Source organism: Aedes aegypti, chromosome 1, assembly GCF_002204515.2.
Source record: "Aedes aegypti strain LVP_AGWG chromosome 1, AaegL5.0 Primary Assembly, whole genome shotgun sequence".
NCBI classification, from domain to species: Eukaryota; Metazoa; Arthropoda; class Insecta; order Diptera; family Culicidae; genus Aedes; species Aedes aegypti.
The window spans coordinates 134,286,769-134,411,144 of NC_035107.1; the positions used below are offsets into that span (position 1 = coordinate 134,286,769).

General features: G+C 38.5%; 2 protein-coding genes across 4 annotated transcripts; one reads left to right on the forward strand and one right to left on the reverse strand.

Moving 5' to 3' along the window:
* Positions 1-60,166: 60,166 nt before the first annotated feature.
* LOC110677176 (tektin-3-like) lies at positions 60,167-96,027 on the forward strand. Of its 3 annotated transcripts, none has more exons than XM_021848052.1 (6): positions 60,167-60,497; positions 78,019-78,846; positions 87,082-87,191; positions 87,720-87,891; positions 95,471-95,607; positions 95,676-96,027. In XM_021848052.1, exons 1-6 carry the CDS (start codon positions 60,393-60,395, stop codon positions 95,902-95,904), a joined length of 1,581 nt encoding a protein of 526 aa, XP_021703744.1. In that variant the 5' UTR covers positions 60,167-60,392; the 3' UTR covers positions 95,905-96,027. The 3 variants fall into 3 exon arrangements, with proteins under 3 accessions (XP_021703744.1, XP_021703748.1, XP_021703751.1); XM_021848056.1 differs by lacking the exon at positions 60,167-60,497 and adding an exon at positions 65,692-65,923; XM_021848059.1 differs by lacking the exon at positions 60,167-60,497 and adding an exon at positions 66,289-66,380.
* A 33-nt stretch (positions 96,028-96,060) lies between these two features.
* On the reverse strand, positions 96,061-117,850 carry LOC5573561 (regulator of nonsense transcripts 2). The gene is made up of 4 exons (XM_001660882.2): positions 115,922-117,850; positions 97,619-98,408; positions 96,788-97,297; positions 96,061-96,448 (listed from the first exon to the last, which is right to left on the reverse strand). Exons 1-4 carry the CDS (start codon positions 117,715-117,717, stop codon positions 96,125-96,127), a joined length of 3,420 nt encoding a protein of 1,139 aa, XP_001660932.2. The 5' UTR covers positions 117,718-117,850; the 3' UTR covers positions 96,061-96,124.
* Between the last annotated feature and the right edge of the window lie 6,526 nt (positions 117,851-124,376).

The window sequence follows — 124,376 nt, forward strand, 5'->3', positions numbered from 1 at the left end:
GCTACTGGATTTAAATCGTATTTGGATATTCACTCTTCGAAACAACACAATAAAGAGAGTATGTTGTGAAAATATGAAGCAATTTGGTGCAGCTGTCTTTAAATAATGAGCATTTAGGTTTCTGGAACCATGCTGGCTTGAAGATCTAAAAAACTTCAAAAAACATCATATCGTAATTTTCAGATATGTCCAAGAATCCTTTATTGATTTGTATGATTTTTTCAGAGTAGCTCTTTATTACCTGGCATTATACAGCCCAAATTTTATTATATAAATCGACATAGATTTCTAAACTAGAAGAATTGTTTGAGAACTTGTTAAAAAATGGTACAAAAATATTGAAAAACAAAAAAGTTATAACGATTTGAATATTTATGATGCGGTAAAAAATGAATCTGCCGGTAGTGGGGTTAAGTATTTTTGCTTACTCAGTATTTTTGACAACATAATTTACCTTTGATATCCTGCAAGCAACAAAAATATCCAGAAAAATAATTGGGCGTAGATTATAGGTTAGAAAGCTGCTTACTTGTACTTAAGGCCCAAGTCAGTGGCGCGTCTGCAATGCGCGCGGGCTACTTTGATCGCAATTTTAACAAATTTGACCACTTTTTTCAAAATTCTAAACTCACTTGTCTCTTCGAAATTAAATGGAGATTATTTCTTGTGAAGAAACCATGTTCATAAAGTTATTAGATTTAGCTGGAATGTCTTTTGAGTGGTAAATGAAATGCCGAAAATATAAAACATTGCTTGCTATTTCATCTGATAGAAGCTGTTTGGGGGCATATTTTGAAAATTGGAAAACATCCATCGATAGATATTTCCTCAAGGATTATTCCTGTAAAAAAATATTTCCAATAAAATTAGGCAGGAATACGGGAATGTCTTTTAAACGCGATTTAAAAACCATCATTTTTCTCATAAAATTAGCCATCAAATTGTCAACGATAGCCATGCAACGATCGATGAATCAGGCATAGTTCATCCAAGTGGGCAAAATGAATTCTAGGAGTAATACACGTTGCAGCTAATGGGAAACTTTCTGGTGGTTGATGAGTTTTGATGATAGAGATATTTTGTTTCTTGGATAAGTACAATTTCATGGTGAAAGTTCATAATGATACTTATTTCACTACTGGACTATCGCAAAAGTTTTTACAAGTGCGGGAACGCTAATGAAAGTGCGGGAACGCTAATGAAAGTGCGCGAAGACATCAAATCGAGTCAGTTACTTCAGCGGGATTATTCATCGCAGTCCAAAGAATAAATGATCTGAAGACACCACTATGATTCGAAGCAATCTCGCACTTTTATTCCCAGTTCAGCAGTGAAAGAAATATACAACAACTTGATAAAACTTTTGCGCGAGTTAGAATTGATTTGACGCTTCCACACTAATTATGATTTGCATGAGGGAACAGATGTCAACAATATATAAAATTATGCTTGATAAAACCTGCTAAGGAGGTGTTGTTATGTTCCATGCTTATTTGAAAATGATGAGTAAACTACCTATCTAACTGATGCTTTTCTGAAATAAATTTGACTGCTCCAATTGCAATATTGAAATTATATGAAAATTCGCTTGCCCACCCTAGCCGTTGAAGAAATGAACCGTTACTCTTTGAACGTGGCAAAGGATAGTATTACCATGGATGGTGGGTGCGCTCGTAAGACTTGCAGTTGTTTGCCCCAAGATTATTTGGTTTTCTAATATGAAAGCATACATTTTTTTATATACCAATGAATTGCTGAGAAAATTTGCAATCTATTGGTGCTAATTATAAGGCTGAAAAATAAAATTCATAGCATTCTTTTTAAATTTCCATTTCATGCGCAAATGATTTCCGCTGCAACAGCAGCGGGCCGTGGGAAGAAGGAATACGAAAAACCGACCAACAAGCGATAAATGAAATGTGTTCATCTAACTGTGAGTCATTTTGCTAATGATGTAGGATGGGTGATCTGTTGATATTGATATTGGTATCACGTGTTGATTACTTCGAGCCTCGAATTCTTGGATCAATTTTAATTTTATCTGCAAATTGTTCTGAACAAATCTTCTTAATTTTGTTGAATAAAATATATTGGGGGATTAGAGTTTTCTAAATTAGTAAATAATACGTCATAAGTCATTTTTAATTTCAGAGCGGTCGGTTCTCAGCTTGCTCCTGGCGATCAACATGCTCGTGCTGTATGTATCGAGCGAGCGTGCTTGTGCGGAATGTACTAAGTATACGATGCAACTGATCTTGAATTAAATATTTCATATTACAATTGGCATTGGAAATTCCAAGTAAATATTTGTATCTCATGGCTTTCTAAGTGGGATGCCCGAAATTCATTGAAAATATTCTAATTGTTTGTGGCTGAGAACTTTGGACAGACAATTTGAATGTGATTATTGGGAATTTGTTGAATATTTTCCAATTACTGGTAGACACTGGAAAAGGCTGCAATATGAAAAGATGATTGCTTAAAAAGTCTTTGATAAAGTGTACAATATTTTGAAATACATCGAGTTGAAAACAAACAAAGCTATGACAAGAACACTATTTGTATGACATGTAGGTTTATTAAAATAAATCCTAATAATATTTGAGATTTTTATGGAATAATTTGAATATTTCCGAATACCTGATGACAAATGGGCATTCCAGACAAATATTTGAATGAGATGAGGAGCTTTACCAACATTTTGAGTAATACATTACATTCAAATGAAATAAGGGTTTCTAAAAAAAACGGTTCAATGTATAAACGAAATGAGTATTTTCTAGTAAACTCTCGAATATTTGAATGCTCTCTCGAAACATTCGCATTTTTTCAGCAACTTAGAAATACTTGTGTTTTGTGGAATTCTTTAAATTATTCTGAATATTTGATGGCGATTGAGAATTTCTGACTTATATTTGAATGAGATTAGAATATTAGAAAATTTCTGAAAAAATAGAGTATCTCGTCAGTGATATTTGCATAAAAGGAATGTTTTAGAAGAAATTCTGAATGCATGATTGAGATAAGTATTTTTTTAATGCAATTTTAAATAAAACGTCTCAATATTATATGAATATAATTAAATAAATTATTTAAACAATATATGCTCCTTTTTCAAGAATTACCGCTGAATGTTTGACTGAGATGAGAATATTTTGAATGACTCCGGAATAATTCAGTTATTTATGAAAATTTTGAATATTTCTGAATATTCGATGTTATTTAAGAACTTCTGGCAAATATTTTAATGCGATGAGGATTTTGAAAAAAATAAGTATAACAAAATATTTAAATGCAATGAGTTTCTCGTGAATAATATTCATATATGGTTTCTGAATGAAATTTTGATAAATGTATGACTAAGATAAGTATTTTTATTTCACTTCAATATTTAAAATATCATGGAGTTCTTTGGAAAAAATCCGAATTATCGATGGCAATATAAAATTTCTGACAAATATTTTAATGAGATGAGGATTTTTACGAAAATTCTGAGAAATATAAGAATGCGATAAGTATCTCGTAAACAACATTCGAATAAGACTGAATTTCTAAAATAAATACGGTATCTTGCATGAATGATACGAGTGTTTTCTAAATAACTCTCGACTATTTGAATGATCTCTGGAATCTTCCGCATATTTTCGAATATCTGCGAATTTCAAAGATTCTGATAACTTTTTCAATAAGATAAGAATATAAGAAAATTTCTGAATAATAGGAGATAAACATCTCGAAAGTAATATTTGCATATAAAGAAGTGTTTCAAAAGAAATTCTGACGAGAATGGGATAGATATTTTCTCAATAAAATTTCAAATGATATGAGTGTCAGAAAATGTCTTAATAATATATGAATAAGATGAGTATCTCATGAATGACAATTGAGTTATATGCTTTTTACAGGAATTCCGCTAAATGTATGACTAAGATGAGTAATATTTTAATTACTCCGGAATACTCGAATAATTTATGAAATACTTTGAACAGTCACGAATTATCGATGCCATCATGCCAATCGAGAATTTCTGACAAATATTTTAATGAGAAGAGGATTCCAAAATATTTCTGAAAAATATATAAATGTGATGGGAATCTGTAAATGATATTAAAATTATAGAAAGGTTTCTTGAAGAAATTCTGAGAAATGTGTAAATGCGCTGAGTATTTTTTCAGTAACTTCTAAATTCTTGAGTGTTTTGTGGAATTCTTCAAATTACTCTGAATACTTGATGGTGATTGAGAATTTCTGGCATATATTTGAATAGAATATTAGACAATTTCTGAAAAAAAAAAATTGGAGTATCTCGTCAGCGATATTTGCATAAAAGGAGTGTTTTAAAAGAAATTTTTGAAGAAAGCATGAATGAGATAAGTAGAGTATTTTTTATAAATCAATTCTAAATAAGACGAGGATACTAGAAAATATCCATATAATATATGAATAACATGAACATCTTGTGAATGATATTCAAACAATATAAGTGTTAAATAACTTCCGCTGAATGTGTGACTGAAATGAGAATCTTTAAATTGACTCCGCAATATTTTAGTAATTTATGAAAACTTTGAATATTTCCGAATACTCCATGCCTATTTAGTACTTCTGTTAAATATTTTAATAAGATGAGGATTCCAGATAATTTCAGAAAAAAATATATGAGTGAAGGGGCCTAGATAGCCGTAGCGGTAAACGCGCAGCTATTCAGTAAGACCAAGCTGAGGGTCGTGAGTTCGAATCCCACCGGTCGAGGATCTTTTCGGGTCGGAAATTTTCTCGACTTCCCAGGACATCAAGTATCTTTGTACCTGCCACACGATATACGCATGCAAAAATGGTCATTGGCATAGTAAGCTCTCAGTTAATAACTGTGGAAGTGCTCATTAGAACACTAAGCTGAGAAGCAGGCACTGTCCCAGTGGGGACGTAACGCCAGAAAGAAGAAGAATATGAGTGAAATTTCTCGTGAATGTTATTTATATACGATAAGGGTTTCCTGATGAAATTCTGATGAATTTATGAATGAGATGAGTATTTTTAATTGACTGTAATATTTGAAATATAATAAAATTTGTTGAAAAATCTTGATAGCAATTGAGAATTTCTTACAAGCATTTGAATAAGATGAGGATTCCAATATCTGAATAACATATAAATGAAATGCGTTTCTTGTTATTTGAATTACATAATGGTTTCCTAAAGAAATCCTGAAAAATACATGAATGAGATGAGATTTTTATCAATGACTCTGGAATACTTGAGTGTTTTATGAAATTCTTTCAAGTGTTCCGAATACTTGATGCCAATTGAGAAATTCTGACATATGCTTGAATGATATTAGGATATTATAAAACTTCTATTTTATGCATAAAAAAAGTGTTTGACAAGAAGTTTTGAAGAATGCATGCATGAGATAAGTATTTTTTGTTTCATTTAATTTAAAAAAAATTCTAGAAAATGTATTGATACTATAATAAAATAAATATCTCGTGAATGATATTCAAACAATATAAGTACTTTTTTTTAGAATTTCCGCTAAATACGACTGGGACGAGAATCTTTTCAATGACTCCGGAATATTTCAGTAATTTATGAAAACTTTGAATATTTCTAAATTTTTGATGCCACTTGAGAACTTCTGGCAAATATTTTAATGAGATGAGGATTCTAGAAAATTTTAGAATACAAGATATATAGATGAGATCAGTTTCTCGTGAATGATACTTATATACGATAAGGGTTTCTGAATGAAATTTTAAATTGAATTAAATATTTAAAATGTTCTGGAATTCTTTAAAAAAATTAGAATTGAAAATTTCTGACAAATATTTGATTGAGAAATGTAAGAATAAGATGAGTATTTCGTAAATTGCAATTGATTGAGATAGAATTTCTGAATTAAATACGAAAGAAAATATTGTAAATAACTCTTGAATATTTCAATGCTCTCTGGAATCTTTCGCATATTTTTGAATACCTGGGCAGTTTTTGAAAATTTTCTGAATATGACTATGACATTAGATAATTTCTAATAAGCATTATTAAGTAATATTTGCACACGGGAAGTGTTATTAAAGAAATTCTGAAGAATGTATGAATTAGATAAATATTTTTTTAGTTTAAATTAAATTGAACCGAGGATACTAGAAAGTCTCTGTTCAATATATGTATATGATAAAAATCTCGTAAATGACATTTGAACAATATAAGTGGTTTTTTAAAGAATTTCCGCTAAAATATATGACTGGGATGAGAATCTTTAAAATGACTCCGGAATATTTGAGTAATTTATTAAATGCTTTGAATATTTCCGAATACTCGATGCTAATTGAGGGCTTCTGACAAATATTTAATAAGATGAGGATTCAAGAAAATTTTAGAAAGAAAAACAATAAATGAGTTGAGTATCTCGTGAATGATATTCATATACGACAGGTGTATCTGGTTGAAATACTAATAAATGTATAGTATTTTTAAATTACTTTAATATAAGAAATATTATGGAATTCTTTGAAAAATCCGAATTATAGTTAGCAATTGAAAATTTCTGACAACTATTTGAATGAGATAAGGATTCCAAAATATTTCTAATATATAAAAAATGAGACAGAGACGAGCCTACCAACGACTGAAAGCCTTTTTAATAAAGATAGATAATGAAAGTCGAAATGAGGTTTCCACCTTATAAATTATATTTGAATTATATAATGATTTCTCATAGAAATTCTGAAAATTGTATGAATAATGAGTGTTTTTCATTGACTTCGGAATACTTGAGTGTTTAGTGCAATTCATTGAATTATTCTAAATACTTGATGGCAATTGATAAATTCATGTTTTGAATAAGATTAGGATTTTAGAAAATATCTGAAAAAATTGGAGATAAGTGTGAGTGATATTTGCATAAAATAAGTGTTTTAAAACAAATTCTGCAGAATGCATGAATAGGACAACTTTTACCTTAATTCAATTTCAAATAATACGGGGATACTACAAAACATTTCAATAATATATTAATAAGATGAGTGAATGACATTTAAATAACATAAATACTTTTTTTAAAGTAATTCCGCTGAACGTATAACTGAGATTAGTAATGATTCCGCAATATTTAAGTAAATTATTAATTACTGTGAATATTTCCAAATATGCCTGACGCCAATTGAGAACTACTGAAAAATATCTGAACAAGATGAGGATAAAAGAAAATTTGAGAAAATTATTATTGAGATAAGTATCTCGTGAATGTTATTTGAAGGGTTTCTAAAAGAGAATATGACAAATGTATGGATGCGATTATTTTTTTTATGACTATGTAATGCTTAAAATGTTATGGAACTTTTTGAAAAATCTAAATTCTCGATGACAATTGCGAATTTATGACAAATATTTGAATGAGTTGAGGATTCCAAATAATATTTCAATGAAATGTGTATTTTGTTAATGACATTTGAGTGATATAATTGTTTCTAAACGAAATTCTAAAGAATGTATGAATGAGATGCAATATGTTTCAACGACTCCGAAATACTTGAGTATTTCATGGATTTCTTTTCAAATTTCGTACAATTTTTAGCAATTGAGACATTAGAACATATATTTGTATGAATAAGTATTGTCTTAATTCAATGTTATATAAGACGAGAACACTAGAAATAAATTTTCGATATATGTTCGATTTCTCAATAGCTTAAAGTTTTCGGAATTTTTAAAAGTACTCCATAAAACACTCAAATATTCCGGAATCTTTGAAAAATTATTCATCTCATGCATATATTTTTCAGAATTTATTTAAGATACCTAAGACCTTAAGATACCATTATATGTTGGATATACAGTATTGGGAATAAAAAAGTAAACAAATGCCAATTTTCAAAATGGTCATGTTTGGAGGTATATAGCTCTATAACGTGAATTTAGCAGCTAGTAACGTGAATTTAGCATTTTCATTGGATTTTGAAATTAGGAAACACATGCTCAAATGTAGACGGATTAAAATTGGAAACAAAAAAGTAAACAACAACAAGGTCTTATAACTTAGGAATGAAAACAAATATGATTTTTTTTACCAAATTAGGTTTGTAATCCGGCACAGTCCTTACACAAAAAAAAAACTATGGGATGATTTTGTAATATATATCTGTTTTAAGTTAATTAACATTGATGTTGTTTACTTTTTTATTTCCATTTTAAAACCGTCTGGAACTTTAAGACATGTGTATAAAAAATGTTAAAATCCAACAAAAGTAGTAAATTCACTTCATGTTTAGTTCACCACCGCAACTTCATGCCATTCGGATAATTGCACACCGAACTACCGACCTTCATAACAATTGACGTCTTATTTAAAATTGAATTTAAAAAAATACTTATCTCATTTATCTATTCTTCAGAATTTATTTTAAAACATTTCATTTATTCAAATATCAGTTATGCTCAATTGCGATCAAGTATTCAGAATAATTTAAAGAATTCCACAAAACACTCAAGTATTTCGAAGTTACTGCAAATATACTCAGTGCATTTATATATTTCTCAGAATTTCTCCAAGAAAACTTTATATAATTTTAATATCATTTACAGTTTCCCATCATATTTATATTTTTTTCAGAAATATCTTGGAATCCTCTTCTCATTAAAATATTTGTCAGAAATTCTCGATTGCCATCGATAATTGGAAACTATTTGAATTTAATTTATGAAATTTCGAGTATTCCGGAGTCATTCAAAAAATACACATCATGGACATACATTTAGCGAAATTCCTGTAAAAAGCATTTATATTACTCAAATGTCATTCATGAGATACTCATCTTATTCATATATTATTAGAAAATTTTCTGACACTCATATCATTTGAAATTATATTGAGAAAATATCTATCCCATTCTCGTCAGAATTTCTTTTGAAACACTTCTTTATATGCAAATATTACTTTCGAGATGTTTATCTCCCAGTATTCAGAAATTTTCTTATATCCTTATTGAAAAGTTGTCAGAATCTTTGAAATTCCCAGGTATTCGAAATTATGCGGAAGATTCCAGAGAGCATTTGAGAGTTATTTAGAAAACATTCGTATCATTCATGCATGATACCGTATTCATTTTAAAAATTCTGTCTAAGTCGAATGTTGTTTACGAGATGCTTATCGCATTCTTATATTTCTCAGAATTCCGTAAAAATCCATTCTCGTCTTATATAACATTGAATTAAGACAATAGTTATTCATACAAATATATGTTCTAATGTCTCATTTGCTAAAAATTGTACGAAATTTGAAAAAAAACATGAAATACTCAAGTATTTCGGAGTCGTTGAAACATATTGCATCTCATTCATACATTCTTTAGAATTTCGTTTAGAAACAATTATATCACTCAAATGTCATTAACAAAATACACATTTCATTGAAATATTATTTGGAATCCTCAACTCATTCAAAATTTGTCATAAATTCGCAATTGCCATCGAGAATTTAGATTTTTCAAAAAGTTCCATAACATTTTAAGCATTGCATAGTCTTAAAAAAAATAATCGCATCCATACATTTGTCATATTCTCTTTTAGAAACCCTTCAAATGACATTCACGAGATACTTATCTCAATAATAATTTTCTCAAATTTTCTTTCATCCTCATCTTGTTCAGATATTTTTCAGAAGTTCTCAATTGGCGTCAGGCATATTTGGAAATATTCACAGTAATTAATAATTTACTTAAATATTGCGGAATCATTACTAATCTCAGTTATACTAAACACTCAAGTATTCCGAAGTAAATGAAAAAACACTAATAATTCATACAATTTTCAGAATTTCTATGAGAAATCATTATATATTTTTTTGTTTTCTTTATTAACGAGATTTTTAGCCCTGGGCTAGTTCATCTCGGGACCAACGGCTTTACTTCCGAAGGAAGTCGTCACTATAACTTTTATGTCATAAGTGACTATCTCGGGGATGGGATTCGATCCCAGGTCTTCGGCGTGAGAGGCGAGTGTTCTAACCGCTACACCAGGTCCGTCCCCTACAACATCATTATATAATTCAAATGAAATTTACAAGGTGGAAACCTCATTTCGACTTTCATTATATATCTTTATTAAAGAGACTTTCAGTCGTTGGTAGGCTCGTCTCTGTCTCATTTTTTTATATATTAGAAATATTTTGGAATCCTTATCTCATTCAAATAGTTGTCAGAAATTTTCAATTGCTATCGATAATTCCGATTTTTCGAAGAATTCCATAATGATTTTTATATTAAAGTAATTTAAAAATACTTAAATCATTCATACATTCATTAGTATTTCAACCAGATATACCAATCGTATATGAATATCATTCACGAGATGCTCAACTCATTTTTTTTTTTCTTTCTAAAATTTTCTTGAATCCTCATCTTATTAAATATTTGTCAGAAGCACTCAATTAGCATCGAGTATTCGGAAATATTCAAAGCATTTAATAAATTACTCAAATATTCCGGAGTCATTTTAAAGATTCTCATCCTAGACATATATTTTAGCGAAAATTCTTTAAAAAACACTTATATTGTTCAAATGCCATTAAAGAGATTTTTATCATATACATATATTAAAAAGAGACTTTCTAGTATCCTCGGTTCAATTTAATTTAAACTAAAAAAATATTTATCTAATTCATACATTCTTCAGAATTTCTTTAAAAACACTTCCCGTATGCAAATATTACTTACGAAATGCTTATCTCCTATTTTTCAGAAATTATCTAATAGCTTAGTCTTATTCAGAAAATATTCAAAAATATGCGAAAGATTCCAGAGAGCATTGAAATATTCAAGAGTTATTTAGAATATTTTCTTTCGTATTTAATTCAGAAATTCTCTCTCAATCAAATGCAATTTACGAAATACTCATCTTATTCTTACATTTCTCAATAATATTCAAATGTCACAAATTTTCAATTGCCATCTGGAATTTTAATATTTTTTAAAGAATTCCAGAACATTTTAAATATTTAAGTCAATTCAAAATTTCATTCAGAAACCCTTATCGTACATAAGTATCATTCACGAGAAACTGATCTCATCTATATATCTTGTATTCTAAAATTTTCTAGAATCCTCATTACATTAAAATATTTGCCAGAAGTTCTCAATTGGCATCAAAAAATTAGAAATATTCAAAGTTTTCATACATTATTGAAATATTCTGGGGTAATTTAAAAGATTCTCGTCTCAGTCGTATTTAGCGGAGATTCTTAAAAAAAGTGGTGGTTTACGGCTAACCAGCCGAGTGGAAGTTTAATAACTACCGAAAAGCTAAACATTACATATAATTTGCAATTGGATTAGATGGACAAATTGATGTGAAGATTTACGAAAAAGTTACACGTCTTCTTATTTTGTTTGAATATCTTTCACGAGATATTAATTGTATTCATATAATATCAATACATTTTCTAGAATTATTTTTAAATTAAATGAATCAAAAAATACTTATCTTATGAATGCATTCTTCAAAACTTCTTATCAAACACTTCTTTTATGCATAAAATAGAAGTTTTATAATATCCTTATATCATTCAAACATATGTCAGAATTTCTCAATTGGCATCAAGTATTCGGAACACTTGAAAGAATTTCATAAAACACCCAAGTTTTCCAGAGTCATTGATAAAATTCTCATCTCATTCAAAATTTCTTTTAAAACACTCCCTTTATGCAAATATTGCTGACGAGATACTCCAATTTTTTTTTCAGAAATTGTCTAATATTCTATTCAAATATATGCCAGAAATTCTCAATCACCATCAAGTATTCAGAGTAATTTGAAGAATTCAACAAAACACTCAAGAATTTAGAAGTTACTGAAAAAATACGCATTTACACATTTCTCAGAATTTCTTCAAGAAACCTTTTTATAATTTTGATATCATTTACAGATTCCCATCACATTTATATATTTTTCAGAAATATTTTGGAATCCTCTTCTCATTAAAATATTTGTCAGAAATTCTCGATTGGCATGATGGCATCGATAATTCGTGACTGTTCAAAGTATTTCATAAATTATTCGAGTATTCCGGAGTAATTAAAATATTACTCATCTTAGTCATACATTTAGCGGAATTCCTGTTAAAAGCATATAACTCAATTGTCATTCATGAGATAGAAATTTTCTGACACTCATATCATTTGAAATTATATTGAGAAAATATCTATCCCATTCTCGTCAGAATTTCTTTTGAAACACTTCTTTATATGCAAATATTACTTTCGAGATGTTTATCTCCTATTATTCAGAAATTTTCTTATATTCTTATCTTATTGAAAAAGTTGTCAGAATCTTTGAAATTCGCAGATATTCGAAAATATGCGGAAGATTCCAGAGATCATTCAAATAGTCGAGAGTTATTTAGAAAACACTCGTATCATTCATGCAAGATACCGTATTTATTTTAGAAATTCAGTCTTATTCGAATGTTGTTTACGAGATACTTATCGCATTCTTATATTTCTCAGAATTTTCGTAAAAATCCTCATCTCATTAAAATATTTGTCAGAAATTTTATATTGCCATCGATAATTCGGATTTTTTCCAAAGAACTCCATGATATTTTAAATATTGAAGTGAAATAAAAATACTTATCTTAGTCATACATTTATCAAAATTTCATTCAGAAACCATATATGAATATTATTCACGAGAAACTCATTGCATTTAAATATTTTGTTATACTTATTTTTTTCAAAATCCTCATCGCATTAAAATATTTGCCAGAAGTTCTTAAATAACATCGAATATTCAGAAATATTCAAAATTTTCATAAATAACTGAATTATTCCGGAGTCATTCAAAATATTCTCATCTCAGTCAAACATTCAGCGGTAATTCTTGAAAAAGGAGCATATATTGTTTAAATAATTTATTTAATTATATTCATATAATATTGAGACGTTTTATTTAAAATTGCATTAAAAAAATACTTATCTCAATCATGCATTCAGAATTTCTTCTAAAACATTCCTTTTATGCAAATATCACTGACGAGATACTCTATTTTTTCAGAAATTTTCTAATATTCTAATCTCATTCAAATATAAGTCAGAAATTCTCAATCGCCATCAAATATTCAGAATAATTTAAAGAATTCCACAAAACACAAGTATTTCTAAGTTGCTGAAAAAATGCGAATGTTTCGAGAGAGCATTCAAATATTCGAGAGTTTACTAGAAAATACTCATTTCGTTTATACATTGAACCGTTTTTTTTAGAAACCCTTATTTCATTTGAATGTAATGTATTACTCAAAATGTTGGTAAAGTTCCTCATCTCATTCAAATATTTGTCTGGAATGCCCATTTGTCATCAGGTATTCGGAAATATTCAAATTATTCCATAAAAATCTCAAATATTATTAGGATTTATTTTAATAAACCTACATGTCATACAAATAGTGTTCTTGTCATAGCTTTGTTTGTTTTCAACTCGATGTATTTCAAAATATTGTACACTTTATCAAAGACTTTTTAAGCAATCATCTTTTCATATTGCAGCCTTTTCCAGTGTCTACCAGTAATTGGAAAATATTCAACAAATTCCCAATAATCACATTCAAATTGTCTGTCCAAAGTTCTCAGCCACAAACAATTAGAATATTTTCAATGAATTTCGGGCATCCCACTTAGAAAGCCATGAGATACAAATATTTACTTGGAATTTCCAATGCCAATTGTAATATGAAATATTTAATTCAAGATCAGTTGCATCGTATACTTAGTACATTCCGCACAAGCACGCTCGCTCGATACATACAGCACGAGCATGTTGATCGCCAGGAGCAAGCTGAGAACCGACCGCTCTGAAATTAAAAATGACTTATGACGTATTATTTACTAATTTAGAAAACTCTAATCCCCCAATATATTTTATTCAACAAAATTAAGAAGATTTGTTCAGAACAATTTGCAGATAAAATTAAAATTGATCCAAGAATTCGAGGCTCGAAGTAATCAACACGTGATACCAATATCAATATCAACAGATCACCCATCCTACATCATTAGCAAAATGACTCACAGTTAGATGAACACATTTCATTTATCGCTTGTTGGTCGGTTTTTCGTATTCCTTCTTCCCACGGCCCGCTGCTGTTGCAGCGGAAATCATTTGCGCATGAAATGGAAATTTAAAAAGAATGCTATGAATTTTATTTTTCAGCCTTATAATTAGCACCAATAGATTGCAAATTTTCTCAGCAATTCATTGGTATATAAAAAAATGTATGCTTTCATATTAGAAAACCAAATAATCTTGGGGCAAACAACTGCAAGTCTTACGAGCGCACCCACCATCCATGGTAATACTATCCTTTGCCACGTTCAAAGAGTAACGGTTCATTTCTTCAACGGCTAGGGTGGGCAAGCGAATTTTCATATAATTTCAATATTGCAATTGGAGCAGTCAAATTTATTTCAGAAAAGCATCAGTTAGATAGGTAGTTTACTCATCATTTTCAAATAAGCATGGAACATAACAACACCTCCTTAGCAGGTTTTAGCAAACAAAATTTTATATATTGTTGACATCTATTCCCTTGTGATAATATTGCTAATAGAGGGTTCATACCCGGAGGACAGCGAGATCTCTCTCTCTGGAAGTTGGTATTGAACTGTGGTGGTCGTGCATCAATTTTGTATTCGTTGGCAATTTGCAATAGAATTATTTACTGAATATTTTTGACGGGATATTTGAATCCTTGTAATGCAGTTATGAAGCGGCATTATCCTATATTTGCATTCTTTATATGATAAACCATATCATGCATGGTGACTTGGATTGCTATATAGAGGGATTATAAATAACGAAAAGTTTATTATTTTTAAAGCTAAGTGGTACTGGAAGATTTTTAAATATTGTGGATAAACATTCATAATATTATCGCATTTTCTCATGTGGAGGATAACAATACTTATTCCGGTAGAGAAATATTCCCTTGCGCATGTGGTAGTGATTAGTTCATTTCGGTAAAGATGTTCATTCAATAAATTTCAAATTGTCGGTTGATTCCAGATCCTTCACTGACTTGGGCCTTAATCCTCCCCGTCCGTCTAATAAGGACTGTTCATTTTATAAAGTGGACACCTTGTGCATGCTGTATCTTTCTTATTAATCAATGAAATTTCAATCGGTTTTTAGCACATCGCTCGACTAGTATTGTACAATGTTGTGATAATAAAAATTCTCCAAAATAATTAAATTTCACACGAATATGGAACAACGATTAGATCGGTCGATTTTTTGATGCTATCAAAATCAATGATTGTAAGAAATTGGCTGGAAAATTCGATAATTTATATTTTCTATTTTCAAAAAAGGCTTGTTCTTCGAAAGCATCATCAATCAGAAGACTGATGGAAAAAATCAAGTTATTTTTGGAGCAACAATTTTACAGATATAATAAAATCAATTTTCCCGTATATTTTTAAAGAATTTTTTTTAAAATTTGATGGGAATTGATATGAGTAGAATTTTTTGTGTAAAAGTACGTCCTGACGGAAGTCCTAATATAGTATTAATATGAAAAATAACTTACGCCTTCATAGAGTTACTTAGTAAGTCCCCACGTCACATTCAAAGCACAACAGAAACACAATTGTTTTATTCTTAGAAGACCTATCAAAGTACATTGACAATCATCAAAATTGGCAACACTACTGTAATAAAATAGATTTTATTTTCCACATATTATTTTCATAATATGTTATTCTGAGATTACCAATTGAAAAATTCGGAGAAATCTGTTTACAATTTGCTGTAGATCGATAAATATGCGTACATGATCTTAAAAGTATGAGACTTTTTAGTAAAACTACCATAAACAGTAAAATTTAAACTTAAGACTGTAGTTTAATCTCACTAATTTAGTTTTCGTTTATACTAATATAGTTTCTTTAGTAATCCAAACTAGTTTTGAACACGCTTTTTACTTTTCTCTTTTGCTGGGAGTGAAAGGATGGTGTATCAGCAAATTTGGCCATAAATGGGTAATTCACTAGAGTTACCTAATGTCATAGAATGGTGGAATATAATTGATATTTTTAAAGCTTTACCTTTAGTAGAATAGTAAAGGATACAAACATACAATTTGTTCATAAAAATAAGGATTTTTGTTTTGCGAAAAATAATGTTAAACTTTGACGGACAGCTTTTTTTAAGAGTTTTTGGAAAAACTATTTAGCTCTTCAACCAAAAGCATTTTCAAAGATTTTATATTTTCATAGCATTTTAGAATAAAAGGTCAACGATACACAGAAAACCGATTACGATTTTATCAATAAATAAAAAAGATATAGCATAAACAAAGTGTCCACTTTATAAAATGAACAGTCCTTAGTGTGGTGTACTAAATAAACGACACCCGAATTAGAGAACCGTCTTTGGCGACGTCGCATGAATTACGAATTGTACAAAATGTGTTAAGAATTGAATATTGTCAAACGTATAACACATGGCATGCAGCGTTTGGCTGGTCACGTTGCTCTATGCTACACATACGATGGGTTTTTGCAGTTGAGGAAGATCTAAAAGTATTTAACGCTCAGGATAGGGGACTTCCTAAGCCAAGTGGTCCACGGCTACAAAGCAAAGTCATGCTAAAGGTGTCTGTTTTCGATTCCCGGTCGGTCCAGGATCTTTTCGTAATGGAAATTTCCTTGACTTCCCTGGGCATAGAGTATCATCATACCTGCCACATGATATACGAATGCGAAAATAGCGACTTTCGCACATTTGTGTGACAGTAGAAATTCGTTCGATCAAGCTGTGGACCCACCGACCATAGGAGAGGTTAAAAAGGCTATCAGCGAGCTGAAGAACTGTACAGCTGCTGGGAAAGACGAGATTCCGGTCGAGCTTCTCAAGCACGGAAGCGAGCAGCTTTACCAGTCGATCCACCGAGTACTTCTGAAGGTATGGAAGGACGAAGAATTGCCCACCGGCTGGTTGGATGGCCTCATCCGCCCTATCTACAAGAAAGGGCACAGACTGGAGTGTGCCAATTACAGAGGAATTACCCTGCTGAAATCGGCGTACAAAATTCCGTCGCGCATCCTATTTAACAGGCTGAGACCGCTCGAGGAGTCCTTCGTCGGCGAATACCAAGCTGGTTTTCGTGAGGGCCGTTCGACAACAGACCAGATGTTTGGCTTGCGAATGATCCTAGACAAATTCCGGGAGTATAACTTGCAGACTCACCATCTGTTTATTGATTTCAAGGCGGCGTACGACTCAGTGAAAAGAAATGAGCTTTGGCAGATAATATCTGAAAATGGTTTTCCGGCGAAACTAATTAGGCTGATACGTGCTATGCTGGATGGTTCGAAATCAAGTGTTCGAATCGCAGACGAGGTGTCAACCTCGTTCGTGACGTTGGACGGATTGAAGCAGGGAGACGCACTTTCGAATTTACTGTTCAACATTGCACTCGAGGGTGCTATTAGGAGATCTGGCGTGCAGAGAAATGGCACTATTATCACAAGGTCCCGCAGCTTGCAAACGGAAACAAAATTCGCCCTGTATAAAACATTGATTCTTCCGGTTGCTCTCTACGGGCACGAAGCGTGGACGTTGAGAGAGTCAGACCGGAAAGCTCTCGGTGTTTTCGAGCGTAAAGTGCTGCGGACAATACTCGGTGGGAAACTCGAAAATGATGCGTGGCGCAGACGCATGAATCACGAGTTGTATCAAGTGTACAAAGATGCGAATATTATCAATCGTGTAAAATATGTCAGACTTCAGTAGGCTGGTCATTTAGTGCGAATGTCGGAAGAAAGAATTTCGAAAATAATATTCAGCAGGGAACCAGGTAGAGGTCGGCGGCTTCGGTGGAGACCACGAATACGCTGGCAGCACGCAGTGGAAGAGGCCCTGGCGACTCTAAACGTTCGGGGCAACTGGAGAAGTTTCGCCCAAGACCGACGAAGATGGAGCTCTACAATACGCCCGGCAATGGCGTGATGCTACGCTGTAGCCATCAAGGTAGGTAGAAATTCGGTTTTCAAAAAGCAGTCGCCATAACAGCAAAATAAAGTATGCAACTCATTTAAAATCCAGTTTTTAAACAGTCCACAAGCTTCAACTCTCAGAAAAAAAATCAACATTTTGCAAATCATTGTATGAATGACAATTTGAATCCCCTCAATTGCAACTGTTCTCCATCATCAATAAATCATGTTTTTAAGATGTAGTTATAATATGCACATTTTCATAAAGTTTGAATAGTACTCCCTACGAAAAAAAAAAGTCTGGTTTTGCCTATGATAATTTACTATTATTTCAAATAATTATGATTTCTTATCATCTCTCTTTATTGAATGTATTTTGCTAGTCTTTCTCCAATGTGATTTATTTAGCTGAGATCTAAACTTTGATCCTTTTTACTTGCTATGCGTGTTCTGATTTGTCAACGATGGAATAAACTGATGAAAAGAATTAAATAATGCGGGAAAATTGAAAACCCACAACGATGCCGTCTCAAAACGTAATGGCATGAACGAATATCATCAATCGTTGATGGCTTCACCGACGAATGCATCCCAACAGCAGCCGGAAGGATTTGAGAAATGACCTAGAAATGTCAATATTTCATCGTCTACATCGGCTACCACCCATTATAAATCCCATCAATGCTGCTTCGTTTCGGTTGAAATTATGCTGGAATGGCAAATCGGAAATCGTTACTCAGCATATTTTAACCAGGAGTTGATGCAAGCGATGATGCATAATGAAGTCGCCATGGTTGAGTTCTCCCTGTTTGCAAGTAAGTGCTAAAAGACGATTACGGTAAAGTAAAGAAGGGATTACAAACAAACGTAGGCGAAGTAAAAGTGGAACTGGGGATATACCTTCAATAGAGGATTCATTGTTTGAGAGCTTGTAATAGTGATTACGATTCAATGCCGGAAAATATGCATATTGTATAATGTAGACATCTAGATGCTTTCCTAATATAACATTAAAATAAAACTAACCAACGATATAAACATTCAAAACCTATAGAGCATAGTAACCTTATCACAGGATCCATTTAGTCTTCAGACTCGTTACTATAATGGAAGCTATAAGTGACTGTGCAAACTATAATTGACTGAGGAAAAGTTTTGATGTGCTTCGATAAAGTTGCTCAATTTTCTCACGCATTTCCCGTTGAATGGGTTCCTTTTGTCTAAGAAGAGATCTCATTCACAAGCACCATCATGTAATTTAATTAAGAAACAATGAAAGAATCACTACAGTATATATTAGTTTCGACACGTTTCGCGTTTCCAAGATAGAAGAAAAACTTTTCCTTGCCATGCAGTGGCACAATAAGTAGTATTGGCTTTGATGATAGTTTTTCATTGTCGTTGTTTGAGTAGATGGGTGCTCCGAGAATGAAGATGAGGTTCCGAGTATTTTTACACATAATGGCATTTAATAACTTTTGAAACTATGGTCGACAGTAAAGCTGATTTCAATCTCTAGAGCCAGTTTTTCCGTTTTGCTGCTTTTGTTTTTGAATAGTTTTTAGTTCCTTTCATTCAATGTCATCTGGATTAGTATGAAGGATCAATTTTTGTTCATATATTATATATTTGAAATATAATAAAAAAAATGAATAAATTCAACAAATTTTGCTGTACTACAATTTATTCTCACTTTTGAACGATTATTGATAGCAAAATGACCACATTTGTATCCGATGGCCGTCTTTTGTCCAGTAAATGTGTTTTTATATGTTATTATTATTACTTATTCATTTGGTTTTATATCAATTAGCTTGATAAAACCTCGTCAACAATATTTCGCCAATTCACTCAGCTCATGGCCGCTTCTCTCCACCTCGATTGCGACCCACGCTCACCTGGTCAATCCACCTAGCTTGCTGCGCCCCACGCCTTATTGTTCCGACCGGATTCGTGGCGAACACCATCTTTACAGTGCTGTTGTCCGGCAATCTTGCAACATGCCCTGCCCAGCGTATCCTTCCAGCTTAAGCCACCTTCAGGATACTGGGTTCGCCGTAGAGCTCGTGGTTCATCCTTCGCCACCACACGCCGCCGAAGATCGTCCTTAGCACTCGGCGTTCGAAAACCCCAAGAGCTTGCAAGTCCTCCTCGAGCGTAGTCCCCGTCTCATGCCCATAGAGGACTACCGTTCTTATGAGCGTTTTGTACATCGTGCATTTGGTGCGGGGGTGCATCGTTCTTGACCGCAGTTTCTTCTGGAGCCCATAATAGGCACGACTTCCACTGATGATGCGTCTTCGTATTTCCCGACTAACATTGTTGTCAGCTGCCGTCAAGGATCAGAGATAGATGAACTCGTCCACCACCTCGAAGGTATCCCCGTCTATCGTGACACTGCTTCCTAGGTGAGCCCTGTCGCGCTTAGTTCCGCCTACCAGCATGTACTTTGTTTCCGACGCGTTCACCACCAGTCCGACTCTTGTTGCTTCGCGTTTCAGGTGGGTAAAAAAGTCTGCCACTGTTCAAATTTTCTCCCAATCATATCCATGTCGTCCGTGAAGCAAACATCTTCAAGCGCAATATTGAACAACAGGCACGAAAGTCCATCACTGTCGTATGCTGCCTTGAATTCGGTGAACATATGGTGCGTAGGGACCTTGTAGTCATGGCATTTCTGGAGGATTTTCCGCACGGAAAAGATCTGGTCCGTTATCGAGCGGCCATCGATGAAACTTGATGATGATCATGCTTGATAACTTTCCACGAACTCGTTTGCTATAGGTGATAGACGACGAAAGATAATCTGGGATAGTACTTTGTAGGCGGCGTTAGTGATTGCACGATAATTTTCACACTCCAGTTTGTCACCCTTCTTGCATAGGCCACATAACGCCTTGCTTCCACTCCTCCAGTAGCTGTTCCGTTTCCCAGATTCTGACTATCAGCCGATGCAGACAAGCGGCAAACCTGTCCGGGCCCATCTTGATGAGTTCGGCTCCGACACCATCCTTGCAAGCGGCTTTGTTGTTCTTGAGCTGTTGAATGGCATCCTTAACTTTCACCATCGTGGGAGCTGATTGGTTGCCACTGTCCGCTGTGCTGACGTAGCCATCGCCTTTGCTATCCTGACCATCTGTGCCTGTGTTCTCTGCGCCATTCAGGTGTTCATTGTAGTGCGGCATCCACCTTTCAATTACCTCGCGTCCGTCCGTCAAGATGCTCACATCCTTATCCCGGCACATTGCAGCTCGCGGCACGAAGCCTTTGCGGGATGTGTTGAGCTTCTGAAAGAACTTCCGCGTTTCTTGAGAACGGTACAGCAACTCCATATCTTGGCATTCCACCTCTTCCAGGCGGCGCTTTTTGCCCTGGAATAGGCGGGTTTGCTGTTTCCACTTCAGTCTGTATCGTTCCACGTTCTGACGCGTACCATACTGCAGCATTGCAGCCCAAGCTGCATTCTTCGCATCCAAAATCTTTTTGTATGTTATTATATGTTACTGTAGTGAAATCAACATTGGAACTGGGTTGGTTCTCCGGAATCTCATACTGAGAGTTCCAGCCTCCTATATCTGAATACGTCAAATAGTTACATGAGTCACATGAGGTCACAAGACTTCATACATGCTATATTCATATAAGTTCACATAGAAATTGTCGAAATGATTTGAAATTTTACCATAGGTAAGTACAATAGGTGGTGCCCACTACATTTCTGGTCGTGTACCGTAATTTCGGGTGAAATTGATCACTTTTCACGGTTTTTCTTGTCTGATTTCTATAATGTTCACAATGCCAAACAACTAAATGCAGGAAAACAAGTAAGCAGGTGAGCCTCATCGACTTATGTACCGAAATTTTCTAACAAATGTCATTTTAGTGTTAACAAATACCTCTAAAATAAAAAATCAGAGGATCTCATTTCGGGGTGAAATTGATCACTTGTCAATGCCATTATTGTTAGTTTTCAAAACAACTCTATATGATAAATTTGAGCTCCCTGAATCCGAATATGCTTGTAAAATTCTTTACAATGCAATATTTATATAAATAACGAATAGTTAAATTTCAAGAATTACGCGGAAAACGCCTAAAAGTATGCAATTTCCTAAGGAATTTCCTGATATCTATCAGAAATTCAATTGTTTTAACCAAATCAGTGAATTGGTACGAGTTTTGGTTATGAAATTTAGTTTAGGGATATATCTTAAGTATCCTAACAAACTTTCAAGATTATACCATGTCCAAATCCTTGTCTAGAACTAGAAGTTTATTGATGTTTGTCAATACTGCACCGTACAAGATTTTGAAATTTTACATTATTTTCATAGAAATGAACATTTTTGAACGCAAAAAACTTCACAACACACAACTTGGACATGCTTACGACAAACAACGTTCATTCACTGTGGGTTACATTGATATTTGTGCTCCATTAGAAAGAAATAAAATCGAGTGACACAGTGATCAATTTCACCGTAGTGATCAATTTCACCCGAATTTACGGTATTCGGATGGCCACCGGTATATAAATCTTTGTAGATACATTTGGAGATGCAACTAATCCTTTGCACTAAATTGTTATTGAGTCAAAAAATGTGAGCAAAAATTTTATACAAACATTATTCTAGACCACGCCTTTTGAGGGCTAAACAACCTACTTTACCATTATTTGCATCGTTTAAGCAAAAAGAAGTCAAATCTTAAAAATTGGCGTCAATCAATTATGTTCACCATTGATTACTACACTTGTTTGATATAAAAGTTTGAAATTGGTTAATTAATGCAAATCATCAGGGAGTTAACGTAAAGCAATCAATGAAGCAATGTGCTAGTAATAAAAGAAAAAGCTACCGAGTCTTCTGTCGCAAAGAGGTAATCCGTGACTTGGTTCAATCCAACATCTTCATGAGGTACACTATCAAACGGCTGGCCGCATCATGCAGAATAAAAAGAAAGCAAAACTGCCTATTAAAGTCTACTGGAGGACCGACTTAAATTATTTTATTTTATTAGTAAACCTCAGCAGACCACAGCAGCAGGCACTCAAATAAACAAATAGAAGTTATTTTGGGCATAAATTATTTCAATGAGCTAATTAAAATGATAATGAAATGTAAGCGGGTCACAAACTTTCGCCATTCAGCGCGCTAGTTTGCTTCCACGAACTTGCAGTGGTTCGATTCTAGTGAACTTGCATCCTACACAACTTAGAATTATTTTAAATTGTAAAATTTAAATGATAGCGATTATTTTCAACCCCGCGGGGTTGTTTAGACGGGGTGTTTTGGAATTTTGTATATTTTTTCGTAGCTCGAAAACCGAAATGATTTTAGTTTTGGCTTAAACCTTAGCTCATACCACGCATATAAGCAAAGTTCATATGACGTTTCCATATTATTTTGAAATGTTTAAAAAATTGTATTTTTTATAACCTACAAATGCATGGGATTCATTTAACGTGTAATCCAAAAAATCATAGCTTTTATATTTTCTTACAATCAACTAATCACAGAAGAAGCCTGGTGGTATTGAAATAATTTCAAACCTGTTTTTCCGTTAGCTGGGGCAAAAGTTCGAATGTAGTGTGGGGCAAAAGTTCGTTGGCTAAAACACAAAATATCAATACTTTTATGCCAGGCATACTTAATACCAGCCGTAAACTTATGTTTGCGAAAAATACACACTAAATTTTCATCAAAAAATGCCCAAAACAGGGTTAATTGTAATACACCCAAGAAATAGCAGTTTTTCGCAAAACTAAGTGGAAATGTAAATTTTTTGTGACATATTTCGCACGATCAGGCAAATTTCGCTAAATTTGAAGATAATATGTAGATTTCAAGAAATTTGAAAAATTTTCCGTGGGTTTATACATGGGTCGAACTTTTGTCCCGCAGATTCGAACATTTGCCCCGCTATGGGCCAAAAATTTTCTCTTTATGAAAAAACTAATACACGTCAAAGTATCCTTATGATAGGCCTAGAAACGCCCTTACATAAAATATTGAACAATATTTTATCTTCATTTGGTTCCATGCATCGAAAGTTTGACCAAATATTACAATATTTACTTCGAAAAACAACAAGTAGCCATAACTTTTCCAAATCTCAATCGATTTTTATAATATTTGGAGTGAAAGTCTCTTATTTAAATAGCATTCGAACCACCATGACATTTCTAAGTTTTGATTTGATTTGAGCTAGAAATCTTAAAAAGAAACTCTTGTCCCACTCGAGCTTTTGCCCCACTTTACTCTATTAGAAGGTTAAAAATATATCGTCGTAAACTTCGCCCTGTAAATCTTTCTGTTGATGATACAAAATAGGTAAAAGAAGATATCACAAGAAAAAGCAGCGCATAACCAAAATATAGTAACAAATTTACTGAACATTTATTTCGATTTTCCATGAAGAATGAATATGAGAGCTCTTAAACAATTTCCAGTCAAACAGGATAGAAAAATTTTCTTTTGCAGTTCTTTTTTATAGGGTAGGTGTACCAGTTATGGACATAGTGGTTCCCTATTTCGCCATACGTGCCTACTTTAATGTCTTCAATTTTTTAAAACTTTTGTGTAATGTAGTAGTTAGATTTAAGATATATCTTGATGTTAAAACATTCAAAAAAATTTAAAATGTGAAAGTTATCAAAATTTCACATATGGCCAAATAGGGAACCACTATGGCCATAACTGGTACACTTTCCCTATATGATTTTTGTCGTGCATGATGCTTACTGCTTATTGATCAAATCAAAAATATCGCTACAAGATTATGTTTTTCGTTGAGGTGAGCCACTGGGGAATTTCATTCTTTTTGGCGCAACTGTATGAACTAATTCCCTTAAAAGTACAAAGGTCATCAGTGCGAAATTATTTGTATTCTAGCAATACCCACACTCCGCATCGAACAATCCAGCTTTTGAACCGTACTGGAGTAACTCGACAATGTAGTATGGAACAATTGAAATAATTATTGGTGACAGAATGAAAATTATTACCGGAAATGCGACGTAAAGCCCGAATGAACTTGGCTTCATGTGTGCCTGCAATGATGCTCCCGGCATGTAGAGGAGTCCCGCAAAATTAAGGTGCTACCAGAAATGCAGTCCCTGCGGAAATTTATTTCCTGTTGTCTACAACAATTCACTCCCATACCCTGGCAGGCACTGAGTGCGGTAATTTCAGCGGTTGTTCTGTTCAGGATCCTTATATGCAATTCTCTGCTTTCGGTTGGGCATGTGATTGACTTAATGAGCAGCAATTGCGTACTGATTGCTGCTAATTTTATTACTCCTACTAGGAAAGAATACTAGCCGGGTTCAACACAGGAATTGAATATTACGACCGATGTCACTGTTAATTGCATGATTTAATTAATTTAGAAATTGAATTGTTAATTTAAAGGGGAAAGGTACCGATAAAGATTTTCAACATTTCTAAATTGGCGTTTTCACACAAAATAAGAGAAGATTTAGAAAATTTATCACTAGAAAAACCTCGTATGGAAAAGTGACATTTGATGGAGACTTTATTTTCTGATAATAACGGTCCGCCGCACAGAGGAGCACCTAGAACAAATTCGTGGCCATAATTTCAAATTTGAAAAATTGAGATTTTTGACCCCGCTATATTTTTTGAGCATAGCTTATAGTATGCCACATGTTGTGGCTACATTGAAACGACGTCCTATAAGCTTCAAAAAATGTTAAAAGAGTTCGAAAAAGCAGGTTATTCAATGGTCTTTTTCATTTTTTATATTATATAATCAGAATTATTGTTTACATGTGACAATTTTTCCAAAATTAACATATATTTTTTACTGAACTTTTTGTTTATGAATACAAAGAGAGCTTCTGCATAAAATTTTCCAAAAAATATGTTTTATTTGTTTATTTTCAAGACAATTTTGCACAACAAAGTTTTAGTCATTTTTCGTAAACTTCAGTATTGAAAAAGTTACCTTATACGGCAGTATCCGGCAAAGTTTCGACCACAGTGTGAAACTGACATATGTTATCTATCACTTACAGCATAAAACTCTTCCGCATATTTCCGCACTTGAAGTTTTAAGCGTTTTGAAAACATCAGTTTTCATCATTTTTTTTTCGAATATTTTTGCCCGCTTTTCAATAACCTTCTATCCCTAATCAATTAAAGGGAATGTTCTTAATGCGTTTGTTCAATGTGATGTCCGAAAAAATTGTCATTTAAGCATATTTCTTTTATTTGCATAACTGACTTAAGTAAAATTGTTATTTTATTAATAGGGTAACTGTGGGTAAAATAAACTGGGGGTAAAATGAACAGGTTTGTATTTTACGGTAATTATGCTATTAATCTATGTAAAACATAGCACCATCCATAATCTTCAGATTAAGGAGCTATTTCGACAACTCTAGCACGATCTTGAACTGTCAAAAGCTGGAAAAGTAAACAAAAACAAAGTACGCCTCTCCGTTTTCTCATATGATGTAAATTTTCACTCGTGGAATTTAAGGTTCTTATGACTAAATTCATGATAAATCTATTGAACTGCGTAGCACATCATATCTTTAAAGTATTTATGAGAAATAGACGGAAACTGAAAATATTTTATCTTCTAAATTCTTAGAACAAATGATTGGGATATGTTGTGTCTTTGGGGGTAAAATGAACCACTCGAGATGGGGGTAATATGATCACCATGGCAGGATGAATACTACCGGATTTTATTTCGAATGCCGAGAGTTTTCCGAAGGAAATATAAAGACAGACATGGACAGCTATACAAATGGTCGCGGCTAAACGTTCCATCGATTCCGGAATGTCTGTGAGATATGCATTGATCATGTACCAGATGCCGAAAATCATGCCGCAACCCGTTCAATTTGAATGGTGTTCATTTTACCCCACTACATGTTCATTTTATCCCCAGTATATGTTCATATTACCCCCATTGTATGTTCATTTTACCCCCAACTATATGTTCATATTACCCCCGTTACATGTTCATTTTACCCACATGTTTTGAACATCTGTGGAAAGAAATTTTCAAAATTATAAAAATGTTGATAAAATTTTATTTCTATCACAATATTTCAACTTGTTCCATTGCATAAACATCCTTCTTCAATTCTGAGGGATTGAAAAAGAATCTGACAGTTTCATAAGCAAGAAAACATGAAAATTGCTTAGGGTGTTCATTTTACCCCCAGTTCCCCTAACGTATATTACAGTTTTTACACATGACAACGCCAAATCAGATTTGGCAAATTTTCAAAATAAACAGAAATGCTTTGTAAGAAACGCAATGCTGCCATGGTTTAAAACTCCATGTCTTTTGAACTTCTTCTTCTTCTTGGAATTACGTTCTCACTGGGACAGAGCCTGCTTATCAACTTAGTGTTCAATGAGCGCTTCCACAGTTATTAACATCACATTAATAGGTTTTCAGGAATACCGTAATTTCGGTTGAAATGGATTCCCGGTTTGTTTTATCTGTTCTCTTCAATGTTGGCAATTCCAAACAACTGAATACAGGAAAACAAGTACGACGGTAAACCTCACGGGCTCATGTACAGAAATTTTCTAACAAATGTGGTTTTAGTACTGAAAATAATTTCTAAAATAAAAACTAGGGGGATTTCGGGGTGAAATTGATCACTTGTCAATGCCATTATTGTGAGTTTTCGAATTTACTCTACATACTGAATTCCGGCTCCCTGAATACGAATATGCTTTCCAAATTTGAAAAAAAACACTATATTTCTGTAAATAATTTTAAAATAAAATCAAGAATTTCGCGGAAAACGCCTCAATATAGGCAATTTAGAAAAAAAAATCTCCTGATGTCTCACCGATACTGAATTATTTTAACAAAATGATCTCTTTGGTACGAGTTTTGTTGATTAAAACAACAAACAAAGTTTTAGGCTGTTTTTGAATGTTTGTTAATATCGTACCGTACATGATTCTTGAATTTTACATTATTTTCATAGAAATAAACATTCTTCAACGCAAAACAAATCTTCACAACACTCTATCCAACAATAGTCAACAAAGTTCATTCACACCATTGTTTGAAAAATAAAATCGACAGTATTATACGCATAGAAGTCCTTTTTATCGAGTTTTATGGTCCCAACTTTCAGAAATGAGGGGTATCTAAAGGATTATTAATGGACTTGGAAGTTGTGTGTGAAAATTGGATGAATTAACCAAAAATGTTATGATTTTATATTAATGGGATAGGAGTCGTTCCACCTGCAAAATTTTTACCTGATTATGCTGTCAAATTTTCACCTAATTATATTCACCTAATTATGAAGGAATTTTTATGAATATTCGTCTACTTTTCATTAACATTTAAAGACTAATGGGCTTAAGCTGACTCCTAGCTTTTTATGCGATTCACATTTACAAAATATAGAGAGTCAAAATAATCCGTTCGTGATATCTTGAAATTTTGTACAGATGAGGCACACATAATTTTTTTGCAAAAGGCATGGAGAAAGAGTTCCAGATAAAACATACCAGTCAATTTTATTATTCCATTAAAAAGAAATTTGATTTCATGTATTCCAAATGCAATATTGCATTGTATTCTTTTAGAAGAAAAATAATATCTCAAAATGAATTTCTAAGTATACTTACAAAAAATGTTTGAGCTAGAATATCCAATAACTGTTAAAATTCTAATTATTCATCGATTGCTTATCCTCTTGGCGAGCTAGATGCGCATCAATTTATGGCGTACAAACCTGTTTTCCATCTGTTGGAAGAATATTGAAATGGTTGGTCATCAAAAAATAACTCAAAAACTGTTTGTCTTCAAGGGTTTTTTTTTTCGATGCGAATGCCCACTGATATGCGGATAATTGTCCTGAAACGGTTCGAAATTAATCCTTGTTGAGTTAAAACAGTTTTTTAGTTAATATTAAAGTAAGAGCAGATCATTTAGGGTAAAAATTAATGTTGGCCATGATTTACCCAAATTATTCTTGTGTGGCGCTGTACGCCTGCTATTCGCCAAATCGAAGGTGGCTCCTCTCGGTGATTTGAAGAAGCAGAAGCGCATCTGTTTGCCAAAATTAGAACTCTCATCGGTGCTTCTGTTGAGTCATCTGTTATATCTTGACCTTAAATTACATTACATAAACCTTGCTACTTTTTATACAAACCTACATTCGTATATCTTGATCGCGCATACCTTCAAAATACAATGTCTTTGTTTTTCCTTCTGTGCGATCAGTTAGAACATAACGGTATTTACTCGCCATTATGAGCGCACGAGGCGCTGAAGAAATCATTATTAATTTAGAAATAATAAAGTGATTAAACAAGTAAAACTATTGTGAGTACTTTCACTCGGCCGTCACAATAGTTCTGGCGACGGAGGATGGCGAATCCCGGTGAAATTCAAGCTGGCGGAGACGGTGCTGCTGCGGGAGTTCCGGCTGTTTTGCCCCCACCAACGTTTGCGATAGAATCGTTCGACAAACGTAAGTTAAAATGGATGCGGTGGGTTGAGCGTCTCGAGACCGCTTTCCTCATCTACGGAGTTGCGGACGTGCAGATGAAAACGCATTTTCTTCTGCATTACATGGGGTCCGAAACCTACGATGTCATTTGCGACAAGGTTGCCCCGGATTCCCCCCGAACGAAGACGTACCAGGAAATCGTTACGACGTTGGATGACTTCTTCAGCCCGCAGCCGCTGGAAATCAGCGAAAATTTTCGCTTCAAGTGCCGCCGCCAGGGCGACAAAGATGCCGCATCTGCCGACGAAACGGTGGATGAATACCTGGTGGCCCTTCGGAGGATTGCGGTTACTTGCAATTTCGGTGCGTACCTTGAGACGGCGTTACGCAACCAGCTTGTGTTTGGCATCAAACGAAACGACATTCGGAGCCGGCTGCTGGAGAGGCGGGAGCTAACGCTGAAGGATGCTCGCGATATTGCCGTGAGCATGGAGCTTTCACGCAAAGGAGGAGCTGCGATTGAAGGTAGTTCAACCAGGCAGGAGGTACATGCAGTGCATCACCCAGCAGGTAAAAAAGAAAAGCAAAATGCGAAAAACAAAAGTGCGGGTAAAAGTGCGAATGACGGAAGTTGCTATCGTTGCGGTGAGAAATCGCACTTCGCAAATGCGTGCAAACATAAACAAACGGTTTGCTCGTATTGTAAATTAACCGGGCATCTCGCGAAAGTTTGCCTAAAGAAATCTGCCGCGGCGAAATCCGATTCACGGTCGACGAACAAATCTCATTCGGTTAAAACAAATTATGTGGACCAATCTGGCGATCGTCAACGCCCCGAACGTGTGGAAGTGCGAGAAGTTTGTACGGTCGAATCGTCGTCGCGTTGCAAAAAGCTGCTAATGGATGTTTACGTAAATGGAAAGTGCGTTCGATTCGAGGTTGATACTGGTTCGCCGGTCAGTATCATCAGTGCAGAGGACCAGAACAGGTTCTTCCCGGGTACGCGGTTGTGCAAAAGCGATACGGATTTGGTTAGCTACTGCAATACCAGCATCGATGTGCTTGGTGTCTTCAACGCGAGTGTTGAGTACAATGGAAAAACGATGAAATTGCCGCTGTACGTGGTGAATTCCGGGAAGCATCCGCTGCTCGGCCGCGAGTGGCTGAGCGAGATGTCGGTGGACTGGAGATGCGTGTTTCAGGGACCGATTGCTGTTAGTGCGATTGCTGCTACTGCTTCCCCCTCCCGCGACGTTGCTTTGCGGGCGTTGTTGGAGAAATTCCCAAAGGTGTTCGATGCCTCAATCGGAAAGATTTCCAACGTTCAAGCTAACCTACCACTGAAGAAGGAAGCACGACCAGTGTTCCTGAAGGCACGAAAAATACCATTCAACATGCTTAAGACAGTCGAGGATGAGCTGGAGAAACTGGTTGCGGAAGGCGTACTCACGAAAGTTAACTCCAGTAACTGGGCAACGCCGATTGTTCCCGTCAAGAAGTCGCAGAATCGCGTGAGGATTTGCGGAGACTACAAGCAAACCGTGAATCCGAATCTCATAGTGGACAAGCATCCCCTGCCTACGGTGGACGAGCTGTTCGCTTCGCTAGCTGGAGGAAAAAAGTTCAGCAAGATTGATCTCGTCCAAGCGTACCTGCAACTCGAAGTGGCACCGGAACATCGGAAAATACTCACGCTGTCTACACATCGTGGTCTTTATCGTCCGAACAGGCTCATGTATGGTGTTGCGTCGGCTCCGGCCATCTGGTAGCGCCAAATGGAAGCCATACTACAAGGAATAGAAGGCGTTAGTGTTTTCTTGGACGATATTAAGATAACAGGTGAGAACGATGAAGTTCATTTGCGTCGGCTGGAGGAAGTACTTCGGCGGCTGAACGAGTGCGGAATACGAGTCAACAAGGACAAGTGCGAGTTCTTCGTGGACAACATTGAGTATTGCGGATACTTGATTGATAAGGACGGCATCCACAAGATCCGGAAGAAGGTGCAAGCTATCCAGGATATGCCCAGACCGAAAAACGTGGACGAAGTTCGGTCGTTCGTCGGATTTATTAATTATTACGGACGGTTCTTCCAGAACCTGAGCACGGTGCTGTATCCTCTGAACAACTTGCTCAAGAATGACGTACCGTTCAGATGGACCAAGCAATGCGAGGATTCCTTCAGGAAAGTTAAGGAACAGATGCAATCCGACAACTGTCTTGTCCATTATTCACCGGAGTTGCCACTACTGCTAGCTACGGACGCTTCGCCCTTCGGAGTAGGGGCGGTACTAAGCCACGTGTATCCCGATGGGACTGAACGTCCTATTCAGTTCGCGTCCCAAACCCTCAGTCGTGTGCAGCAAAAATGATTCTACCCCATTACCCCGAATCCCATTTCCCCGAATGCCATTTCCCAGAATTCCATTACCCCGAATGTACCATTACCCCGAATTCCATCACCCCGAATGCTATTTCCCCGAATTTACAAGTATGTTAACATGATGACATTGATGACATTTCTCAATGATATTGGAATTCGGGGTAATGTCATTCGGGGTTATGGGTCGTTCGGGGTTTTGGATTTCGGGGTAATGGCATTCGGGTTAATAGGATTCGGGGTAATGGCATTCGGGGTAATGGGGTAGAATCAGCAAAAATATATGCAGGTGGATAAGGAGGCGTACGCCGTCATATTTGGAGTGAAGAAATTCTTCCAATACCTTTACGGCCGGAAGTTCACCCTGCTTACCGACAATCAGGCTATCTCGAAGATCTTCGGGGAGCATAAAGGGTTGCCGGTCATGTCTGCATTAAGGATGCAGCATTATGCTACCTTTTTGCAGAGTTTCGACTATCAAATCCGATTCCGTAAGTCGTCCAATCACTCAAATGCTGATGCTATGTCCAGATTTCCGTTGGAGAAAACCGATCCCGAGAACGAGATAGAAGAATCCGATGTTGTGGAGTTGAGTCAAATCGACACACTACCATTGACTGCTGCTGAGCTAGGCCAAGTTACTGCGGAGGATCAAACGGTGCAGAAGCTTCTCCAAGGAATCAAACACGGACAACTGGTGGATGCGAAGGATCGCTTCGGAGTAGAACAGCACGAGTTCTCCCTGCAAAAAGGATGCTTGCTTCGGGGAATTCGAGTTTACGTGCCTGCTGCTCTCCGGAAACGTGTTCTGGAGGAATTACATTCTGCTCACTTCGGGACAACTCGTACTAAGTCATTGGCAAGGGGATATTGCTGGTGGCCTGGATTGGACCGGGATATAGAGGAGATGGTATCAAACTGCGCCGACTGTCAGTCGGTACGTGCCGAGCCAACGAAGATGGACCTTCATTGCTGGGAAACTCCGAGTGCTCCTTTCCAAAGGGTCCATGTCGACTTTGCTGGTCCCTTTATGGATACCTACTTCTTCATCTACGTTGACGCTTACAGCAAGTGGCCGGAGGTTCAGATCTGCAGATCCACCACGGCTGAGTGCACCGTTAGCATGTGTCGCGAAATCTTCAGTAAGTTTGGCATTCCGTCAATTCTGGTGAGCGACCATGGCGTCCAATTTACATCAGAGGTATTCCAGCGATTCCTGAAGATGAACGGTGTAGTACACAAGATGGGTGCACCGTATCACCCGGCAACGAACGGACAAGCTGAGAGGTACGTTCAAACCGTCAAACAGAAATTGAAGGCGTTGAAGTGCTCCAAGTCTCAGCTGAACCTGGAATTGTGTAACATCCTACTAACTTACCGCAAAATGATTCATCCGTCAACTGGTAAATCACCCTCAATGCTCGTGTTCGGTCGACAGATTCGATCAAGGCTAGATCTGCTACTTCCAAAAAAACGAAACTTCAAGCAAGGCGGATATCATCGTGCGTCAGTTCCTGGATGGAGACCGAGTACGTGTGAGAGATTTCCTGTCCAAGGATAAGTGGAAGTTTGGACGGATTGCCGAGAAGCTCGGAAAACTGCGATATGCTGTACGTCTCGACGATGGACGAATCTGGGAGCGTCACATCGACCACATAGTCGGTGTGGGCGCTGATCTACAAGACGTTTCGGTGGACACTCCACAGGAAGAGGAGTTCATTGAACGATACGAGCCGAACTTGACTGCTTCTTCTGCGGTGGATTCAGCAGCTGATGCGGTAGTGCCTGCGCTTCCACAAGCAGAAACTACCAATGCGACACCGGTGATTTCCTGCCCTAATGCTGCTATGGCGCCGGCGCTTGCTCCTACTCCAGAGCGCTTTGCGTCTACCGAGGCTGGTCAATCGGAGTCTACTGTACCTCTACGACGATCCAGTCGTACTGTGAAACCTCCCCAAAGATTGAATTTATGATTTTGTTGAAGTATTAACTGTATTTTCTTTTGACAAAGGGGAGAAGTGTTATATCTTGACCTTAAATTACATTACATAAACCTTGCTACTTTTTATACAAACCTACATTCGTATATCTTGATCGCGCATACCTTCAAAATACAATGTCTTTGTTTTTCCTTCTGTGCTATCAGTTAGAACATAACGGTATTTGCTCGCCATTATGAGCGCACGAGGCGCTGAAGAAATCATTATTAATTTAGAAACAATAAAGTGATTAAACAAGTAAAACTATTGTGAGTACTTTCACTCGGCCGTCACAATATCATCTTTACCATAAAATTCAAACCAGCACGAAGTTGAAAGTCAAGGCCATCTTTTGGTCAGAATCCATGATCACCCTGCACTGGCTTCGCTCGACGCCTTCGCGATGGAAAACCTTCATTGCGAATCGCGTTTCGGAGGTGCAACATCTGACGGCTGGCGGTATTTGGGCGCATGTTCCAGGCATCGAAAATCCTGTGGATATTATTTCCCGTGGCATGGTTCCGGCACAGCTTCAAGAAACCGAATCTTGGTGGAATGGTCCGCCATGGCTGAGTCAACCGTCGCGGTTCTGGCCGCTTCTCACTCCACAAATCTCTGTGGACCTGCCACCGGAGCTCCTAGAAGAACGAACAGTTTCACTACCCGTGCAGGTGGTCCCTCCAAGCGAAGTATTCTCCATTCGAAGCCACAATCACCTTAGTCCAACTTGCCCAACACGAAGCTTTCGCCAAGGATATCGCCGCTGTTGCTAAGAACGGCCGAGTTGAACCAAACTCGGTTCTACGAAACCCAGGCTATCGACATGATGGAGACACCATCTTCTTTGGTGACAGAGGGCTCGAGTGGCTTGTCAGATAGATCGGGCCCGGGACATCCTGTCTACTGCTAATCGCTGCAGTTGATATAGGGCATGTCCATTGCCTGACGAAACCTCACTCCGATCCTCGTTGATGGGATTCGAGTTCGCGGCTGGTTGAGACACGCGGCCATCTCCGACGACAGAAAGCACCCTATCATCTTGCCAGCCCGACACCCTCTAACTACTGCTATCGTAACCTACTACCACCTGAAGAACCTACACGCCGGCCCGCAGTTGCTTTCAGTCTGGCCATTCGGCTTCGCGACCTAGCCCGAAGCGTAGTTCACTCTTGCGTCAGTTGTTTTCGCTGCCACCCTCGTAACCTCGAGCAGATCATGGGAGATTTGCCACCAGAGCGAGTTACTCCGACGTTGCCGTTCCTTAACACCGGAGTAGATCTCTGTGGACCGTTCTACTACCGTAACATCCGGAAGGCACCTCCCATAAAGTGCTTTAATACAAATCTATTCAATTTCAAACTATGTGCAATCAAACCAAAGAGTGTAAACAGAACATGTAAATATGTTAATAAGTGATATTTGGAAAAAAAAACTTGTTTTAGGTTTTGTCCGGTCGTTGTCTTGATTCTTTGATGTGTGATCAATAGTAATTTTTAGTCTGCTTAAATTATAACCATTATAAATTATTAAAAATTGAATGGATGCAGCAAGAGTTACGGGACACTTTATAAGAATACCAATATTCTATTGGTTTTACGCAGTTTTTTTGTGATCTCTAAACATTTGATAGAAATAAACAGTGGAAACATTACAAGTGATGGTAAAGGCAATTTCTTATACAAAGAAATTAACCGGATGAAACACTTTTATTAGCTGTTGAACGTTGAAACGTTTATTTTCAATTTTCATACAAGCATCGGAATTATGAGAATAATTTTCATTCCTAGTTCCTGTGAGCGGGTTTGAGGTGCTAACCCGATTACAGGAACTAGGAATGAAAATTTCACAAACAACATCAGTATTCACGGTGAAATTATATCAACCAACAACAGAAACTGTCAGCAGATTTGCAACCTTACATACCACATTGCGTTGCTTCTCACTTTACGCTGCCATTGACATCCGCATTTTAGCAGCATCAAACATCGGCGTTACTAGACTGAAACGTTTGTAAATTTTTGCGAGGTAAAATTTAAAATCTGCTTTTTTTAGTATTATGTCACCACAGGATCAGATTAAAGTTTAAAGTTTAAAATCGAATTATTGATAGGTGCCGCACACATTAATGCTGATAAGAAAATACTGGAAGGATGCTTTTCAATGTTGACTGTGCAAGTACTTAAAATTAGAACTTTGTTGTCTCTGATCCAGCAACAACATCCTGCTTTTTAATTAAGGGTTGTATTACCACATCAGCATTATTAAACTAAGGAACTTTCTTACATTTGTATATCGTATGGCTAGTACGATTAAAAATATGAGTCTACAATTTTTACCTACAATTCTTGAATTCGAATTGCGATATAATTTGAGAATTTCTTCACATTTTCCACATGGGTGGTAGGTGTACCAGTTATGGCCATAGTGGTTCCCTATTTCTCCATACGTAATAATTTGAATGTCTCCACATTTTGAAAAGTTTTGTGTGTTTCAGCAGTAAGATATAGGATATATCTTGATGTTAAAACATTAAAAAAATATTAAAAATGTGAAAGTCACCGAAATTTCACATATCGCCAAATAGACCACTATGGCCATAACTGGTACACTTTCCCTATTATTTATTTTTTTTTTGCGACGATCTCTTCAACTGAGTACATGTTTCTGTCAAGTTTCAATCTGTCTCTTAAATGACTGAACAAAGCAAATTTTATTCATATGTTCTCCATGGTGTACTAGTGTCATGAAGCAAATGTAATACAAATTTGAAAAATATGACGCAATTAAAGAATTTGAATAATAAATTAATCAATTTCAAAAGCTGGGTGCTAGTCATGGACTCCACATCCTAAAGCATTCATTTATGGAACTGTATTCAACCCTCCTTGGTTGTCAAACACAGCACTGTTCATTCTGCAACAGTAAAATAGCATCGCGGCGTGTGCAGAATTTTCAGTGAAAAGCGGATCCATCGTCATCGCTGTGGCTGTTGACTTATCCTCGTTGATAGTTTTTTGTGTTGTGCAAAGCTTTATTTCTTTGCCCTAACGGTTTCCTTCCTTCCAGCAGCGGGGAGCGTGTGTATGTGCCAACGACAAAGAGCATCGAAATGTTACGGTTACTACCATTTCCGCTTTCACTAGGCAAGTGCCGGAAGATTTACACCAACACGCATATGCTGCAAAAGGATTAGAGGGAATTAAGTGTCAAAGATTATTAGAGCGAAATGTGCAGGATTTTGCTGCACATTGCGCTTTAAATTGGACTAGCACTCAGGTTGTGGTGTGCAGAAAAAAAGCGTGATGGAAATGCACGCTTACATTAAATCATTTTGGCATCTTAAGTGCACTTGCTCCTCTATTCATGAGCAGAACTGTAGCAACAGCTCTAACTTGGTATTAAATCAACAATACTTGGTATTAAATCAACAATACTTGCACCCTTAACAGTGTTCGTTACGGTTTGAATTGATATAATGTGGAATATATCTTAAGCCAATTAAGTTGCATTTCCACGTTTCATGAATCTGTTGTATTGATTTCAATTCTGGCCGATAATTGTTTAATTGTGTTAACTGTGAAATATAAGTTAATCATTGAAAGAATGTTCCAAAATGAACACCAATAAAATAAAGAGTCAATACAGATCTTGAGGGTTTTTGGTCTTCAAGCAGCAAGAGATTATCATAGTAGATTTAAGCGCTTAGGTTGGCAAGGAGGAGGAGTTCAGACCAATCTGATTTTAATATTGCTATAATATTGTTCACACATTACATTCAGTATAGTATACTATTGTTTTACACATTACATTCATTTCTTATATCTAGGTGTTCTAGGTATCATCCTAATTTGGTAAAGCTTAACTTATCCTAACATTTTGTTAACAACATATTTCATTTCATTTGCCGTAACAGTTCACAATTTTTTACAGGTAAGTTGATTTCACCTGCTTATAATTAAGAAACAAAAACGCTTTCAATTTACTTAACCTAACTTAAGCTAAATGTATAACGCATTTATCGTGGAAACGTATTTTATGTGCAGCTCGAACGCTAATACGACCGCTGCCCAAGCCACGACATCAAGATCATCATAGGAGATTAGAACGCTCAGGTTGGTCAGAAGGGGTTATCCAGGATTTTGTAAAACACTATTTTTGGACTGTTTTACTAAGAGTATCACAAAATCAGAAAATGTTGCTAGTAAATGTTGTTAAATTACTTATTTATTGTTAAGCTTTGGAAACTCGATGACAAAACATTTTTATCCATTTTTTTATTTGGAAAAAAAGGTTCAAATCTATTTTTTTGGCTGTTTCTACTAAAGTGGCGCGGTAAATGGCTGGGCATGGCGTACCATTGGTACCTCGCGTACCTGCAGGAATAAAATAGACCCCTTTGTGCGGTCCTTAGCCTCTTGCCTAGCAACTCCTATCCCTACCTCCTCGTGGTACTGTCCGGGGTACGAGTAACCTTGGGGAAGATCGGGTAACCTACCCCGGTGGGAGCTTTGGTCGTATGCTGACAGGGAAGGGGGGTTTGCTTTTGCAAACCTGGAGCGTCTGTACTCCACGTTAGGAGCGGCTCACAACAGCGTCTGTTCCCCATGTCAAGGGCGGATGATCATCGTCCGAGTGCCAGAGAAGGACTCTAAGCTAAACTGTGCACTATGGCCCTCCGAACATTTAGGGGGAATGGTCCTCCGGAAATCTAGGGGGTTGGTGTCAGGCCCTTCAAGCCAACCGTAAAAACACATCAGCACAGGAACGTCAACGAGAGAATACGGACCGGAACAATCGGCAAAGACCACAGCGACGAAAATGGACTAGCGATTGGAAACTCGGTACGTGGAACTGCAAATCTCTCAACTTCATTGGAAGTACTCACATACTCTCCGATGTACTGAAGACCCGCGGTTTCGACATCGTAGCGCTGCAGGAGATGTGCTGGACAGGAGCATTGGTGCGAACGTTTAGAGGTAATCATACCATCTACCAGAGCTGCGGCAACACACGCGAGCTGGGAACAGCTTTCATAGTGATGGGTGATATGCAAAGGCGCGTGATCGGGTGGTGGCCGATCAATGAACGAATGTGCAAGTTAAGAATCAAAGGCCGACTTCAGCATAATCAACGTGCATAGCCCACACTCCGGAAGCACTGATGATGACAAGGACGCATTTTACGCGCAGCTCGAACGCGAGTACGACCGCTGCCCAAGCCACGACGTCAAGATCATCATAGGAGATTTGAACGCTCAGGTTGGCCAGGAGGAGGAGTTCAGACCGACGATTGGAAAGTTCAGCGCCCACCGGCTGACGAACGAGAACGGCCTACGACTGATAGATTTTGCCGCCTCCAAGAACATGGCCATTCGTAGCACCTATTTCCAGCACAGCCTCCCGTATCGGTACACCTGGAGATCACCTCAGCAGACAGAATCGCAAATCGACCACGTTTTGATCGATGGACGGTGCTTCTCCGACATAACCGACGTCAGAACCTATCGTGGCGCCAACATTGACTCCGACCACTACCTGGTGGTGGTGAAACTGCGCCCAAAACTATCCGTCATCAACAATGTACGGTACCGACGCCCGCCCCGGTACAATCTCGAGCGGCTGAAACAACCGGATGTCGCCAATGCGTACGCGCAGCATCTTGAGGCAGCGTTGCCGGATGAGGGCGAGCTCGATAGGGCCCCTCTTGAGGACTGCTGGAGGACAGTCAAAGCAGCCATTAACGACGCTGCCGAAAGCGTTGTCGGATATGTGGAACGGAGCTCAAGAAACGATTGGTTCGAAAAGGAGTGCCAGGAGGTTTTAGAGGAGAAAAATGCAGCGCGGGCTGCAATGCTGCAGCATGGTACGCGGCAAAACGTGGAACGATACAGACTGAAGCGGAAACAGCAAACCCGCCTATTCCGCTTAGCTCACCTTTTTTTTTTTTTTTTTTTTTTTTTTTTTTTTTTTTTTTTTTTTTTTTTTTTTTTTAAGCAATGGGGGGATAATCTGCTCAACAGACGCCGTGTGGGGTTAGGGACCATTTACTACATGCAAGCAGTAAACAGGACTACACCCCGACCCACTAAACCATTCCCATTGCCGCCAAACCCTTCGTCTCTCCGGGACCACCAAGAAGGCATTGCTTCGGAGAGGGGCTATTGCACATCGCATCCTCCAGGTTAGCTGCGTAGCCATGCAGTAACGAACATCGATGACACGCTTATGGGGGTCCACCAAGGTAGCATGCTGGTGCTTTGCCAGCTTCCCAGGTGGTCCTCACCTCCCGTTGTCCGCTGAAAGCGGGCAGGGTCGACCACTACGCCCGCGCCCAGCTGCACCGCAGGTATCAAGAACTGATACTGCGGGCTTCGCAATTTGACCTACTGAAGGCTCAGGCCCTATCAGCTAGCACCAGCTGGGATTGCTGACGAAGGGGCCTCCACCTGCCCCGAACAACCAGAGGCTCGTATCCACCCAGTAGGCCGGCGCCACGACAGCAGCGCTACCAGGATGTTCTCCCCGCGGCCACTTAATCGCTGTAAGGGTCGATTTCGACCGTAGGGCACCGGTATGACCTACGTAGCCGACTGCGAACCCTTAGACCACCTGTTGTTTAGCGTCTGCACTAGCCACTCCACGAGTCCACTCGCCACCTCCTTTGCAGTTCCGAGACGATGTGGGTGATAGCCGATGAAACGGCATTCCAGCCAAACTCGTCTTCACACATCCTCTGGACCAAATTGTCCGGAGTCGTGTCCCGACCGCATGTGGCTAACATGCGGTCACGCATTGTGCGGAAACGCGGGCACACGAACAAAACGTGTTCCGCCGTTTCCTCTAAACCTGCACAAACTGGACATTCGGGAGAACCCGCATGACCGAAACGGTGTAGATACTGTCTAAAGCAACCATGGCCCGAAAGGACCTGTGTCAGGTGGAATGTTAGTTCCCCATGGCGCCTATTGACCCAGATATCTAACCTCGGAATCAACCTGTGAGTCCACACTCCCTTGGTGGAACTGTCCCACGCACGCTGCCATTTGACCATGGAGGCCAGTCTGGCAGTCCTGCGTATGCCTCTTGTGCCGCGCATTTCGAAGCACTCTATGTCTTCCATGATAAGGATACCAATAGGCACCATACCGGTGATGACGCAGAGTGCATCGTGTGACACGGTACGGTACGCGCTCGCAACCCTCAGGCACATTAGCCTATAAGTACTCTCTAGCTTGCTACGGTAGCTCTTGGTACTTAAGGCCGTGCCCCAAGCCGGGCCACCATACCTCAGTATGGACGAGGCGACACTGGCCAGAAGCTTTCGCTTGCTGGCGTACACCGCAGAGCTATTGGACATCATCCGGGACAGTGCCACAATAGCTGTGGAGGCTCTCTTGCAGGCATAATCGACGTGGCTACCGAAGGTAAGCTTATCGTCGATCATCACCCCCAAGTGTTTGACGGAGCGCTTCGAAGTGATCGTGCAGTCGCCTACACTGATCACCGCTTGCTGCACCGACTTTCGGTTGTTGACAACAACCGCCTCAGTTTTGTGGTGAGCCAATTCCAGTTTCCTGGAGCTCATCCACTCCTCCACAATTGCGATCGAGTGGGCTGCAGTCAATTCCACTTCTTCGATCGATTCACCGTAGACCTCCAGCGTAATATCGTCGGCAAAGCCAACGATGACCACACCCGCCGGGAATTTTAATCTCAACACCTCGTCATACATGACATTCCATAACACCGGGCCCAGGATGGAACCTTGCGGGACTCCTGAGGTTATGTGAAAGCACTTCCGACCCACCTCTGTGTCATAGACTAATACCCGATTCTGGAAGTAACTTCCGAGAATCTTGTACAGGTACTCGGGTATCCCCAGACGCAGGAGCGCATCGGCAATAGCCGCCCAACTGGCACTATTAAATGCGTTCCTTACATCCAGAGTCACTACTGCGCAGTAGCGAATCCCCCTCCTCTTACGCTGGAGTGCTATCTCAGCGGTTTTCTTAACCGTCAGAATAGCGTCTACGGTGGACTTCCCTTTCCGGAAGCCGAACTGGTTGCTTGAGAGACCATTTACACTCTCAGTGTACCTCAACAGTCTGTTGAGGATGATCTTCCCGAGCACCTTCCCCGCCGTGTCAATCAAGCATATTGGTCTATACGCCGACGGGTCACCAGGTGGTTTCCCCGCCTTTGGCAATAGTACCAGGCTCTGCCTCTTCCACGCATCTGGAAATACTCCCTCGTCCAGGCATATCTGCATAGCAGATCTGAACATACCGGGAGCCTCCAAGATTGCGACTTTGAGGGCCAGGTTTGGAACTCCGTCCGGACCTGGTGCCTTCCCCATGCTTAGGGATTTTGCAATCCCTACAATTTCCTCATCGGTTACTCTATCCTCATCGCCAGCCCCAATCCCCGGCTGTCCTACAAAAGGAGGCCATGGGCTAGGGTTGTGGCGCGGAAAGAGCCCCTCGATGATCCCCTCCAGCATCTGTGGAGATTGCTCCGTAGGAGCAATTGCACCTCTTGTCTTCGCCATAACGATCCTGTAGGCATCACCCCACGGGTTCACGTTGGCACTCTGACAGAGTCTCTCAAAGCAGGCCTTTTTGCTTGCCCTTATCTCGGACTTCAGCGCGACTTTGGCAGCGGTGAACACCGCCCGTCGTTCTTCACGCTCCTGCTCGGTACGTGCTCGCTGCATCCGCCTCCTGGCCCGTAGGCAGGCACGGCGCAGGTTCGCAATTGCTTGAATCCACCAGTACGTCGGTGGTCTCCCATTTCTAGGGTGGACTTTCCTAGGCATGGTCGCATCGCACGCACGCGAAAGCACCGCTACCAGTTCGTCCCCGCTTAGGCCGAGTAGGTTACGCTCACGACGGAGCGCCTCCCTAAGTACTTCGTCATTGAAGTACGATGTCTTCCACCTACGAGGGCTTGGCCGTGACCTAGCCGCTTCCTCTACGCGCTGCCTGCTGTTGTTGTAGTCGATACTGTAGCGAACCGCCAGGTGGTCGCTGTGAGTGTAGGCATTGTCTACCCTCCAGTTCGAACTACTCGTTAGGCCAGGACTACAAAAAGTAACGTCGATAATCGACTCCGCTCCGTTTTGGCTGAAGGTACTTTTGGTACCAACATTAGCCAGATCGACATCTAGCACGGCCAGTGCCTCTAGCAGGATTTGACCTCGCTGGTTCGTGATGCGGCTTCCCCATTCCACGGCCCAGGCATTGAAGTCACCCGCTATTACTACTGGCCTTCGCCCTGTCAACACGGTCGTCATGCAGTCCAGCATCTGCGTGAACCGCTCGGTCGACCAACTCGGAGGCGCATAGCAGCTACAAAAGAGGACCCCGTTTACCTTGGCGATCACGAAGCCCTCGTAGGTAGTAGACACCAACTCCTGGACGGGGTATTTACCCGTCGTCCATATCGCCGCCATTTTTCCGGATCCATCCACGACCCAGTTGCCGTTGCCGGCGGGTACTCGGTATGGGTCCGATATGATGGCGATGTCCGTCCCCCACTCAGCAACTGCCTGGTACAGCAGTTGCTGAGCTGCGTCACAGTGGTTCAGGTTCAGCTGCGTTACCTGCACTGTGACTTTTCGTTAATGGCTCGTTTGAAGGTCGGGCACCTTGAGCCTCCCGTTGGATGATTGTTGTTCACGGACTTGCCGGAACAAATCAAGCACTTGGGAGGGTTCTTGCAGCCTAGTGCCTCATGACCTTCCTCACCACAACGGCTACACAACTTGGTCCTATCAGGGCCTTTACAGCCCCAGGACTTGTGTCCTGGTTCCCTACACCTAAAGCAGATCACCGGTTGCTCATGTATGTTCAGTGAGCATACTGACCAACCAACCTTGATCTTGCCTACCTTAGCGGACTTATTTGCGTCCGCCACAGGTAGGTGTACTAAGGCCACCTGAGTACCTGCCGGACCTTTCCGTAGCTGAACGGCAGCGGTGGGCACCTGAATCTCGCACTGTTGCCGCAGTGCTGTGACGAGCTCTTCTGCGTTGGTGATCTCGTCAAGGTTCATCACCTTCAGAGTCACTGACTGCGTCAGAGCCCTCACTTCGACACCCTCGCCAAGGACCTCTTCCGCCAAACTTTTGTAGGCGGCGCCCTTGCGCTCCTTGTCGCGCTTAAGCTCGAGAATCATTTCACCTGTACGAGTGCGTCTGACACTGCGTACGTCGGCTCCAAGATCTGCGAGCTTCGCGTCACTGCGCATCGCCTTCAGGACTTCCGAGTACTTGGACTCTTCCGTCTTGATGATGATCGCATCACCCTTTTCGCGCTTGGCACCTACCCTCCTACTTTTCTTAGGCCTGGTATCCCTGCGCTCCTGAACTTCCTGCTTCTCCTTCTTCTTCTTTCTCACAACGGTTGTCCAGGGGGCGTCCCCCCCCTGATCCGCCCTAACCTGTGGTGATTGAGGACCTCTCAAAGGTCGCAACCCCCTGTTCCCATCACTCCGTGAGGGGCCAGCCTTTTCGGGCCCACCCTTCTCGGCTTTCCGGGACGCCTGGCTGGGGTCCGATTTTCCGGCACTTCTGCCGGTTTTCGGGGTTAATATCCGCCTGGCCTTGCGAGCGCCGCCGGGTAGCTCCTCCCCTGACGGCTGCCTCGCGCGCTTCTGCGATTGCTTGTTGTAAGCATTCGCTTCCGCACTTTTGGGGCTACCCGCGAAGACGAAGGGCTCCGTCTGGGTAGACTTCGGCACCTTCAATTTCACGGGTTCTGCCGCAGCCACAGTCGCCATGGGTTCAGCATGGTTCTGCTTGGCCGCGAACATCGACTTACGAAGTCTGAACAGGGCCTGCTTGAGGTCCTTGCTGATGTTAGACTTCGAGGACGCAAAGTCAATTATGGAGTCGAGCTGCTGTGCAGCCACTTCCATCGCAGAGAGCCCATCTCTACTTTTATTGATGGCCCTCATCAACCACGCTCCATCCATAACCTCACCCGATGCATTAGCCGGGGATGAAATATGGTTTCCAGCACTGGCACTACGTGCACTGCTGCCTCCTCCTGCTTCCGCTCTCCTCAACGGAGACCTAGCTAACCCACTTCTTGCGAAGGGGTTCGCTTCCCTACTACTGCTACTACCTGCACTACTACTATTATTTTGATTTTGGTTTAAGTTTGTATTCATGATTGGATCCCACGAGTAGCACGGGAAAAGAGGTCCACCACGCCAGAGCCCTGCATTAACGCGGTAAGGGACAAAATACTGTGAGGGGTGCCCAGGTGCCCCACAGGCTCCGTTAACGGCCGAACATCTTTTTCACCCCTTCGACCATTCATTCCTCAGCACGGTTTTTCGCATCACACCTTGAATTGGGGTTACCCCGTTTGGTGGACTCTTACCACCGGAACAGGTCGTCCGTAGTTCTATTCTATACGCCGGAACTACACGGCTTAGCTTAGCTTAGCTTAGACTGACTACACATATCAATGGTTGCTATTCCGTGATTGACCGAAGTCAGTGAAAATGCACAAAGAATCAACTAGAAGTTCGGCTGGGATTGGCCATAATCTTCTTCAGTGTGCATAATTCAGTGCTTCTATTTATACAGGGTCAATAACGGCGCTGGCCACGTCCTTGCAGTCAGGTGGGATTGGGGGAAGGAATGTTAGTGTGTAACCTTTGCTATTTGGAGACCGTGTTTGCCTCTGCATCTCCGCAAAGGTTACTGGGAGGGATGTTTGTTAATGGGGAGGATCGTTGGGTCACAGGATTCACTTTGATAAGCGATTAGACCATGATAAACGATTATTTGTGAGATATAAACATACTTAGAAATATAAAATTTTCGATTGACATGAAAAATTTTCAAGTATGAAAAAATAATGCCGTTACTTGAAGTGACGAACCATTCAAAGTTTGGTGAACAAATAGCTAAAAGCAACATTCCTACAGGATATTTTACTCAAATTGAAAAAAAAATATCGATTGGCTAGACCATCACATAATATTCTTATGCCGACACTTACAGTGGCGAACCATTCAAAGTTTTTTGAATAAAATGAACGTTTCGCAAGTCTACACTTCTAGCACAGACCAAACCATTCAAAGCATTTTTTTATGTATAAAAATGAAGGTAAGTGATTTAATACAAAAAATATAAAACAATAAAGTTATGAATAAGAGTTTATGCCGACACTTACAGTGACGAACCATTCATAGTTTGTTGAAAAATCATATTTATGTAACGATTAAATGTGCGGTCATACATATTTTATAGACTTGAAAAAAAAGCATGAAACGAGCTCACCGATTGATCCTTCATCCTTGATTGAGCAGCCACAATCCACTTTCAGCTTCACTCGTGTGCTCGGCCATATAAAAGCACTCAGAAAAAAACGCGTCACCTGAGAGGAAAAAAAACAGACTTCTCGGACTTTCTCGACGCACTGCCCGGCAGAAAAGAACGCGTCACCCGAGAGGGAAAAAACTGACGACTTCTCGGACTTTCTCGACGCACTGCCCGGCAGAAAAGAACCGGAAACAGCAAACCCGCCTATTCCGGGACAAAAAGTGCCGCCTGGAAGAGGTGGAATGCCAAGAGATGGAGTTGCTGTACCGTTCTCAAGAAACGCGGAAGTTATATCAGAAGCTCAACACATCCCGCAAAGGCTTCGTGCTGCGAGCTGACATGTGCCGGGATAAGGATGGGAGCATCTTGACGGACGGACGCGAGGTGATCGAAAGGTGGAAGCAGCACTACGATGAACACCTGAATGGCGCAGAGAACACAGGCACAGAAGGTCAGGACAGCGAAGGCGATGGCTACGTCAGCACAGCGGACAGCGGAAATCAACCAGCTCTTACGATGGGGGAAGTTAAGGATGCCATTCAACAGCTCAAGAACAACAAAGCCGCTGGCAAGGATGGTATCGGAGCCGAACTCATCAAGATAGGCCCGGACAGGTTGGTCGCTTGTCTGCATCGGCTGATAGTCAGAATCTGGGAAACGGAACAGCTACCGGAGGAGTGGAAGCAAGGTGTTATAGTGCTATCCCAGATTCTCTTCCGTCGTCTATCACCTATAGCAAACGAGTTCGAGGGAAGTTATCAAGCAGGTTTCATCGACGGCCGCTCGAAAACGGACCAGATCTTTTCCGTGCGGCAAATCCTCCAGAAATGCCGTGAGTACCAGGTCCCTACGCACCATTTGTTCATCGATTTCAAGGCGGCATACGATAATATCGACCGCATAGAGCTATGGAAAATCATGGACGAGAACAGCTTTCCCGGGAAGCTCACAAGATTGATCAGAGCAACGATGGACGGTGTGCAAAACTGCGTGAAGATCTCGGGCGAACACTCCAGTTCGTTCGAGTCTCGGCGGGGACTACGACAGGGCGACGGATTTTCGTGCCTGTTGTTCAATATTGCGCTTGAAGGTGTCATGTGGAGAGCCGGACTTAACAGTCGAGGCACGATTTTCACGAGATCCGGACAATTTGTTTGTTTCGCGGACGATATGGATATTATTGGGAGAAAATTTGAAACAGTGGCAGATTTGTTCACCCGCCTGAAACGCGAAGCAACAAGAGTCGGGCTAATGGTGAATGCGTCGAAAACAAAGTACATGCTGGTTGGCGGAACTCAGCGCGACAGGGCCCGCCTAGGAAGCAGTGTTACGATAGACGGGGATACCTTCGAGGTGGTGGACGAGTTCGTCTACCTCGGATCCTTGTTGACGGCTGACAACAATGTTAGTCGGGAAATACGAAGGCGCATCATCAACGGAAGTCGAACCTACTATGGGCTCCAGAAGATAATGCGGTCAAGAAAGATTTATCCCCGCACCAAATGCACGATGTACAAAACGCTCATAAGAACGGTAGTCCTCTACGGGCATGAGACATGGTCGATGCTCGAGGAGGACTTGCAAGCTCTTGGGGTTTTCGAACGCCGAGTGCTAAGGACGATCTTCGGCGGCGTGCAGGAGAACGACGTGTGGCGGCGAAGGATGAACCACGAGCTCGCTCAACTCTACGGCGAACCAAGTATCGTGAAGGTAGCTAAAGCTGGAAGGATACGCTGGGCAGGGCATGTTGCAAGAATGCCGGACAACAACCCTGTAAAGATGGTGTTCGCCACGAATCCGGTCGGAACAAGAAGGCGTGGGGTGCAGCGAGCTAGGTGGATTGACCAGGTACACCAGGACCTGGAGAGCGTGGGTCACAGTCGAGGATGGAGAGAAGCGGCCATGAACCGAGGGAATTGGCGAAATATTGTTGGCGAGGCTTCATCAAGATAATTGATGTAAAGCCAAATAAGACAAGAAGAAGAAGATACTAAAGTGTCATACAGCGCCACCCACGTCAGTGATGGAGTGTAAGTGTATTCGGAAGAAATGTCAAAAATGCCTCAATGAACAACTTTGCAGAATAAAGTTTTATGCTAGGACGTTCATATCAAAAGATAAAACTGATCTAGATCAGTTTTCACTTATTTATATCAAATCTGAATGAGTCAAAATATAGTACAAGTAATTCCAAAATAGTATGTCGAAGACACCAAACCTCTAGGATCCAAATCCAGAGTACTAGAGGGTTTGGCCGTCGAAAACAGCGATCTGCCCCAGTGTGTGACGATTGGGAAGTTCAGCGCCCACCGGCAGACGAACGAAAACGGCCTACGACTAATTGATTTAGCCGCATCCAAGAATATGGCCTATATATATGGTGTAGCCTCCCGTATCGCTACACCTGGAGATCACTACAGCAAACGGAATCACAAATCGATCACGTTTTGATCGATTGACGGCAGTTTACCGATATTACCGACGTCATAACCTGTCGTGGCGCTCACATTAACTCTTATCACTATCTATAGTGATGGTGAAAGTGCGCCCAAAACAATCAGTCATCAACAATGTATGGAATCGACGTCCGTCTAGGTATAACCCTGCGCAACTGACCCAACCAAACGTCACCTCCGCATCTGAAGGAAACATTGCCGGAAGAGGGCAAGCTTGATGAAGCCCCGCTTGAGGACTGCTGAAGTATCATAAAAGCAGCCGTTAACGACGCAGCCAAGACTATCGTCGGATACGTGAAAAGGAGGACATGTAACGATTGGTTCGACGAAGAATGCAGGCCACTACTCCGAAAGTCATTATCCTGAAAGGGTCATTACCCCGAACGCCATTACTCCGAATGCGTATCATTTTGAGACTAATTCTAATTAGAAAGTGGGGGGATAACTGTTGATGTATTTTCAAATATTAGAAGATAAAAATGGAGCTGGCTTTTAAGAAAATAATTGTTACATACCATTTTGTATCAAATTCCGAACATGACTAATATTCCAAACAAAGTTGAAAGATTGACAGTTCTACACAAGCTGATTAATTCTTGTACAATTCAAGTCCTCCATGTTAAAAAGTATAGAAAATATTAGTTTTAATCTTTAAAATCGCAACTGTTGGGAGGAATATTAGTCATGTTCGGAATTTGAGACAAAACGGTACTAAGTTTTGTTTGCATTTGTCCTCTAATGTTGGTGAGATTCACACAATCACATTGCAATGCTCTGAAGAGCAGCATATTTCGAAAAGAAGGGTGAGTTTATTATGAAAAGGATAGCTATAATATCACAAAATTAGAATGTATCCATTTTCTTCACTCATTTTTTTTAATGTCATTAGCATTAAAATCTTCTAAAAGATTTTGTTTCGTAAACGATGCCGATGGAAAATCACCCTGATATTATCACTGCAACTGCTATGAAAACCCCTTCTACTTGATAGACACTCGTTCCGCTGTGACATACTTAAAATACAGCGGCCTGATCGTCACTACATTACAAACTTGCGTTGATTTGTGGCATCATTCAGCTGAATTTTGATAAGATAGCTACAAAAAAAGTTGTGTTTGATTCGAGACAATGAAGCATTGACGAGAAAAGTGTGGAGCAGTTCCATAAGAGCCCTGATTGTTTTAATACAAGTGAAGAAGTTTTAATAGTGAAGAAGGAAAAATTTTTGATTAGAATTGTACAAGGGAAAAAATCTGATCCTCAAATCATGATTTACAAATCATGAAAATCATAAATTGATTAGGTCGTAATATCAGGATCACAAATCATGGTTCCTGGAGTCATAATCATGATTCTCCATAAGCGTAACATCCAGGGTGAAACCAATAAGCGGTGCGCTTTGCTCCAAGTCATTCGCATCGATCACTCATTATTCAAGGAGACGAAGCGGTTGAGTGGTAGAGTGTGCGGCTTTTAATCGGAAGGCTCTTGGATCGAATCTAAGTATAGTGGTTTTTTATTTTTTATTTTGTCGATCATAAACGGATGCGCGACTCAGCATTTTTGGCATTTGAATAATGATTCCGAACAATCAAATTTTCTCAGGAATAAAAAACAACTATTAACTGGAAAAAGTTTTCCACAAAATTTTTAAGCCGGAAAAACAATGCTCCAACTCGTGGAAAATTTTCAAAAAAAATATTTTAAGAAGAATATTTTATAAGCTTTAATCGCTGAAATTTTTTAAATGTACTTTTTTTTCGTTTTTGAGTTATTGCCAATTTTGTAAAAAATTTGCAAATGTGCCATTTTGAGCTCTTTCTTTGAAAAATCATAACTCAAAAAAGAAGCATCGTAGAAACAATTTTTTTTTTATGAAAATAAAAGCAAATTTTCTCAGGAATAAAAAAAAATAACTGGAAACAGTTTTCCACCGATGAGAAAGTTCATAAAGAAAAGCCGGAAAAACAATGCTCCAACTCGTGGATAATTTTCAAAAAAATATTTTTGAGAAGAATATTTCATAAGCTTTAATCGCTGAAATTTTTGAAATCTCGCTCAACTTTTCTAAAGAACCTATCTAACATTGAGGGTCTTTCTTTGTTTACTTTCTCTTTTATCAATAACTGAGTAACATTAACCTCCTCTGTTGCGTTTTTTGTACAAAACGCTAGTCAAGGAAATTGCCTATCGATCTATAGTGAAAAACTTCCCAAAAGCTTTAGTATTCCACTGTTATAATTGAAAAAGAACGAGAGAGGAGTGAATCTCTCATTTGTACATAGGTCCTTTAGTAATTTTTAGCAAGAAATGTACTTTTTTTTTCGTTTTTGAGTTATGGCCAATTTTGTGGAAAATGACCATATAAGCCTTTTCTTTGAAAACCCATATTTCAATCAAAGCATCGGAAAAACAAAGATTTTTTATCAAAGCAATTGCAAATTTTCTAAGACATCTGAAAAAAAGATATGGGATTGGTTTGAATGAAGTATAAGTCGGAATGGATGATATTTTTCATGAAAAATTACACCGCTAAGAAAAACAGAAAAAAACTGTTTCTGCCTCAATTTTTTATTACACTGAAAAGGGATTCTTTCTTTTCTATGGAACAAATAAGATTATTATTATTTTTTTTTTTTTTTCAAAGTAAGTAGTGTCAGAGGAAAACAAAAAAATTCCAACTGAGTTTTCCGGGAAAATAAGCGACCCTGAATTTTTCTCAATTTTTTTTATTCATATATTGATGAGCCCTGCCTGTGGAAAATTTTTTATGAAAATCAGAGACCCTTCGGCCCACTTTGCACGGAAATAAAAAAAAATCGCCATTACGGAAATCTGACTCATGATATCATGAGTCCAAATCACGGCGTATTTTCATAAGACAAAAATACGCTGGAATCATGACATCATGAATCATAATCTTGTTTTTGGATTCTGATTTCTACCCGTGTAGCAGGATGAACTTCAATGAATGCCTTAAGGATACCCTACTTTAAAAAATGCTGTATGAAAATATTAGTGACAAGCTAATCCAACGAAAACTGAAAAGAACAGCCTGACAAAGAAAGAACGGCAAATTTCTGAGATATGAACACTACCAAGAAGTTCAAATACCGGTGAGCATGCAGCTGTTCAGCAAGATCATATTGAGAATTATGGGTTCGTTTTTCTCTGGTGGCGGATCTTATTGCATTGAAAATTTCCCTGACATCCATGTCAAGAGAAGTAAATTGACAAGGAAAGCTCTCAGTCAATAAAAAGCTAATTTTATTGAAAGCCCACACTTTTCATAACGCTGAATGTGACAAAAAATGCAGTGGGTGGTTGTCCTCAAAATGTTACAGCTCATATACAATTTGTAGAATTTTCATACTGAAAGTGTTGAAAAGGTGTTGAAAATGGCACATTTTGGCATTATGAAAAGTGAAAATGTAACCTTGAACTGCGAAGGTGACCATTGAGCTCAGAAACAGAAACTATCTCAGAAAGAAGAGGAACAAGAAGAAGAAGAAAGTTGCAAACAAGATATTTCGCAAGAGCTGCACCTTAAATTTCAATCAGGCATATCTCAGCAACAGCCCGACCGATTTCCAAAATTCATTCACGTATCTCATGTCCATATTCCTTAGTTTAGTACAGTCCTAGGGATGTTCAAATTTCCTCCAGAGTAATTAAACCAACACATTTTTTTTCGCTCACTGAGATGGAATTAGAATCGTGTCAAATTCAAATACCGCAAATATCATAATTTCAGGTTTTTCAAACCCGAATGAATGACCCAAGTTACATAGAAAAATAATACATGTGAAGAAAACAAATATTTTGAGTATCCCTAACTAGTAAGATTTTTGTAGATCGAGAAATTTGCATGCCAAAACCTTTAGTGCTCTGGATATACATGCTAGTGGCTTATAAACTTCGACAAAGTATTTTGGACTTAGTTATACTACATTTTGATCCTCTTGGATTTGATCTAAATAACTCATAACTGATCTAGGTCAGTTTTATCTCTTGGTAGGAATATCCTAGATAAAAACTTGCTTTTATCATGTTGTTCAGTGATATAATTTTGATTTTTTTCGGCTTAAATTTGTTTACAGAATTGCAGAGAACATGTCTGAGAAGAACTATAAATTTTTGATTATACTCAAAATCAAAACTACTAAAAAATAATCAACAAATATCATTAATTCTTAACTGTTTGCCTATGAACCAAAATTCAAAACACTGATATGTAGTTTTTTCGACATTAAATCAAATCCGCCTATTCTGGGAGTAAAGCCACCTGGACGAAGTTAAATGTGAAGAAATGGAGCAGCTGCATCGTTCACAAGAAACGCGAAAGTTCAACAAATAGCTTAACGTATCCTGAAAATGCTTCGTGCCGCGAGCCGAAATATGTAGGGATAAGGATGAAAGCATCTTGACGGACGGACGGACGTGAGGTGATTGAAAGGTGGAAGCAGCACTTCGACGAACACCTAAATAGCACGGAGAACACATTCGCAGAAAGTCACAACAGCGGAGGAAATGACAACGTCAGCACGGCGGAAGAAGAAAATCAACCTGTTCCCACATTGAGCGAAATTAAGGATGCCACCAACCAGCTCAAGAACAACCAAGCGGATACAACTTGTTGGAAGTTGGAGGGACACAGCCATGGACGAAGTAATTTAGATTAACATCTTTCACGAGTTTTCATCATATTAATTGATGATTGATATTGATAACACCAAGTAAATGATAAATAATGCTGTCCGTATTCCCGAAAGACATCTTTTTGATCATTTACATTGTCATAACTAGAAATATTTTGAGCTTGATTGGAAAATTTTATTATGAAATGAATTTGTGAATCTTTTATACTGGTGTTAAAGCGGTTAATAACACTTCTTCCAGCTTTTACACATATATAGCCAGCTATAGCCATAAAATGATACACGAAATGACCTACTACTGGGAAGCAACCCTAACCCAAAGTTAATTCAAAGAATGAGACATAATTTCTGCTCCAACTACAGCGAACGTTCCATATAGTATTACGTTCACCATTCTCACTACATGTTTTCCCTTCTTGTACCTACGTGTTGCACTTGCACCTTCAAAATTCATCCGCTGCATCGAGAGGGAGCGGGATCCCATTTTTTTACTCTCTTGCAATTTGTTTTATCGATATTTTTGGGATATTACAAACATAATGGAATAAAGTTGGCAAAGCAAGTTGGCTCACAGCGACCGCTACAAAGCATAGCAACGGAGAACAACGGAAAAAATACGTGCCCCAACATATTTCCTCTCTCTCTCTCGAGCGATTCACAGTGGGAAAACTGAACAGAAAACCATAACTTCGAGATGCCACTAGTTTGAAACGTTATCATGTATCTACTTGTAAATGTAAATCACTGTGGGTCGAGTGACGGAACTAAAATCAATCGTGTTCGGTTTGCGTTGCTCGAGTGCAAAAATATTTGTGATCTATCGAGGATGGATTCCCAAGCAACCAAAAGTTCAGAAAAAAGGGCATGTTTTGGCTTAAACAGCTTACTTTTTAAGTGATTAACCGAATTTCAGTTCACATAAAGTTTATTTAAGTTGCTTAAATAGAATGATGTTTACCATAAAGTACGGACGAGGTTCAACTCGAACTTGTTAGGAACTTTCTAGTTGTTGAAAAGTTTATGAGTTACTTTTTCGAGCGAGAATCAAGTTCTGTTAGTATCCGTTATGTTCTCTTATTTAGCGATATACAGTCGCCTCTCCACATCTCGATATCTAAGGGACCATCGAGATAGGGAGAGATCGAGACAAAGAAACAATTTTTGATGAATACTAGATTGAAAAACACTCACTTTCTCACTTTCTTTCAAACACAACTTTCTTGGCAACGAGAAAGTAATACACAAACAAACGTCATTTTGCGCTCCTAATTTGTTTTGAATCCCAAAACTTTGGTCTAGTAACCTTCGATAATGGTCATATCGACATACAGAGAGAAAATTCAGAACCAAAAATCAACAGAAACACATCGAGATATGGAGATATCGAGATAAGGAGGATATCGAGATATGGAGAGTGAAAATGTATGCAGACTGAAGGGACTTATGAAACCATCGACATAGGGAGAGATATCGAGATGTAGAACACCGAGATGTGGAGAGTCGACTGTAGTTTCATTTGAACTCAAAATCTACTAGAAGTGGTTTGGGTTACCAACTGGTGAGCTCGTTTCATGCTTATGATAACACATTTTCATCGTTGCAACGCCACATTTATATAATGTTAAAACAATAATGTCAACGATTCGTCATCACAAATGTCGACAAAAACAAGTATTCCTGTTTCAAATAATTTTAATATAAACATAGGGTGCCAGAAAATATTCTTGGCACTTTGATTCACTCGGTACCAAGGAACCAGGCTTTTCCCGAAGTTTGCACAAGACGAGATTTCCACCAATTCCTCGTGATTTGTTTCAAGGAAATAGGTATGCGATAACGATTCAAATTCGCTACAGCGGCTTCTTGATTTGGGTCCGTTTTTGCCCACTGTGCGATGGTGCAGGAACGCGACCGAAGTGTGCTATTATTTCCGGAACATGATCTACGAAAGCACTAGCTTTTTCACATCATCCATTGTGAAGGTTTGGATCTATCCGAGTAAAAATGCTGTACGTATTTCAACAACAACAAAAAAACACTACATTTTACTACACTACTGGCTGTAAGCTGCATACCTCTCTTCGAGCAATACCTAATATTGTGCAGCAATGCTGGGATGAGCAACGAACGAAATTGCGTTTCCATTATCTAGAGTGGAAGCCAAATATTTTGGGTTTTAGAGCGATATGCTTCGGCAGATGCATGCCTTGAGCGTTCTATGTGTAATAAAATGTACAAATATTCATCTAACATCTTTTGTTTTGAACATTTTAAACGTTCATTTTGAAATATTCTTTAGGAAACATCGATCACTATACGTACAATATACGTACAATGAATTTTGGTAAAATATAAGTTCAACCACACCATCAAACGGCCAAGTCATACAGTTGCTAGAGGATATTGCACATTTTTGTGGGTTTAGTGGCTGAGCACATTTTTTGTGAGATTATTAGGTTTAATTGATTATTTTATTTATTTGGTTTTACATCAATTATTTTGATAAAACCTCGCCAATTCACTCGGTTCATGGCCGCTTCTCTCCATCCTCGACTGCGATCCACGCTCTCCAGATCCTTGTGCACCTGGTCAATCCACCTAGCTCGCTGTGCCCCACGCCTTCTTGTTCCGACCGGATTCGTAGCGAACACCATCTTCACAGGGTTGTTGTCCGGCATTCTTGCAACATACCCTACCCAGCGTATCCTCCTGCTTTAACTACCTTCACGATACTGGGTTCGCCGTAGAGTTGAGCGAGCTCGGGGTTCATCCTTCGCCGCCACACGCCGTTCACTTGCACGCCGCCGAAGATCGTCTTTAGCACTCGGCGTTCGAAACCCCCAAGAGCTTGCAAGTCCTCCTCGAGCATCGACCATGTCTCATGCCCGTAGAGGACTACCGTTCTTATGAGCGTTTTGTACATCGTGCATTTGGTGCGGGGATAAATCTTTCTTGACCGCATTATCTTCTGGAGCCCATAGTAGGTTCGACTTCCGTTGATGATGCGCCTTCGTATTTCCCGACTAACATTGTTGTCAGCCGTCAACAAGGATCCGAGGTAGACGAACTCGTCCACCACCTCGAAGGTATCGCCGTTTATCGTGACACTGCTTCCTAGGCAGGCCCTGTCACGCTTAGTTCCGCCAACCAGCATGTACCGTCAAGCTACCATTCACCGTGCATTTAAGAAAAAAATTCACTTCAAAAAATTATATAACTTTTCCAAATAATTTGAAGCGTACTAGAATACCACTACGTAGAGTGCAATTATATAATAATTCAGGGAAAAATCTAAAACTAGTGATGCATAACAAAAAAATACTCAAAAATTATGTTTGAAAATGTCATGTTAAGGTCGCCTTGTACCGTTCTATGTCACCATTTACCGTGCACACTAGTGAACCATTCACCGTGCGTATAGTTTTCGTCATGATTTAATTTCATATCTTGAAGAAACGTTGTTGGTGGAGCAACTTTGTTGCTAGTAGAATACGCACTCATTTTTAAGAGTATTCAAGATTTGAATTTACAATAAAAACCAAAAAAAGATTAAAAATTGGCTAAATAATTATATATCATTAAAATCGTTATAGGAGGTTTGACTGTATTGTCCAAACTATTCTATATTCACTCAAAAACTAAATATGAAGTAGTTTAATGATGACATAACAATAAATCTAACATTCGCTAATAATTTCATGCCTTCTACACTAATGCACGGTAATAGGAACCATATAAATTGAAAAGGACCCGTTCACCGTCCATTTGGGTTTCGACATAAACACAATAAAAAATTCTAATTTGCATAAAATCTCATTGCTCATACGATGAAATACATCTCACTAATAGTATTCACAGTGGAAACTTGTTGAAATTTTTAAAAATTTCTTACTTTATCGTAAAATGAGATATGTGAATTTTTGGCGTTTTTACTAAGAGTGTTGAAAAATCTCATTATCAAACAGTATTCACATGATTTTGGCTACATAAACTAAATTTTTCAAAATGCTTTGTGACAAAAACTGCTTCATTTCATTAGTTTTATCTTATAATGCCGACAAAACAATAATTTGTGAAAATTGTATGAATATTCTGTAGGGATTTGTATATGTGCACGGTGAATGGAGGCCGGCTCTCCGCATGACACCTTCAAGCGCAATATTAAACAACAGGCACGAAATTCCATCGCCCTGTCGTAGTCCCCGCCGAGACTCGAACTAACTGGAGTGTTCGCCCGAGATCTTCACGCAGTTTTGCACACCGTCCATCGTTGCTCTAATCAATCTTGTGAGCTTCCCGGGAAAGCTGTTCTCATTTATGATCTTCCATAGCTCTACACGATCAATACTGTCGTATGGCGTCTTGAAATCGATGAACAAATGGTGCGTAGGGACCTGATACTTACGGCATTTCTGGAGGATTTGCCGCACGGAAAAGATCTGGTCCGTTGTCGAGCGGTCGTCGAAGAAACCTGCTTGATAACATCCCACGAACTCGTTTGTGGGCTTCGTGGCCGTGCGGTTAGCGGCGTCAGCCGTTTAGGCGTATTGTGCCACGAAGCGTGGGTTCGATTCCCACTCCAGTCGGTAGAAACATTTCGTCAAACGAAAAATTCATCACTGGACTACTGGGTGTTCTGTGTTGTCCGTTGCCTAATGTTCGTGATTGTTCAGTCTGTGCAGCCTTTGGCTGAAGACGCTGTAAATTGTCTTTTTTTACTATAGGTGAGAGACGACGGAAGATAATCTGGATAGCACTTTGTAGGCGGAGTTTATGATAGTGATTGCACGATAATTTTTTACTCTCCAGTTTGTCGCCCTTTTTGTAGATAGGGCATATAACGCCTTGCTTCCACTTCTCCGGTAGCTGTTCCGTTTCCCAAATTCTGGCTATCAGCCTATGCAGACAAGCGGCTAACCTATTCGGGCCCATCTTGATGAGTTCGGTTCCGATACCATCCTTGCCAGCGGCCTTGTTGTTCTTGTGCTGTTGAATGGCATCCTTAACTTCCGTCATCATGGGAGCTGGTTGGTTTCCACTGTCCGCTGTGCTGATGTAGCCATCGCCTTCGCTGTCCTGACCTTATGTGCCTGTGTTCTCTGCGCCATTCAGGTGTTCATCGTAGTGCTGCTTCCCTTTCAATCACCTCGCGTCCGTCTGTCAAGATGCTCCCATCCTTATCCCGGCACATTTCGCTGCGAGCTGCGCCTTTGCGAGATATGTTGAGCTTCTGATAGAACTTCCGCGTTTCTTGTGAACGGTACAGCAACTCCACCTCTTGACATTCCACCTCTTCCAGGCGGCGCTTTTTGTCCCGGAATAGGCGGATTCGCTGTTTCCGTTTCAGTCTGCATCGTTCTACTACACTAGCCAGCAACTGTGCTGGCTGAGTAATAGAAAGCGTTGTGTTTGGATGGGCATCTAATTCTTCCGAAATAGGTGCACTTTGCGAAAAAGGACCACGTGATTATTGAGCTGAAATCGCATTCAGGTTAACTTCTGCGTTCATGAGTCCTCTCATGGCGTAGGGGTAACGCGCCCTAACTAGAGATCAGGGAGTCGTGAGTTCGATTCTCACTGAGAATAAGTGTAACTTTTTCGCAAAACTTCACATCAAATTGTCCATTTAATCCAATTGCAAAGTATATGCAATGTTTAGCTTTTCGGTAGTTGTTAACATCCACTCGGCTGGTTAGCTGTAAGCCACGACTCATAATTAAAAACAAGTAAATTTAGATATTTGAACCAATATCTTAGAATGTTCAATAATTAAAAGAAATTGATCACTTTAAAAACACTTTCAAACTATCTCTGACTACAAATATATAATAATGTTCTGAATACGTTATGTTTTGGGAAAATTTCAATTACTAATTCATAATTCATAGCGAGTTTTAACAATTATGCTTAAAAACTAGATGCTTAACAAACATATTTTGTCTTTGACAATGTGTGGCCAAGTTTTTTTTTCTATCCTGATATTATAATAAAATGTTAAAAGGTACAAACAAATAGCGGTAAAGATTTAGATGTGGTATCTATAGATTATTAGAGTATAATCTACTAATAAATTGTGTCTCTTCTCCAAATGTATCGTAGTTCTCAGTTTCTTCCACTTTCGCCCCCTTTTTAGTATTTTTGCGTTAACTTATTCTGAAAACTATCGTAGCACATTTTTCATAATTTTTGATGAAAAAAAAATCGTGAAGAAACAATTGAATAATCATTAACATGTATAAGTATGCTTTCACCAGTAATAGATAAAAAATGTAAATATCACAAACGGTGATTTAAACACCAGTTTCTTACTTAATTGAGCTATTTTTCTGTAATTCTTATAAGATCGAGTCTGATCACAACACATTCAAAATTGTCTACAGGGCTTTCCAATCTGTCCAATGTAGCCTTTCACACAACTTCATCGTACGATGGGGACAAAACACACATTAGCTCCAAAGATTTACAACCGATTCTATGGACAAACAATGGCAAACCAAAAGCGTCAATATAAATAATTTTGCAACGCTTGAATAAACAGCTACGAATACGCAACCTGTTTCTGATTTCAGCCGATTGCAGCTGTTTACCTATTTGGTTACAAGTGTTTCGATAATTTTCCTCAATCGCACAACAGACATGGTTGTATGTATGTGATTGTACTCGCTACTAAAACATTCATAATAACCATGCTCGTTCGATCTCCTTACTCGCTCGAATACTAAACAAAGCTTATAATTCTAGGACACTACACGAAAGCTCTCCATCGTAACAGGTCAGGCTGTTTCCCCAACGACATTTCCTCCCCCCATCTGCAATAGTTCTCTTGTTAATCCTTGCTCAAAATGTGCAAATACGGGAATATCCTATCAACGGCCCTCGGTTGGTGGCTCGAGTGCACATGATAAGCCCTTTTCAGTTGCCCATGGGAAACACAGCGGGAAAGCAGGAACGTGATTGTGATTGCGATTTCGTTTCCGATACGAGAGATCCATTCTGTATAGCGATGGCGGCAAACGTATCCAGCAGCCAGCAGTAAGCGAAGTGTGTGTGGCAAAGTGTAAATCCCAATCGCTCAGAAGAGACGTTCCGTGAGGTAGCCCTTTGCCAGTAGTGTCGAGCTTCTTTCTTGACAATGCTGTGTTGGGAAGGAGCCAGTGATTATGACGCATATCCGTCCTCGCAAGCTCTCCATGCGGACACCTTTATGCACTCAAGCAGGAAATCAAGTGTGCCACTGGTAAGACGACGGTTGTGGTGATTTCAGATTCATTTATTTGTTCTTGGACTAAATGGAATCGAAATTATTTGTTTCTCTTTCTTGTTTAGCCCTTTGAAGCGATTTGATGTTAATATTCCTGTAGTATCATTCAAAAAATACATTTATTTGATTTATATTACATTTACATGATCTCTTAACATCTATCAGCAAATATATAGCGAAGCTACATGTCATTGCTTTGATTTTTGTTTTGGATACAAACAGATATATAAAATATTGTTTTCCTTACTTTCTTATGTATCTAATATGAATTTAAGTGTCATTACACATACCATCTTCTTCTTCTTGGCATTACGTCCTCACTGGGATAAAGTCTGCTACTCAGCTTAGTATTCCATGAGCAATTCCACAGTTATTAACTCAGAGCTATCTTTGCCAAAGTAGCCATTTTCGCATTCGTTTATCGTGTGGCAAGTACGATTATACTCTATGCCCAGAGAAATCAAGGAAATTTCCATTACAAAAAGATCCTAGACCGACCGGGAATCGGACCCAGACACCTTCAGCATGACGTTGCTTTGTAGTTGCGAACACTAACTACTAGGCTAAGGAAGATCCCTGATAAAATATACCTATTTCTTCTCAAACATGTTCACTTGTTATCTGCAATCAGTTTTATGGGAAAAAGCTTTATGTCATCGCTCTAAATTTTGATTCATAAGCATAACAGCATAACACGACTCGCGCACTTCTACTTTCCAGCCACCTTCGTAGCGAAATAAACGAGTTGAAGAAATTCTTGCGCCAAGAAACTGCCTCTTCTAAACGTCCAATTATGGACCAATGCACGAGTTCATGATTTGACGTTTTAGCGGTGCCGTGTTATTTATGTGGCCATGGAAACCAGTGAATTCGGCACCGCTCAAACGTCAAATTAGTGATCCCGTGCATTGATCCATTCAAACATAAAGCAACAATTGCAGAAAATCGCGCCTACTGCTTTTGCATGGCACAAATCTGAATTACGCCTGTAGTCCGCCAAAACTGTGTTCATGGCGCTTTGCTATAACACGAAGCTTTCATCATTTGTTATGGCAAACGCAATCCACATAAGCAATCAAAATATTTTTTTTAATGCTATAAAAACTAGAATCCTTTTTTGTTTTTGTTTATTAAGTATTTATGTTATTAAATTAAAAAAAAAGTAAAACGTTACAAATCTCAGGAACATAATGATTTTTTAAATCATTAAACGCGTAACAAAAATGACATTTTTGCGTGTCACAAGGATCAAATTATGTGTCTCAACTAGAATTAGGGTTTCTGTATCTGATGCCGTACTGAGAAATATTCCAGCACGTCACAATTTTTAGCTACATGTTGCCAAAGTTGTATAAAACTTATCGAATATTTTCGTGATCTAATCCACCAAACATGCAATATATGACCTTAACTTGCATTTTAGGTATAATTTGGTTGAAATTATTCGATTAAATGTTTTCAACATGCTTGCACTGCCGTGAATCGCAAGTCAGTCCCATCTGTAAAAAGTAGGCATTGAGAAAAAGGGTTGTTAAGTTTCCAAACTCATTTTCCATACGAATATTCAAAAAATCCCAGAGGATTGGAACATATTCAAATCTTAATGAAACTTTCACAATTTGTTTTTCACTATGATATCTTTCTGAGAAAAATATAAAGATGATCAAAACACGGTTCATTTTTGTGTTGAACGGGCGGAATTCTGTAGTGGGACTGATATGCGATTACTTTTCATTATGGGACAATTTGACTTGCTGTTTTTATCCGACATTTTCCAAACAAATCTTATTATCTCAACAACTACCGAAAAGCTAAACATTACATATACTTTGCAATTGGAATAAATGGACAAATTGATGTGAAGTTTTGGGAAAAAGTTACACGTCTTCTCGGTGAGAATCGAACTCACGACTCCCTGATCTCTAGTTACGGCGCGTTACCACTACGCCATGAGAGGACTCATGGACGCAGAAGTTAACCTGAGTTTGATTTCAGCTCAATAATCACGTGGTCCTTTTTCGGAAAGTGCACCTCTTTCGGAAGAATTAAATGCCCATCCAAACACAACGCTTTCTATTTATATCCAATGGTAATGAAATAGCACACAACACTAGCCAGCAACTGTACTAGCTGAGGTTTCTATTGTGTGGGCTTCCAATGGGTCGCGACGTTCTCAAACGACCGGTTACGGAACATGAGTCCGTTGCTCGATAAATACTTGGTTTTAATTATGAATCGTGGTTTACGGCTAACCAGCCGAGTGGAAGTTTAACAACTACCGAAAAGGTAAACATTACATGTACTTTGCAATTGGATTAAATGGACAAATTGATGTGAAGTTTTGCGAAAAATTTACACGTCTTCCTCTGAGAGGACTCATGGACGCAGAAGTTAACTTGAGTTCGATTGACTCTGGAGGTTAACCCTTCTTTGAATCTTCCCAATCACGGTTGCTTCCCTGACTTCTCAAGTTCCGCTGTAGTTTTTGATCTAACCATGAAGCAAGATACCCGTGGAATACCAGATCTGCTTCGTTCGGAGCAAATACCAGAACCCTTGCTCCGTGTATGTCGCAGAATTAACGACTATACATTACGCATTAAAGCGAATTGCCTCTCTTTCCTCTGATCAATATTTCATTTTTACGGATAGCCTGAGCGCCATAGAGGCTATTCGTTCAATGAGGCAGGTAAATCACTCTCCGTATTTCCTCGGTGAAATACGATCTACATTGAGTGCTCTATCGAATGAATCGTATACTATCACCTTGGCCTGGATCCCTTCGCATTGCTCGATTCCGGGCAATGAGAAAGCGGACTCGCTTGCCAAGGTGGACGCTATGAAAGGCGATATTTATGATCGACAAATCGCCTTCAATGATTTTTTTCAATGGCTCGTCAACATGCATTGGTTAGCTGGCAACAAAAGTGGGATGCCGGAGAATTGGACAGGTGGCTACATTCCATTCTCCTGCGGGTATCGAAGAAGCCGTGGTTCAAGGGGTTGAACTTAAGCCGAGACTTTATTAAGGTAATGTGTCGTCTTATGTCCAATCACTACTCTCTACCCTCTCACTTCTATCGGATAGGGCTCACAGATAGCAATCACTGCAGCTGCGGTGCAGGTTACCAAGATATCAACCACGTAGTTTGGGAATGCCCCGAATACGGGTTTGCCAGATCTGATTTTTGTGCATCCCTCAGGGCCCAAGGGAAACCAGAAAAGGAAGACATTAGGGATGTGTTGGGTAAACTTGACTTTGTGTACATGAAGCTTATGTACAATTTTTTGAAACAAGCTAACATCATTGTTTAACTCCCCTTTTTTGTCGGTCCACTTGTCCATCTTGTGTCCCCTCGAAACCCGTCTTTTTGTATCGTTACAGGTTGTTATTGTCCACTCAACGTTCGACCAGCACCAAAGCAAACACGTCACAACTTAAAGCTGCTGAATGTCAACGGAACGATCCCATTGTCCTATCCCTTCATTGAAATTATTGTTACCCCTAACCTCGACCAAACCGCGAGTTTTTCGGTTCCCCAAAACTGACATAGAAAATTTAGAAAACACCATAAATTTGTAAATAAAATCAAAAGAACTCGGCTCCGTAATGCCTAATGGCGCATTAGCCTAATAAATAAATGATTTTCGCGAGGAACGTTTTCCGACTATTCCATTGGGCGTTGCATGATAGTCCGTTGTGTGGTGTGGTGCTTCCTTCAAAGGGCATATGCCCACTGGAAGCATTAAGGTGTTGGTGTCTTTTTTAAGTCAAGGAAATTTCCATTACGCCATCTTCAGCATGGCTTTGCTTTGTAGCTGTGGACTCTACCCACTCGACTAAGGAAGGCCCCCTTAACCTTTAACATATTGACAATTTTTGGTGACTTTTATCGCACAATCAGGAAAATGTCACTATATTTAAAGATACTATGTGGATTTTAGGGAATTTGCATTTTTTCCGCGAGATATCATATGACACGAACTTTTACCCCACTGATTCGAACTTTTGCCTCATTATGGTCCAAAATTGGTTAACAAGCATTCATGCAAAAACGGAAACACCACAAAGCATCCTTACGATGAGCCTAGAAACGTATGTCATTCCATGCAATAGAAGTTTGATCAAAAAATACAATTTCTCACGTTTAAAAACAATAAATAGCCATACATTTTAGAAATCTTCATCGATTTCTATGATATTCGAAATGAAAGAATCTTACTGGAATAGCTGAATAGCATTCAAACCACCAAGATAGAAACTCTTGCCTCACTCGCACTTTTGCCCCACTTTTCTGAATTGTGTTAATTTAAGTAATTCTTAAAATTTATAAATTGTAAGTAATTCTGAATATATCATCAAGTTGTATGATAATGATATATACACTCTTATTAGATACACGGTTCGAACAAAACGTGTAAGCTTCTGTGACATATAATGCACATAATTGGAGCGTGGCATATCACGGATACCTTCATGCCATGTAAATTTCAATTATATGTCATGTAATTCAGCAGGAACATGAAATATTACGTGGCATATACCACACTTTTACATGATTTCAGACTTAAATTTACATAACTTCATGTTTACATTCAGATAAATGAAGTTTACATGACATATAGTCTTCATAATTTTTAACAGTGTATAATCATAAGCTCTATCTGTCTTATTGTGGGGAATAAACTTTTGAGAAATATTGCATTATGGGGCATATCCCTGTCTAGAGAATGATAGTTGTTATGAAATAGATATTTTTTCTGGGAAAAATATGCCGGCCATTAAAATCCGTCACATATACCTTGAAAAAATAATAACAGTCAAGAACGACTTCTGTTCTCAGCAGGTTCGATTGAACCATAAAATACTCAAAACCACCACTCGTTGGATGTAACTGACCTTATTTCCAGCCAATCTCGAATCCTCAAATCCGTTATCGAGCAAACACACGTTTCGGGAAGCATTCCATCACACCGAAACTGCAGAAGGCCACCTCGTTTTACCTTGTTTCCTGGCATACCGCGCACTGTTGTCTAATCGAAAATCTATGGTTATTGTGAGGAGCATAACTACAGTCTTGTAAAGCAATACATAGGCCATCGCCAGACATAATTCGATTCACAACACATTGAAACCAACAGGAACTGAATCATTGAAAGCGAGTGATTCAGTACTCCATTCAAGTTTTGAACGTTGCCGAATTGGGAAGTGCTTGCCGTTGTTTTCTGATCGAATAAATTGTGCTACATAGTTTATATCTGGTGGGAAAAAAATCAGGAAAATGAAATAAATAACTCGTGGAAAAACCAACAACACGGGAAGCGGCTGTGGAAAGCTTTGGATTAATTGTTTGAAAGCTCTCAAACACGTTTCCCGCAAAGTGATGGCATTCGAAGTGCAAGTAATTGTCCGATATTTAAAATAATGTTACGTGAATGCACACTTGAATTTCTCATTTGCACAACAGAATGTTGCAGCAAGGTTATAGTCCTATTTATATCATCCATGGGCATTTTCGATCAATTGTATGCACGAAAAAAGTAGAACAAAAGTTGAAAACTTTATGACACCTTCCGCTATGCTCCTCGCGCGCAAACGGTTGTTTTATCAATTTTCGATTTTCAACAAGCTGCACCAATCGCTATGGCCTCACGTTTCATCGGCGGGACTCGAGGGGTACTTCAATGATTGGTTGCTAGCTGTTAATGAAGCAACCGTTCAGTTTCACTCTATGTTGAGAGCTCAAAAGTGAGAGTTTGTGTCAAGGAAGTGAAGTGTGATGTGATTCAACACTATATACAGCTGACTCATTTGAGGGTCATCATTTGCCGTGACGGATCGCAGCTATGTGGAGAAACGTGAATATTGAGTCGATAGACATGCAATTCAGATTCGAATAAAATCTAAACAGAATAATGTTTTATGGATTTGCTTATTTTGTCGAAAAAGACTATATTTTCAGTTTTGAAATATTCTCGTGCATAAATTGTGGCTAAGTGGCGAAACGCAAATTATGTTATCAATTTCTACGCATTTATACGCGATGTATTAATTAACCAGACAAAACTGTTTCCAATTACGATTTTTACATCGGCTGAATGAACTTAAACGATCGATTTCAAAATTTCCAATGTCACTCGTGATAGTCATGACAAGTCATGGAAAACATTCACTATTGGGTTTTTGAGATATTGGTTGTCAAAAATGCATTATTTAACAATTGAGTTAAACTTACATGCAAGTTTGCCTACTTATTTGGCAATTAATTTACTTCATTTATCACAAAATTCAAACTTTATTTCTTAAAGAAAACTTATCTACAAAGTTCGTTATAATTTCGATGCTCAAAAATTATTTGTTAATATAAGAGAAACGGAGAATTTGTTTGGATATTGCAGGAATGTTGAAAAATCGCTTTAACCGTAATTTGATCATGCAATTTGTACCTCACAATTGTGACATTTTGGAACACTTCTGAGAGCGGATTCGGATTCAGCAATCCCAAATTGACTCGAGGCACACAATTTTCTAAACTGACAGTTTGTAAGATCCCAAAAAGAAAATGAGCATCACAAGCATAAGATTTGGAGGAGACTTGAATCAGTGATGTACAGGTGCCCCTTGATTATGCCTTAGTGCTAGGTTCAAAGTGGACTGAGAGGCCCGTGAACTTTAATTTCTAATCAAATCTTTGGTGAGCCGCTAAAGTTAAAGTTAAAGTTAAAGTCTAAAAGTGTGCAATTGTTTTACAACGTTTTAGTTTCAAAATCATGAGCATTGTTGAATGAGTAAGCCAAAGATTTCAATTTGATTTTTACTATTCAAGCTGATGCAAATGGGTTGTCTTTGGGGTCGTTGTTTCATGGAGATCTTTGACTTTTAAAACGTTAATACCCTGATTTTTTGAGAGACATTATGACATGAATGAAAAATAATATTTGTATCATCTTTATCTCAAAATCAATCCTCTAGAGGGAGGGAGAGAGAGAGACAACTACAGGTATTTCTTCAGCGTTTCTCTTGTTAAGTATATCGACAATCTGTCGAAATTGTTTTAGGTAGTATTTTGATGATTCCTCGACGGGTTTTACTGAACAATCCCAAAGACTCCTCTATTCAGTAGATGAAAAAAAAACCGAATTTAGTACTATACCATTTAATTCCACTAGAGTTTGTATCATTTGACAGATACGCGTATTTCGACCTCAACTGTAAGGCCGTCTTCAGTGTCGTGTACTACTGAAGATGGCCTTACAGTTGAGGTCGAAATACGCGTATCTGTCAAATGATGCAAACTCTAGTGGAGTTAAATGGTATAGTTCTAAATTCGTTTTTTTCATCTACTTATAGGTATTCTACTAAACAGCTCGGGTCCTTAAATAAAAATAATTCATCTTTAAAAAATTTTCCTGGTTATTATATAAAATTATGCCATGGCCTTTTCTTATTGCACGTATTCAAAGATTCCTCCAAAACGAGAAAAGCTTCTAAGAATTCGCTAAAAATTCTTCCAAGATTTATTGCAGATTTTTTCAGGATTTCTTTAAAATGAACATCTGAAACTAATCCCGGAATTTTTTTTTTCAGCACTTTCATGTAGAATTTCTACAAATTATTGTGAAAAATGCCAAAAGGAATTTTACGAACAACTTCTTAAAGAATTTTTTCCGGTGTTGAACCACTTTAATATGGTTAGCATTGACTTTATGAACGTCAATTCATTCAGGGAGTTTTAAAGAAATGGCCACAGAGTTTCTGAATATTTCTACCCGGATTTTCAAGGAGACTTCAAGAATTCCTACATGAATCATTCTGAGAATTTATCACGATTTCAAATAAGAGTTCCACTGAGGAGACCTCTGAATATTTTCCTCTAAAAACCACTGAAGAGATTTCTTGATCAAGGGTATGGCCAAGAAATCCGGTCGTTTTTTTTTTTTTTCAAATATTACTTTACCAATAACCCCAGAGATTCTGCCACGAATTATTTTACTTAATGCAAATATACATCTTGAGATTTATTTGAGAATTTTTTATGGTGTTCATCTTAGAAGAATTAATCAGACGATTGCAAATCCTTTTGGATTCGTCCTTCATTTTTTAGGGAGCTCTTCTTGGATTCGTTCTTTACTACAAGGAGTTCTTCGAGTGATAAAGGCAGGCATTAATATCCCTAGAAACTTTTTAGCGATTCTAGCATTGTTTTTTTTTCGTCAAGAATTGTTCTAAATATCATTCTTCTAAGACTCCTTTTTCAAGGAGATTCAAATAAAACTTCCAATAAAATTGCTTCGACAGAGTTCCTGTAAAATATTTTTCTTAAGAAGAATCTCTGCATAATTCTATTATCAAGGTGTATTCCTATGAAGTTCGCTGGGAATTTCTCATAAATAGCATCAACATCCACAATACATCAAAAATGTTATCCTGATTTCCTCCTAGATATACATTAAAAACCTCAACAAAGAATTTTTTTCACGACTCTTCAAAGAATTCAACTAGAAATAACCATAAGCATACTACTGAACACCGTGCAACATACAGAACGTAATCCAAAAATACCTTTAACTACGTGTTGTTTCGAGATGTCGGACGCTCGAAAGCTGTACAGTGACCATTTTCACGCTATTTTTGGACTAAATTCAGATTTTTTTTTCATGTAAATTCTATGATTACGATGCCTTCTACCTTCTCTATGGATAAAAATTATCGAAATAATATTCTTAGGGCGAATTAAGGGATTTGAAGCACCCGGACAATTTGAATCAACACGGTATGCATATAATGTCAGAATAATATATTGAAAATGATCTGAAAAGCAATATCCTATGATTTATTTACATTCTATACATATTTTACTTACAGTGAATACAAAACAGTTTGCACAAATATGAATCTTTAGTTCACTTGAAAATATAATCATTTAAACAGTCGGTGTCCTATAAATAGCATTCCTAACCGCGCATTTCTATTACGCGTACTCCTATAAAACACACTTGATCGTTATAGGAGACTGAGGGCTTATGGGATTAATTCAATTTGGGCGATTTGTTGAATATCTCGTATGCGTTAAGAAATAGCACATTACTGTCTTTGACGGAGTTTCAGCACTCAGAACGATCTACCTTTAGGAGTTGAGGATCATGATTTTAGTTGAGAACTTGGCCGGTAGGGGCGCTTTTTCTGATTTACGCTATATGCACCAAAAAATAGGAATGCAAACTTTGTAACAAATTATATCTCAAAATCCTGATATTTTGGAAGATTGGTGCCTTCGGAAGAGTTGGGCTGACATACGGTGGTCATTCTGATACGCAATTACGCCACCATGCAGCGCTAGTAAGCATCGATTTTTTTTTTTGTTTTACGAATAGCTTAGTAACCTGACCACTTAGAAAGATGGTGTCGGCAATGTTGTGCAGTATCACAATGGCTAACATTATTTGAGCCAAAAGTTTCGAAATTTTTCCATCAGGTGGCGCTAGTGAGCATGGAATTTTTGTTTTGCGGATTGCTCAGTAGCCTGATCACTTAGAAAGATGACGTTTTCGGCAAAGTTGTTCAGTAGTATAAGAAGAATGTTAGTTCTTCTAGGCATTTCGTCTTCACTGGGACAGAGTCTGCTTCTCAGCTTAGTATTCAATGAGCACTTCCACAGTTATTAACTGAGAGCTTTTTTGCCAAAGTTGCCATTTTTGCATTCGTATATCGTGTGGCAGGTACGATGATACTCTATGCCCTGGAATGTCAAGGAAATTTCCATTACGAAAAGATCCTGGACCGACCGGAAATCGAACTCAGACACCTTCAGCATGACTTTGCTTTGTAGCCGCGGACTCACAATGGAACGAATGACATTCATTAAACATTTTGGAATCACTAAATTTCACGCAAGTGTTCATTTTTTTTGGTCTTAAAAAAAAGCTTTTGCTTGATGTGTCCATTATGCCTCTAATTCCCCTACAGTATTCCAGTCAATTTCAAATGCTCTATTTTTGAATTGAACGTGTATTGACTTCCGGGTGTCTAGGTCGTTTCAACTCTTGTGTTAGTTTTTTATGACAACGAAACTTACTCAATGAGGTTCATCTTTTAATGAATTCGTTTTTCTTCATTATATCACATTTCCGCAATGATCCTCTAACAATTTAGTCTGGTGGATAACATTTTTGCAAATTCCAAACAATATATCGGATTTTTTATCCAAATTCATTGGAGCAATTTCCTACAAATTTCAGACATTCCAACATTTCACCGTCTCTCTACCACGTGATTCCACCTACATTGAGCAAATTGTGCTGTGGAATTTGCTCGTCAGTGCGAAATTGGTTAATAAATAAATGGAAAATCACCTGGGAAACCTATACCTACCGACAACCGCATTACACCGAGGGACTCCATTTTTATCGCACCTTTCTCTCTCTGGTGTGGTGTGGTACACATATGTCGTTCCATTGAGTCTGAAATGGGGTCAATTTTTTTCCTGCTCCTGATTCGAACACAGGGAAAAGTCAAGTGAAAAACTTTTTATTTTCAATTTCGTGCTCTGATGCCACCTTGCCGGTACAAGCCTTTTGGCTCGAACGAAATAAAATCGGACAGTTCATTCATAAACACTACGTGCGAGATCGAAGTTTTGCAATTTAAAATTATCGATCAGGGACTTGTTTCGGGGTTAAACTTTTTTAATATCGTAGATTTTTATCAGGTGTCATTGGGACGCGGCAAAACTTGCTTCTGTATCCGTTCCGAAGAAGCAGCTGCGAATGAGAAGAGTTTCTTCCATCGTATTCCGCTGCTTCCGCGCGAAAGAATTCGGAGATATAATCTCTCACTTTGCGCGAAAGTTTGCCGCACGGAATGGAAGATAGCGAGTGGATTTATTTCGGATTTGAATTTATGCATTGTCTTTTAGCAACAATCTTTTCGACTGAGTGGCATTGACAGTGATTTATACTATACTTCTTTAATCCGAAAGTTTTGTGGAAAGTAATAGGTATTTTTTACCGTTTTCAGTCATGCAGGTTAAGATGCAGAGTGAGATTCAAATAAGTGCCTATAGTCATTTGTGCTATACCAAATGCAAAAAAAGAGTACCGTAAATTCGGGTGTAATTGATCAGTGGGGTGAAATTGATCACCGTGTCACGCGATTTTATTTCTTACTAATAGTGCACCAAGCTCATTGCAACTTATAGTAAATGAACGTTGTTTGTCTTAAATAATGTCTAATTGTATATAGTGAAATTGTTTGTGCCATAGAATGTTTATTTCTATGAAAATAATGTACAATTCTAGAATCAAGTTTAGTGTGAAATTGATCATCATCTATAAACTTCTAGTTCTAAACAAGGATTTGGACATAATGTAAACCTGAAAGTTTGTAAGGATACTAACAATATATCTCCAAAACAGATTTTGCTATCAAAACTCTTATCAATTTGCTCGTATTGTTGAAAAAAAATCAATTTTCTGCAACAAAGTAGGGAAATCCTTTGGAAATTGCCTACATTTAGGCGTTTTTCGCGGTATTCTTGAAATTTAATTATTGATTATTTCCATAAATACTGTCTTGTTAAGAATTTGGCAAGCAAATTTGGATTCAGGAGGCCCAAATTAAGTATATAAAGTTGATTTAGAAACTTACAATAATAACATTGACAAGTGATCAATTTCACCCCGAAATGGGATTCAACGATTTTTAATTTTAGACCAGATTTTTGTCACTAACATCACATTTGTTGAAAAATTTCGGTACATGAGCCAATGAGGTTCACCGTCGTACTTGTTTTCCTGCATTTAGTTGTATGATATTGATAACAGTTTAGAAAGCATACCAGGAAAACAGTGAAAAATGATCAATTTCACCCGAAATTACGGTACCGAACACCTGAGCAAAATAACTCTCTACTCCGAAATTGTCAGTTTCTTGAGATCTTGTTACCCATATATGATAAATCAGAGAATTTGTATTCTCTGTGATGAATGTCATCGTTTTTTTATGTGTAGAAAATCTATGTATGGACCTTTGCACGAGTTCATTAATTTGAAGTTTGAGCGGTGCCGAATTCACTGGTTTCCATGGTCACATAAATAGCACGGCACCGCTAAAACGTCAAATAGTGAACTCATGCACTGGTCCTTTATAATGTATTTGTTTAGATTTCGTATGCAATATACAATATATTTTTATTTTCATACAAAAAATCTTACCATGTTTTGAAAAATCCCAAAAGTTGTCTTACGTAATTAATGAACAGCTCCTAATCGGTATTTTCTGTTTCTTTGTGGACATGCGTCCTTAGAGTGAGAAAACCCAACACAAAACATGTGGCAATGTTAAGTACCTTGGCCCAACTGTTGGTATTTGAGGTAATGAGTGGGTTTCTGAAATTTATCTTCAGGCTTCTGATAATTTTCCCATGCTACATAAAAAGAAAACAAAAGTTTTGCTTTTTCCAAAGCTTTAACATTAGTTAAATAATTTTTGTTAGAGTGAATTAAATTAAATGAATGAGAAAATGCTTACTGACGATTGACAGGTTGGGTTCTCTTTTTCACTTTGATTACTTGAATAATTTATTTCACTTTAGATCTTCAAGGTGGTTTCACTTGAAAGAGCTTTTAATTCGGCCTTAAACCAAACGTTCCGTTTGGTTGTTGTGAGATAAAAATTTGTTCAATCTAATTGAGAAGTGGCTCGCGATATTTAAGGGTTTCCTTCTTTGCAATTTAGGAGGAGACATTAATTCCCCAAAACGAGTTCATCTATTGCTAGAATCCTCAGTTGATCTATACAGCGCACTACTTCCGACATAAGGTTTAACATATATGAAAGGCAGCGCTAGTAAAAAAGCGGAAGGCGCTATTCGGTTTAGTACTAGGAGGGGTATAATTTTCAACATTATCCTTTTTCACTTTTGAAAGAGAGCGTGCATTTAGGAGAAACGCCTTTTAGATTTTTGTCACATTTTACGACAATTTTTAACCCCTCTTACTTTTTAAGTAAGTTGTAAGTTCAGATATTTATCCTTCGTTTTCATCGTGATTTTATGACGCCTACATTCCACTAAAATTTATTTTATCCAACTTTCTTGATGAATCCAAATTAAAGGCAATCATATGCGGCACCTGGATACTGGAATGGAACTCAAAGAATGCCTTGAAATAGAAAAGTTGGTTAAATATGTATAGTAAATCAAATGAGCATTTGGTAGAAATAGGGCGCGTTAAAGTCGTAACAGTTGTGTGTTCGGAAGAAACCTTCTGAAAGGTTTTTTTAACACATTAACGTCAATTTTGAAATCGGTTACTTTTATGAATACAGCTAATTCTTTAGACAAAATTGATGGATGGTCCCGCATAACAAAATACAATTTGCCTCGAATTCCATACAATTAAGAAAATGTATGCCAAACGGTGAAAATATATAATAGTGAGAAGAAGTAGTAAAACAATTTGGGAATTCCATTTGTATTCGTTCTTGTTTCGATTGTATAGTTCAACTGTTCTCAAACTGTTTGTGCTACAGTGGATTTGGCATAAATGTGGATTGAATATCGATCATTTGATAAATTGTAAACAAAAATAATTGTTAGAGAAAATCTGCTCTTTATATGGTTACATAACTTAACCGTGGGGAATATCACATTGTTATTTATCCAATAACCATTCACAGTACTGTCGAAATCATTTCGGGTACGGTGAACTTATTGTAATTTTGGATGCTATACGAAATTATCCTTGATGGGGCCCAGATAGCCATAGCGGTAAACGCGTAGCTATTCAGCATGGCCATGCTGAGGGTCGTGGGTTCGAATCCCGCTGGTCGAGGATCTTTGCGTAAAGGAAATTTTCTCGATTCCCAGGGCATAGAGTATCTTCGTACCTGCCACACGATATACACATGCAAAAATGGTCATTCGGCAAAGAAAGCTTTCAGTTAATAACTGTGGAAGTGCTCATAAGAACACTAATCTGAGAAGCAGGCTTTGTCCCAGTTGGGACGTAATGCCAGAAAGAAGAAGAAAAGTGGGAAATAGGGCATAGAGTATCTTCGTACCTGCCACACGATATACACATGCAAAAATGGTCATTCGGCAAAGAAAGCTCTCAGTTAATAACTGTGGAAGTGCTCATAAGAACACTAATCTGAGAAGCAGGCTTTGTCCCAGTTGGGACGTAATGCCAGAAAGAAGAAGAAAAGTGGGAAAAGGCCCTGATGTAGCCAAACTAATACAATAATGTTTATAAAGCAACCAAGCAATTCATAATAGTAGTTTACGGAACAAGTTTCATTATGATGATTTTTACAGCACGAGTTGTGAGTTTATCCTACGAGGCTTGCCGAGTATAGGGTGTCCCGGGAAGTATGGGCACGACTTTACCATACTGCCATTCGGAGACTAGTGCAGATAAAAATCTGATTTTCACACATTTTATTCTTGCACTTATCAAGAGCAGATTGTGAATTTTGGGTGATTTTTCGCTACCTGTTTCTTGATGGTGTTACATTTCTGGAAGCTCCTCTTATCAGTGTTGCACAAATCGCGTACGAGCAACTTTGTTGTAAGAAAATTGTGCTAGGTCATAAAAAACGTACAATAAAAATCTGAAAAAATATATTTATCGTTGCTGATGCGATAAATGATCAGATTATCACTTATTTTATTGGAAATTTTAAAGCTAAGTATAATAAAATTGAAGAGAGACTAAAAATCCGGTTTCAGCTGTGGTTGAATTTTAGGAGGGTACAAACCAAGTCCTTGTATATCCGTTAAAACATGTAAAAATCTAAAATTTGTGTTGCCTATCCAAGAGTATAGATATTTGAGATTAGTAAATTTGAAATGAATTATTTTTACTTATATTGGAAATACCTGAAAACCTATGATTTCGTGAAGTTATCTTATGTGGAGAGAAAAACTAATGATTCTTTAGAATTCTACCATTTTGTCAAACGTTTCCGAGCAAAGCCAAATAAAATTTTAAACAAAAATTCCTGCGAAACACCTTAGATACAATGTACCTAAACTCATGACATCGATAGATATTGATAAAAACATTAATTAGCAAGAAAACACAAAAGTAGAGTCTGAGCTAGCTAGATAAGAATTGATTTTCCAAAATCAAAAATTGGAATGTAAAAATTTATTTTATCAAACAAAATTTTCAAAGGCAGCATTCAAAATGCCCCAAGGAAATATACAAAAATATAAAAATATCCGTTTGTTTGGAAAAATATTGTGATTCTCGTTATCAAAGTCGTGCCCATACTTTCTGGGACATCCTATAGGATAATTACGACGAGTGCTGTAAAAATCAAGTTCCGCAACGGGTTACGTACAACTTTTTTTTGCAATTTCGTAGAAGACCACTTGACGGTATATGAAATTGTATCGGAATGCATTCACCATTATTTTACAATTTCTGAAAAATTGTTGTGTAATTATTTGTTGCGCAACTCAAAACAGTTGCGTAATTAGAAAGCGTTGCGTAATGAATCATTACAGCACTGGTTTCAGTTGCGTAATGACTATTGCCGCACTGCATACTTTAGTGCAGGAAAGTGGGCCGTTTCATGACAGATTGGCGTGAAAAACAGCCTATTACGATAAGAAATTGCAAAACAGTAATATTAGTGCATTGATACATTTGAGCAATTCTCGCTGAAACCAGGCCGCCATCGGCACCCATCGTTAGAATTCCAATTTTATGTCACTGATCGCTAGTTTTCAATAAAACTTAAGGGTGGTCCTTTCGTTTTTCTCAAATTGTTGGACCCTTTGTACGCCAGCTAGCTGAACAGTTTGCGAAAAAGCCCATTTTTTGATAAACCTTGGGTATTTCTTCACGCGATATGTCTCTAATTTCGCTCGGGACATATAGCAATCTTAGTTGCACCGTATAGAGAAAAGATATAGCTTGAGTGCTAACAAGGTGAAAACTTATTCTACTTCTTAAAACCAAGATGGCCGCCAGATTGTTTCACTCAAAATAATACTCCTATTGTTCATCTGTCTCGAATAGTACACCAACGATTGAATACTTGTTCCTTGTTGTTGTATAAAAAATGATCTATCATCGATTGCACTCGCCATGTTCGTCAAAATCGTGTAACATGATTTAGAAAATCGTTCATTTGATAGGGTTAATACTATTGCTCATCTAGTTTTTGTAGCCTATCTTACGCAATTTTTCCTCAGCTTTCTGATGGTGATCTCAGAATTCAACTATATCCTTTCTCTATACGATGCCACTAAGATTGCTATGTGTTCCAAGCGAAATATGAGACATATCATGTGAAGAAATACCCAAGAAATACGAGGGGTCCACCAATTTGAGAAAACAAAAAGGACCACCCTTAAGTTTTATCGAAAACTAGCGATCAGTGACATAAAATTGGAATTCTAACGATGGGTGCCGATGGCGGCCTGGTTTCAGCGAGAATTGCTCTTTGTAATGTAGCGTTAATGCTCTTTTGCTTGAAGCCTCTTGTAATTTGTCGAATAATAGCAATGTCGCAACACTATTGTTGATATGCAGTAGAATACGTGCAGTGCTATAATGCTTGGTGTTACATAGTATGAATCCACATTGACCATGCAAACATTAAATTGTTATTATTTTCCATGAAATTGTTAAGTCAGAGTGAACCAAATCACTGAACGTTCTTCTTTGGTTCAGACAGAGTGGACTAAGTGCACCTGGTATATCAAAAAATCGTTATTAGAGGTTTGGATTATGTTTTTCCATGACAATAACTTCACATTATACTGTTTGGCAGGAACTCAAAGAAGTGGGCGAATATTGAACCAAAATTTTCACGAGTTAAAAAATTGCAAAGTGTTAAAGCTCATTTTTCTCAAAATATGAAAAATGTCATTCGGGTTACTCTGACTTAACCCCGACCGGTGTAGAATTGAAATTTTCAGCAAGGTTTAAACATTTACTGTTTATACATAAAATTCACATTTGTTTTTTTTTTTTTTGTATACAGTGACCCCACGCAGTTGAATCACCCACAATTTATGAATCAGCTGATTTCAAAAGACAAAATTATTATCAAACTTGTCACAAGTTTGAAGGAAAAAAATGAACAACGTGGAAAATCCTTATGTAATTAAATGATTGAATGCCGGAATTTATTAAATATGTCTGCCTTAAGGCGAAGTAGGCCGTCATTGAAATTTGTACGCGTCGTTAATGATTGTTGCCAATTCATCACACGATTTCGAATCAAAGAAAACCAGTTGGTTTTGCACTGACTCAGCTGAAAAAGTATCAGCATACTTTATGCATCTAAGCGCGTTCAGTGATACTTTTTCAAGTCAAAATAAACTGTCAAGACTGAGTTTTATCACTTTGAAATGCAAGTTGAAAAGTCATCATTGTTGCCAAAACGAATGACGGGCTACTTAGCCTTAACGATTCACAACATATTTTTGTACACGTATAAGATACAATCCGTTACATAGTTTCCGTTTTCTTGTTACAGCCTTGGAGTTCCACCACCCATGCCACTCACAACATGGAGCAGATTTCCGGTCCACCAGCCCGAACCGGAACTTGCTATCAGACACCCCGTTCTCACCCGTGGCGCCCAACCATGGGCTACGAAGCGGTCCAAGTAACACCATTGCACGAGCAGCCAATAACCAATGCACTTGTAGCGTCTTCCTATTCACCGTCAGCAATGTGTTGCGATCCGGTTACCTTCCCAAACTTGGTCACCGGTTTCGAAAGGAATCCACAACATGCAGCCCGAGCCGCACTCTATACTCGCTACACGCCAAACGAGTGGACCACTTCAAACGTGACAACTTTTGCCGAGGCGGATAAAAACAGAAATTATGCCGAAAAAGTCCGCTCGGAAGCCGTCCGTCTCATGCGAGAAACGGACGAAAAAACGTCTCAGGGCCAACGCGATGCAGCTCGACGCTTAGGAGAACGTATCACGGATATTACCTTTTGGCGGAACGAGCTAACAACTGAGCTCGAAAAACTAATTGCCGAATCTGCTCAGCTGACGGATACGAAACGGAATGTACAAAAGGCACTGCAGGATCTGGAGCCACCGCTGCACATTGCCCAGGAATGCCTCTATCATCGGGAGGGACGAAAGAGCATAGAGCTGGTGCATGACCACGTGGAAAAAAGTTTGCTCGTTGAGGTGGATAACTTGCGATCCTGCCAGGAGAAGCTGTCTCAATTATTGGCTCGCATCACCAAGCAATTGGCAGATTGTCGAGCGGCGCAACATTCGCTAGAGGATGACATCAGTCACAAGGAATCGGCTCTGGGGATAGACTCTTTGTGTCATCAGGTTAGTGGCAGCTCGAATTTCACATAAAAACCGGGTTTGGAAACATGCGAACAGGAGTTTGTTGGTACGCGTTTGGTTTGTTTAACGTTCATATCTACAGGTGCGAATGGGAGGGAATACCATAACATAAATTAAGCTTTTGCAAATACCTTTTTTTAATTATATTTCAAAAAAATATTTATGTTATGAGCTGCACTAAAAAAAACTAAACAAGATTTTTCCTATAAAGATAAGAGAAATTATGTTTTTGACTTTGTCCTTAAAAATAGTAAAACAAAAAAGAATAAGCTATCGAGTGTTGCTGACAAAAATATGATATGCATTTGAAAAAGCCTGAAGAATAAAACTAAATATACCCAGGTAACATACAAAACACATCTTTCGAGTAGCTATCATATAGACCTTAAATTTAAAGCGCGATAACTTTCCGAAATTTTAACGGATTTTTGATTGTTCTGCAGTTAAATAATAGGGTTTTACTAAAACACAGAAAAAAAAATCGCGAAGCCTGTCCCGAGGTCTAAAAATAGCGCTTTTTATACTTTGGAGGCTTATATCTCAGAACCAGTTCTATATAAAATTATACTTTCTGCTGTGCAACAAGGAAAGGTCTACTATATTACACATAATTTAGTTGGGAATTTTACCGCATGATGGCGCCAACTCATTGTTTCTGATTCCCTAAGCGACTATAACGTTCTGTAACTAAATCGGTATGACGATTCTGTAACAAAATTTTGACATTTTCGGCAAAGTTACTCATTGGTCTAAAGGCTGTACAGTACATGTTAGCTTAGTTCAAGATTCTACAACTAGGAAACGCTAGTGAGCTACAAATATTTCAAACTCACATATCTCAGGTTGCAGAACCGCTAGAAAGTCGGTGTTTTCGGCAAAGTCGTTCGTTAGGTTTCGGACCTTAATTGCTAATCTGTAAGGACTCCTGAGCAATTCTCGCTGAAACCAGGCCGCCATCGGCACTTATCCTTAGAATTTTGGCGGTCATATTAAATTTGGCCACCATCTTGAATTTTGATAGAAAAATCGTTTTTTCATCATTAGCGCACCGCTCGTTTAGAATTCTGAGGTCACCATCTGAAAGCTGAGAAAAAAACTAGGCTTCAAAAACTAGGTGAGCAATGGTATATGGCGAACGCAATCAATCAAAATATCATTTTTTGTACAACAAAGAAACAAGTTTTGAATCATTGGTGTTCTCTTCGAGTCGAGTGAAGAACAAGAGTATCAATTAAATTGGCCGAATGAGTTTTTTTAACCTTGTTAGCACTTGTTGAACTTCAAGACTACCATATTGCTTACTCTTCTTGTTCTTATTTTCCTTGCGTTACGTCCTTACTGGAAAGACTTCTCAGCTTAATTCGTTATAAAATAGGTAATTAAATAAGAATTTTCCTTTATACTGCATATTTGGTTCATTTCAATCAATGGTTTTGGATAGGCAAAATGATTGAGATAGGCAAAATTTTGCCTAAATTCAAATGCTTATATCTTTATGAAATATGGACGAAATTGGATGCATCTGGAAGCAGTTGACGGCAAATTTGTTCTAGTTTCAGAGACTTGCTTGGCCATGCATATTGCCCACTGGACACCGTAGATGTTCCGGATCTTCCGAGGTCATGTCCAAATGGCATTTTTTCGGTCGCTTGTATTTTTGTTCAGTGTGAACTTCTATAGATGTTAACAATTTTCCTAGAAACTAGAACTAATAGGAAGTTGACTACAGGCGAGCGCAAAGATTGGTTCATGTTTGTATTTCCTATCACGCAAATATTATCCGGATCTACACTCCCGTGCAAAAGTTTGAGTTCACCCTCTCAAAAACAAACACAAGTGTTCTGTCCATATCTCTGTGATTACACGTCCAATTGAAACTCTTTAAGCCGCATTCTAAAGGCAAAGAGTTATTCATACTTCGTATGTATTTTTCCAAAAACATTTTTTTAATTTTGTATACTAAATTTATACTTAAAGTTGTGACATTTTTGAAAACAACACACTGAAAAATTATATCTAATTTCCTCATCATTGCACACTAAAATCAGAATGCCGATCTCAGCTGTGCAAATCTCGGTTAAAGTTTGTTTGCTGAAATATCAGCAAAAGTGACCTATAAACAAACTTGATTTTTTGCTGAGATATCAGCTAAAACTCAGTTGCTGACCGCTCGGCTGTGTGGATCTCGGCAAAATAATGAAAATTAGCCGAGCTCAGCTGAGTGTGTGGGTCGACCAAAATTTTAAATCAAAGTGTCATTAGAATCGGTATCTTATATTTTTTGAAGAGACTCCACGAAATTTTGGCGGGAAAATCTGGAAAGCATTCAAAAACAAAGAAACAGTCAGTCAAGTCATCGTGTAAAAGTTTGGGTTCACCTGAACTTACTTAAATCTGCGAAATCTCAAACCAATCATGTACTCGCCAATATGGGGATTTTTTGAGGTGATCATTTCGGTAGCATTTGAAGAACCACCGACTGCCATGACACCTACAGTAGGTTCCAGGTGTTCCGAGGAATGTAGCCAAATCAAAACATGTTTGGAATTAAATCAATATGTGTATCAAAAATCATGTTTTTAGAAGATGATGCTTCCGAAAGCACTTCCAGAACCACCGTCTACTCTGAAAATGCTCCACATCCTTCAAGGCACATAGAACCTTCTGTTCAATGTTCATGGTAAGTAGATGGTGATTCTAAAACTGCTTCCGGAAACATGAATTTTAAAAATATTGAAGTTTCTTACACATGCTGATATGATTCCATACATGTGTGAAATTGGCCACTTCTCCCAGGGCACCTGGAACCTACTATAAAGTGAGCAGTGCATCTAAAGGTTCTGAATATGCTGCTGGAACCATCATTTTGAAGTTTGATGTCTACTTGGATATAGCTCCGGATAATATTTACATGATAGGAAATACAAACATGACTGCCCCCAACTATGGGTACATAACAAAATTATATCAGCTTATGTTATAATGATATGAAAGTTTTATCGAACATAGGTTGTTACAATTTTGATGCAGGATGTTGTTAAAATAACTAAATTTATAACAAAAAGTTCTTTGAATTGTAACATAAATATAACAAAATGTGTTTTTAATCTATCCAAACATAACAAGTCCAGTTATAATTTTTGATACAAAGTATCAAAAGTAAAATACTGTATAACATACGGGGTAACTCATTAAGTTACGAGCTTTTTGATCAATTATATAAAAATTTTAACAAAACATGATATTCTGTGCAATAGAGAGAAACATATATGGTTATTACCAGTTTTTTTTATCAATTAAAAATTTGAAAACAATTGAGTTATCGTGTATGGCGAAATAGGGAACCATTATGTCCATAACGGCGCAAATCGAGAGCTCAAATTTTATAAGTCAATAACGTTCTTACGGTCATCAGGGAAGAGAAGGAATGTTAGTTAGACAACCGTTGCACAGTATTTCGATCGGCCGATATCGTGAACTTAATTCTGTAGCACCTTTGAACGTGATTTTTTCGGAATGGTTTTTTCGGACGAAAATTTTCTACAAATATAGCGCATATATTGACGGTAAATGTTAGTTCGAAACTTTGCCAAGGGCGGCGCTGCGAAAATATTTTTTTTGAAATGACGATCTTTAAATATGATGTCTTCGGCAAAGTTATAGATAATTCAAATACAAACAACTTTGCCAAAGACACCTAGTGTGTATTCAGCCGCATTTCCAAAATACGGGAGTATTTTATGAACGACCTCCTAAAACTAGTTTTTCTTCGATATTTTGAAAATACGAAGTTTCCGGTAGCAACAATGTTCTACAAAATTGTGTAAACAGTCAAAATGAATCATTCTCTGGAAGACACTAGACTTCTAAAGATCAAGGAAAAGCAGTTATAACCGTTAAAGTGCAAAAATCAGTCATTTTTGGGGTCCGTGTATATATTCGGGTGGCAGCTGGTGGTAGATGAAACCTAGTAGGATTCAAAATACGTCATTCGTAGTTGTAAATGTCGATAGTGTCATTAGTATCCACGAGTATCCCTTTTACTTAGAGGAAGTTTCATCAATGACTCTTATTACCCTGTAGTACTTAGTTATATGATGGGTAGAGGGCTATGTGGCTCCATACTTCTTCTTTTTCTTCTTTTTGACACATTCTTCATCATTACGCACAACCAATAGGTTCCGAATACATTTTTGAAGAAGGTTCTCAATCTCCTGAATAGACGCTTTACGAAATGACTCGCCCTACAACTATTTTTCACTTGAGGTTTTTGCGTTTTTTCGTACATCCCAAGTAACCAAATAGCACTTTAATTCGCTCTGCGTGCTAGCATTATACAGCTGACACGCTTAATTGGTCGAATAATAGCACTAATAGACCAAAAAGATAAACTAGCAGGCTAGTGTTTACTACATGACACGTGCAAGAACGATGCGGTGAGTAGCAAATTAAGTGATGTATCAAATTCAAATCCAAAATCAGGCAAGTGCCTCAATATCAGATCATATTGTAAATGAGTGTCGCAGCCATAAGAACTGCGTTAACATTTAAACACTGATTTGATTCACAGAATAGTGATTCAATGATTTATTCTTTTCTCAACAGAATATTTCACCAAATTTGCATAGCTTGCACTTGCTATAGTGTCTATGTACGAAAAATAGCTAAAACTGCAAGCGAAAAATAGTTGTATGGCGAGTCATTTTGTAAAGACTAATTGAGAACTTTCTTTATAAAAGTATAAAGTAATCTATTGAGTGTGTGTATAAAGATGAAAAATGTGTCAAGGAGAAGAAAAAGAAGAAGTTTGGAGTCACATAGCCCTCTACTCATCACCTAACTAAGTACTTCAGGGTAATAAGAGTCATTGATGAAACTTCCTCTAAGTACTCGGGATACTCGTGGATACTAATGACACTATCAACATTTACAACTAATAATGGTGTATTTTGAATCCTACTAGGTTTCATCTGCCACCAGCTGCCACTCGAATATATACACGGACCCCAAAAATGACTGATTTTTGCACTTTAATGGTTATAACTGCTTTTCCTTGGTCTTTAGAAACCTAGTGTCTTCTAGAGAATGATTCATTTTGACTGTTTACACAATTTTGTAGAACATTGTTGCTACCGGAAACTTCACATTTTCAAAATATACGAGAAAAACTAGTTTTAGGGGGTCGTACTCCCGTATTTTGGAAATGCGGCTGAATACACACTAGGGGTCTTTGGCAAAGTTGTTTGTATTTGCCGAAGACATCATATTTAAAGATCGTCATTTCAAAAAAATATTTTCACAGCGCCGCCCGTGGCAAAGTTGCGAACTAACATTTACCGTCAATATATGCGCTATATTTTTAGAGAATTTTCGTCCGAAGACACCATTCCGAAAAAATCACGTTTAAAGGTGCTACAGAATTAAGTTCACGATTTCGGCCGATCGAAATACTGTGCGTTGTTACTAGAGACCGAGTATACCTCTGCATCTCCACAGTTGTCATGGAAAGGATGTTGGGTTAGTGGGATAAGGTAAAGATCTGGGAGTCACCAATGATTGGTGATGCGATCTATGTTATAATCAGGCCTAATCGGATTCGCGATATAATTCTATAAACGCATTGTACCCCGAACAAGTGTTCATCACTCGCCCACGCAAGAGCAAGCGACTCGATCAATAGATCAAACACTACTAACGATCCGCGGCGCTTTTTTCATTTCACTACTCGACCGACGCGCGACATGTTTGATCCTGCCCTCGTCACCCGCCCCCGCAGGAGCAAGCGTCAAGGTCGAAAGATCAAACAGAGCTCATTATCCTTTTCTCTGTTTATGGTGAAAAAACTGTAGGGATGCTTTTTTGTTTGAAAGCATTAACAAAATTTTGAATACGTTTTTAAACGAAAATCGTCAACAATTTGAAAAATAATCGAGATAGCTCTTTGGTGCCTTCAGCAAAAATGTGCAGAATTGAATGTTCTGAAAGTGTTTCATACAAAGTATCCATAAAAAATCAACGTGTTTGGATATGTTTACCATAAACCGAAATGTATATGGTAAAAAAGCGAAAAAAGATATATTTGCTAGAACATCCGAAATAACTGGATGTAAAGTCTTTTAAAATAGAAAAAAAACATGTATTGATATAAGATCGATCACAGTAAGCGGAATATAAGATATTGGGGTAGGAAAATTATTAGCTGAAGCAGTTTTAACAGTGACCCATGGAACATTAATCCATAAAGTCTTGTTATTTCACGCGAAATAAAGTTTGTCCTGCTAATCGTATGACGTGGTCGGCTATGAATTGCTACCGCTTCGGCATACTAAGCAGAAGGTCATGCGTTCAATATCAGTCCCGTCTCTTATATTATCAACCCTAAATGATAACCAAACGTGTACTTTGACAATTTTTTTCACATTAACAAATCCTTACTTCCCGTGAATATAGAAACATAGAAGAATCAGCAACTATCCAATCTGGGCATCCAACTTATCCCATTCAATTCAATTCAATCTATTGAATCTGCCACATCGAATTATTAAGGGCAGCATTCGCTTGTTAAACAATGCATGAATCATTTACAAGAGCCAGGTATAAGTCCCAAATGTCTGTCTAAGGTAACGAATAAGAAGGTGGGCCTTCATCACTTTAAACCTGCTTCAGCAAATAATTTTCCTTTTTTCAACTCCTTAGATTCCGCTTACTGGGATCAATCTTATATCAATACATGTGTATTCATTTTTAGAGAACTTTACATAGGGGAAGGGGTGGTAAAATTAAACACCTTAAGAAAATCATCGAATTTCTAATAGAAAAACGAAGAATTTGTATAGTTCTATCCCATAACATCCAAAATAGGGATGTTATCTATAGCAGCGACATGAATTCAGACTAAAATAGCTGAATTTTCACATAATTTTGGGGCTGTCCATTAATTATGTAAGGGTTTATGGGGGGAGGGGGGGTTTGGGATTTCTTACGCGCAATACAATTTATTTTTAATTTTCATACAAAAAAATCTTACCATGGGGGGTGGGGGGTTGAAAAACCCTGAAAATTGTCTTACGTGATTAATGGATCGCCCCTTTGGCGCTAGCAAAAAACGATGTACATGTTCATTTTACCGGCACTATGTGGGTAAAATGAACAGCTGTTGGTAGTAAAATGAACATCATGCAAAAGTCGTGAGCAAAATAAATATATATGAAAATTTCTATTGCTCTACCGAAAATATATGTATTAATGATTGTAACCTATTCAAAAAGAATTCTAAAAGCATCAGATTTGACATCATATGACAACGATTTTCACCTCACTGAAAAACCTCAAGTCTTCCGAGCTAAAAGTTACGTCAGTTCTAATTTTCTAACGTGGTTTTCTGAAATCTTAGTTTTCGATGATGTTTTCATTTTAATTGACTTACGTATCAACTTGAACACTCCGATTTAGGCTCTAAATCGTTTGTGCGTGATGAAAATTCATCGAAATTAGTTTTTTCTCGGTAAAAGGCGCGGTGTTCATTTTACCACCCCTGTTCATTTTACCACCACTTCCCCTACAGTTATTTCAGTTGTTCTAGCAAATACCTCTTTTTTCATGTTTTAGTATAACGTACTATTTTATAGTTTTCTTCGTCCTTCTTCATACTGCATTGTAGAATCTAACAATAATAGACTGAATTTCGCGTAACAATCCAAAGAAAAATTCAATAACTGTAGATACGTTATAAAGCATCTCAATGCAAGGAACGGTAACATAACTTTGACGAATATTGATGATCCTTAAGCTCAATAAACCGTTTTTGTGTAATTGCATAAATCTTCAATTGCAATCATCCTATTCAGGATGAAATCAAAATTAATTACACAAACTGCTATAAGTTCAACATCAAATGCATATCGTAAATTTGTTTAGTAAGCTTACACTGCTTTAATCTCCTTCGCCACTTGATTGCCACAGGAGTGTATTCCAGCTATACCGTTATAGAACTTCCACCGCATGACCAACATCAGGCAACCGTTGATTCGTGGTGGTGGTTTTGCTGAAATCAGTTGGAATTATTACCAGGATAGATACATGGGGCCTAGTTAGCACGAAACGACCAATAAATCTGCCACCGAATCTGTGCATCAGCAACCATACACGTGGAAAGTTATGCCTTTACAACTAATCAAAGTCTCGCTAATTTATCTCTCTCGTCTGTCTCGTTTACAGCTGAATAACTACAGCCGCGGGATTAATTACTACGGTGGTATTGAAAAATATGATCCGACCGTTAGTACGCCTGGCACGTGGTCCGGCTCGAGCAGCACACGCATTAACAAGTAATTAATTTGCTACCTTTTCCTCTTATGCCACCACACTGAGAATGGGCTGATTTATTATAGGCACTGCACCAATTGAAACGGATTCGCACTTATATCTGCACCACCGACAAACCGCTTGGTAGTGGTTTGCTGCCACTGAATCCTTTTTTTATCATTCACATTGCAGCATAGGATAATCTGATTTATAATTACGTTATTTTACGAAGCCTTACTTCACCCGAAAATACACAAGAAGATCTAACTTTGCTAAAAAAGAATCATGTCTTGCAGCCAATATTATAGGTATGTTTTTTTTTTGTTATTTATCGAAACTTTTCATGAGGCTACTACATATTAATTTATTTATTGTAAATGATTTTTAATAATCACAAAAGCAGTCTATTATAGCATTAAAGCAAAGTACGATCGGCTTGCGTATCTACGGGTTAAGAAGATTATCATTTGATGTTAGTTTTTGCCTTTTTTCTCAACCATCGATAATAACAACTATAAAATGAATGATACGATTCCCTTCAAATCCCAAAGCTCACACTCGGAGCGCTCGAAGTCCTGCCAGCTGCGGAGTGATGCCGAATCACTGATCAACGCCGTAGCCACATCCGTTTGGGACTGCTGGAGCAACACCAACAATGCATTCAACAATCGTTCTTCGGAAATGTTGGAAGCGAAGAGCAAAATGCAACTACACTTGCATAAGGTAAGTTCAAACATGAGCTATTGTTTTAAGTTATGGTGGTCTAAACTTCCGTGTTGAAGAAATTAAATTGGATAAAATTCAAATTTTTATCGCCTGATTTTATTTTGCCCACCCAGAAGCTACATTGAAAACTTGAGCGACATTGATAAAGCTTAAGGCAACAAGCATTTTGTATAAAGCAGTCAAAGTATTTTGGTTTGTTTTTAATCTGTAGTCTTCGCTAAGGAAATTGTCTGAGTCTAAATGGCTTTTGAGGCTCTCTTTTTTAAAATTCTAGATGTTCTTCAAAAGGTATTTTAAAAAAAATATATATATACAAAATTTTGGTTACTCAATTCAAAAACTTTGTTATTTTCTCTTAGATAATTGTATATGGAGATGATAGGATTAGTAATCAATTTATGGGATATTTGAAATTTAACAGGTAGGCACCATCCACAAATTACTTAACGCTGTAGCGGGAGGGGTAGTAGGCTAAAGCGTTACGGCTCATGCAAAAATTTTAAATTTTTCATACAAAAAGCGTTACGAAGGGGGGAGGTGGTACATAGTCAGAACTAGAATCAGCGTGAATTACCAATTGGCTACAAAGCTGACTCAACCAAAGGTGGAGGGTGGCTGTCAAATGGGAGTAAAATTAAAAAGCCGCCAACCTAAGTCCAGAACCAGTTTTAAGGCTTAACGCGGAAAAGTAAAAAAATATTATTCGAAAATTTCCGGGTAATCAATGCACTTGTAAGATTTTGTTTGCAAGCAGTTTTTTGCTACGTGCTACTGCAGTGCGCTGTTGGCAATTTGATCAGCAAATTCGGCTTAATTCCCAAAATGAATGTTTTCTAGAAAATTGATTACGCCTTCACCATTGTTTGGTTGGAATTTTGTATGCTTGTTTACTTTTTAGAACCAGCGACACGTTGGGGTAGCAGTAAAGAGCCGCCAGTTCCACCCTTGGACTCAACAAAGTTCAAATGCAACGTAGAATGGTTTCTAGAAGAAAAAAAAACAAGTAGAACTGTCAGGATATTGCATTGAGACAAATAGCCTTGCCAGCATCTCCAGGTCCATCTTTATGAGTTCAATTCCGATACCATCTGTTGGGGTACCACTGCTGCTTCGCACTTCGTCTATTCTCTCCAAGCTGTCGAGAGAATTTTCCTTCGACGGAACGGTTGCCAAACCAAAAAAAAAATTTGGTGGCCCTGTTTTCACCTGCAGACGATGAAGGATGAGCACGAAGATTTCATCTCCTACTCTTGCAAAGTCAACCGTGCTTGTGTGGACTTCAAGCTGCAGAAGCTCAAATAGGACCAGTACTTTCTTGTGCAGATTGAAGTCACCCAAGGACGCAGACATTCGGATACGCCTGCTATCGAAGATCAATGAAACGCAGGACATAATGCTGGAGAAGGTAGTGGAGGAATGCAACAGTTTAATCAACTTGAAGAAAGACACCGTACTCATCGGCAGTCAGTATGCCTCCAGCGCCGGTGCTGTTGCAACACATGCTGTTCGAGCCAATTCTCACAACGGCAATCGTGACACAAGAAGGACAAGTTTGGTGGCAGCAAATCCGACACGCCGAAGACGCCGTGTTGGTCATGCTTCAGTCAGTGCAGTTTAAAAAAAATCATAAATGCCCCGACTGTGTCCGCATCGAGCATAAAGAAGGCAATTGTTCCTGTATTGCATCCAAGCCAAGCTCCAAGAAGAACCTTGAAAAATGTAAATTACAACCGGCGTTACGTGGAGACGGCGATCATCGGTGTTCCAGTCGATTTACAACTGGATTCTGGCTCGGACATAACGATCATCTCAAAGCAGACCTGGATGAAGGTCGGAGCTCCTCAAACGTATCAGCCGGATCGTCATGTGCAGATGGCTTCCGGTGACAGATTGGACATCGAGGCCATGCTTCGAGCATCGTACACTACCGGCGGGACTCAAAAGGGAGGTAATTGCTACGTTTGTTGTGCTGACCTTTTTCTGAATGTTATAGGCTCAGACCTCATGGATGAGTTTGGGCTCTGGGACGTTCCGTTTTCGTCGTTCTGCAAGATGGTCAGCAGCCCACAATCAGACCGGCAAGTGCTCAAACTGAAGGAAAATTTCCTCAAAGTATTCACCAACCGTATGGGACAGTGCACCAAAACACAGGTGCACCTCACCTCAAGTATTCAAACCCAAACTACCAGTTTCTTATAACATGGAGGCCGTTGTTGAGGACGCGCTGAAGTGCCTAGAGAGTTCGGACATCATCACACCAGTCACATACGCCGATTGGGTAGCACCAATCGTCTTAGTCCGCTAGCCCGATCGCACTGTCCGCATTTCCGCGGGCTTTTCTACCGGACTAAACAGCGCGCTCGAATCGAATAGCTACCCACTTCCACTACCGGAGGACATTTTAAACCTGATGGCGCAATGCACAGCCACATAGATCTGTCGGACGCGTATCTTCAGGTTGAGGACGACGAAGAAAGCAAGAAACTTCTCACCATCAACACCCATACAGGGCTCTACCGTTTCAATCAGCTTTCCCCCGGCGCCTTCCAACAGATTATGGATGCCCTGCTGAGTGGTATTCCGTGCTCATGTCCATATCTCAATGATTTCCTGATCGGTGGACGAAACGCCGAAGAACATAAAACCAAACCAGTGCCTTGATCTACAACGCCTACAAGAGTACGGTTTCACGGTCAAGCCCGAGAAGTGTAGATTTGTCATGCGCCAAGTCAAGTACCTGGCTCAACTTCTGGATTCGGAGAGCTCATACCTGGGATACCTGGGTCAACTTCTGGATTTGAAGGCAATCATCAACATGCTTCGCCACATGATGTCTCCACTCTGCGATCGCACCTGGGTGCGGTAAATTTTTATGGAATATGCATTCGGGAAATGCGCACATTACGATAGCCGCTAGAAGAGCTGCTGAAGGAGGGTTCCAGCTTCCAGTGGTCCGATGTTTGTCAACGTTCCTTTGACCGCTTTAAGGACAATCTTCAATTACCGCTCATGCTAATGCACTACAATCCTCGCTTGGAAATAGTTGTATCGGCATATGCGTCCAATGTGGGCATAGGCGCCCGCATAGCACACCGGTTTCCTTACGGACAAAAGAAGGCTATCTACCCGAAGCTTATCTTCTGTCGAATCCCACTACAGCCAGATAGCCCTCACCATGCTCCTATATGATTTCCGGATCGAGTACATCTCAACAAACCACTTCGGGCACACAGTAGGCCGCCTCTTATTTTTCGAAAATGCGAAATGTTATAAGTTCGTCATTGTAAGTGCTCGTTTTTGTAAGAAAAAAATCAGGTAAAAATTTAAAAGAGGTCCCCCAACGGCCCTCAAGGTAGTAGGCGTAGATGACCCCGTGCGCAAAATCAAGCTCACTGCTCTAGTGCATGCAGCATGAGTACGAAAAGCCACTAATAACAAATTGATAATCAGCATAGAATTTTAAGTAAAGTAGTGTTTTATACTGTGGATATCTTCATAACACTACACGCTGACAAAAAACAGAACTACAAAGAGATCGTTCAAATATTATGCATCTCACAACAGCACCGGGTGAAAGCAAAGCAACTATGATACCTTTAGAAGGACCGTCAAGAAAATCCAAGCGGGAGGGGAAGGCTTGGACGAAGCATCTTTCTCACCTGCTACCGATCAACTCCCGGAGTGATGGGAAATCGTCCTCCCGAAATCCTTATTGGTCGTTCACTGCGCACGTCGCTGGAACAGCTTCGTCCGCCTAGCAAGTTCACCAGGGCTACCAACAACAAGCAAGATCGTCAGTTCAACGAGAAACATGGTGCCAAAGAAGAGAGCTTCGATGTTTAAGACAAGGTGTTCGCTCAAGTACACCAAGGTTACAATTGTAGCTGGATTGCTGAAGACATTGTGTGGCTTCCGGAGCGACAACGTCTAATCCGCTCTCATAGTGATCAACTTCGTAAACGCTACAACGACGTTAATCAAACACCAAATGAAGTCGAACCATCCATACCATTGGATATACTGCTAGGAGCATGGGGCTTCAATCAACCTGAATATTCCCTTGCTGCTAGTGTAGAACAACCGCCAGGAGAAAATGCAACGAGAGTTATTACAAGACCTTTTTGAACCAACAAGTCAACCACGTCGAGCTCGGGTTCCAACAAGAGCAACTGATTAGGATGAAGCGATCCCACGTCGCTTTTCAAGACAGCCAAGACAGGTCATCCAACCGGATGCTTGGTAGTACTTGTCATCTTGCCAATCGTATCAGTACACGCCGGTTGCACATTTTTGATTCGTTTATTGTATTTAGAAATATTTATCGTCAATTAAGTATATTTGTTGTTATGTAAATCACTCTCGGTTCACTCCCACATCGTAACACCATCCTTACCAGTAGCTTTATTGTCCTTGAGTTGGTGAATGGCATCCTTAACCTCCCTCCAAGTGGGAGCTGGTTGGTTTCCATCGTCCGCAGTACTGACGAAGGCATTTCCTCCGTTGTCTCGATCTTCATTGCCTGCGCTCTCAGTGCCATTCAGCTGTTCGTCGAAGTGCTGCGTCCACCTTTCGATCACCTCAAGTTCGTCCGTCAAAATGCTCCCATCCTTATCCCTGCACAACTCGGCTTGCGTCACGAAGCCATTGCGGTATGCATTTAGCTTTAGATAGAAACTTCGCGCTTCTTGAGACTGGCACAGCTGTTCCATCTCCTTGCACTCCATCTCCTCCAGGCGGGGTTTTTTTTTCTCCCGAAAGAGGTGGGTCTATAACTTTCCACGTTCTGCCGGGTCCCTTGCTGCAGAATGACCACCCACGCTGCTCGTCGAACCAATCGTTCCTTCGACTCCGTCCCATGCACGGATAAAAATCTGATCCCCACACCATGATTTACAAATCATGAAATTCATAAATTGGTTAGGTCATAATATCAGGATCACAAATCATGGTTCCTGGAGTCATAATCATGATTCCTCATAAGCGTAACCTCCAGTGTGAAAACACTAAGCGGCGCACTTTGCTTCATCTCATTCGCATCGATCACTCTTATTTCAAGATGACGAAGCGGTTGAGTGGTAAAGTACGTGGCTTATAATCGGAAGGTTCTTGGCTCGAATCTCAATGTATGCTTTTTTAACTTTTTTTTTGTCGATCATAAACGGATGCGCGACTCAGCATTTTTGGCATTTGAATCATGATTCCGAGCAATCAGCTACAAAAACCTAACGCGTGTGTTGCGTTACGGCAATCTGACTCATGATATCATGAGTCCAAATCATGGTGTATTTTCATAAGACGAAAACACGCTGGAATCATGATATCATGAGTCATAATCTTGTTTTTGGATTCTGATTTTTACCCGTGTGTACTCGACATTATTTTCAGCTTGTTAACGACGGGTCTCCTGAAGTATCGGTACGGAAGGCTGTTCTGTAACTAAGTATGATCGTATTCTTGAAAGCGGCGGAAATCAGTCGTAGGCCGTTATCGTTTGGAGAGCGTTGAACTTTCCAAAAGTCGGTCTGAACTCCTCCTCCTGGTCAACATGTGCGTTTAGATCTACTATGATGAATTCAACGTCGTAGCTTGAGCAGCTGTTGTACTCGCGTTCGAGCTGCGTGTTAAAAGCGTCTTTATCATCATTATGCTAAAACCGACCTGCGATCATCAACTTGCACATTCTACCATTGATCGGTCATCAGTTGCTGTGCAGTATCATAGTGATGGAGGTTGATCTGCGCTACTTCCGTTACTGTTGGGCTGCGATTGCCTTTTCCTTACTCCGGTGAGCAGAGCAAGCACCTTGATCGATTCTTGCAGTCTTTCCCAAAGTAACCTCTTTCTCCACATTTCCTGTTCGGTTCTGTACTAAACTTTACAGCTCGCCACCGGGTGTCCAAAGTCCATGCACTTGAAGTATCGCATCGGTGGTCTATCTGCTCGTGTGACGAGTCTCTGTGGGCATATGGACCAACCAATTCTCATCTTGCCTTTCTCCACCAGTCTGTTCGCCGTGTCAACTGGTAAGACTTCCTCAGACGGATTGCCATGGCCTCCTCTACAAGGCTGCATTGCTTACGCAGCTCCTTACTCACCTCGTCGGTTGTTTTCTCGTCTAGATATCGGCACTCAACTACTGCTTCCTGAGTAAGTGCTCTTACGTCCGCCTCGTTCGCCAAAGATTTTACGACTAGCTCCTTATAGACTGGGCTCTTGATCGCTTGAGCTCAAACAGCACCTCCCCTTTCCAGGTGCGCCGCGTTCTAACCACGTTTTCTCCGAAGTCCATCAGGTTCGAATCGTCCTCAACTTCTCGAAGGACATCTGCGAAAGTTATTTGGTCATTTGCCTTAACAAGTATGACACTCCTTTCGACCACTCACGCTGCGGGCCTCTCTTCGCTTTCTTCTTCGCATCCTTTTTTCTTCTCCACCTTCTCTTTCTGTTTATTTTTTTTATCTTTGGCGTTTACGACGGTTTGCCATCCGTCATCGTTTCCGTCCTTTTCCGACACTCCTTTTCATTGGTCTTCATCTTCTCCTGGTGACTCTCGCTTCTTCGTTGGTTTGTAACCTCGTACCTTCGGGGTCCTAAACTTGTCAGCTGCTTGTTCCGTACCCTTTTTCAGTGCCTTTTCGGCAAGCTCTGCTCTCATCCTCAGCGCTTTCTGCTCGATCATGGCAACGTTGACAGAGGATTTGATGCTCGTTGGCTTGCTCTTGATCGCGCTATGCAAATTGTACCGGTCCTTGACAAACTGACTGAGTTCATCGACCTTATTCTTCACCTTCGTCAACCTCGAGTTTTCAGCAGCGTTGTTGCTCGAGTTCGGTGTGTACACTGTACTCTGAATCCCTAATCTTCCTTGTAATCCTTGTGTCTCACATTGCTTTAAGCTACAACCTCGAGTTTTCAGCAGCGTTGTTGCTCGAGTTCGGTGTGTACACTGTACTCTGAATCCCTAATCTTCCTTGTAATCCTTGTGTCTCACATTGCTTCAAGCTACTCCTGCTGTGTTGAATTCCATTGTATCGGCATTGTTTTGGAAATTATCCAGTTTAGTGGCCGCTATCCTTGCCCGTCGTAAGTAGTCGTATTCGTGATTTCATGGTGATGTTTGCAAGCAGTCTTGCGTAATTATTATCTCGCTGGCATGGATCCTACTGCGCCGGATGACGAACTACCTCTAATCATTCCGACCATTGACCATTGACGTTCATCATGTGGGTAGGGGGGGAGGTATTTTTGAAAAGACGTGACAGAGAGGGCAGAGGGCGTCTAGAAATCCCGAAAAACGATGGACGTCATATTTGAATCGCCCCTATGGAGACTGCTAGCATGTTGAAAAAATCGATCTATTCAAAATTAAACTGTGTTATTCAAACCAAATTATATCTTAAATGAAAGTTGAAGTTCTATTTTACATGATTGGTGGATAAGATCACTAAAAATTTGTTTATTACTTTAAATTGTATGTAAACATCAATAAAACCAGTGTTTTATACATCTTTGGCGACTTGTAGCACACAATTGCAATACCTAAAAATAACAACATTCTCCTTATTTTCGTCAACAGACTCAACAAGAAATATTCGATGTGGAAAAACATATTGAGCTTCTGAGGAAAGCAGTTAACGACAAATCGAATCCGATGAAGGTGGCTCAAACTCGTTTGGAAGCACGTGCGCATCGTCCTGGTATTGAAATGTGCCGGTAAGTTCTCCGTCTTATAATTAAGTATTAGTATGAAAAGTCATCATAACGATTATCTCTGGTTCTAGTGACAATGCCCATCTACGCTTGGTGGAGGAAGTATGCACCATTCAAGATTCGGTTGCCACATTACATCGTAAATTACAGGAAGCGGAAGCTCAACATCAGCAACTCCTTAAAACCAAATCGCAGCTGGAAAACAACCTTAAGCTCAAGGTTGATGCCCTGTTCATTGATCGCGAAAAATGTATGGGCCTGCGACGCTCATTCCCTGTTAACAATACCATTAAATATTAAAACGTATAATTGTAATAGAAATACTTTCGCCACTTCCATTAATCATTCAACCCACAAGAAAACGATTACTGTTATTCGATGTATTAGATTGGATAGAAATATAATTCGCTTGCCCTCGAAAAAGAATTTGGGATACTTATTACAAGACGCTGCCCGTTTGAAGTTTTCACTCCGTTTATTACTGCACCAGATTAAACAATTTCAATGTAGTAAGCTTAGCTTAATGAAAAATTGCATCAACATCTGGGACACCCTTGGGATGCTTGAATTTGGGAGGCTTTTGTATCCGTATTTTGGTACTTGCTGGCGATCGTTGACTCTGGAGCAGTGACTCCTGGTAATCTTCCTCTTCCAGTCGTTCGGTGATATTCAGCGTTAGTCGTTTAACACTATCGTTTTCTTCCTTCATCTTCTGCTCCTGATCTTTGACGTATATTGCCAGCTGACTGTCCGATGGTGCTTCAAATGACTTGTACTGCTGTTGCTTGCCCTTACCTCTGACCATGAGTACGAACGGAACAGTGTCAGTTTTTTCCTTATTTTCCTAAATTAAGAAAAAAGCATCAATTACTTGTATTTGTTTTACGAAAATTGTTCTCTTAACTTTTATCTTCTTTTCAAACATTAAATGATTATTTTACCATATAAAAGAAGGAATCGTAATCTGACGCAAAGCTAAAGTGTGTTGATGACACGATTTTATAACATTCCCCAGAAAACCATTTCCCCAAGTGATCTTATGCAAAAACAAATGCAACACATATTTGATCGAAAAGCGAAAGTCTAATTATAATTTTTCAAGAAATGTTTTTCCAAAATTGAAAAATGTAAAAACTTTTGCAACGACCTTACACTAAAAGTATTTAAACAAATTTGAAATTACCTGCAGTTGCTCATATGTTTTCTTTGCTCCGCTGCTTCGCATTGTAATCGGAACGGGAATGTCCTTGACATTGGGTTTCACCGGTTCCTTCAAGCGCTCCAAGAAGCTATCCGTTGCCATCCGTTCGAATTCTTTCTCGAACTCCAAATCCTCGATCGTTTTTTCAACTGGCGCAGGCTTTATCAGTGGATCGAGGTCTTGATTCAGATCACCCTCGTCGTCATCGTCAACCACGTCGTCATCCATGCCGTCATCGTCCTCGCCTCTCTGAATTCGAGGATTTTCATCGTCGTCTTCCGAATCCCCAAACGCTTCCGATGTGCAATCTTCCGTCACGGTGTCATCCTTATCGGTATCGTTCTCCTGGATGGTTTTGAGACTGCGTTCGTCATCGTCACGGGGGCTGAACAACTGGGGATAGACTTTCTTCGCTATATTCTCTATTGCTTCCTTGGATGCCTCGTAGCTGGTTAATAGCTTTAGTTTTGGTCGTAGATTTTTAAAACATTCCTGAAAAGGATAAACACATATTACGTAAATTATGGTTGCAATTCTCCTTATTTCGTGAAGAGAAACGAATGGTCATTCCTACAAATCGAAAAATTGTATGTTAATGTGAACTGCGCATTCCGATAACTAAAAATTGTGACACGCTGGAAAATTTCCAAGAACGTCATCAGATTCAGCGAACTCATGTATACTAGAGACGCATAATTTGATCCTCGAGACACGCAAAAATGTCAATTTCATCACGCTGTGTTTTTAGCCTCAGAAACACGAGAAGTGCATTATTGCAAATTTTTAAAATGGTGTGATAGTTAAAAGTATTACCTTATACATATGATCAACCAGTATAGGGAAGAGGTCCTTGTTCGTCTCGCTGGTAAAAATAGGATCGGATTTTTTGAACCAGTAGTAATTTTGGAAGAATATCAGGAAGTAGTCCAAGCCCTTGCGGCTCGACGCGCTGGTAAAGTACTGTCCACATGTATCCAGGAGAACGCAAACCAGCTTGAGCCTGAATAAACTTCCTGGAGGATCCACTTCCGATGGTGTATCGTGGCTGGCACTGACCCCGAGTGATATTATCGAGTATAGTGTGTTCAGAACATTTTTCGATTCCACCAATCGATAGTTATACAGCTCGCCAAGATACTTAGCCATTGCAATCCTTCGCTGGGCGAGTTTGGTGTCGTGGATTTCTAGTCCCGCACGGATATCTTCAAATACTGCATCGATCACTTTTACAACGGCCTTTTCCTGATATGAGCTCAATCCTGATACCAAATCGGCCAAACTTCGTATTAAGTGATACCGAATGCTGTAAGCCTTCGAAAGACACTTGACTGCATAGTCGTGAATGTCACGATCTTCCCAGTCCAAGCGACGCAACAGTTTAATCATTTTGTCTACGTTGGACTTGTTGAGCTCTTCAAAAATCAGATGTCGGATGTAGGTGTGGAAAAGTGGACGAACTTTGCGCTGGATGCGCATTCCCTCCGGTTGTTTGACGAGATAGTAAGCTGTTTCCACCTGCTGGGCGTGTCGACTGTCCATCGTAGTGTTGGTTTTGAGACGCATCATTTGCTCGAGATATACATTGGTTCGAAGCCGACTGTCTCTGTAATAGAAAGATATTGCGTTAATAGTTGATCAAATATAAACTTATCAGGTATGAAGATAATACTCCACACGATATACGAATGCGAAAATGGCAACTTAGGCAAACAAAGCTCTTAGTTAATAACTGTGGAAGTGCTCATAAGAACGCCCCAATGGGGACGTTAATGCCAAGAAGAAGAAGAAGGTATGAAGAGGCTGGTTCCAGAGGCACGTATTCCGCTAATTGAGAGATTTATGCCATCCAGCCATATTTGAGCCTATTTTATCATCTAAGGAAACGGAAAGTTATAAGGAAATAGGGATGAGGTCCCTTGAAGAGGGAGAATCGTATGAGCGAAATCAGAACATCAAGCTTCATACCACGATAAAGCGTACCAGAAAAGATACTGCATAACGCATGAGTGCAAAGAGAACTTATATCTCATTACCACAGCGGGTTGAAAAAGAATGAAAAAGATTCAGGCTTCTGAAATAAATTTCACTTAAATTTAATGTTCACCAAGAATTGCAAAAGCAGTTGTGCATAATTTCGAAATCCCATAATCGGTTGCCTGACTATCACACAAAAGAGTCAGTACGTTGATTATTTGCCATGTGATAGTTGAGTCGCTCTCTATGAAGGGTGTAAATAACGGGACCTTTTCAACACATTCTGTGATACCTTGTAGTAAATACTTCCGTGTTCTTTGAATACATACAATAATGTGATTTATTATTCTTAATACATTTCCATAGCCTACTGACATAATATAACAGCACATCTCCTTTTTCATATAATTTAAAGTTCAAATCTCATAAGGGAATCATTATGAGACTTTTTGACCATATTTGGCCAGTACCATGGACATTCCGGGAACCTGGTGCCCCCGGGGAAGAGGACACTTTGCAGAAATGAACAAAACCTGTCTTGCGACGTATCAAACTTCATGTTTTTGCAAAAAATGTACATTGGGAATCACCAATGTACATAGTTTTCAAAAACATGAAGTTTGATACGTCGCAAGATAGGTTTTGTTCATTTCTGCAAAGTGTCCTCTTCCTCGGGGGCACCAGGTTCCCGGAATGTCCATGTCAGTCCCCAATGTGGCCAAAAGTCTCACAATGAATCCGAATGTGCATATTTTGCAATATAGTGAAGTTTTAGGTGTCACAAGCGGGGTTTTAGATGCGATCACAAAGTGGCCAACTTCACGGCAATGGAGGTTACCCCAGTACTCCCCTGAATATATCCGGAACCACGGTCATTACCGAAAAGTCGAACTCAGTCCCTTGAAACTAGAAGAATTTTGTGACCGATCCATGAAAAAATCTTCAAAATCCGTCAAAAACCGGCTGAGAACCATCAATTTGAATTTTAAAATTATAGTCGAAAAGGGGGTTGGGGACGTAGGTGAAACGAACGGAAAACGGACATGGACGGAATTAAAAAAAAATTAAATCGGCAGAGGGACCGGATAGAAAACGTATTGAACACCAAATGTCCAAACGATTACGTTTTGTTATGATGCTTCCACTTTTGTATATGTTTTGGTCGATAGCAACGGTTGGATCGCGTTGCCAAATATGAAAACTTGTTGTTCACCGGCAAGAAGGGTTTTTATTTCCCAACCGATTTGGCAACGATTGGTGCGGTTTCATGTTATGATGAAAGTTGCTATTTTAGGTTTACTCACGCATTGGTGGGGTTCGTCTAAATTCTCAAGTATTATTTGGCATATATTTATTATATTATTATGAGTTTTTTTTTCAAATTCCAATAAATTCTTCTTCTACTTCTTCAAATCCTCGAACGGGTGGCTCATTTTCTTGAAACCTTGTTGCTACTGCATCTTCAATTGCTGGTGCTTCAATTATCGGAATTAACGGAAACTATTCTTGAGAAGTCGACGTTTGTGGAATGCTAATTTTCTTCAAGTGTGCAATGTTTCGTTCGTATTTTACACCCGTGTCTTGGTTTTCTACGATAGCTCGATGACCTCTACGTTCCAACTTTGTTTACCAAATGTAGTTGCTATTTTGTTTGCTGGTAGAAGGTTTTGCATCAACACCATATCTCCGCTACAGATGTCCGATTCTTGAGCATGTCTTCTTTTATCCTCTTTTTGTTTCTCCTTTTGTTTATGTAGTTTATCTTGATCGCGATAATCCGACGATTCGGGAATAGTCTCTATGTCGTCAATGGAGGGCAGCTTTGATCTTATTGTGCGTCCATAGCACAATTCTGTAGGAGTTTTTCCGGTAGTTGAATGCGGAGTCGTATTATACATTAGGAGGTAATCGTTCAAATCTTTCTTCCAGTCTCTCTTCAATGCATTACTAATCTGCAACCTTTTCTCAAGTGACCGGTTCTGTCTTTCTACTAATCCATTTTCTTGTGGCCAGTAAGGCGCTGAGTGATTAAGATGAATGCCATGTATATTACAATATTCCTCAAAATAATTCCAATAAATTGTTTCGCATTATCCAGGGTAATTGTTCTTGGATATCCTAATCGCGTAAATATTTTATCAAGTCTATTGACTGTCTCACGTGAACCGATCTTTGATATAACTTCCACCTCCTTATATCTACTAAAATAATCAACTATTACAAACAAATACTCTCCAGAAGGCAAAGGCCCCATAAAATCTATAGCCACATATCAATCCATGGTTTTGAAGAAAGTTCTCGTCTACACATAGGAAGAGGCTTACTTGGTAAACCTATCAGTTGGCATCCTTCACACTTTGCTATAAGATCTTTGGCTTCACGATCCATTCCTGGTTACCAGGCTCGGTCCCTTAAACGTTTTTTCATAATTGATTCTCCTGGATGACCTTCATGTGCAAGCTGAAGCATCCTTGATCGTAATCCTTGTGGAACAACTAGTTTATTTCCTCGTACTATAGTGTCCTCCATCATGCCCAGCTCATTTTTGAATGGTTCGAATAATTTTGCTGTCGAATTATTCCAATTTCCTGATTCCAAACAGTCCCTTACTGCCTTCAGCTCTGGGTCCACTTCGGACACTTTTTCAATTTCGCTCACATCAATCGCAACAGATTCTTGAACAGCAATTAGCTACAAAGAAATGATTATCGGATTCAAATTCAGCTGAATTATCTTCAAATACGAGGCGTGACAACGAATGCGCTATATTACCTGATCCTTTCCGATATTTTACCGCGAACTTGAATGACTGAAGTCGGAGTACCCACCGTTCAATTTTGGCACAGGGTTTAGATGTGGGAGCAAATATAACTTCTAATGGCTTGTGGTCGGTTTCCAACTCAAACTCTCGACCAATTAAGTACGCGCTAAAGCCTCTTTTTCTGTTTGGCAATACCTTTTCTCTGTTACTGTCAAGCTTTTACTCGCATAACTGATGATACGAGGATCAGAATTTGATTCTCCATCAAATTGTACAAGTACTGCACCTAAAGCTACAGGAGAAGCATCCGCAATTACTCTAGTCCTTAATGAATTATCAAAAAAAGACAAGGTCTTTACATTGGCTATGAGTGTTTTCAAATGTTCAAAGCTTTCTTTGTGTTTCTGCAACCAACAAAACTTGTTGTCCTTACATATTAACTGTCGAAGTGGTTCCGTGATTGTAGCTAAATCAGGAATAAATTTTCCTACATATGTAACAAGGCCAAGAAAATTTCTAACCTCTTCAGATGTTCTTGGTTCTCGAAATTTTTGTATCGCTTCCACTTTGCTAACTGTTGGGCGGATTCCTTCAGGTGACATTGCATGCCCAAGAAATTCAACATGGCTAACTTTGAAAATACATTTTTCTTGGTTCAGTACAATATTGCGAATTTTAAGTACTTTAAGGACTTTGTTTAACGCTTCGTCATGCTCTTCTTCTGTTTCACCAAAAACCATAATATCGTCTATGAAATTCACAACATTTTCGCATTCCGCTAAAATATGCTCCATAAATATTACATATGATTATTTCTTCCAGAATTGAAGAAACTGAAGAAACGTGCTGACTTAAAACGAGGCAAAAAATCTTCGAAAGTGGGCATCATATGACGTTCTCTCTGAATCGCTTGATTTGCACGTCGCATGTCCACACAGAGACGTAAATCACCGTTATCCTTCACAATCGTAAAAGTGGTGATACCCATTCTGCTGGACCGGATACTGGCTCGATGATGTCAATAGCCAAAAGATGATCCAGTTTGTCTTCAATTTTGCTAAGTAATGCTATTGGAGGTCGACGACTTGTTGAGCAACTGGTGTCACATTCTGATTAATAGGGATTTTTACTTGAACATTTTTCATTTTTGGGAATGAACGTTTCTCCAAGACTGTCAGCGAGTTGATTTGATTCGGCAATCCAATTTTCAATACTCCAAGGCGCTTAGCAGTTTCTTTCCCGAGAAGCGATTGTTATCCACCTTTGATGATATAGAACAATGCGTTCATTCCAGGCTTACTGTTCGTATTCTTCACTTCTATGTTTGCCTCAAATGCGTGAACAATCTCTAATGGTTTTGCTTCAGGACCATATCCTCTCAAAACCATATTGGAGACGTTAGATGGACAACTGCTAACACCATGCTGCTTCATATATTGCCACGTTTTATCATCGATAATATTCTTGGAACTTCCTGAATCAATTAGAACTTGTATTAATACTTCTCCAATTTTTGTCCACAGATATTCGTCTCCATCTCCGATATTAAAAATAAAGCTTTCTGGTTTGTCTTGTTCAAGATTCTCGTCTGCCACAATTGCACGGACGTTTCCAAATTTCCTTCGTTATTCTGAATGACTCATAATTGGTTCTTTATAACTCCGCTTGAATGATGTTCCTGATCGACATACTTTAGCATAATGTCCGATTTTGTGGCACTTTTCACATTTTCTTCCTCGAGCAGGGCATTCACGATCGTTGCCATGAAGGCTTTGCTGACCACAACGGAAACACGTCCTACCGGGATGTTTGAAAGTAGTATTTAGCTTGTTAATACGCGCAATGGGATCTTAAACTGTTAACGTTGAGCTATCTCCAAATCTAGTGTTTTCTATAGCTTTCGACTGAAGTTTGATTGACTCGAAGGAATTCACAATACGTGTTAAATGTGCCAAATTCAGTTTCTCTTTTTGCAATAATTTTTCTCGTAATTCAGCAGGAGCATGGTAAATCACCTTGTCTATGATGCGCAATTCACGACTTTCGGTTTCGGTCTTTCCAAAGTTGCATCTTCTCGCCTGATCTGCACAACGCATCAAAAACTTCCCTAACGTCTCGCGTTTCCCTTCATTGGTTATCGATGGTGAAAGTTTGCAAAATTCGTTTCGATTGAAAGAATCATGCTTTTCTGGTGTGAAGTGGCCATTAAGCTTTGCTATACAAACATGGTACGGATCAACTCCTTTTTCTATATCTTCGACGACATCAGCTCCCTCAATTGAATAAAATAAGTCTTGAAGCTCCAAACCTCCTTTCGCAAGTAGAATGTTCTTGATTTTAGTCGAATTCTTCTCAACGCTGGTCGCCACAATGACTTCAAAATTCCGTTTCCAACGCATCCATTCTATCCGGGTTTGCGTCTCGGGTAAATGATTAAACTTGAACGGGCTAATATTCCATCCTTCCATTCTTTCTCAAGCTGAAATTTTCAAAATTACACTATAGATGGTTGTCATGGTACCACATATAGGTTGTTTTTTTCGCAACAACAGCGAAGTGTCCTGCCGATAGCAGTGTGTCTAACTTTATATATATAGGCATTTACGCCTTTCCCCGCTCTAGCAGTGGAGTGTCCTGCCGGAGCAGTGTGTCCTGTCGTAACAGTCTTACTTATGTTACCTAGCCAATTAGTAATGGCAAATCCTTACTTGTTTCAATCGTTATTTCTTTTAGTTTTGGTTTTTCCACGCGATTTGGATTCGGACCCTTCGTAATTGCTTTACCGTTTTATTCGTTTATTCTTAGTTGTGGTTGATTTCTTTTTCGTGATTCATGGGAATAGACTTGAAAGTCTTGACAATTTATCCTCGTCCGCCAGATGTGATACCTTGTAGTAAATACTTCCGTGTTCTTTGAATGCATTCTTCTTCTTCTTCTCCTCTGGGTGGCCGAGACTGCTGTACTGTCAGTCTATACTGCCAAGGAATGTCAAGTCGTGAAGTGTGTTAGAGCAACTCTATCGCTCAATTCTAAAATCGTTCGCGATCTCTATTGATCTTTTTCTTTCGTGTAATTAATAATGGGACCGAGTTCATTAGATCGGTCATTTTTGTTTATTTGAAACCACGAGTGATTTTGTGTTTCTGTAGTGTTAGTCTAAATTGTAATGTTGTTTGTTTTTACAAATTCTGATATCCGACGGTAGTCTTTGGTAGTAGCATTATAAGTACAGATTCCATGTCATTATGTTGTGTAAGTATTTTGTATTTTCTTCTTGATTGAGAATGTTTTGAGCATTGTAGAAAGATATGGTTGGAGTCCTCTTTTACCCCACAGTGGTCACATTTATCATCTTGAACTCAGTGGCGATTCCCTAACCTCAAATCTACCTGTTCCACGAATAGAAAATCTTGAATTTTAGCAACAAATTTGCATCTATTGAGAAGAGATCTGTTAGAAAGGACGATTCCAATGACTTACTGTTTGCTTTTTAATCTAATTCCGCCGAATTAATCATTTTTAGATTCGTAGAACAGGTAAAAAGTGAGGTTACGAGTCGCCTCTGCTTGAACTAGATTCCACATGTGTAATTTTTCTTTAGTTATTATGTGATATGTTCTCAGACGGCCAATTGTTACTATTTGTTGTGTGTTTAGATCCAGTTTATGGAACCATGGTTTGAATGATGGGATTTGCATAAGGTTGAAGTGTTTTGTGCCTTTCTGTGTTGATGTTGTAGTATATTCTTGTATCCATTCTTGGAGTGTTTCAGCTTTGGCTAGGTTTAGTGTATCATTCAATGGGATTTTAGTATGAATTTTGTGTTCACTAGTACATCCCTCTTTGGACAGTATGTCTGCTTTTTCGTTACCTGTTATTCCTTTGTGACCTGGTACCCATTGGAGTACTATTGTTTTGTTTGTTTTATTGAGTTTATTTATTATATCTTGTATCATAAAATTGTTTTTAATATTTTTATTTTTAATACTTGTTAGGGCAGATTTGGAGTCTGTGCAAATTATAAATGTTTGTTGTTCTTTAGTTTCAATTATCTCGATGGCCGTTTTTATTGCCATTAATTCTACATTCATAATTGACATTTTAGTTTTTCATTATTGTCTTCGCACCATACACCTATTCCACAGGCGTCGGTAGTTTTTGATCCGTCGGTGTAAATTTTTTGAAAATTTCCATAGTTTTCGTTTAAATAGTTTAATGTTATTCTTTTTACTGTTTCGTTGTTCATGGTCTTTAGTTTAATGTTAGGTATTTCATTTTGTATGATTTCCTTAAGATTTATGTTGCTTTCGATTTGTTGTGAAGCATTATGCGTTTGAATTATTAGATAATTGTTTTCGAATACTGTTAATTCTAGGAATGTGAAGTATTTAGTTAGATTTTCTAATTCTAAAAATTTTGATATGATTTGGGTTATTGGTTTATTGTTAACGAAAGTGTTGATGGCCTCCTTTTTAGTCAACCATTTAGCTCTTTGGTAGATGGGAATTTCTCCTGCTTCTGAGTACAAAACGTTTATCGGGGTGGATTTTAAAAGTCTTAGACTTGTTCGAAGCGCTGAGTTGAAAGATGAATTTAGTTTCAATAAATTAGTTTTTGCTGTTCCTCCATACAGTGTCAGACCGTAATCGACCTGAGATCTGATTATTGCTTTACTAATTTTCAGTGCGGTTTTTGGGTGTGCTCCACTATTTTTTTTTACAAATCATTTTCATAATGTTTAATCTTTTTTTTATTTTGGTGTTGACGTAGTTTATATGTGGTTTGTGGGAGAGCTTATTATCTACGATGTACCCTAGATATTTGTGGTGTTCTTTTTGTTCTATTGGAGTGTTGTTGATTTTAACATTAATTTTATTGTTCATTTTAGAATTGAACAAAACTACTGCTGATTTGTCCGGGTTTATTTCTATTTTTAAGGATGCTAGTTGTTCTCTTAATGTTTCTAAAACAATGTTCGATGTTAATTCTATTTCTTCCAATGAGTCCCCTATGATTGTTATTGAGAAATCGTCGGCAAATTGGATAAAAATCACTTTGTCTGTTGTTATGTTGTGTAAGTCTCTCGTATAGACGTTGAACAATATAGGGGAGAGTGGGCAACCTTGTGGTAGTCCTTTATTGGTGCTTTGTGTTATTTCGCCTTGGGTGGTTTGCATGACAATTTTTCTGTTTTTTAGGTATAATTCAAACCAGTTTATGATTTTTCTCGGGATTCTTAGTCCTTCTAGTTGTTTAAGCAAAATGTTAATATCTACGGAATCAAAAGCTTTAGTGAGGTCCAAGAATATTGTTGCTACTTGCTGTTTTTGACGTCTGGCTTCTGTTATAATTGAATTAATATGGTTTACGCAGTTAATGGCAGAATATCCTTTCTTGAATCCGTATGACAAGTCGGGTATAAGATTGTGTTGATCTAAGAATGAATTGAGCCTTTCTTTAATTTCGCAGTTAATTATTTTCAAATTTATGTTTATTAGTGCTATTGGTCGATACGATGTTTCTTTCATTTTATCCTTACCCGGTTTTAAGATTGGTATGATCTTGATAAGAAGCCATTCTTCTGGTATTAGTTCGTCCATCCATACCTTATTGGTTAATTCTAAGATTTTAATCAGTAGGTTCGAATTGATGTTTTTGAGTATGTAATATGATAATTTATTTTGTCCGGCCGCAGATGTGTCTTTTTTCCCTTTTATTGTATTTATCATGTTTTTAATATTCAATGGTGCTATGTATTTCTCTTCAACCACATCGAAATTGGTTCCTATTCTTGAAATATCATTATTTGTTTCATTTTAAAAATTGAGCTCAATGAATTTATTAGCTAAATCTTGATTATTGATTAGTTCTGAGTTGTCTTTGTATTTGAAATTACCGCTTATACATTTTACAATTTTCCACATTTCGTTGACGCTCGTCTGTTCATTAATTTCATCGAGCATTTTATTCCTGTACTCATATACTTCTTTTTTTAAAGGTTTTTTTGAAATTACGTTCAGCTTTTTTGAATTCGTGTTTATTTTCTAATGTTAAATTATTTCTGAATTCTATGTGTTTTTTGATTTTAGTTTCGTAGAGTTGCTTTATGTTTTCGTTCCAATATGGTTTGACTTTTTTCTTACTGTTAGGACGTATTGTAAATGTGGCCTTGTTGATTGCTTTATTGGCCTTGTTAATTGTCTGAAGTCAATTTCGTTAATATTTTCTATTGCTTGTTTTTTGCTAATTATCGTTCTTGGTGTGTCACTATCAAATTTGTTATAAGAGGTTATGCTGCATTCAATGAGCTTGTGGTCTGATCCTAAGTCGTCAGTACTTGTTTCCCAGTTTGTTAATGGTCCTAATTCTGGTGTAGTGATAGTTAGATCTATGGCGGATGGGTTATAGTTTAAGTCTTCCCACCTTGTCGCTACTCCGGTGTTTAATAGTATTATGTCATGGTTTTCTATGAGTTCACTAATTAGTTCTCCTCTTCTGTCTATTTTGTTAGATACATTATCCCAAGTTGGATGATGTGCATTTAAATCTCCTCCCAGGAATACTGGGGTTGTGCTGTTGTTTATGAAGTCAAAAAGTTTTTCTAATGGTTCTTTAACTTCGTTAAATGGCGTATTCGGTGGAATGTATATTGAAATGAATATTATTGGATGTTTGGTGTTTTTAATTATTATTGCTGTTAGTTCTAAGTCTATGTTAGGAAACGTTAGTTCTTCATAAACCAGTGTTGGGTGGACTAGGATTCCAGTTCCCCCATAACCGTCTAGTCTACAGTTTTTTATGAAATTGTAGTTGAGAAATTTGTATTTCTCGTCTGGCTTAAGCCAAGTTTCTTGAAGAAGAAAGATGTGAATGTTTTTTGTTTTTAGGTATGTTTTGATTGTTTCTCTTTTATGTAATGGTCTAATACTATGGATGTTTAGTTGGGATATGATGAGATCACCTAAAAAGCAATTACCCATAATCGTGTCTTAACTAAAGATTATTACTTTTTATTGTGTGAATTAGTTAGTTGAATTAAATTCTGTATCATTGACGCTATCTCGATTAGTAGTACGTCTGATTCAGTTTTGTTATCGTTATTCTTGTCTGTGATTTTTTCGAAGATGTGTTGTAGTTGTTTCGTTAGATTTTCTTGTTCTGTTTTTAGTTTTTCTGTGTCTGTGACTTTATGTGGATTGTTTTCTACCACATGGACTTACGGTAAAGATGGGCGTGGCCGGGAATAGCGATATTCATGCTTTTAGTATTCTTGTTTATGATTTGAACAAGGTATACTCCCCTGCCTTGTTCTTGAAAGTAGTCAGGATGAGATTATTAAAAAGAATCATGAATGTTGCTAGTATCCAATCTACGAAGTATACCGTAACTACGCTAACGCTAACGCTAACGCTAACGCTATTGTTTTCTATCACATGGACTTGTTCAGGATACGTTTCTGGTGTTGGGAAGATGTTTTTTTGTATTTCTGGCCTGGTCTTTGAGGGTTTGGGTCTAGGGTCGTTTGTCATGTTGTTAATGATTTTCCTGTAGTCCACTTTCGTCGTATTTGTTTGATTAATTCGTCTAAATTGTGCGTTAGTCCTACTGGGTTGTTCCAACTGTGGGAATTCAACGGTAGACTCGAGTAAAGCAAATCTGTTAGATGTTTTGATGTTCGTTTTTGGATAGAGTTGTTCAGCTTCGGGGAAAGTCATTTTGTTAACGGTCATGGCTACATTAATGTGTTCCATTCTGATTCGTTCTGGGCAGTCTTTGTTTGTGGGGAAGTGATCTCCTCCACAATTTCTACATTTTGGGGTTAGGTGTTCTTCGTCGTGTGTATGGTTCTCTGTTACATATTCTCCGCATTTAATACATGTTTTCTTTTACTTTTACAGGTTATTTCTTTGTGACCGAGTCTCCAACATTTGGTACAAATTTTCACTGGGTAGATGTAGATTTCTGGCTTTTCGAGTACACCGTAGCTGCATACTGTTTCGGGAAGTTCTGGTCCCTCAAAAGTGATTTTTATCGATCTTGTGTCTACTAGTTTGGAATTCGGATCTTTTGGTTCACTACGTTTTTTAATTCGTTCGATTCGCGTGATTTTGGCTGAAATTGTGTTGTGGTATATGTCTTTTTCCGTTAGCGATATTGGTACGTTTTTGATTATTCCGGTAGTTTCGAGCAACATTCGCGGAATGAAAGCTTTGTAGTTATTGTTTTTTAGCGTTTGTGTTGAGTTTAGTATTTTTTCGGCATCTTTTGGGTTTTTGTAGATTAGCTTGTAACGATATTGACCTGCGCGTTTTAGTTCTGTGAACTGATTAAGCCCTATGTCGTAGAGAAATTTCCCTACTTCCATGGGTTCGAGCAACTTTTCACCTTCTTTGATTGAAATCGGTTCAATAAAGAGGACATTGTGTTGATTGTTTTGGATCCACATGATTTGGTCTTTTTTGTTTGTTTGTTTTGAGCTGTTTGTGAATGGTACTTTTTCGGTTGTTGAGTTTTTGTTGATATTTGGTTGTTGGTCATGATTAGTGTTTTTGGTTACTTGTTTTTGTGTTTGTGATCGTGTGTTGTGCTGTGATTGTGATTGTGACTGTGATGTTTTTAGTAGTTTGTTCTGTTTGTCTTGATGGGTGGTATTTTCCCTACGTTTTCGCTGTTATGTTTCGTTTTGTGTTTGTAGTTCTTGTTCTGAGAATCCCTCAAAGGAATCTTCATCGTCCGTGCGGGGTAAAGAAGTCTCCATCCATTCCTTACCTTTGTCGGGTGGCAATTTGGGGTCGTCTGTCTGTGTCGCCGCCATGTTTGGTGTCAGCCAAGTATGGGCTTGGCGTCTTTTTTCTCTGTACTTAACCTAACTTATACCAAAGGCTGATGATTTTTCTCTTTTTTTCTATTTACAACTATTGACTAACACTACGTAACACTATTTCACTTTAAATTTAAAATTCACGATAACTAATGCAAAATATTAATTAAACGAATTTAAAAATCAATGGAAATTTGATTTGGAATTTTTTTTTCTCGCACGCGGTTTGAGGACTTCACTACACTTGACGCTTGGTTAGACGATTTGCTCTTGTGGTGTGCCTTCGGCGACGGCTTGGTGAGGAATGCTTTAAATGCATTCAATAATCTGATTTATTATTCTTAATACATTTCCATAGCCTACTGACATAATATAACAGCACACATTCGATTTATATCAATCTCTGAGGAATCAAAACAAGAACTGTACAGAAATCGATGCTTCATTACCTATCAATGGATATGGAGTAATGCGACATGCACTATACACTAAGGATACGGGTAATGCTGCAATAGATCTAAATAATGGTCGCAGTGGCGCATCCGAACAGAGAGAAAAAAAAGGTATACAGAGTTAACCAGTTTCAGTTCCCCGATTTGAGTTTGTGCGATAACTAGCCCTGATTTGTAGTTAGCCAAAACAAGAGCTATAATAGCGGCCTGAGCATATGAACAGAAGAATATTACTTCATAAATAACGTTGCATTAAAATTCCGATTAAATTCCACACCTAAAAGCAAATATTTCCGCCTTACAAACGGTGAAGTGTATACTAGTGATCCTTTATAGAGAGATAAGCGGAAGTAAAATGGAATGATTTGGCAACAGACCAGCAGTGCTGATTTTGCTCGGCGTCGAGAATAATATTGTAACACGAACATGACTTCCTCATTGCTAAAAAGTGTATTTTGTTTCGTTATAGATCTTTGAGCTACATATCCAAACTAATAATCAGCCGAAAAAATCAACAACTAAAAATCGCATTGACAAAAATTTAAAAAAGAAAAAAATATTTCATTTTTTTTTGCTTCATGCAGCATTATTTTTACCGAAATAATTTCAAGCGGATTACATTACTCTTCAAGAAAAGTTCAAAACAAACATAACGCATGTTCGTTTGGCTCACACTTTGACAGCTCTCGCTGCTCGATTGGCTCACAGTTTGACAGAAATGTCAGTTTCCGCGAATCTCTCTTATAAAGGATTACTAATTCCAGGCTTTGGAAAATTTAAGGTGAAGATGAATCGAAGCCAAACCTCAAATTTTCAAAAGCACGAATCTGGAGAACCGAACATCCGTTCATGCTGGTAACTTAATCGATTGATCACTAGCTGGTGGTGACCAATCGATTAAGTTTTCAGCTCATACGGGTGTTCGGTTCTCCAGATCCGTGCTCTTGAAAATTTGAAGTTTGGCTTCGATTCATCTTCAACCATAAGGGCTGTTGTTAATTTCAACTAGCCGTTTCTTTGGTGAGTTGAGATGCGATTTCGCGCTACACGATAAGTAGTTGTTCATCTGCAGCAACCAGACAGCTCACCAAACCATCCCGAGGGGGATTGTGCTGAGTTGTTGAGTTGTGAAGGAGAGTGAAAGAAAGGAGGCGCCCAAAAGTCTGTTTTGACAGTTCCGCAGGAAGAGCGTGCGCTCGGAACAAGAATGACACTCGATTCGAAATGATCGGTTATTATTATTATTACTCTGCTTTTGTTTTAAAAGCAGCTCCACTTATTTTGCAACTTTTTGCCGTGTCCAAGAGTAGACAACAAAATTAATTTAATTGAAATGATTTGAAATTCTAATTAGTATATACATAAACAAAACGGGGAGGATGTTTATGCTGATTGTGCAGTACAAAAAAATCTCATAACTTGAAGCAATGTTCGTAGTTGGTTCATGTTTGGCTTAACAAATTTTGTTTGAAATATCAAATAACTAGACATGCAGTTTAACAAGTATTTGATTACAGAAGACTTAATATTTTCATTTCAAATTCAATTCAATTCAATATTGATGTTACGAGTTGCCTCTACAATGAAATCCAATGCTACATAAGACATTGATTTGAATCATAACATTGTTATACATATTATTAGAGAAAATCCTTTACTGTCCTTGAGAAGATTGCTCTAGAATCCATTGGGTAATTCCCCAGGGATTGAATTCCTCTTGAATTTCACCAAAACCCCTTTGGGACTGTTCTGGAAATCTTGGGATTGCTAGAGAGGAGGATTATTAGATTACTAATATCTCTCTAAGTTCTCCTGGAAACCCCAGAAGTTATCGCTTTGAGATTCTCCCAGAGAATTTTATAGAACCCTTCCGGTGTTACTTCTAGGATTCTTCTAGACATCCCTCTGTGATTCTTCTGAATATATTTTTTGGGATTCTTGCAAAAATACCTCTGTGCTTTTTGCGTGTATCTCCTAGGGATTTCTTTTAAAATCCTGGAAATTAAATCCTTATATTTTTTTCGGAAATATTACGGAAGTTTCTACCGAAAATCCTGATGCAATTCTACCGGATATTATTAGAGGAGTTTTCCTAAGATTTCCTAGGGCTCTTATATAAATTCTTCTGTAATTCCTTCGAACTCTGAGATTCTTTCCAATTTTTTTCAAAGATTATTCCGGTAATACTCCTGGGATTCTAACGAGAATGCCTCTGGATTCTAACGAGAATCATCTGAGACGTCTTGGAAAATACCTTTGGAATACTGTCGGATATCTTTCAAGAATACTTCCGAAAATCTTTCCAGAATTCTTCAAAAATGCCTCTGTAATCGTCAATATCCTTAAAATACTTCTGGGACCCTTCTGAAAATCCTGTTGGAATTCTTCCGTATATCTTTGGATGAATCTTTCGGAATACCTTATGGAATTCTTATGGAAATTTTTCTGAGGATCCTCTGAATACTAAGTACTAGATTTTTTTTCAAAGATTCTTTCATAATTTCTTCCGGAACTACTTCTGAGATGCTTCTGCGCATTCCTCCTGGATTTTTCAAGAAATCTTTATGGAATAGGATTCTTTCGGAAATTTTTCTGGAACACTCCTAGATTTCTTCCGGAATAATATCTTTCAAAAGATTCTTCCGGATTTTTTTTTTTTGAGAATTATTCCTGCTCTTTCGTAAAGCTTATGTGATTCATCCGGAAATACTATATCATCCAGATCATTCAACGATGCTACCGGAAGTTTTCCTAGGATTCAACCGTGAATCGTCTCGATATTCTTCCGGAAATACTATTGAGATTCCTCAGACAATAATTCTAGGACTTTCTTTGGGAACTTGGGATAATTTGCGAAAGAATCACAGAGAAATTTCTGAATGAATTTTGGGGAATTTCTGGAAGAATTACTTGAATATTTCCGTAAAAATCTGAAAGAGTCCCAAATGGATTTTTGGATGAATTTCATAGTGATATCCAAAAGAATTCCAGAAGTTATTTCGGAAGAATCCCTATAAGATCTTCAGGAAATTTCCAGGGTTTTTGGAAGAATTCACTAGAACATCCGCAAGAATTACTGAACATTTTGCGGAACAATTCCAGAGCGATGTCCGAAAGAACTACAGAAAGATTTACGGAAGAATTTTAAACGGAATTTTCGGAACTATTTCTGAATAAATTTTATAAGAGTATTAGAAAGATTCTCGTAAGAATCTCAATGGTTTTAGAGTCCCAGGGGAAGTCCGGAAGTTTTCTTAATGGATTTCCATTCAAATTCAAGATTGATTTTCTGAAGATTAACTCAAAAATCAAAAATGCAAATTTAATTAACTAATAAATTCGACATTCTGAATTTACCCAGGAAGATTTCCGGAAAAACTTAAACAGGATTTTCGTAAGAATCAAAGAAGGATTTCTAGAAAAGGGCCAGGAGGATCTTTAAGCAATTTCTGATGAGTTTTCGGAAGAATTTCTGAATTCTTGCAAAATTTGTCCATACTAATTTTGTTGTTTTTTTTTTTTTTTTGATTTCCATAAAAAGATTGTGAAATAAATTCCCAAGAGATATCTGGAAGAATTTCAACATGATTTCCGGTAGTATTCTATATGGATTATCTTTTGCAATCCCAGGAATTTGAACGGAATAATCTGACAGTGAAAGAATAGATATTTTACTATAGTTCAGATGGATCGGATTAATTTAGAAGAATCGGAGTAGATTCTAAAAAGGGAATTCTAAAAAAGTCCCAGGGGCACTCACGAAAGAATTACTGATGGATTTCTGTTAAAATTCAGAGGCTTTAATATAATAATTTTGGATGGATTTCCGGAAGAAATGCTGAAGGGTTTTTGTAAGAAACCCCGAAAGATTTCTGGAATAATCATCAAAAGATATTCAGAAGAATCCCAGATCTTTTTAAAGAATTCCATACCTCTGGAAAGCAATTATAGAAACATTAAACATCAAAATCGGCAAAATTCCAGTTAAATTTTAACGAAAAAAAACCTGAAAGGATTTCCATAATTTCAGAAGGATTTTTACAGAAGGATTTCCGAAAGAAACTAAAAGGAATTTCCGAGAGATTTCTGGAAGAATCTCAGAATGGTTTTTTGAAAGAATTTTACAGTTTTTCTTGGAAGATTTTCTGAAAGATTTTAGGTAGTATCATAAAGAAATTGCAAGAGGAATCCCAGAAGCTTTCCAGGAATAATTAAAAAAGGATTTTTGGACGGAACAGCTCTAGATAGGTTTATGAAAGAACTATAAAGAGATTTCCTGATAAATTTCGGAAGGGTTTCATATAAAGAATTCCATGAGGATTATCTGAAGAACCTCAGAGAGATTTTTGGGATGATCCCAGTGAAATTTGAGTAAAAATTGATGAGGGATTCCTGGAAGAATCTCAGTGAGATTTTCAGAAGAATCCCAGAAAGCTGTGTAAATTCATGAAGAATCCATTTATCCGCCCGCATTCATACAACACGCATGACATTTATCGTTCGTGGAAGATATCGAGCCATGAACGAAAACAAGACAGACACACACCACCCACTGTTTGGCGCCGATCACTGTTTGTCAACACTTGTACTTGAAGCCTTCGCTGATCCACTCTCATTCTGATCAAGAAACAGAGGCGAATATTTTCCATTTTCTGTGCTATGTTTGCAACCAAAGGGGTGTTCAATGATCCAATAGATTATAATTAGGTTGTTAAAGGCTGCATCACCAGAAAATATGAAATTAATAACCAATTTTATGCAAAACATAGATCACCCGAATGGCTCGATACTGTTGCAGTCTGTGAGAGTTGCTGCTCTTGAACGCTCTCGTGCCTCGTACCAAACAAGATAATGAATTGACGCTTATATTGAGCTGTTCGGTAATCCAATCCGCATGGTTATTAAAATAATTAACTCATTACGCGTGGTAAAGATGGACAAATTATGGGTGAAATTATGAAATTGGATTACCGCTCAATATAAGCGTCAATTTGCGTGCGAAAACGCACGGAATACACTGTGTAAAACGCATAATGCAAAGCCGTATAGATAACAATTGATATTAATTAACAACATAAATTCATAAAATTAAAAAAAAAAATACTCACTTCGAATTGTACAGATAAACTCCGCAAACTTCCAAAAAAGCGCACGTCATTTCAATGTGGTGATGTTGGAAATTGTGTAGCAGGCACTTCAAACAGAACAGCGCTTCAATTTTGTTATACAGTCCGAACTTCACGAGCTCTCCGATGTACCGCACCACTTTGATCTTGGTCTCGATATTGATTTGATCCTTCTTCTTGATCTGATATTTGAAGTCCACCTTCAACATCTGGCACAGATCTATCGCCACATCCGCCGAAACCAGATTGATGATAGCAACTAATCTTGCGTACATGGGGAGGAGATCCAACCGCGTTCTCTGCACTCCAAAAAGAACTTTCACAAGTCTTTTCCGGTTATTTTTTGTGTTTAGGTTTAGCAGGAATTCGATCGCGGCCGAATCGATCAATTCGGTATTAACACAATTTTGCAGATTCGCAATAAATGCTTCGAAGTGTTCCCGGTTAGCATGGTGATGTGGGGTGCTGGGAGCTGTCGTGGGTTCTTCTTCCGGTTCCGCAGTTTCGGATATCTCCGAGGGAGGATCGCCCACTTCCTCGGTGTCTTGCTCTTGTTCAACTTCCATATCGAGCACTTCCTCCGTCATGGCAGGTTCATCCGGGATAATTTCCTCTTTCTTTCCGCAGTAGTTTGGCAGGAACTGTCGCAGATCCGGCAGATTGACGTAGAAATTGCGAGTATCTTCATCGCCCCAAGGATCCAGATTGGCAAATTGCTCATCTCCAATGCTATCAATAACGTTTCCTTCCGATGGACACGCTTCTGCTTCAACGGTAAGTTCCGGTAGTGTTTCATTTAATAGATCGGCCATGGTTTGGGCAGACGATAACAGTTTTTCGTAACTGTTCTGAAGCACTTCGATTTGCTCTTTCTTTTCGTTTGGAACCTCTCCTTTCGATTCCAGCATCCTTCTTCTAGATTTCTCCGCATATTGTAGTTGTTTGTGCTCGTTCGTTAAATGCTCACAGACTGTCTGATAGTAGTCTTTCAGTAGGTTCCGTAGATTTTGCTGTTTATCCGAGGTGAGTAGATTTGACGAAGGAATAACCACTTCGAATTGCTTGGCTAGTTCCATAATCTTCTTGGGCACTAATCCAGCATACTCATCGCCACAATGTCGACAGAATGATAGGATTATGGACAAATTACTATGCTCGTCCTTATCCTGGGATATCAAAGCTGTTAAGCATGCTCCCAGCAAAGGCAATCCAACCTTATTACTGAAGATTCCAACACTGATCAGTTCAGCGTAGAATCTCAAGTCCACCCTCATCTTGCTCGGATTCCCAATTTTCTCACCAGCTTTGACGTGCAAAATCTTCTGCCAGTTCTCCAAAAAGCTCGGACTGAACTCCGCATAGGTCTGGTGAAGTTTGCTGCATAACATCAGAGCCGGAACCACATCACTCATCTTCAGTTTGGCTTCCACAATCGCGGCACTGACTTCCGAAATGTACTTTGTCAAATTCAACCCGGCCATATCCTTCAGCAAACCATCCAACTGCGAGGCAGTAAATTGCTTCAACTTCTTCACAAACGCCGTATTTTTCTTCAAGCTTGAATCACATTTGGTGAAGAACGATTCCGGTGGACGTTCCGGAGTAATATTCTGCGATCGCAGCTGAGATTTCTGCTCGTATTTTCCGCTGAGTTCCGCCACATAATCGTCCAACTCCTTCTTGGCAGCTTCCGAGTCTTTGGTAGGCGATTCTTCCTTTTCCACCACTTCCTCGCTCTTCCGTTCCGATCCGCAATCGGAATTCATGGTGGATTCCATTGGAATGGAGTTTTTTTCTTCAAATAAACACTATTTTTTGAGAAAAAACTGAACTTTCGTGAAAAATCGTGCGAATTTTCAGCACACCACACAAAAATAATGAAGTTTGTTTTGATTTTGCCGTCGACTGTCAAACTTGGACGAACGAACAGGCACTTGCCGTTTACACCGCGGCTCAATTACACCGCCTAGAAAACTTTGTCAAAGACACCGACATGTTAAGGTGAAAGCACGAAGCCGCAAGAATTCCAGTCGAACTTTGTTTGCATTATTCATATCATCACCAGAGTGGTTTTAGATAAGACAGCCGTCAATGTCAAAATTGGAACAGCGACGTATTGTGCTCTGCAAGATAAATCCACGTAATGCGATTATCTGAAAATGTCGATATACCGTCGCAGTGATAATGAAAATCACCAAAATGTTTCAGATTTAGCAAATATGAAACATTTGCGACTTTGAAGAACGAAAAAATCCAAGCTTACTTGAATTTTGAGGTTGCGTTTGCGCCGCCGCTGGATGTGGATTTTACAGGCACTCTAATCATCACCATAGGGCAGTTTTTAATTATACCTATCGTTTTTCTGGTGAGTTGCAAGTTTGGTGGCAATGATGATGTCGCGCTACACGATAAGTGTTCATCTGCAACAACCAGACAGCTCACCAATCCACCCCGAGGTGGATCGTGCTGAGTTGTTGAGTTGAAGGAGAGCAAAAGAAGGAAGGCACAAAAGTCTGTTTTGACAGCTCTGCAGAAAGCGCGCGTGGATGTATTGAACTTCTTCCTGGTCCTGTTGAATCAGAGTTGCTTAATATCAATCATATCAGCTGATGGCTGATGCTCTAAAACTATCAATATCATTTCCAAGCTATCAATATCACTTTGATTTGACAACCAACAGCAGTGATGCGACAGCGCACTCTAGATCATAATCACTGTAGAATAAGTGATTACGTGGTAATTAACCATTCTATTGTTGTTTTTCAGTGACTAACATATAGTTTCAATCAATCTGAAGCACTGTCAAAAATATCGAACTGATAAATTGCCATTTTATGTGTTTAATTTAAGGCTAAACTCAACCCATCAGTGATATCCATAGTCTATCGCCATCAATGCACTGGTGATGGAATAACCAGCATGATTTGATGGGATACAAAATGATCCCATGAATGAAATTGAATGAGAGAAAATATTCACATAAGTTATTTTGGTGGATTTCCCCCGGTTGATCGAAATTCCGATCCCGTCGTATCATGGTTTTTTTTTTCATCGAAATCGATACTTACCACAATTAATACTTAATTTTGTTTTAAATTTTCCTAATAAAATCACTTAAAAAAATTCGAACACGAACAGCTCCGAGAACCGTCACTTGTCGACTACACTCAAAAAAATCCAAACGTCAAGACTACGTGAAAAATCACGTAGAATCTTGAAAATGAATTTTTCAAGAATTTACCTGACTAACGTAACAATCATCGGGGCATGGATCGAATTGAACTGAACCATCTGTAGTTCTTACTGAGGTTCTCTATTACCATGACGTGAAAATTACGTACATAGTCATCATTCATTCTGACAGCTGAATGCTGTGTTCATTCTGTCCCATTCTTATTCGTTTGTCAGTATTTGTTGACAATTGAAAAGGATGGATCAGAACTATCACAAAATGTTTTAAAAAGTTTATTCTTGGCGAAAAATGCAAGTAAATTTTTAAATTGTGAATACCTACATGAGTTATGCTGATTTCGTAAATTCTGTTTTCGTTTCTAGCTATACAAATATCTAAATAGTAGATCAGCGTCATCAGGGCACCGATCGCGACTTACGTGGAAGTGACTTAAATCCGCTCGCAACTTTTTAAATTCCTCATCAAGCAATGCCAATCCGTACAATCCATGTTCTCCAAACAACAGATTTGTAGATCCAGCTGGATACTAGTATACCGCCTATGTGAGATAAAAAGCTTTGCAGATCATCCCGGAGCTCAACAGGGATGGTACACAAATTATGTCACGCTAAATTTTAACTTTTTCCGGGTATTAAGTCTATGAAACTTGCTCCAAAATCCGTTTGGAAGATGAGGTTTATCCGCTCCGCGACAAAGCAATATGATGAAATCATCAGCTCGTGTAGGAGTTGACTGCAATAATTGGAAATTATTTAGTGAAAACAAAAATTTAGAAAGAATGGCCAAAACTTACCATAAACAGCTAGATTCTAGTTTATGGATACTCCGAAACTGTGATGAGAAATCGATGACCTGAACTACTTAAACATAAATTTTCTGCACGTATTGCACTTTGGTCTAATTCAACGCACTAGAAATATCCACATTCTCGCTGTTTCCAATCAAAACCAAAATGGCGGGCCAGTTCTTAGGTTATACACATGATTAATTGAATCAACAATGAAAGGATTGAAATAAATAAAACTTTCATTTGATGTAAAGCTTTTCTTTTGTTGTTTCAACAAATTTCTTATAAGGATTGCTTCAACAATATTTGTGTTTTATTCTGATAAAAATAATTGTTGTTTCAACGCATTTTTTTAATTGCAACAAATTGAAAAGGTTTATTGAAAACAAAAATAATTTTTATTATTTTGAATAGCTGTCAATTCTCTGCGTGTAGTTTCTACGCTACGGCTGCTCTTGGGGCTGGCCAGGAGATGACGATGTTAGCATGTGAGAAGCAAGACCCTTCAAGTACATTTTATTTATTTATTTACTTGTACCACCAACAGGCTTCAAAGCCCCAATGATGTCATCTTAAAACTAAACATACTAAAAATTGTCATTCTTACGATCTATCAAAAAACGAACTGAATCTACGTCGAAGTAGTTGGCGAGACAAGTTGAAATCAAAGAGAGCCGCAACTCTATCGAAAAGCCTTTGCAGACCGTAAATAGCGCCAAACATGCTATAATTAGTTCGTTGAAGAGGTAATCTCAGCGTCACGTTATTCCGAAGGGCTCGGGGCTGCACATTTATGTTGACTTGCTCCAACAGGGCAGGGCAATCTATGTGTCCTTGCAGAATATCGGCAATAAACAAAGCTCTAGCTGTATCTCTGCGGACGGACAGGGGTTCCAGGCGAATAAGTTGGCAACGGCTTTCATAGCTCGGCAGCCGATAGGGATCCGACCACGGAAGTCTTCGTAGTGCAAATCTCAAAAATCTCCTTTGAACGGATTCAACTCTCTCAACTCCATTGTTGTAGTGAGGCGTCCAAACTACCGAGCAGTATTCTAAGACGGAACGAGACAAGGAGCAGTAGAGCGATTTGAGACAGTAGATATCCGAGAAATGTTTAGAAATTCTAAAGATAAGTCCTAGAATTTTGGAAGCTTTGTCAACGACGAACGAGATGTGCTGCTTAAAGGAGAGTTGGATATCCAAAATAACTCCTAGGTCCTTAATTTGGTTAACACGCTCTATGTCTTGACCAAATAAGGCATACTTATGGACAATCGTCTCTTTTTTGCGTGAGAACGATATCACCGAGCATTTAAAAGGGTTAACATCCATTTGGTTTAAATGGCACCAGTCAGCAAAAGCGTTCAGCTGAAGTTTTGTTATAAATGTGGATATTTTTTATATTGTTTTTGAATAAAGATGTAATGTAAGTTCAATTTATTTCAATTAATCTAATTTTGGAACAAGTGTAATGTAACGTAATGTGTATCTAATTTTTTTTTTCAATTGGCTTGTTTAGGGGTATCCTGTTTTTTACATATTCTGATTCTACGTTCACAACTGAGCCAGAATCCAAAGATTCATAATTTTTCGTGCCCTGGAACTATTTTTAAAACACGTTTGAATTTAGTATGGGAATCGCGTTTGAATCACCCCTCGGCAAAATTTACTTCGGTACGAGCTGTCATTATGCAAATGGAAATGTCATTGAGTCAACGGAATGAAATCTTTTTTAATCATTTACTATATCAAAATTAATATATTAAAGCGCAATAAAATCGTGTTACACTTAGAAAAATGTGCTCTTTTGATCAAGCTACAAAAAAACTGTTAATTTTTCATCACTAAACAACCCAATTTCAATTATTTTTATTTTTACCTTAGCAATTACAAATTGTGTTTAGAGGTTAACAATCGAGATATGGAATTCCTTACAACAATGACATAGAACAAATGAGCACATTTTGTGTTAATGAACGACAAGCAACTATTTGGACCGGGAAGGAAAAGAACAAAAAAAAAACCTTCGAATTTACTTAGGAAAAAGACAGAAAAGAAAAGCTTAAATCTAATATCACATCAATCTATGCGGCCAGCTCTTGTAAAAGAGGATTTACAGATGACGAACAGCTGTTCATGAATTTGGGCATTAATCTCCGAAACCAATCATCGATCCGCTCAACGCCAGCAAGTCGGTGTACGTCGTCAGTCGGATGGAAAGGGCATAAATCCAGCGTCATCTTGAGCAAACGGTTTTGCTTAACTTGAACTTTGTTCCGGTGGGATTGTGCACAGTCATACCAAGCAGGAAAGCCATACGCAACCGTTGGCCTGAGAACAGTTTTGTATAGCAGGATCTTGGTACCAGGGTCCAAACGGGAGCGTTTTTTAACAAGAGGATACAGCATTTTAACGAGCTTATCGCATTTCTGGAGGCAGTTGGTCACGTGACAACCAAACTTTAGCTTCTGATCCAGGGTTATACCAAGATAGCCAACATTTGGTGACCATGGAATGTCCACGCCGTTACAAGACACGTTACTTTGGGGTAGGTGCCGAGGGCTTCGACGCCGAGTAAAGAATATGGCTTGCGATTTCGTTGGGTTGACTTTCACCTTCCATTTTCTTTGGTACTCTTGGATGGAGTTCTGAGCATGCTGTAGCGTTTCGATTATCGTTCCTGCATCGCGATGTGAGGCAAGGAAACCAGTGTCATCAGCGAAAAAGTAGTACTGGACTCCGTTGACTTTTACTATGTCGGCGGAAAAAATGTTGTATAGTGTTGGGCTCAGAACAGAACCTTGAGGAACACCGTATGGTACGGACATTCGATCGGACGTACAACCGTTTACAGCCACTTGGAAGGAACGATCCTTCAGGAAGCTTCGCATTATTTTCAGAATCGACATGGGAAAATTGCCCACCAACATTTTATGCAAGATCGCTTCATGCCATACTGAATCGTAGGCTTTCTCTACATCAAGGAGGATTAAGCCTGATGATTTTCCTTGCTGGAAGTTCCGTCTTACTTCCTTCACCAGCCGTACGATTTGGTGGCTGGTAGAATGCCCTTTTTGAAACCCAAATTGTTCATGAGTAATCAAACGAACTGTCTCCAGATGTTTCTCGATACGCGTCAAAATGATGCGTTCGAAAAGTTTGCTCAATGTTGGCAGCAGGCTGATTGGTCTGTAGTTAGAGGGGATGGAATGGTCCTTCTTCGCTTTCGGAATGGCGACAACTATAGCGTGTTTCCAGTCATCGAGCAAGTAGCATAGTTTCAGGCAAGCGGAGAAAATTTTAGCGAGAACCACATACCTGTAGTGGATGGAATGGAAATAGAAAACGAAATGTTTCAAAGCAACATTAAAGGGTTTAAACCGCTCGAGAAAAAAAATACACATTATTGGCAACACGATCATTCTGAGAGAGCCTGGAATATGAGGAATCGTACGAGAATCATTTTTGTTCGGCTGGTTCATTTTATCCAATCCAATCTGATCCGAAAAAGATTCGTATACGATCGTATTCCACAAGCATTAATGTTTGACTATCGTCCTATAGGGATTTTCACGGAAGCTTCACAGTTAATTTGTTTTCGAGTCATTTTGACAGTTTTCTTTGTATTTTGGACCCCCCAAGGAAGTGATTTTAGTTTTTTGTCCCAACTAATTAATTGCACAGCATAACTAAGTCAAAGAACATGCCAACATGTAGAGAAAAACTTCCTCTACGAGATAAAAATGTCCATACGGTCATGTAGATTCCAAAAAACGGCGAACATGATTGAATTGTGAAGCTCTGTTTTTCATTATTTTGGACACACCAATACATTTTGGACCCTCAAAGTATATATTTTGGACCCCCGGCATTTTTTATCGTTTGGTGACAAAGTCCACGACACTGATTGTATGATATGTTTGCCCATAGTCTAATTAATCGATTGACAATGGAAAACCGAAGAAATTCTACGCTTTTAAATCAGAAATTTGAAAAAAGTTTTTGTTTACTTTTGGAAAAATTCTGACGGCTCCAATTTCTGTGTGTAACGTGTTGTAACGGTTGCATGGATGAATCGATTAAATTAAATTAATTTCAGATAAAATAAACACATTTTCTTTGTACAAACGGTTGATGCAACTGCGGAATAATTCAATCTTTCCAAATGGCATGCAAATTGAGTTGGTCTTTCGATTTGAACTGGGAAATTTGAAGGAAAATGGCCCAGCGGGTCCAAAATATATAGAGGTCCAAAATATATTGGTTACCCTACTTGGAGCTACATTGTGACATATAAATGGTATTGATCGACACAATAGTTATTTTATAATAAACATTTGAACACATGACTTCCCTTAAATGAGCGGAATCTGGTGCACTGATGGTATTATTCTCACAGTTGAAAACCGGAATTTTCGACACGCGAAAAATGGATTTTCTCCCAATCCATGCGTCGG

What these genes read in the sequence shown, in the direction of transcription:
- LOC5573561 (XM_001660882.2), bottom strand. Translation starts at nt 117,717, where the DNA reads ATGGAATCCACCATGAATTCCGATTGCGGATCGGAACGGAAGAGCGAG. An exon ending in GTTTATCTGTACAATTCGAA is followed by an intron (nt 98,409 to 115,921) that starts GTGAGTATTTTT and finishes TTTCTATTACAG; the next exon opens with AGACAGTCGGCTTCGAACCA. An exon ending in TGGTTGATCATATGTATAAG is followed by an intron (nt 97,298 to 97,618) that starts GTAATACTTTTA and finishes TATCCTTTTCAG; the next exon opens with GAATGTTTTAAAAATCTACG.
- LOC110677176 (XM_021848052.1), top strand. Translation starts at nt 60,393, where the DNA reads ATGCTGTGTTGGGAAGGAGCCAGTGATTATGACGCATATCCGTCCTCG. An exon ending in AGCAGCACACGCATTAACAA is followed by an intron (nt 87,192 to 87,719) that starts GTAATTAATTTG and finishes CAAATCCCAAAG; the next exon opens with CTCACACTCGGAGCGCTCGA. An exon ending in TGCAACTACACTTGCATAAG is followed by an intron (nt 87,892 to 95,470) that starts GTAAGTTCAAAC and finishes TTTCGTCAACAG; the next exon opens with ACTCAACAAGAAATATTCGA.